At 43.2% G+C, this 128135-nt stretch overlaps 3 protein-coding genes and 1 long non-coding RNA gene across 6 annotated transcripts in view; 1 reads left to right on the forward strand and 3 right to left on the reverse strand.

The window, feature by feature from the left end:
- LOC111268914 (fatty acid synthase) overlaps nt 1-3023 on the reverse strand; it is an 11132-nt gene extending 8109 nt beyond the window's left edge. Inside the window, exons 1-7 of the mRNA XM_022848153.2 lie at nt 2785-3023; nt 2167-2318; nt 1754-1822; nt 1288-1427; nt 780-984; nt 229-612; nt 1-28 (exon numbers count right to left, since the gene is read on the reverse strand). The exon at nt 1-28 is cut by the window's left edge and continues 78 nt beyond it. Coding sequence (XP_022703888.1) covers nt 1-28; nt 229-612; nt 780-984; nt 1288-1427; nt 1754-1822; nt 2167-2307 — 967 coding nt within the window. The 5' untranslated portion in view covers nt 2308-2318; nt 2785-3023. The remainder of the gene's footprint in view (nt 29-228; nt 613-779; nt 985-1287; nt 1428-1753; nt 1823-2166; nt 2319-2784) is intronic.
- A 1961-nt stretch (nt 3024-4984) lies between these two features.
- On the forward strand, nt 4985-7703 carry LOC111268919 (uncharacterized). Its single transcript, XR_002685460.1, has 2 exons — nt 4985-6095; nt 7309-7703. It is a non-coding gene; the product is annotated as an uncharacterized LOC111268919 (long non-coding RNA).
- Nucleotides 7704-19251: 11548 nt separating this feature from the next.
- LOC111268918 (fatty acid synthase) lies at nt 19252-32287 on the reverse strand. The gene is made up of 11 exons (XM_022848158.2): nt 31856-32287; nt 30061-30237; nt 29641-29849; nt 29028-29232; nt 28183-28566; nt 27848-27953; nt 26073-26821; nt 21201-25940; nt 20672-21073; nt 20292-20561; nt 19252-20016 (listed from the first exon to the last, which is right to left on the reverse strand). The coding sequence occupies exons 2-11, from the start codon at nt 30226-30228 to the stop codon at nt 19642-19644; spliced, it is 7608 nt and encodes a 2535-aa protein (XP_022703893.1). The 5' UTR covers nt 30229-30237; nt 31856-32287; the 3' UTR covers nt 19252-19641.
- An 11180-nt stretch (nt 32288-43467) lies between these two features.
- LOC111268920 (retained) lies at nt 43468-121151 on the reverse strand (the record flags this gene model as incomplete). 3 transcript variants are annotated; one of them, XM_086971874.1, is given in 7 exon segments in its annotated part: nt 43468-46311; nt 46633-46992; nt 55649-56113; nt 82077-82149; nt 101588-101620; nt 110346-110498; nt 120729-121151. In XM_086971874.1, coding segments are annotated over 7 exon segments (1599 nt in total), but the record flags the coding sequence as incomplete, so codon positions are not given.
- Between the last annotated feature and the right edge of the window lie 6984 nt (nt 121152-128135).

Raw genomic sequence — 128135 nt, forward strand, 5'->3', positions numbered from 1 at the left:
GAGCGCCCGATTCTTGAGGATCTCCAACCTGATCAAACAAATTTGTAACTGCGTTAACAAGATTGTGGCAACATAAAGGTAACAGAAAGACATATACATAGTAAGGCATATCTATGCCTTTCTGGTGGGTTAAGTGTATTTACTCGTATTTTGGTCAGTAATGTGGTTTTATGATGGTGAAGATATACTTTTATTGTGCATTTACGTACATTTATTAGCAAACTGTACCTTTGTTCCAGTTCCATGTGCTTCGACGTAAGCCACTTTCCTTGGGTCAACCTTGGCCTCGGAGTACACTTCCCTCAAAAGGATCTCTTGGGTGTGACCTCCGGGAAACGTAATTCCTTCGTTCTTGAAGCCGTCAGCATTAGCTTTGGCGTGCACCACCGTTGCATACACACGACGCGCGTCTGCTCGCTTCTGCAGAAAGACGCAGCCAACCGTTTCTGAACGTACGTATCCTTTACCATTTTCATCAAAGGCACGGCACATACCATCAGGATTCAACATTGACAGGCGATGGAAGTTTAAGGCGTTGCTGGGCTTCAAGCACAGGTTGGAACCACCCACAATGGCAGCCTCACACTGATTTGAACGGATGGCAATAACAGCCTAGAAAAGGATAGAAAATGTTAGAGATACTGTGTACTTCGCGGTCGGATCATGATAAAAACACTTATATGAACGGCATAACGTTACGCTAATGGATCTAACGACTTTAAGTAGTGTCTTTAACTCTTAGCGGTATAACTGAAATTTGCTAAGTTTATATTTTATACCTGCGTGAAAGCTGTCATGGCTGCAGAGCACGCAGTATCTACGGTGAACGAAGGCCCAGTGAAATCTAGAGAATAGGAAATGCGGTTTGCGAACATAGCGCGGCAACATCCGACCAGTGAGTAACCATTGATTTCGTCAGCGTTTTGATCGAGTGCCTCGCCTGACTCCGATTCCGAAGCGCCGATATATACACCGATCTTCTTCCTGTTCAAAAACGTGCGTTTATTAGTAGGTCATAACTGAATGCTTTGATGATTTCGGATAAAGTTAGCATGTATAAAATAAAACAAGCAACAGTTGAAGCCTCCTTTTTGGACCTTCATTATAAGAACAACGCTTGATTATGACGTAGTAACGGTGTAACAGTTTGCTTCATTTTACTATGTGCATATAACCGTAGTTGATTCGTATATGTAAATGCACCAGTGATATTAAAATTTAGCCAAGTATTTAGGCGCATCAAATACTTGGCTAAATTTTCGAAAGAAACAACACAAGTGAACTAACCTTCGAAGAGTAGAAGGTTCGTATCCGGCATCTACAATCGATTCGTATGCAGTCTCAAGGAACAGCCTCAGCTGAGGGTCCATGAGATGCGCCTGTTTGGGGTGTACTCCAAAGAATTGTGCATCGAACTTTGACAGATCCTGTAGTAAGTGTGATGCTGGTTAGTGTTTTTCTGCTGTTTATAATAAGAATTGATTCCAATTCTTACTCATACATTATTCATACGAATGGACAAGCATATTTCATCGATTACTTACGGAGTCTTGGAGTAATGGTGATGCTCATCTTCTTATGTTAACAATAAAACCCTTTAAGTAAATCTGCCTGCCATTTAATATGATCTCGGTCCTCGAGTCAAATTAACTTATTTTATTCAGTTATTTTATTCAGTATTGATTACTTTAGTTAATAAGCGCTGTCGGCTAACACAAAAAATCGTCAGAGGCATTTCAAACAGGCATACAACCTTGATCTTGCCAGCCCTTTCGGGTAGGCCGTACATCCCGCGTGGCCAACGCACCTCGTCGTCGGTAACCTAAAACAATCAGTATCATCCTACATTTAATCTGTTGTTGCCTCGGTCGTTTTCGGAAGTTTTTTTTTCTTTTTATTTAGGGCGTTTATTAACTCTTTTCGCCGAAGGGCGTCATACAGGCCCGTGCAGGTTAGGTGAACATTACAGCATAATGAAGGAGAATGGTAATAGGCAGTAGATAGCTCATCGGAACATCTTGTATTCTAGCTACATTTTGTTTTATCCACGCATACGGATTTGAAAATCTTTAATTTTTAGTGACCAACGTCTATGTAAGAAGAACATTACAATGAAACATCTGCATGTGCTGTTATTTGTAAAAGGCGTTTCATGAGAAAAATTACCATGTCCACCCCGTTGTAAAGTTTCTGCTGAAACTCTTCAATTCCATCGGCCTGGGGAAAATAACCGGATATTCCACTAAGGACGATGTCGTCCTTAACCTCCCATTGAAACATTTCGGGTCTGCTGTCTTTGTAGGACATTTTGTCTGTTTCTGAAAATAATAAAAATAGTAATAATCCATAACCATCATCAAAAATAAAACTATTATATCCACAGCTATTGAACTTTTACGAACAATGATGATAAATCATAGTAAGATAATAGCCATAGTTTGACTTATAAAAGTTTTTATATATAAAAATGTTTTGCTTGGCATCACTTCACTCGTCTTTCAGATCCGACCAAACATAATAGTACCATTGCCTTTTTGCAGGGCATTGTTATATAGAGAATAGCTGCAATCAGTTGTTTTACATCTTCATTTAATCACAATTTTTGTGCGGAATATGTCATTGGCGGAGCTTGAACCACCGACCCTATCTTTCTAAGTCAGGTGATCAATTATTATAGAAAATATAAGGCTATTGGAGCCTCCTTTTGTTCTTCGATAGCATTTAGTTTCATTGATCATCAACCATCACAGTCTCATCATCACTCCAGTACTACACGATACTTACTCAGAAGGTCGTATTTTACGAAGCCGATTTGCGCGAAAATTTGCGCTTCGAAAAACAGCAACGTTTGTTCACGCGCTACTTCACACAATCAAGTCCGAAGTAACGATGAGTTTCAAAATTTGTAGCGGGAATTTGATTTTTCTATATACGAGTCACCAATATGACTCTTGATTTACTCTGGAGAATAGAAACACTGTCCCCAGTCTTCTTTACTCCGCACTATCGAACCGACCACCGTACTCTTGCGCGGATTCGCGCACCCTTCTTATAGCTGTCGGCCGCGAGAGGTCGCCTGCGTCATTCGCCCCATCGGCGGTGGCTCCGTCATACGGTGAGCGAGCGAAGCTCCCGCTTCGTCGGGTGACGCGAGACGTCATCCGAGATCGCGCGGAACCACGAAGGGAAAGTCAGTCCCATTATTGCCTTCCCTTACCTAAAGAAACGCAGGGCCGGACCAGCCGAAGCAAACATACATGGCCAGCACTCGCATCGACTGGCGGCGCACAGTCGTCTAGCAGGCGAGAAGGAGAATACCGTGAAAGCAGAAACACTCTAGGCGGGCAATACAACTTAGAACGTCGCTCGATCAGCAACCCTCGACTCTCACTAGTAACGACTACTATTCTGCAGTGGTGGTAATATCATAGTGGTCATCACAATCATCACAATTATCATTAACGTTCGCAGCCCCAACAGCTGCTGCCGTCTCCAGAGCCATCGGTGGCGGTCGAGAAAGAGTGCGTGCTTAATGTTTATGAGCATTGATACACGTCTGCTGCCTCACTGATAACTGTACCTTAGTAGGCAAGGTTAACCGTAAGCTAAGGTAGGTAGATAACAGACGCAAGATGGCTATGCCTAGACCATCATGACGATACGGCCGATACTGAGAGATATCGATAACAGTCGATGCTAATAATGGTGACATGTCGTCGAGCATGAGAGGAGAAAGAGGCTGAACAAAAACAAACATTGGTTAAACCGAGTGAGCTTGAATAAATCTACTAAGAAGATAGCATATGTATATTCATCCACAGTCGTGTTTTTTTTTCGGATGATTAGATCAATGATGGCGTGTTTACCATAATTGTAACAATGTTAGGTTCAAAAGGTTTTAGACATATATTATGTTTGTATGGATAAAGTTTAGTAAAGAAGTTAATGCAGCATTGACGCATTGAGAATTTGCGTATGACGCCTCTTACGTAGTAGCTAAATCGAATTCTCTTTTAAGTAAATTGGGAAAGCTAATATCTGTATTTAAGTTATTACCATGTTGAATGCAATAGCAGAATTAACCGCATTGTGGTATGTCTAATGGTAATATATCTAAAAAGTCACACCGAAATCCTATTTACATCCTTTCACTCACGAATTTCGCAAGAGAAGGAATTATAGATTGCCAGGAACAGGTATGTGACCCAATAAGTAAGAACAGATCTACAAAATTTGCTAGCATCCAAGAGCATTTCAAAAGGAAAAGTGGGACCATTAGAGGGGTTAACTGAGGGACATGAGCGGAAGAAAGGTCTCTGACGATACTACAAGTTCGAATCTTGAAAGCAAGCAACGCAAAGTGCAGGCATTATATCTTATCAAAGAAGAGTAACTCGTTTAAGGTCTGGAAATCATCTTCAGAAGAGGAGCTTTAGCTGAAACATTAATGTTTGTTGAGTTTTCTCGGTATCACATGTCTGAAGCAACAAAGGCTGAGCTTCGCCAAGTGGTACGTCCTGTACCTGAGTGACTCTTTAAAGGAAACAGTACGAGATCCCTTATTAGTATTAACAACGAGATTAAATGATCGCTAAGTTTTTATAGCCTTCACACAGGAATGGTTCCGTATATCACTGCCACGGCCTGAGAGGCTTGATATGGCAAAGCACTCGCGCAAGCTATAGATAGATCGCATCTTTCGAGATTTTGGAGGAAAAATAAAATTTATAACAACGGTAAATTTTTGAAGCTCATAGACTAATTTTTGAGGTGTTCCAATGTTGACTTTATTTTGTGCCAACATAATACGATTAACCTGTCGCACCCTAATGGACTACCATTTAAACCAATAAACCGTGCTTGGCATGCACCCAACGTATCCTTACATTTGCAGGACGACTGGACGGTGAAAGTAAATGGGAGCGAGCACTATATGTGGAGATACTTCAAAACAAATCTAGGCATTACCCGTTGACCACGACTTTCAACATCTATTAAGACTACTATGCACGAACTTTTCCAGAACAGTGGACAAGAAATATTGCCCGTTAGCACATCTTTGCTTTTGACTAATTACATACGTGTCCTTACGTGTCCTTTACACTTCTAGTCAGCTGTGAATTAATACGTTGACTATAGTAAGAGCTATCGAAGCAGTTGCGTCCAACCGCTTGTTCGGCACATTTGCAGCCCTAGGGCTCTACCCAGTTTTTGTAATTATCAGAACTACCTCAAGCCCGAACGCGCTGACGTAACTGAGTCCTGCACGGTTCTTGTTTTCGCGTCTCTTTTCGGTGTTTGCTATGCCCGAAAATCAGCTCGAGTGCCGAAAAAACCCGCAATGGTGGAACTAACGGTTACGATGTACCTGCTCGAGCAAGAAATCTAGAAACCTTAGAGCTGTCGTTCGAAGCCGAAATAAAGCACAGATGACACCGCCACTCTGAATTCTCCTCGACCACAGGGTTCTTCAATAAATGCCCTCAGTTCGAAGTGTTGTCTTTGAGCACCGTGAATCTGTTCTTGTTTTAAAAGAACAGAGTTCCTAACGAGTCACCAGTTGATACTGTGTCTCTGTAGATTTGTAGAATAAACTGGCTTGGATTGTTACGTACACATTCTTAACATCTGCGTAACTTGCTGACAGTGCGCCTAGATTAGACGAAAGTTCGAAAGTGTGTGAACATCAGGCCAAACCTACTTCGTGAATACATCGAGATATCTATTATACTCAGCGTAACGAAACTAATTTGCAGGACATACCTGAAGTTAGGTGAATATCAACTGGATCACAGCCTTGAAGCCTGCTGATGGGCTGCTTTCGATGGCGTTTCAAAGTACCTGTTTTTGAGTGACAAAGGCTGAACAATAACGAAGTGGTGATCACATAGAAATCACGCACTGGTACCTGTCACGATTTGTCACAGTTATATTAGTACGCTGCAAAGCCCTTTTAAAAACTTCTCAGCGTCGAACTGGTGGAACGGCACCGTAACGACAGTTTATTGTCACTAATACAATACAACTTGGCCACACAGAGAATCCCACGCCGCCGTCGCCGCCGCCGCCGCCGCCGCCGCCGCCGCCGCCGCCACGTGTGTATTATTCTTACGACCACACACAAAGAAGCTAAGTCCAAAAATACTATACTATATCTGCTGCAGCTAATGCTTTCGAAGCAAACTTATTTGCAAATTAATACTCATTTTACGAAAGGCCACTGTTAAGCTATTGTGTTGCCCTGATTTTCCGAGACCTTCCTTCTGATTATTAATATGAATCACTGTAAATAGTTACTATTCGAAGGAAACTTTTTCAATCTTCCCTACATTTAGGATAAATAAAACATACAAGATTGAATCTATCACGTTCTATAAGAAGTGACTGTCGCTAATGCACTGAGATCGAGTATATAAGAACAATACAACTTAGGAATATCTATGGATTTTATAGGCAGTGGTATTTTCGACACAACCATTTGTTTTATGTCCTGTTATCGATCTTTTTACATACATTTTCGAAGAGGCGATTTAATTATTTGGGTGACTGATTGGACTATCGGTGGTGATATGCCATAGAAAGATGGGTGCCAACAAGTAATAGTAAACAAGGTTAATCAGAGAAAAATGTTGTTAATAGCTATGACCAATTTTGCAAGGCCAGTTCCTAGTTCGTGTACGTCCTTTAGCTCGTAGTGATATTGAGGGAAAAGCTTGTTTTTTGAAACTAATTTTCTTCTTTTTATTACTTTCATCTCATTTGATATAAATTTTGCAATAGAAACTTATACTTGGGAGTCGCATATAAATGTACTAAGCTATAAAAAAGTCGACAAATAATTTTATTGGAAACAGGAAATATGGGCATAATTTAGACACAGTGACATAAGCAGAAGTCCTATTTTCTTGCTACGAACAATGACAAACATTATATCGGTTTGGAATTCTTTAAGAAATTCGATTTTTTTAATTTTTGCAAACACAGCCACTGGGTCTACCCGAAATCACCTCCCGAAAAATATTTTGGAAGTTTGCGCATTACGATATATATATATATATATATATGTTGTGTGTATTACTGAAGCCACATGTACAATTTCTGCCAAGCTATTTCGGATCACGGGTGCCAGTCAACTTTTGCCGCATCTATCTCATTATATGACCCTAATTCAACTGTTCAGTTATACAGTATATAATAGTACCAGTAAGTTCAAAGTTACACTTAATGAGCGCAGATAATCCGGATATATATATTGTACTATAGCATACATATGACCGTATTGATAAATGTGACTAATTATTATTGCAGCGCCAATGTGAATATATCTGCCTGGAGCAACTATATAGTTCAGCCAGTCGATGAGTCATTGCCCTCCACCGTTGGGCATATTATGGATATGACAATTTCATCATAGTCTGAGTAACTGTTCGACAGAAAGTACCCCCTGGATTGTTTCTCCCACGAAAGGATTTTATACAGGTCAGATATATAGAGAATTGTATTTAAACAAGGCTAAAAAATTCCTATATTAGTGAAAAAAATAAAATGTTTTTTTCTTCGCAAGTAGAAAACAACACAATGAACGATCACTACGCTACTGTAGCATAACGTTTACAAGTTTGGGATGCCAGCTATTGATAATTTGATTTCCCAAGTTTCGATTTAACTAGAATTAGAATTACAGTCAAAAATTATGAGAGTTATGAGGCTGTGTATTTCTTCTACTGCACTAGGGCATCTGAACCGTCGATATTCTATAAGACTCCGGCAACCTTATTTACCAAACGTACGCCTACCAGAAGCATACGATAAGCAACGATAAACGCATAGACGTATCTATTCGTAGTTAGTGGGCATCAACAGCTTCGAAGTAGTAACAGCCCATTTAGAGATTCATAAACAAATGCTGTTGTCCTTATCAGAATGAGGAAAAGAAGAGAAAAAGTCAGCTTGAATTTTCTATAAATCATATTTTTATAAAAAAATTATAAAAAAGATATTTTTATTAACAATAAAAATAGAGGTATTAGTTCAAATAAAATAGATATATAAAGAGATTAAAAAAAATTAATAAATTAATAATTTTAATATGAAATTTTATAAAAATAAATTGGGGGTTAGGGATTAAAGTTCATCTAAGAAAGCAACCTAAGACAATAACAATAAATCCTATAATAATTAAGGGAATAGTTATAAAAAGATTTTCACTAAAGTTATTAGTAGAATTTATAATTTCTATTTTTAAAATATAATATATGAGTCGTAGTCTATAGAGAATTATGCGAAACAATCAAGGCAGGCGCTAACTATATTGTAGTGTCGTGGTACGTAGTAAACGCCGCCTAGGCTAACAAAAGCCTTAATAATTATACAGTGTTTAATCCATCCAGCTTAATAATACATTGAGGTGCGTGTTAAAGTGTGAACTTGCGCACCATCTCACAGTAATTAGACAATGTATTATCAAGATAATTAAAAGTAATATTGAATCGGCGGATTTAGTTCCGTCATATATAATTGTGAAAATCTTAGGCAGAAGATATTTACACACGCGATTTCTAACAGTACGTAACCATACATCATGTGAGTTGGGATAGTTTAGAAAGTCGAAGGACCAAATTGGCCTTAATTACATTTCAAACCTTTTCATTATGATCGTGTAGTTATCAACTGTTCTTATAGTTTTCACGTATAATGAATCAATCGTGCTGCAAGTCGTATCGCAAAAATACGATTTTATCGGTATCAATCTATTTGATAAAAATTGATTATTAAGCCCGATCGCTTTCCCAGATCTAGCGATTAGGCCAATCTAGGTTAGGTTTAAACGAGTGTGTATCTACGTATCGAACGAGTAGCTCTACGTAGTTTGCCGAATCCACATTGAACGGCTTATTTGGAACGAACTTCAGCTCATTGAAAACTGATCTTCGGAGCTTTGCAGTACAAAATCCAGACTCGTAATCAATTGAGTTGCCAAGAAATAGTTTGCCTGTTCTAAAAAAATACTGTTGCAGCATTTAAGATAAGCACGATCCTTAGTTACACAGACGGATCGGAAGGCAAGTACTGTGTCATCAAGGGATCTCAGAAAAGCCTCACCGCGCTCTTACTGATCAGTGGTATTATATTCTATAATTCATAGGTAAGCCACTAGAAGCATATGTGTGAAGCAATATCAAATCTAGAACGTAAGCATACATAATATAACTACTCACAACAGATAACTACCAATTTACTTTTTTAGGTCACGTGGTTCTTAAGAACATTGAACATAAGAGGCCCTCGAACATAGTTAGTAGGTCCAGGCTCCTTATCATGTATGCTTGATATCGGTGGATCGTAGATCCATCCTGATAATTATTATTATAATTGTTGGTATTTACAACGAAATATCAGCAGGTTAAAACGTGTCCAAGATTATAGCAGTGAGGGCCTTTTTAATACATTTCTCCTTCAGACTCCGGCAAAACTCAACCGTTCGAAAATCAGTCGATTAGCGGTTTTCATATGAAGCGTTTAAAACGACATTGTAGAGGAAAATGGCCAATGTAATATTGATAATAACAATAATAACCCGGTTATCTTGGGAAATAAGCCTACTGATAGCATGAACTAACATATCATGGATGTTTACTTGTATTCGCCAATACTTCCTTCCCCAGATGGTCGGCGGATATTAACAATGTCGGCCTTACTAAGACTTAGTGAAGCAATGTCCCTTTCGCTAGCATCAACTTACTAAATACTTGTTACCTAAATATATTAAAAATATATTTGCCATATATGTGCTTATATATAGAAAAGCGCCATCGGGTTGGCTTTTATCAAGCCAGTCAGCGTTGTCGTATAGGCTAGATACGTTTCTTATTCTGCCTAAGCCGTAAACTCAATTGTAAAGTGACGCAAGAGGCTCTGACTAGTTGAGTTATGAATCGGGTGGTCGCTTTTTTCTTTCTATTAGTTAGCTGGAGTCAAGTAAGTAACGGGTGGTCTTTGGGTAGATCCTCGAAAAAGCAGGAAAACAGAGCACGTGCCAGGCTTATATTGCGAATGACGTCTACAGAACCGGTAAAGACACACATCATAGATCAAGGTCTCCTATAGTAACGGATACAAAAATTGTCTCACTGGAGGATATTGTGATGGCAGTTGCATGCGAACAATAGCGTTTCTATGCATCTCGATCTTCTCTCGCGCATCAAATCGTTTAGTCAATACAATCACCGCCGGCCATTTTACGTGTACAGCTCTGCAGAGTCATACTGCCCGTCAAGTCGTACGGTTTCACAGTATTATTCAATTGTTATTATCATATCTGAAGTCATATCTATGGGCTGGTCTGTTAGGTAGCCATCTAGAACGAGATTTCAACTGAAAGGATTAGATAGAGCTGACCATATAAGACAGAAACGCTGGAAATCATTGGATGACAAGTGCTGCTGGGAAAGGATCAACGTTGAGAAGGACATCTGTAGCGTGAGCAAAACGGCGACCGAGAGTTATGTTGAGATAAGGTAAAAATAGGCGTTGCCAAGGAAAACTATTCATGTTGTCCTATCAGGTTAGCTGTTATCGCAAAGGAAGCAATTTAACAACGGGACTCTTTATTTTTTTTTTTTTTTTAATTCAATAACACCGTGCATCGTTCGCTTATCTGGCTGTTTCATGCCAGTAGCATGAAAAACAAATTTGTTTTTCATGCTGTGTATATGTTATTTATTGCGTTGCTACGGCGGTTTGCCGTAACCGCACCTAAGACGCAGGTAAGGGCCGAAAAGATGCTATCCAAAAAGGTTGTTTCCATTTCATCGTCGAACCATCTATCGTAGATAATTGGTTATCAACATGCAAACTTACGTAAGCGCTTTGGCCCTTCGTCGCAAACATGTAACCATAGGGGCTATTGAGAGGAAGCCACATCATAATACGAATGATAGTTCCTTCGATTGAGACTATTTTTGGAAGCGTTACTCAATCCATATTTAGCTTTGTTCGTATGGCTTTGCAATGCTATGGCGACCACATCAGACCCGTAACTTTTCCCGTGTAGATCACGCGTGGATCAGTGATGATTTGGAAGCGTCTTGCACCATGTTAGCTAGCATGAAACAGTGTTTTAGCATGGACAACAATTAGATTCAACTCTACCTTAAGATCAGTGGTAATCACATCAAACCGAGCGATAACATCTAGAATATTCTATAAGGTATTTTAGCATGCTCAGTAATATTGTTAATACATATTAGTAAATAAAATACTTTCGCTACATGGTTTTTACATAACCGGTCGAACATATTTGATAACACTGGTTGCAGATATATCCAGGTAAATGTTATGGTATCTTGTGCTACTTAACTAATATTCCAAGGACGCAAGAATATCTCCTAATCACGTCCGATTGATTAGGGTCGGCGTTTCGTAGTAATTCATAGTACAGTTAGTTGTATATAAAAAAAATTAGTAACACTCGGGGCTGACTCTATTATTAACACATTTGCTGCTCGGCGCTTTATTTCGAAATGTATATAATTAGTAAAATAGTTGGTTAGGCAGCGCCTAATTCGCCTCGCAGTTTAGACGGCTTTTTACCAAACTGAGTGGAATTACGGCTCTATATACCTTCATTTTAACTAGCGTCGTTCTATATATATATATATATATATAAATATAGATAGGGCTGCAATTTCAATAGCACTACTAATGTGGGATGGATGAAGGATACGAAACCTTCATTCAATTTGGTATTGCTACACAAATATCTATTAAGTAAAATTGCTGCCCTAGTGAGCTTTGAGACGAATCCCTATTTTAATATCCGATCCAAATAATCAGTTGTATGACAACAGTTATCAATCGTTTCGGCTTTTTATGGCAAGCGAGTACACTACACGGAGTGTGGCGTGTTTTACCGCATATCTTGAGAAGCTCATGAGAAAACCGACTATGAAGATATAGGAAACAGTACGTTATATTACAGTTAACTATAAAATATTTCTTAATTTGTATTAGCGCCTTTATTCGTTCCATGATATAAAGATGCCGCACCTTTGTACAAATGCCTTAAAAATACGAACTTAGCAGATAACTTGAGTGCGACGAAAGTTGACTTACTGAAGTTTCTTTCTTCAAAAACGTTCGTTCACTAGAACGAAATTTGGTTTCGTAACGGTGCAACTATCGCATAGCCCGTTGACCGCTGTGATCTTTGTTCAACTATAATGAAAAGTCTGGTTTTCAGCTCAAGCTTCTGACGAAGGTAGCACCGATATTGTAAACGATGTTTTTGCTGAACGAATAAAACAATGTGTATTATTTGAATCAGTTATCTTTGGGACCTGTATTCCTGGCCCACTATACAACGGATGAGGGAGGGCGTCAAATGTTATATAGAAGTAGGACAACAGTACATTAGAAGAAAAAAAGGTACTACTTACTGTTAGCCAGTAGAAACATGACAGATAAAGGGCACAAAATTTTATATATAACAGCTGTTTACCTATTGTTTTACTCTAACTACATTGATATTACTGCTGTGATAAAAACTTTCATTTTCTTACGGGCGACAAATGTTTTGCCGTTATATCGCCTAAACGATCGGCCTGATTCATCCGTGTACGAGATGCAGTTCCGGCTAAACAAATTCGTTTGTATAACTTGATATCATTTACTAGTATGTTTACTAGACCATATATATTTTCGACGTACGTGTAGCATGTATAGCAAATAAGAAAGGAGTAATGAAACGGGTCTTCGATATGAGATTTTCGGGCTTGTTATCGGTTTACAGAGATATTTTTTGTATCATACAAATATATATGATGTCTGTATATACGGTATTTAAGGGAATTTGTCTCTTTTTCTATTCGCAACACTAATCACCGCCATAGACGTATTTTTAAGCGAATCTCAGACGAACCCTGGAGGCTTGACGTTCTCGTGGCACCATTCTTCTTGGAACGAAATAACGAAACAAGATCTTGTTTCACGGCATCTTTAACGTATTAATAGTAACTTTGTTGTTGCGGAGCCTCAGCTAGATTCACAGTAACCAAATTCCGTGCTCGACTTCTAACTAGATAGTTTTTTGCCAACAACTTAAGTTCCTCATGTCAATTTCTGTAATCTTATTTACATTTCAAAGGCCAACAGCTAATTACAGTAAAGCAGCAAATTACGTTTTCTCAAACGGGTACGCAGAAAATCGTATACACCCAGGAGTAGGTAGTAAAAACTACGAAACGCCGGCAGTGACGAAATTTCCCCCATAAGGTAAATACGAAATCATCACTAAACATTACCTAAAACGAATTACTCCTTGTCCATTAATAGATGATTGCCTATTCATTCGCGTAAGTCTCGACCATCCACATTGGCTTCATTAGGTCCTGTCTCTGCTTGTGTTTAGAATATCAGTGAAGACAGATAAAATGGAGTACTTTACGGATGAACCTATCATGTTAATCTTCTCTAATTGGATTGTGTTTAGTTCTTCACACAATCTGTGCAGATTGTGTGAAGCTGATTGATCAACTGCACGCAGGATGCATGCCGCAGCTATACAATATATATATATATATATAAAAAATCTTGTGCTTCTTCAAGCATAAATTATTCGTTGAAATTTTCCGTCGAGACATACAATTAACTGCAAAAAATAAGGTCTACTTGCGAAATATCCTGCGTATCTTGACTTTCAGGTTTAAATAAAACACTCAGGTAAAATACGACTGCCAAGTTATTGAAAAAGGATGACTTAAACGCAATACTACATATACTAAATAGATATATGTACGCTTTCCAAACCGAAGCTATTAAAATATCTAATGGACCATCCAGAAAATGGCTGGCCAAAGATGTCAAATTGTTGAAAAAATAGCGAAATAATCAATGTGTGAGTTATCACAGCCGTGTTGAGTCATAGCACTAACGTTGGAGTCAAGTAACGACCGTTTCAAGTTCGGCATTATTTTTAAATTTAGCATATTGCGCATTATTCAGATGTTGAGTTACGTAAACTGAAAATTCAAAGCCACATTCCTTGTGTATTTAAGCAAGATTTAAAAAAAAAAAAGTAAAAGGTCCTTTTTTAATTAGTGGCACAGACTCTGATTCCTCGAATGTAGAGGTCTAGTAGTAAAGGCGATAGGTTATGTCAGAGAGACGATTCGAAATCAAATTCGATATAACGATTGATCTAGGCATAGCTCGTTTGTCTGTAGGGGCATCTTTATTCGATATTTAAAGATGTCTTGTTAACGAGCTTCCGTTAAAAGCCCTAAACCCCACCGCTAGGACCTTTGGGTTGGTAGGACCAGGAGGGCCTCCTTATACCTTAACGGATTAGCAGTCAATTTATCAAAGATTAGCATTTTCCAAGTAGTGGCTAGCCTCGCGTTTTTAGTGAGAAATATGTACCGTGTATTCCAATATTCTACCTAACCCTAATAAGAAACTCGCAAATTTATTTCCTTGCAATAACTACAATAAACATAAAGGGATAAGATATTACATTCACAGGACGTTATTGATAAGTGGAGTCGTATCTCTGCAGACCTCTGACTTGTGTTCCAACTATTACGGTTTTTTCGTAAGCATACAGAAACGTCTTAAAGGTAACCTACAAAATCATAGGTAATTAAATCTAAATACAGTATAGAGACATAACGTGCGGCATCGGGTATTCTCTACTCAGCCATTCGAACGGCGATGGTATGCCCATTATTCTATTGTACGACTAGAACAATGAAATAATCTGTTGATCATCAGATGGGCATCGGAACTACTCTACTGGCGCCCTTGACATCAGAGAAATCACTAACGGACAACAATGAAGTTGTCGATAAAATCTCTTGCAGGGTCCAATTTTCCGTTTACTTCATCGTTTATATCTTGAACATAAAACAGTAATCACATTCGGGCAAAACTAGCACTTCATACATTAGTCGAAGTGTTATTAAGACTTCGTTTCGATAATAAACTAGTTTATAGCAAGAGTCTGAAATAATATATAGAAACATTTAACATGTACAAGGCAACAAATCTTCGTTGCTATTTAAGCTGTTCTATTGAAAGCTTGAATAGCCCCGTTATCGTTGTAGAAGTTGCCGTTGGCTTTTGTGAGGGAGTACTCATGAACGTTTGTCTCTATGAAGATGCTCTCCTCAGTTGAACTGGATATTGTTACTTCAAAAATCGAGTCTACGCAGTCGATTGACATACAGCAGATTCTGGTTCCAATAACGTGACCGGCCTCGACGACCATTTTTTTTATATCACACTTATTCTGATCCAGCGATTGAACAGGTTGCACATTCGTTAGTTTGTGTTCAAACTGAAGAAACTGCGAACCAGTAGCTTTTTGGCAAGCTACGATCGTCGGGTTCCTAGTGAGCTGATTTTAGAAGATCGGTGTCGACAGACTATGCTGCTGTAACTTTTGCGATAACAGCGTATCTACGAAGGCCGTCTCACAGGGCGGATGCGCACTCAAGGCCTTTCGTTAGAAAAAAAAACGTTCGTAAAAATTATCCATGCGAACTTGAAATTTTGTATTATGCAGACCGCGATATGGTTTGGTTTAATTGGACATACGTGCATTTTGCTTAAGTAGGTCGTCGTTCGCGTAAGCTCAACTAAGGGCTAAATTATTCGTACACTCGAATGACAAGCCGTGCGTGTTTTCACACTTAAAAAAAGTTTCTACAAAAAATGGCGATTAATAGAAGATACAAGAGCAGCTAGTGATTATCTTCAATCTGAGAGAGTTGTTAATTACATCTGTGACAACAGAGGAAAAATGTACACCAAAAGTGAATAGTACATCTAAGACCTCATTCGCCAGCGTCTCAGCGAGGTATTTACCGTTAGACGTACTATTCTGATACTTTAACGAAAAATATAGAACAGATGTATTTGTACAATATTAACGTCCATCCTATTGTTTTAGCTGTCACAAACGTTGGTGAGCCCCATTGTATAGACAACTTTTTCGCCGGCCCTTTAGGCCATAACGAAAAAGCACCCAAAAAGAAGGTAACATCTTATAATATGAAATTAAACAAGGGCAATTTTATTTCATTTATTAAGAACTTTTTTTTTTTTGAGGTTATCAAAGACAGCTCTGCTCTTATGAATGATAAACGAGGATCAAATGCGACTTCTGTGTTCGTCCATTGACTTTTTTACTATCAACTTAACGTTACGATATATTGAACGCGGTAAAGATAGGGATTTTTTTTAATCAGATATCAATAAAGGGTACAATTCATTATCCTACAATTGACGTTCTAGTGGATGTTCATGCTCGAGGCTTCGCCTCATTACAAAATAGGTCTCGTCCTTAGCATAGGATGGAATTATTGGCATGACACACTCCTGATGAGCCGGCCTATTTTTAGAGAGAAGCGAGCTCGTTATCAAAATTGGTCAGAAACTAGTAATATATAATAACGATGACAATACAGCCGAATAATGCTTTGCGGAAAACATCGATTTTCTCTGAACAGACTTTTGTAAATCAAACAATGGCTTCAAGACATTGAGCTTATTTCTATACGTTTTAACAAATCAGCAATGTAGGACTGTTTCCTATAGGAAGACGATCAGTAATTTTCGTTCTATCCTTGTCCTATTTATATAGGCCGGTAAGTTGGCAAAAATGATTCAATGGTAGCTCTGTTGTGCACCAGTTTAGCGTTAAAGTTCCTGAAGTTATGATCGATACCGATTCGTCTATTTTCTTAAGGGCATCTCGTCTAACTAAAATCCCATCTGATCATTCTGGAGCATTGAAAAAATCCTATACTTTACGTAATCTATCGATGACGATGAAATAGGCACAGCTATACATTTTTGGAGGTCTATTAACAACAGATGTTCTAGTTACTCAAATAGGATGTGAGGTTTTATGTTTTAGATTAAAGGCGCAGGGTAATGATTGCAGGCAGTATTTTAATACGGACCCCCTCTTAATAGGCTCAACGCTGATTATCGCGGGGCAGCGAGAGCTGTGTAGGTATTAGAAACTAGAAAAGCAATTAGGAAGGTTCTCCCTAGGGTCGCTTTAGAAGACGCTAAAATTTCTTGTAAAAACATTTTACTTCCTAATGGAATAATGCATTTCGTTCAGCTCATAGGAAGTTTACGCTTTTCAAAGTGTGCTCATACAGGTGAGTTGCATAAAAAAGTTTATTTATATATATTATAATGTCATTAGACCTATTATGGGAAATACGGTAGTTGAAGCATATAATTAGATCGTTTACGTATAGGCATTTAAACATATTAACATAGATGTTTATATAAGCGCCATTGTTTAGCCTGTCCTATAGACATTTATCATGTCGATAAATAAAAAAAGAGGTAAATCTCAGTTTGGAAAGTATACTGAAGACCTTCAGGTGGTCAACGTGGCCAAGCAAAGCACCATGGCGAGTCGTTACTGGGTTATTTTAAGGATATATCTCTTCATAGCCAAGTGTCTAACAGAATCAATTTGTCGGCCAGGTTATATAGTATTGAAACATGTCTACTTCAGTTTGACCGCGCCCATATTTTGTTTATATGATATCCAGTAGTCGCAAGGGATTACAGTGTAGGAATCACGCATCTTAATTTGTCTTGCCTGTTAAATAGGATGCGACAATAAAAAAGAATGGAACGGTATTGTTTTTGATGTGTAGACTTCAAAGTGGCAACTATAACAACTTACGTGAGCTATAAAAATCAAGTATCTTAAGACAAAGGATAACCTGCTTATGTGCTCTTATTGTAGAATCAGCCTAAATTTGACTACTAATTTAGACCAGTCAATAAAACAGCCATAATAAATATTCGAGACATTGTTTCCAACTTCATTTCTGCTCGGAGACACTTCCTAATCGTCTTAGAGACATCGCCCAGTATGCTAAAATCAGCCCATTTGGAATACTTTCAGCGAACCTTTTGTCGAGTATATACAAACCAAAAACAATTAGATATCAAATTTACCACAAATTTAATTAAAGCACAACCCAGTTGAGTATTTGTACATCAGCTTCTATAGTGTATCATACTTAAAACTCTATATACTGTATATAAAATATTAAAAAAAAAAAGTCTGTACTGTAGACTGTTTTGTGAGCTAGGCGCACGTTTTCAGTGAGTTTTTTTGCATATTTTTGACGTTTATCTAATCCTTCTACTATTTCGAATATTTATCACTCCCTAATGACTCTTTCTGTTCGTGTTCTCCTTAGTTTACTCTATCGATGATTCTACAGATGAGCACCAGCAACTTAGAAACTATGTGTGTACCCTTTCTGCAAAATGTGAAGCCATACAATCAATAAGCAATACTAGCTTGATAAAAGGCAGATGACAAATAAATCTAGATAATCAAGAGCAATGGTGGTAAGTGTACAATGATCAGGATCACGTATGTTCTGTTTTCATGCATAACAAGTGGGCAATCAGAAAATCTCGCCCGCGTGTTTATTCCCCTTATCATTCCTTATACGACCAAGGATGGCTCTTGTACCCGTTTGAACGGGTCCGTATAATTACGACATCGAACATTTGCTTGTCGCGGAATTTACGAGCATTATATAAAGTTGCGACACTCTTGTCACTAGCAACACTTAGGTGCTTCACCTTTGATTCTACCGGTAAGCACTACTACTTCAGGCGGCTGACCTCCATTACGTAACGAAGCCTACGCCGAATTTGAACATGGACCATGGCATGTTTTTAATTTTAGTGGGCAAAGACGTCGCCACTGCACCATCTTTGAGATCATCTGCAATTCTTGCCATTCTTAGCCCAGATAGACCTTTGGGTCGGCAGTTGTGCAAGACCGGTCAGGTGGGATTACAGTTACAGATGAACTTTAGCTTGAAAACTTTTAAAAATAGCAATTTATCGAGGAGCACCCAACCCCTGTTTGTGTTAACCTTCGGGCTATCTTCGCTATGCTCGGTAACCTCATAAGTGAAACATGTTTACTTCAGTTTGCCCGCGCCCATATTTTGTTTATATGATATCCAGTAGTATCTACTCTCGCAAGGGATTACAGTGTAGGAATCACGCATCTTAACGGGCTAATTAAATCGTTTATTTATTGAATTAATCCGACATTGATATGAACGACATCTTTTTAGAAAAGACAAGTCGATCACACAAAATAAACTGATTGAATGTGACAAGTACAGCTAATAAATTTTCCTGTGCGGCTGTGGGTAGCCTTTGAAAATAAAAAAAGGACAAACAGTATTGTTAGTATGATACGTTTATTTGCGCTAGAAAGTTTAATGCCAACGGCAAATAAATTCAGTTCGAATTAAACAGAGACCTGACTTCACTCTGCTTGACTGGATATAAGATTGGTCTCTATTGCGGATTGGCAGGTACTGTTGAAACTTTAAGGCGCCAAGTCCGATCTGTCCAATCGTGTATGTTTCCTGATAAGTATATTTTTTGCATTGTTTAATATGTCGGTACAATATTTAAAGCGCATAATATTTTTAATCACTCTTTTTTTCTGTATTAAACACTGTCTTCATTGAAGTATTACTTCATATTCATACTACACTGGACCAGACATGGCCAACTCTTTTCTTAGATGATACCATTTCAGTTCTATCTTTCCTTCTCCCTACCAGTCTAGATAATGGCGTTTATGATATCTGCGCAGGCGGCGGCACCTTTGCCAAGAATGAAGTTCTCGTGTAATCCCTCAACAACATACATTGCTACCTTGCCCGACACACAGCTTGACAAGCCATAGTCCTCAGGCAATGTCATGGCCATCTTACGTAGTTTCGAAGCCTTAATAAGAGTCACGTCACCGTTGAACTTCTGCGAAGGTTGGTAACGATTGCCGCACAGCAGAAAGTCGTAGAAGGCTCGTGAAGCCATGGCAACCTGCTCGACCGAGGGTTTATCTCGGTTGTTAAGCTCTTTGCTCTGCAGAAGAACATCTGTTGCAACGGTGAGCTTTGCCTCCCAGCCAGAGATCTTTGTCATCTCTAATTTCAGCTGCGAGAAATAGAAGAAACAAAGTGGAAAAATTGAGCGCTTCGGTAAACTGAGGATTACTTCGAAATCCGGCCATTGTAAAAAGTCGAACAGTGAGCACCATTTCACGTTGGGCTGTAGGAGAAACATATCTAGCCAACCCTTTTTACTTGTTAGTTGGTGCAAACGTATTTACTTGGTTATCAAGAGTATGAGTGCAGTATGTGTGTTTTCACTGTGACTGAAATTAAGGTTGTGTCTAAAGTGTAAGTTCGCACTGTAAAGAAGGTACGCACCTTAAGGAAATCGATGTCGATATACTGCATGAGGAAGGCGCAAAGAGCACTGGCCTCTTCTTCGTTGATATCGCCGCTCTTGTCAAATTTATTTTTATGAATGGTTGTGTGCACGGCAACGTACTTGGGTGCGCCGTCCAGGAGAGTGAGCGTTTTGACCTGGTGACCTTGTTTTTGTAGCAGACACGCGATCTCGTACGCCACCATAGCGCCAAAAGAGTAGCCGACGATGTGGAATGGTCGACCCTCAGGCTGCTGAGCAATCATTTTCTGTACGCAAGAGATCAGAGAAACAAGCATATTGCTTTATAATTCCTTCAATTCCTTTACAATTCCTTATATAACCTTAAAAATAACTAATATATTCAATGGGCTCATACCGGCATATAAGAGACGGCAAGGTGCTCAATTGAGCTGATTGTTATGTCTTTCGTGCGCTGGATACCGAAGACGGGTCGGCGTAGTTTATCGGCTATTTGCACCAGATTGTTAACGTCACCTTCAATTGAGTGCAATAAGAAAATTGGATCCTCGTTTGTTTTAATCGAATTCATGTTTACTAACGGTTCTTCGGCAATTAGCTGTTTCTTGAGAGGTACCTTGGGTACCTCGGCAATTGCCGCCGTCTGTTGAATCGCTTGTTTATCTTCTGTGCTCGCTGCCGGCACAACGGCAACTTCTGACGTAGTTCCCCCTGACTGTAGTTTTTCCACTTTATTCAGGTTGAGGCTGCGGATCTCTTGCATTGACAAGCTAAGATCAAGCTCCCTTTCGAGCAATTGCTGCAAATCGAAAAATATTGTGAACTACGGAACTAGTAGACGCGATGTCGGGTGTTGTATTGAATCCTATGTATAGAAACTACAATAATGATGATAATCCAATGACTTCGAGACATCGTTGACTCACCTTGACCTCAACTCCCATGAGTGAGTCCATGCCTAACTCCCCAAGAGTGGTGTTGGGATTAAGCTTTGTGACGTCCTTCACTCCGAGGATATGGGCTACCGCGCTGGTAAGGTCAGCAGATTTTGTAGCAAGGCCTTTTTTCAAATCAGCCTTTACAATTGACGATACTACGGGGTGTTTCTGACTCATAAATTGGTCGAGGACGCTGAAACATGACTGAATGCGTTGAGGAAGTGTGCCGCCTATAACTGCGTCGTTACCACCCATTGTCTGGTGGACGACTCCAACATCGGCGATCGCACCCCACTGTATAGCTAGTCCCGGAAGGCCATCTGCTACGCGCCTTTCACAGATACGTTCCATAACCGAGTTAGCATAACCGTAGTTCGTTTGACCAGCGTTGCCTCGTCCGCATGATACAGATGAGAAGACCACAAAATGATCTAGCTCTGGGCAATCTTTTCGTGAAAGTCCATCAAGATTTTTGGTTCCTTCAACCTTCGGGGCGCAGACAGCTTCATAGTTTTCGACAGTCTGATTCTCAATGAGAGCATCTCGGAGCACCATTGCTAAGTTGAAGATGCCTCCAATGGGCAGACCAGAAATTCGCTTTGCTTCAGTCAGTAGTTTCTTGGCACCTTCAGCGGTTGAAGCGTCGTGAGTAAGAACATGTACATTTGCTCCGGCCTTTTTTCCGCGATGAATTGCGTATTTTTGGTAGCCGGTCTTAATACCTGATCGGGATGTGAGAATTAGTGATTTTACTCCACGGCTGATCAACCAGTCAGCCAGTTCTAGGCCGAAGCCGCCGAGACCACCAGTAATGATGAAAACCTTTTTACTAGAGAAACCTGTACGCGTTACAGCCTTAACCTTGATGGGTGACGGTATGACCTTTTTCTGGGATTCCTCGTCGCGAATCTTTACAACGACCTTTCCCATATGCTTTCCAGAAGCCATAAACCGGAAGGCCTCTTCTGTTTCATCATTATTGAAGACATGGGCATCAAGAGGGCGCACGACACCTGATTTTATCCCCTCTGCTACAAGCCGAACCACCTCGAGCTTGTCGTGAGCCACGTAGGGGTCGTTGCCGAAGAGAGAATCCAGCAGGATGCCATGAAACGTTATGTTTTTGAGGAACACCGCCATTCCTAGCCCTGAGTTATTACTAAGATCAAACTTGCCAATTTCAAGGAACCGACCGTGATTAGCTAGACAGCGAACCGAAGCTTGAAGTTTTTCGTCTGCCAGTGAATTGAGTACAACATCTACTCCACGTCCGTCAGTCTCGTTTAAGACATGTTGTTCAAACGAGAGGTCGCGAGAGTTGGCGAAATGATTATCCTTCAACGCAGCGAATCGCTTCTTTAGAAAGATTCGTTTTTCTTGAGAACCCACAGTAGTATATACCGTACAGCCTAAATTGAGAGCAATGCTAATGGCAGCTTGTCCGACTCCACCTGATCCTGAATGGATCAAGACAACTTCACCTTTACGAAGACGGCCACGAATAATAAGAGCGTAGTAGGCAGTTGAATAGGCTACAGGGACGGTTGAAGCCTGTTCGAGTGTCCATGAATCAGGCACTTCCCACAAGAACACGGGATCTACGATAACCGAAGTTGCCAAGCCTTCTGCTGGAATTTGCCCCATTACTCGGCGTCCTTGCGGATCGCGGCCAGAGAATTCAAGACCGAGCACGCAATCGGAGACAGCCAGCTCTCCAGGCAGTGCGTCAGGAGGGAGCTTCCCAGTAGCCAGCATTATATCGCGGAAGTTAACGGGAGCGTAATACACGCTGCAGAGAATCTGGCCGGCTCTAGGAGGGTTATGCGTGATGGGAGATTGGTACCATTGAAGTGAGCTGAGGTCACCACGTATTTTAACGTTAAGAAATGCGTGTTCCGTCGAAACATAGTTTAACGACTTCTTCAAAGCAGCTAAAGTGAAGTGACGCATCGTTCCCCACTCACCTTCCTTAAAGACGTTCATTACAAGATCTTTAGCGATGATGTCCTTGTAAACTGGGTGCTCAAAGGAAAAATCGGGAACCTTGTATTTAGTTGCAGGTGACACGTTGAAGATAGCTCTAACATGTGATCCCCCTGCCTCTCGACGAAGACAATTAACCAGACCGACGATTCCGCTATCACCGGGATCTTCAGCGACTAGCCAAATGTTCTCACCCTCGGGTTTTCTGTCATACTCAGTAAGCTTGTCTTTCAATAGTCCTACCCAGTTGTAATCCCCGTTTTTGACCTTAATTATTTTCTGTTTTGTACTTTCGGTCTTGTTAGTTTTGCGGGCCAAAAAACTCAACGAAAATCCGTTGCTACGGGATGCAATCAGATCGAAACCGACAGATTCTAAAGCGTTCTTTATGGCAGCCGGTGTTTGGAAATGAACGTCAAAACTGCCAAGAGTCGAAAGGAATTTTTCCACCGGAGTTAATGTATGGCGCTGGTTCACTAAAATGAAGCCATTGGATTTTAGAAGTCCAGCCACTCTCTGAAGTAGCTTTGTAAGCTGGACTCCAGCGACATCTATGTTTTTCAGTATAGTGAGATCAGTTCCTAAAGGCAATTGGCTAGGCTCTGACTTTAGGTCCCACGTCACGGTTTTGACGTCGGCAGGTAGCAAGCTTTCAGTAAGAATATCCGGTAGAGGATGAACTACTGTGTAATCAAGTGTTAAATCAAGATGAGACAAGTGGATGTTTTCGATCACTTTTTTGCCCATAACATTCACGTCCGAGCCAACTTCGACAATCCTTACCTTCTTGCTTGGAGTATTTTCAACGACAATGTCCAATAAAGGCCTGAGATACTTTTCATTCCAAAGCGCGGTGTTGAGGATATCCAGCTCAAGTTCGCTTTTATGAGCATCAAGAGTTTCTTTTAAAGCTTCAATAACTGACCGTCCATTCTTTACTTGTTCGAGTACATTGGTGAGCACTCTCATGATTACCATGTCGCTTTCACCAGAAGTCACGTATTTGTGAAGTACAGTGTCGGTCATTTCGGAGCAACCATTCATGATAGCGGCTTTTTTCTGGTTACTTTTTTCGAGCAATTGTTCCATCAGGGTAGCAGTAGCTTTCACGTACTCCTCAAGCTTATGATCTTTAATTTCCTGGACGTTCGCTGAGAAGTGATATTCCTCTAAAAATGGAGAGGCTTGGGCATTTTTACGGGGAGCAACATTAGCTTTGAGGCCTTTCATTACAGCACCCGCGCACATACAGGTGTTCGTGCGCTTGTCGTAGTATACTGTCAATCCGCCCTTAACATTGCCCACAAAGCTTGCGTGAATTCTAGGATCGACTCGGCACTGGGTAATCCTTACCGGTAGATTCAGAGTTCTGTATTTGCTGCCCAAGACAGTAAACTGAAGCATGGTATCCAGGAAAGTTACCCAGTTACCCTCCCATTTGAGTTTTCCGTAAGGCTCTTGGATATCAGCTTTCAAAATACCACGGAACATACCGTGGTACTCATAGCCACGTAGACTGAGCTCTTTGTAGATGTCGGAAGCGCAAAGTTCAAACGTAGCATTCTTAGGGACCTCAGGAATGTTCGAGTTAAGGAAATGTTTATCTTCAGGCATGTAGACCCGTCCGGATGCTGCCACGGTTCCCCCTTCAGTGATTTCCCATTGCCCGCTGGTGCCCATCATATTTAGATAAAGTTTGACGACACCGGAGGTCGAAATAATTGTCGCCCGATGGAAGTTAACGTTTTCGAATACTATAGGCATATCAAGCCACTGCTTGCCCATTCGTTTAGCAAGAGCCTTCCATGCGAGGACCATATATCCCGTTGCAGGATAGAGTACGCGACCATCTATCTTGTGGCCCTCAATGTACTTTTCCGAGTCTTCTTCGCTAGAGATATTAACACTGGTGACATCTTCTACCGATTTTCCGAACGACTCAAATTCGTTCCATTTGCATACGCGCCATTCCAGCGAGTGGTCCCAAGCGACGAACCCGGCAAGGTGCGGGGTTCCTCTGGGAACCGGATACTTCACTTCGGGATACAGAGCAGATACATCAACATCCACATTGAGCGTGTATAGCTTGCCCAACGCACTGAGGAAGGTAGTAAAGTTATCACCATTACGTTTCATCAGTCCGATAACGTCAGACGTAGGTTTTAGAGCGCGCTTGAGTATGGACTGCAGTAAGGCATGGGGGGCGATTTCAATACAAATTGCGTTCTCTGGCACGTTCTCAAGGGCCTCTTTGAATAGTACCGGTGAAACCAAATTATGGACATGATAGGCTGCTGAACAGGTCTTAGCTAGAGGCTCATTCCATTGATCTTTAGGCATCGACGATGAAATCCAGCGTGCTGACCTCGGTTTTGCAACTGGAACAACATTGTCAAGGGCTGCCTGTAGCGAGAGGGCAATCTGTTCCATGTGAATTGAGTGGAAGGCAACATTGTAACAGTTTACTTGTCTAACGAAGATGTTCTCATTCTGGAGTTCGTTACACATTGAGATCACTGCGTCAGCTGGCCCGCTAATGGTAACTGAATCTTCACTGTTGTGGCACGCAGGAACTACACCATCGCGGCATCTTTTAAGAGTCTGTTCCCATGTCAGACCAACAGCAGCCATCGCACCTTTGGGTAATTCTGCTGCCTCAACGCATTTTCCACGCCAATAGGCAGCCAGCACTGTTTGCTCTGCTGTGAAGCAACCATCTGCATATGAACAGCCCAACTCGCCCACCTGTTGAGCATGATCAACAATAATTATTAGAAAAATGCATCGCAACTTAGACGTTACTCTTTACTACAGTCGCAAAACATGAACTTGATATACTATTAAGTATTTACTGTGTGTCAATCCAACAGAACTTACCGAGTGGCCAACGATGCCATCTGGACGGATACCACAGGCAAATAAGCAATCGGTTAATGCGACCTGCACAGCTGCGATCGACACAAATGGTACAACCATTGACGGATTTTCGATTTTATCGCCGATTAACACTTGCAACAGGTCGATACCAAATGGCTTCAGTAGCTCGTGCGACTTATAAATAGACTTGGCAAAGACGTCGAACTCCATCATTTGGCGGCCCATCGCCGTCCACTGGGAGCCCATACCAGCATAGACAAAAAACACTGGCCTTTTCGTAACTTCGGCCAGGGTCTGGAACGTGACCGCTTCACCAGAAGTTGGCACGATTGTAAAGCCTCTTCGAGTCATCATATGTGTAGGAGTAGTTGCTACCTTATTGAGCAGATGGTAGGCCGCATCAGGTAGCGTTCGGCTCGATAAACGCCCTAGGACACGGTTGACGCTTTCCTCACTGCGTCCACAAATGAGAACAAGGCGCGGCACATGGGCCTTATCGCGTATTGCAACGCCAACGTGCTCACTCTTGTTCGAGTCAAGAATCACATGGACGTTTGCACCTCCGAATCCAAATGAGTTCAGCCCTACATAGCCGCCCAGGAACGGTGTGGCACTAGTAACGACTTTGATACTGCCATCCAATAGGGCAGGGATATTTGGATTGGGTGTGTCATAGTGCAGGTTGCCGGGAATAACTCCTTTCTCCATCAACGTTATAACTTTTGCCAAGGAACAAATTCCCGAACCGCCTGGAATCGTATTGAGCAGTGAGTACAGCCATTAAAGAGTGGATATAGAAAAGTGTTAGGTCACGTCGCTTTGTAGGATTTTTTGAAAAACTGTAGCATTAACAAAAAGATTACGGAGTCGCTTTTATCATTCAAATGATGAAATAACATGTCATCAGGCTGAGAACGGAGTTTTCGTCACAGTTTCTTAAGTTTCTATGTCGGCTATTCTCGAGATATCCTCACTAACTTTTGTTCCTTATGAAAAACACCTCTAACATAAAGGATTTTTTTTGGAGTTGATACTTTTGACTAACTTGGAAGTCTTCATATATCTAACTGATATTTGAACACCCTAAATGGTACTTGCTTAGGCTCAGTATTTGATGCTTTTCCTATGCTTAAACAAGCGTTATACTACGCACACCGACTATAGCTTTTCATGCTATGGAAATTCCCGAAAGATTTTTTAAAAATCTGAAATACATGATTTAGATTCTTTTTGATTTTGCAAAGCTTTCGGAAGTATAAATTTAAGAAATCACTACAGTAAAATTTGTTTAATACACTACAGTAATATTTGTATAATGATGATGATGATGAAAAAAATCGTAGAAAAACAACAAAAATACACTAAATAATTAAAAAAACGTAATCCTTTCTATAATCACTATTATTGCGTTTCACCCCCTTGACATTATAGATTAGGGTTTGACTGCGTTTCAAGTATAAATTTCATTGGAATTAATTTGCAGTCGTTTTTTCTATAGAGGAAGGACAAGTTGATGTCGAGATTTTGAATTAAGGAAGACTTGGAGAGAAAAATATGTGTATCAGGGGCATAGACAGAGGCATGGAACGCCTTGACCTTGCCGAAAGATGTTTTTTTTTCGTAAATCGCACCTATCACACACAATCGTAAATAAACAGGGTATTAGGTTATCATCAAAGTATGTTGAATTGTAATGTACTGCTAACTTTTACCTTTATTAGAAATAGGTGAAAAAATGCTATCTCGTCGATAGCGGATTTATCTGTTTGACGTACCCTCTGAATGGCCACAATTGGTCTTCACCGAGCCGATATGCAAGGGACCCCGACGGCCCTTACAAAATACGTTGTATAATGCTCCCACTTCCTGTGGATCTCCTACCTAAAATCGACAATAGTATATTTGCATACACAAGCGAATCAATGTTTTTCTGCAGAAATTCAATCTTCTGTCGTAAATCTATCCATTTGCGACGACAGGCACGGATTTAATATTTTATCGGGCACATTTTAATAATAAAATAGTAGTAAATACAGTCGCGATGAATATACCTGGGATCGCTGGCAGTTCAGACGGAAGTAACTTCTGCAAAAAGCCTGTTCATACAAACCTTGGTTCCTGTGCCATGCGCTTCAACGAACTGGACCGTTGTGGGGTCGACTTTGGCTTCGGCATAGACTTCCCGAAGAAGAATCTCTTGCGCGTGGCCTCCCGGGAAGGTGATACCCTCATTCTTGAAGCCGTCCACGTTGGCTTTAGCATGTACTACAGTGGCATAGATTCGACGCGCGTCTGCTTTGCGTTGCAAGAAGACGCATCCCACTGTCTCCGAACGGACGTAGCCCTTGCCATCAGCGTCGAAGGCCTTGCACATCCCATCAGGGTTAAGCATGGAAAGTCTGTGGAAGTTCAACGCCGTGGACGGCTTGAGACAGATTGTGGAGCCGCCGACGATTGCCGCTTCACATTGATTCGACCGAATTGCAATGACAGCCTAACACGAGCGGTACACACAGCCGCACCGTTATTGCTATGTATAGCTATGTGATTCGGGTTGAATCGTGTAAGGCTAGGCAATAGCGGTCAAGTTGAAAACTTGGTTATGTACGTGGGACGCTTATATATTCATTAGTTTACAGGCTGTAGCTAGCCGTTCCTAAACTAGCCGCTGATTTGATAAAACAGATCCAGCCATGATCGACATCTAAAATCGCTCTAACTTCAATAAAGTTTAGAGGATAAATAGTCTAGCGAACGAGTTTAGTAGACGATTAACTACTCATTTCACAGGGGGCGATAGTTAAATTCATAGCCACGTCCAAAATAAGAGCTCCAAATGCAGATCTTTCCAATACAAGATGATTTCATCAGTAGAAAAATCCACATCTAAAGGCATGCTTTATTATGTTAAGCCTAAACTAAATCAAACAATAGCAATCTATCATCCAATCATACCTGGGTGAGCGCTGTCATGCAAGACGAACAAGCAGTATCGACTGTGATCGAGGGACCCGTAAAGTCGAGGGAATAGGAGAGACGATTGGCAAACATGGCACGGCAGCATCCGACCAACGAGTAACCGTTGACTTCGTCGGCATTCACGTTCAAAGCCTCATCGGACTCCGATTCAGATGCGCCGATATAGACGCCGATCTTTTTCCTGCGCAGGGTACTTTTAACTTTACGATCACATAGTTCAGTAGCGTCACATAGTGCAGAAGCGAAAGTACGTTGCACTATCAATGGTAAGCTACTGGCTATTGTTTCATTGCTTTGAATCAAACATTATCATGCAATAGGATTATCCGCGACAAACCGTGCAAAATCTTCCTTAGGTTCATATCTGGTCATTGGACCGTATATGATCAAAACACCTCTCCAAATATGCAAATAGTGAATTTCAATTTGTTGCGCTGGACAGACCTAAATTGTTGGACAAATACTAACGCAGCTTGTTATTTTATAGCTTCACTTTGGTGTGAAATCCGCATAGTCTGCGCATCTTTTTACATCACCTTTATCTGCAATTTCAAGAATCCATAGAAAAATCTATGTCTTGTCTACGTACCCTCTAAGTGTAGCGGGGTCATATCCAGAGTCTACAATCGACTCGTAGGCGGTCTCAAGGAACAGCCTCAATTGCGGGTCCATCGAGTGAGCCTGTTTAGGGTGTACACCGAAAAATTGCGCATCGAACCTGGAAAGGTCTTTAATCTTTCCGCCTCTTTCGGGCAGGCCAAGAATACCCCGAGGCCATCTCATTTCATCGTTAGTTACCTAGAAGGCAATTGAAGAAATTATCTTGTTAACTGTGACTTGCTAAATCTGCAGCTGACGCAGTCTACCCGTTAGGCATGGTGTCTTTCAGTTCTATGTTATTCTACTTCATCAGTTGTGTCGCAGAATACTCATTTCGTATTTAATTGTGACTTACAACGATGGAACACAACGATTTCCAGTATGCATATTTTTCATCAAGAGAACAAACCATGTCAACGCCGGCATAAAGTTTCTCTTGAAACTCCTCGAGCCCATTGGATTGCGGGAAATAGCCCGCGATTCCACTGAGAATAACATCGTCTTGATATTCCCACTGGGGCATTTGGGGTCGGTCACTTGTGCCGTTCATCATCATCGTACTTTCTTTTGAAGGCATTGTATTCTTCTGTGGACAGCAACACCCAACAATGAATATCAAAATGTTAGGAATCTATTCTAAAATAGATCCGGATAATTTTTGCAGTAGTTTCATACGAGCAAATTTAGTACTCCTAAGATATCCAAGAAGACGTATATTCATACATGAGTAGCACGCTAACGTATGTTTATAGATATCCTTCACTTACTAACATTTGGAAAAACAAATTTTTTTTGCTGTAGACCTTATATATCCCTTGCATACTAGAAACAATAAATTAAGTTTTTTGAGTTAAAAATGTTGATTGAACTGCCTTTTTTTGTGAGAGCAGTATATTATTGTAGTTTATGCAAGAGCAACACACAATGAAATTAACCTATATTTTTCCTCTATATTTCGAACCCTTTGCTCGAAAGATTTGCTGTTATGCCGTTCTGTTTCCCGTATGAGTAGAAAGAGAAAACTATATTTAGCCGAAAGCAAACATTTGAAGAATCAAATTTTTGAGTCGTCCATGTTCTTCAATTTTGTTTAGTATCTCTAATCATCTCTCAGTTATCTCGATGAAATTCGTGAACGCCGGTCTGAATACTTGGCTTAGCAATATAGTTCTTGCGTGGAAAAACTCAACCCTTTCTTTGCATAAACTGATCTTAAACGTAGGCACCGTTGCACGAAAAGCATATATTTTAGTCGACTTCTGAAAATGCGTTTTTGACGTTGCCAGGCTACGTAGCATAACAGATTGTTGAGTATACCAAGTAAATTTAATAAATATAGCTTAAAATGATGGTTAACCTTGTTCCTTACTACACAAGTGGACGGACATTTCTATCAGATCGATAGGAATAATATGGACGTATGCCTTAACACCTTCACTTGAAAGCAACGTTTTTTCAATTTAATTCCTGTTCATCGTGCACAGTGTACTCACTGGCGTGCACCATGTAGCCGACGCAGACTTTATAGTTCTTCAAGTGGTCTCATAGATATCATAACTTACTTCATTTACAAAAGATAGTTAAATACATGCCGAATATCTGTCTATAACTATAGGGGATACAACGGCTGTCCTATTATAACATTTTCGCTGCTTGCATCGACGGCTTTATCAAACGTTTTATCCCTGAAAATTTTTGAGCACTTGATCAGTCTTAAAATTTGAAAAGAATAGGTTCGGCCGTAAGTATTTCCCTAGAAAACTGGTTCTGTATCTTCGAACGTAGTACGCGCACGATCGGTACCACGTTTTGACTCACGATATGCATTAATTGATTTTCAAGGCTAAATACGTCCAAAAATCAGCAATGACAAACTAGGTCTCCCAAAGTGATGATTAAATCTACTGTAAACTTGATGTAGATGGGTTTTTCCAAAGAGCCAACTCTAACCCAGTAAATCAGCAGACAATGGCACGTAACATCTGCAGCCCATAAACCACTTCAGGATCTTTCTTTCAAGCCCTGAAACGTTCACATTTGAATAATATTATAAGCCCTTAATCTATCACATAGCTTATATCATCGGCGGTTATTAAGCGCGCATATTCTTCAATTCTCGGTCGACTATAACCTTTCTCATTCATAACTAAATAATTTATCGCTTATTAGGTTTACATTTGAACATAATTTAAACAAATGCTTACAGCCTTAATACAGGGATTCCTTACAAACAACGAGTTCCAAGAAGCACTGTTACACAACAAGCCACCAGATCATCTGAAATTTCACAAGTCACGTTCTCCAAATGGTGGCTGAACTGTAGGAGTTGGAAGCTTGACAATACTTCGTTGTTAACTTATTTTTTTTTTAATCTTCTTGTCTCTTCCTTTTTCCTTTTTGCTATATCAAACTGTTAGCACCCGACGTAGTTCTCGTTCACGCTCTCAAGGCTTTTATAGATGACCCACAGTCTGGAACTCTGGTGGACGTGTGCATCAAGAGCGCTCCCAACCCACCGTTCTCAGCACCCTCTGGCGGCATGCGCGTGCTCCAACGAAACAGGGGCAGTATAGCAAAACGTGGGCCGGCTACTCAAAGGGATGAAATGCCAAGATAGACGAATTAGTGAGAGAGGGCCAACGAGAAGTGATTCTGCCTCCAGAAGCTTGTAAATGGTCATGATGATGTTCATGCGGATAGAAGCGAAGACATCGTTGGCGGACCGTTCCTCTTACTCATTAATTTTACCAAAGATATTTCTAATTTTAACTGTTCTACAATTGAACTCATTTATACTTCATTTGCTTTTATTACAATTGAACTGAGTTCAATTGTAGACCAGAAAGAACTGTAGAAAAGAAAATAATTTTATGTTTATTGTAGAGCTGAATTCGTTTAGTAAGTGTACAAATTCTACGTTAACAATGCCTGCTCTTGGTATATGAGCAATGTGGCCGACGATGGCTGATATGAGCTTTCCAATTTTCTACATTTCCGAGTTTCCAATTTTCGCGTAAATTATTTCGAACATGTAATGTTTTTCGTACACTTACGTATTCAGTAGCCTGCTCACATTATCCCGGAATTTATGTATCCCTGGAAGACTGTCGTATAAGCATCAATACGCTAGTAAGCTAGATTCCTCATCCTTACTGTTTCGCCGATAATGTTGTTTTAAAGTTTGTAATGTTCATAGGAAGCAAACGCATTGTTTATGTCTGGGACTCACGACTGGAGTGCCTTTCTCGGTTGTATTAGAGTTTCACACACTAAAACCCAGACTTCCCTGGGCAGCCCTTCTGAAAGAGACAAGAAAAAGAAGACCCGGTAACCATGTCTTACACTACAGTCTTGTGATTTCCTCAATAAACTCGATGAATACCTGGCGCAGTTTAGTCAACAACTAAAAAAAGCTCTCGAAGAACGGAGTCATTCGACATCTGGCAAAAAAAATTTGTCTTGCTACAAAAACTTTAGCGTTATTTATAAAGCTGTCAGTGTCCGGCAAATGGGCTAGTTATTTACAAGTCGATGTAACCCATGCAGGTGGCTTAGCCACAAAACCTCTGTGTTTCGAGTTTCACATCCAAGTTTGGCTATGCCCGAATTCGAACCTACAATACAACGTATCCCTAAGATTGATAGGTGAATACGTTACTTACTAATCTATTACGGGAACGAGAAACAAGGCTTGGGGACTTAAAAGCTGTCTGACAACCAAGCCGCGAACATAAATGTCACCATCAAAACGCCATAAAGGGAAGGCCGGTTGGGGGTGCGACCATCGCAAGAGGCAGGTTCCCTAGGCCAAGTGTTAATAACGACGTCGACTGGTTGTCCAGGGAGTTACCTGCGCCGAAGAAAGCCCAGTCGCGAAAATCTCATGTCAAAAGAAGGCGATCTTACCGATCGGGGAGACCAGACGTGCACTGTAGAAAGTCATTAGACCCGGCTCACAGAACCTTTACGAAGTTAACGCACTTAAAACGTAATACGTACGCAGTGCAAGAGTATTAGGACCTTGTAGGACTATGATGATGGCGACGTGCAGGCCACTAGCATGATGCCTGGTTGGGAGGCGTTGAGGGGCATGGGATGATATACGGATTGGCCAATGCAAACGACGCAGTCGCATAGCGGACATAAGAATGCTGTGTAGACGCGGCATGGCTAATAGCAGTGTCCGAATATTACAGTCAAAAACGTGGATATAACTAAATTGCTAGCCGGTGTTTTGCCAGTCTTCAATGAGTGGCCTTAAGCTTATAAAAAAAAATTCGTTTACTTTTGGTCTAGTTCCCATATTTTCAAATAATTGCAAACAACAGTCTACAAGTCCATGAACCGCAACCCATTAAGTGGAAGTTTATGAACAATCTACTGCTAAAAACCATAATGTTCCCTTAAGTTAACACATAGCATAAAGCATGCGTCGCCAATGCCCCATTAGGTTGTTCTCTAGCGTAATACGCCACCTGCGCGAAGTTGATACGCAGTGATTGACCACCATTGACGGCCAATGTGGCAACAGAACGACACGAATTGACCGCACACTTTTACGTTCGAAATTTCGTTCTGATGCAGTAATGCAAACACCATTTCACGCAGGTTAAAATGCGGAAGCTGGTTTTATGTGTAGGACGTTGGGTTTTCTAGCTTTGCCTGACACCTTAACTAAACTTTAATGTTGACATAGCGACCAATTAATTGTCATCTCCCTCGTTGGTGTACATGGCTTCGTAGCAATTTATCTCTTGTCAGTGCATGAAAGAGGCTACTCAGTGTATAAATCGTAACGAGACCATCACAAATCAGCGTCTTTCTAGCCTATCGTACTGCTAAATGTAACATAATTAAAACCACGTGCTTCATCAGCAAAGCTCGCGTACAAACAGATAAGTAACCCAATTGCGGAACGAGAAGTGCATGTTCGAACATTCATTCAGGGCCTCTGGTTAGGTTTGCGTATTCACCCTGCGTTCACCACTACTAAATTGAATAGTGTTTACTTTTGAATAAATTCGGGCTTGTTAAGTCGTAAGGAGAATATGAAGAATAACAAAAGGATTTTCCGTAATAACAATCTCCTTGTATTCCATGTTCAGTGTTCTCAACACTACCTAAACAATTGTCCTTCAAGCTGCCTGAACAATTACAGATGTCATCCAGTTTTAGAATAGAATTATCTAGCTAAGTTTAACTGATTACTCATTACTAAGCTATATTGTAAACTTCCTGCTACGCCGAAGAGCGCATGGTATAACGTGATTAAGCTGTGGACACCTGTGCGAAAAAACTATTTTAGGAAAAATGGAACCGTGATCCAGTTAGTACTAGGTAAAATTTCCTTTCGCATTTAACCATAGTACGTTATGGGGATACCTTATTGTAACTGCGTCACGATCTTGCAAGTTAGTTCCGGCACGAATGACAATTGATTTCGTGGTTAGCGTACAGCGAGCGACACAGTACGGTGCAGGAATGGCGTGCCCCTGTTCCGCTTCGACATCCACGAGGCATCGATGGTAAGCTGTTTACTCGGGCCTGGCTTCAAGCTCTAGCGCACACACATGGCCTTTCAAGAATCGGGCGATTCACGTGATAGGAGCAGCCGACGGAATCAACTTCGATTACCAAAAAACTCAACCTTGCCCTCTCTATAGCAGCATGAAAGCTCAAGCCCTTCTGACAAAAGGAGGTAGCAAGCGCAAAAGTAGAAGTTCCTTCTGGCTTCGTACCTTCATTTGAGTGGTTTCGATTTTTGCTGTTGCCGTCACCTAAAAGCAGTAACGACAAACGTATGGCCTACAGCAGCGCCAGCAACAGCGATAATGCATAAAGCGCAAGTGGTCATTATTCTGCTGCGCAAATGTGCCTGCGCTCTACAAGTATGTTTAATGTATACACGTACGCAGGCTATCATCGTACGTGAACCGTAATCTATCCTACATCCTAACTTGTTCCCCGGGGAAAAACGGCGGCTGGAGTCGCTTTCTGCTATGAGAAGGAAAACATTGCGCGTTAGATCAGCTTGACACGATAGGAAAACATCTCAGACGCTCGGAATGACAAGCATATAATAACCATGGGGCCGCTACACCGTGACCGGTGCAAAGAATATGACGAATCTAACTTCGATGGAAACGGGTATTTTGTTTCTTCACTTGAGCCCGTGCAACGGTGACATGTGGGGATCTGGCAGAAGTGGCGCTAGTAAAAATATTGCTTGAGAGAGGGTATTGCTCCCTCAGTCGCTGATTACGGTGACTAGTTGCCTTGCTTATGCATAAGATGATGGCTCTTCCAACTACCGACAATTACGCTGCTGTTACTTCGAGTTGACTTCTACGTTTTTTCAGTAGCATACCGAGTTAATGCAAATCTTCCAGTATCTATTCATAACTGTATCTATAGTGGATGTTTTAAAGTTGTAATTGTTCGTAATGGTAGGCAGATACTTTACTTGTTACGGTAATACTTATACTAAAAAAAAGTACTAACAGTTAGTTCGGAATCCAGTCGGAAGTATTCGCATCGCCCTGTAATGCATGTATCAATTATTTCCACACAAACCAATAAGCAGAAAGTATAAATGGTTTCTTCACTGTTGTACTCTGGAAACACGACCAGAGCATATTTGTTTTTTTTTTTTTCCAATAAACAGTGACTTAAGGTGCGGCCGTTCACACGAATTGTTCTATTTTTATTTCTATTACCATGCGTATGATCTGTGAACCCGAATCTAACTGTTAGCTATACAAGGGCTACTAAAACGGCTCGATCCATCTTCATTATCTAGACTTCAGTTGTATTACCAGCAAGCAAATGCATATAGGATCTTGTAAATCTCTTGGTATATATGTTGACCTGATTATTGTTTAACTTTATTATTAACTTCGATCTTTATTCGAAGCAGTCTCGGTTATCCACGGACCTTCTAAAATTATTCCATGTTATCTGAATTAAAGCTTGCTTTCATTCTAGATATCGTTTTCATTAGCTAATTTTTAATAATAATTATAATAAAGATAGTGGAAATGTAATTATCAAGTAATAAGATCAGACTACCAATGTATATAGTTCCGCTGAGGTATAAACTTGCCTGCAGCGATGCCCCTGAGTACCCTGCACATGATGCAACGGCGACCAATATGTTGCTTGTCTTTGGACAAGTATCTTTATAGAATTTTCGGGTCAAACGAACTACTGCATGCTTACACAAGCGTACAGGAGACCTACCTTTTCGTAGTTGCATCCCCTGTGTTACCTATTAAGGCAGCTATATCTACCTGGATAGCGCATACGCAAATTAACCGCCCTTGACCTAATCGCGACACGACTAACCGACTAGGCGTCAAATAAGCGCTGAGGGGCAGTTTTAGGCAAGAAACATCTTTCCCTCCATTTGCAGATTTTCTTCGACTGGCCAAATCGTTGACTGATCGTCGTATCAACTCATCTGTTTCAAGCAGCTCGTCTGGTTTCCTGCGAGACATTTACCCGGCACGCCACAAATGTCACCGGAAATAGCAAAAAATGATGCTATCGGCGACACTTCTAATAGGTTTCGCATTGCAAAAAGTTTTCGTATGAATATCTATGAACCAATCTTAAAATCAGTAGTCGTACGGTATTGTAACTCGTATATCAATTCTCAATCATGCTAAATAATCATGTGATAAAGAAACGGCAAGATTTGCTAGTATGTGCCACAATGTGTCTACGGGGTTGGCTTTTCTTTCCCTAGCTGGCTGAACTCGGTAGCTCCTATGTTGTCGGTGGCGCGGACACAGCTTACTTCGAGTCACTTGACTATGCTAAGCGGGGTGATAACTTGGTGGCAGGGTCAAGGACAAAAGTAGGCCCGTGTGGATGCCGTCTGGCATATGGCGTGATGAGCAATGATATCTCTTTCCACGATACGAGTCAGCGGGTATTCAAGCAAAAACAGCTAATATAATATTCACTTTTAATTCATACCTTAAAAAATAGATGCAAACATTTCGTAGAGAAATAGCAAAAGCAGTCTGTCTTCCAAGGTTTTTGTAGGCCGTACGCAATCAAAGCTGTTACTTGACATAAATTATTAACAAACATCGAAACGAATCATCGATAAAACAACAAAAACAGAAATAAAGCGAGCAAATCATATAGTGAAACTATTTTCGCTTCGGATCAGTTGTTTTTTTCCTGTGTATTTATGTATGGAGGAAAGAAACGTCACGTTTAGAGATTCTATGCAAAAAAAATTAAGCACAATACACGGCCATTATTGGTACGATGACTTTTGGGTGACTGTCAACTCTTGAGTACGAATTATGTAAACGACCTTAGACGCAAACAGAACTTTATCGCCTTAGACTGTCACTATTGTGTCCTATCAGAAGCGAAGCCGATCTGTGTAGTGGTGCAGGTTTCTTTAATCTCGACAACTGTTTACGCGGGTTGGCACAATAAAGCAATTTCCATTGTGTAGATTGGCGAAGAAGAGAAAAAGATTAAGATGAATTTAAAATATTAGAATGATAAAGCGTGACAAGTGCTACGGTGTCGTGATGAGTTCAGTCGAAGTATGTATACGCGGGGTGCAACATTCAAATTCGGATGGATTTTGGCGGGCTGTTTAGCGGAGCAGACATGCGCTCATTAGCCATAAATCATATTGTAATTTTGCAACATTGACGAATCTGGTCCTCCGTTAGAGCCTACTGTAACGTGGATCTATCCATAACTAAATCAATTGCTTTCGGGTCTGATGCATCGAAATAAAGCGCCCTATTAAGATTCAGTTTCACTACGAGTACACGTATCGGCGTAGTCTTGCTAGTTGCATTAACTTGCCGACCTGTTATTCAAACGGTATGCTACCACAATAGAACTGCCGCGAGGAAGCCGATCGCTCCGACCGCTTGTAAGCATTTGACTTCTGTTTCGTTGCCCCTATCGGAGTCGTTATCTTCTTTCATTTACAGCACTTGTTCGCTATCGGTCGACATGTAGTATCTAAGCTTTGAGAGTAGTTGAAAGTGTTCATTTTTGGCTAGTCTATCGGATTTCGAACACGGAACAGGAGATTTTTCAGTAGTAGCAGGACCCACGTTATCACCCTACGCTACGCGAGTTGACTGGGCGAATATTCTAGCCAGACTACCTTACCATTTATGCTCACCCAGTTCTCTGATTTCGTATAGCATATTTCGTAGAACGCAAGCATTACTACCATATTCTCTGAAAGCCGCATCAAACGTCGACTTAAGATTCGCGAACACAACGAAAAACGCCTGTGACACTACCCGATAGACACCACATATGTCCTGAAGCTGTATGCCACATGAAGTCAGACGGAATCCGATTTGCACGAAATTCATGCTGTTTAACTGAAAAACGTGAAAAAGCGTTGGAGAACCTTATCAGCCAGTCTATGACAAGGTGAACCAGGATCTTGACGCGTACTCTCCATCAACAGTTCCGTTAGGTGCGACATTCCTTTTGGAATAGCTCCAGCTTGTTAGTGGGCGCCTTTGTGGTAGGAAAGCATTGAATAGTCTTGCGCGGCTAACATACTTTACATAGCGGTGCACAGTTGCCTATACCAGCTATTCATTCAGCGTCTTCACATTCGGAGACCGTTCGTCTGGAATGTAGAACCTGACCAAGTTCGGCCCGAAATCCCCATGGACGATACGTGTTGCCAATGTGAATGACACTGAATTGCTAAGTTCAACTTTCATCTGTGGGCGTCGTTTGTGGTAGTTCTCTGTTAACCTTGGAAAAGGTGCCGTAAAAAATACGAATTAGTATTTCGAAGTGCTGTTTCAGTATAGTGGACCGCAGCAATATACATGCTTCATCGAGACTGTCGAACTGAGACAAGCATGGAAGTAGCTTTTTAAGCTCCACAGTTCTTTAAACAATTGAATCCAACATATTACATCGATCAAACGATAATTTAATAGTCGTTACAAGAGCAGTAGTTCTTAAAAACATAACACCACAGATACGTGATCTTTGGGATACACGCAAATTCGAATGGAAACCAAAATACGCAGCAACGAATGTTTTTTTTTTGTCATAATGCAGTAATAATTCGAGTACCTGGAACAGGGTCTGTTAAGCGTCGCAGGTTATCTCATTTTTTTCCTATCTGCCATCTGGCAATACAATATTTTCGAACAATTATAGCATTTACAAAATTATTTGATTATGTAATAAAGGCCCTGCTTGTTTATTTTGTTTGCTCCGGTGATGTGATTTTAAGCACATAGACGGTATATCTGTGAGTGCGCCAACTAGTTTCAGAGGTCCAAAAGTGTGTTTTATGAATACCTGTACATTTCAGCGGTCATTACCGGTGTAGTTTGTTTCCGTTTGAAATAATAATCAAGATGCGTTTCTCAGCTGAATATTACTGTTTGCAAAACAGTCATATTCAGCGACAATAGGCAGGGCCATTCTTCAATTCTCCAATTCAGAACAGAGAAATGACTTTAAATTGAAATGCGAATATTCTATATATATTATACATCATATAATTGAAATCGCAGTCGATGAATAGAGCAACGTTTATTCTAATTATCAATCTATTATTTTTGGTTACAGTCGTATGTCTTGTCCAACTGTAAAGCTATTACAGGCCGAATATAAAAATCTAGACAGTCTTTTTATAAAGGTTTGTATGCCTTCGAGGCTTATTTTGTACGCATTATATTTGACCGTGTTTTTCTTATACGTTCACCTTCTATTGCTATTCTAGTTGCATTCATTATAAACTTCCTTTCAACTTAGATTGACCTGCTGTCACGTGACAATACTGCCCAACGTATATTATGGGCAAAGCATGATGTTAGATGTACACGGAATTGACTATTTCTACTAGCGGTATTTTAGTAGGCCCCAGTTTTCAGACAGCCTTATTTGACTACAAACTGTTATTTCCTATATATTGTACGGAGGTGGAATAGAAACCCTCAAACTGTCACGGAACTTTTTTCTAGCGTGCGAACATCTGGTACTGCTCTTGTTTACTGTCTATTAATATTTATAAAGTTCGCGTTTCGTGAGACGACGGCCTAATAGTAACGAACTGCTCCGTGTGTCTCACAAAATTAAAATTTATTACAACAGCCGACAGATGTGAAAAGAGCATCTTGGTACAAAAATAGATATTAAATGTAAAATTGCACAGCAATGTAGGATTTATCAAATAGCTCAAAGAGGTAATAAGCAGGGGATCATCTTAAGAAATCCTGTAAGTACGAAAGCACATGGACTATAAACAGGGTACGACATCTAGATTTCCTGATGCTTTATTTGTAGAATTGTATTTAAATAAAAACAAAAAAATACGCTAACGAACGAGTTGTTTTTACGTCTGCGTAAAGTGTCATTTCTCATGGTTATGCTTACCGTGATCGTCGTTCGCGATAACGGATCAGGTCGGGATCCAAACTGCTCCTTAGTCTTTTCAAAATGTTCCTTTTTTAACCCACAAATAACTAATGTCTATAATTTTAGTCATCATTGTGCGTCAAGCGACATCGGTAGGGTTGGATTCTCTAAAGGGTCCTTTAATAGCGCTACTTATATAATATACCTGCGAAATCAAACTTTGTGTCGATAATAGGTTAGAAGTCCGAAAAATGCAAAGGCTTAAAACAACCAAAAAGCCCAAATCGGCAAAAAATGGCTGGCTAACCGTTAGGGCTTATCTAAACGGCCAAATTGCCCGTTAATTCCCGTAATTCCACCCGAAAATTCAGTAGTGGTTTCTTGAGCGCCCTAAAATTTAGATGCAGATAACAATAAACGAGTAAACAAAAGCGCATCGATTTGTGTCATGGACGCAACGTTTATTTCTCGTTTTTCATCCGTGCTACACACCTTATTATTATTATTGCTAGTTATTTGCAATGGAAAAGGACAGATTGTTACCGTTTATTTCTAATTTGGTAGTGTTAGAAGATTACAGGGTTTCCTAGGAAGCTTTTCAAGTTATTGAAAGTTAGTTTCACCAGTGTCATCATCCAGCAATCTGGATATACTATTGATCGCACGTACGGCGGGTACCCATTGTCTCTATACAAATGCGCGATTGATGCGTTGTGGTTGAGGTGAGCCAACTCACGCACGATAAAAAGTTTAAAACCGAATTTGCCGAAAATAACGTCTCCATAATACGACTGGCACCAAAAGTTGTTTTTTTCTCTATACTAAAAAAAAAAGCTATGTAGGATAAATGCAAAATACTGGCGTAATGGTACATATGATTTGAAAAATCCATCGAGACGACCGCGCCTATTGCCTCGAATTCGAGCTTAAAAATCGTATCCAATCCACCTTGTTGTAGGTCTATGTAAGGTTTCTGATGTGCTTGTAACGAACGCGTCAATCAGCTGTTCAGCAGATTAAGGAGTGACCATGTTATTTAATTCGTTTGAGCTGCGTACTAGTCCTTGTCTAATAGAAAAATAAAGCACGTTCAGAACGGGTATTAGTCCTGTACATACCGTCTTCATCTGATAATTTCTCTTTTGGATTACTTGTATGTGTATTTGATCTAAATAATAAAACTTTTCCTATCTTGATTTTAGGTGAACAGCTTTTTCAGTGGTAAGATATTAGGCCGGAAGCACGCTTTCTAGCCTGGATAGGCAAACCCGGTAGCACTAGTGTCTAGCTAACCCCGTATACTGAGTTCAACATTTATTCCTCACACTGTTAGAAACATTGCAGTCCATCGACCCACTGCAGGCCAACGTTGAAATAACTTATTCGACGACGTATAATCACTTAAGCCTTAAAGGTGTTCTGCATAGCCATGGCTCAGGAACACTGCAGTAAGTTTAAGTAAACATTTAGATGTTTGAGGACAGCATGTAGATTTTCCAAAATTTATAAAATGGCGCGTTGCAAATTATTAGTTATGTTGTTTTCCAATTGGTTTGTTAAACGCTTCCTGAAAAATCCCATACGAAATATCCAATCATTGGATGAACCCAAACGTCTTCCGAATTTTACACGTATCTTTAGAACAGGACTGAGCCTTCTCCAACTGAATCAGCATATTTTCTAGGCAACTTCTGCCAAATATGTGAGAACTCTCTACTCCCGAAAGCAGCGCCGCTAGTCTAAATTGTTGAATCAGTCCGTTGCAAAAAAGAAAAGAGTCTCTAATCTGATTTATTAATGCTGAGATGTAAAAGAGAATATCTTGGGCAAGATTCGCTGGGCACTAAATATATGTGAATCACTTCACCTTAATGAAGAACTATTTCCCACCTGACTATTGATTCTGTGCGCTTTTGAGCAGAAGCTTTTTGATAAATGATTTAGGTTTTCCCGACACCTGGCTTTAGTGGCCTGGGCTTCTGCAACAGAAACCTGTAATCATTTCACTCAAATGCCACGAGGTTTACTATTTAATCCCTGCGAGATAAGAGTTAATACTTCACAGTTCCTTGAAGAACAGCACTTACGACTTTTTGCGGCCCTTAGAACATTATATAACCAAGAATTCCGGCCCTGATGGTCTGTCTTTTATCAAACGTACCTCAGTTATTACTGCTCGCAATCCTAGCAAATAGCTGCAATTTTACCATAAATATATATGGCCAATCAAAGCTCCTCTATTCTAAAAAGGACTCTTCTCGCGAATTAAGATGTATCAATCTACGTTTTGGTCTAGAGAAACTTTTTAGTTTGGCCAACTATAGCTTTTCGTTAATAACTAACATTTTTTTCATAAAAAAAATGAAATTGTTTTTTTATTAAGGCTCCTCAAGGTTATTTCCATTTCCCGCGAAAAGAAAGCACACGATTTTGAGGGTGAACCAGTAGTGTTTATTGATTGATTTATTACTGTTGCTTCTTTTCTGTCTGCTTTATTTCCATTTATTTTTGTTCCAGTTTGTATGTCATCATGTCCTTCTGCTGCATTCATATGCATTCATTCGTATTTTTCCTCAACGCTATTCAGTGTAACGTCGAAGTTAGCATCGGTTTGTTATCACTGCTGAGCCACTTTGTTGCTATTATCGCTTGTCTGCCCTCCTCTTCAATATGTTTTTATCATTATTATAATAATTCATCATTGTTATTTATCTTTTCACTCGCCCTCTATGCTTAGTTCCTTCAGATATCGTTGATGCTGCGTCACATTCATATTTACACTGACGTCATTTTATCCATCCGCGTCCGCTTTCTTCTTGCGGGCGCTGATCAGGATACGTAGAGAGGGAAGGGTGGTTGATTATTCGTCCCCTTCTCCTGTGTTACCTAGGATTTCCATACTCCTTCCTACTAGATCCTGAACTGATCAGTATTAATTATATATATATACCCCAGTCGTACAGCTAGAACTACTCGATGCTGAATAGTGCCACATCTATCGCTCATCAAAAACTATTTACAACATCAAGAGGCGACGAGACTGCGTCATACGACGAGAAAATCCAGCTTCAGCAGGTGAGACCATGAGACCATTCCGCTACTCTATAATGACCGACTTCTTAGATATACTATAATATCCATTCGTATGATAGATTTTTTTTGGTCTTTTTATGCTGTTTTATATTCTACTGTTGACGATATTTAAGACTCGATGACCTCTTTCTCGAACACTAACACGATTCTGCGGATTTCAGTTTGGTACGGTATTACAGAGCACGCTCTCTCTATCTGCGTCGGATATGCGTGTTAGACGTGTTCGCATCCACGTGTTTGTTGACGTTGAGTCAATGTGTATCTCCTGTGATAATAAGAACGGAAGATGAATGATTCTATTATTAATGAAATGCTAGTACTTGTACTTAGCCGCTATCGTATCGATTAACGCTTGATCTTCGTTCTCTACGTTCGTCCATTGTGCTATCCTTGAGTCCAGGAGTTTCGAGGGTCTCCTTTGTTCTCGTCTGCCGTGGCAGCTGTTTATCTCTCGGTGTGATTCGCTGTACTTCGTCGCCACAAAATAAATATGCATTCGTTTCCTGCATCAATTTCATCGTCTCTTGTTGCAACCTCTTTTCGCGAGTACATTGCAGTAGACCTATTTGTCTTGCCCATTAGTATTTTTTTCAGGCGTAATTGCTTCGCGGGTAGGATCACTACCGCCGATAATGTCACAGATTAAATAACGAGGATTGTTGTCTCCCACGTCAACTCTCCTTCAGCCTTTACGCCTACACATTCCCTTTAATTTATATCCGCTTGCTAGTCGGCTTATTACACAGTTAGTGATTATAGACATAGCAATATAACTACAACAAAAATATTTGTTACGTATATATATATATATATATACGTAGATATATATATAGAGAGAGAGAGAGAGAAAAGTAATAATTATGTCAATGAAACGAAATTATGATCAACGTCAAAAAAATTTCCGTTGTTTGTTCCCGATTTTCCCAACATAGTTATTGCCCCGACCTATTTAACCCATAATACACAATTCTAGAAGTAACTAATGTATTTGAGGGCTGAATCATGTTCACGCTGACAATCTTTAGTCCTTAATTTGTCCCTATAGTAATTGCATTTGATTTTGAGATGCTCGAGGGTAAATGCGCTACATTCGTTCTTGCCTTCTCCATCCATCGCAGTCACTTCCTGCTTACTGTCTTGGCTCTGTCGCCCGCCAACGCAAACGCGTACAATTGCGTAGGACAGCCAAACTGAAAAAGCAACTGTTCTTCACACTGTTACTGTCGCGCCTATCCTCCCTTCTTCTGTAGTGTTATATTCTTCCTTGTAGGTCTTTGTTTATCTTTGAAGCAGTAGCCTGTTATGCAAGACTGTCATGTCCTCCAGATTTCGTGCACATGTGTTCGTACGTCGTCTGCTATTACCACGTGACTGCATATGCGTTTCATAATATGCGTAAGGCGGGGAGGGGGGGGGGGGGGATGAAAAGTTGTTTTCTAGCGTGTTCACCACCTCGTACTACTTCACAGCGCTTCGCACTATTACAGGATGGCTTTCTTTCATTTAGCGGCTTTTTGTCACGGTTAGAGATAGTTCGCCTTCCACTAGAATCAATTAATCTGCTAAGAAGCGTTGTTATCTAGGACATGAGTCGCCTGTGACAGCCTAGATGTAACACATATGCTCGACATACATACGCTGTGTGTATGTTCGTTCCACATTAGGTATCGTTTTCTGTATGTTCCTACAACACTTATTTGTTTATGAAATAAGTCTAATAATCCAGCAGTAGGCGGGTGCGCGGGAACCAAAGGAATCACCCCTGTCGATCTTGTTCTAACAACGTAGCTGTTACCGATATCGACATATCGAATTGGGTGGAATGAACCGAACTTGTTCTCAGTGTTACGTTTTCCCAAACAGTACTCGCACGCATTCTTTATCATACAGAGCCTCAAGATTAGTCCTGACGATAAGGCCAGTCCTAGGCCGGACGCCTTTCGACACGTCTTCTGTTGTATTTTATGCTCATACGCTTTACTGCCTTTGTGTCGATGGCGTCGTTACTGTTGCGTCTTGTCCCTTGAAAATCTTGTGTGGATGATTTTCCTCTCAGAGTGTTGTATCCGATGGTTTCTAATCGCAGCTCAAATCTTAGTTTGCGCGAACAAAATCCCTTGATACAGGATACCATTGATTTCCATACTAACTGGTATTCCAGCTTCAACCGGTCGACCATCTACAAACAAAATAAAAAAGAACATTATGCAGTGTTAGACTGCTTATAATATCGAAACAGGATCAAGGGTTTCTGGTACAAGACAAACATATCGAAAACGTAAGTAAGCTATTAGGAAAATCATGTAAAGCGCTGCTAGCGTCTGCGTTACGGTCGTACTTAGAATCATTGCTAATATTATGAGACGCAAATACCTTCAACGGACCTTTTCGCATGAAGACTACTAACTGAACGTTTTTTACACGACCACGAAATCCGAATGTACTTAATTCTCACTCCTTTAGTCTACTGACACTAATTAGAAATAGTAGCTTCGCCTACCTTTGCCAAGGAGAGGTCCCAGAGCTTTACTCTGCTGTAGCTGCTGCTGCTGCTGTATATGTGTTTTTATAAGTTCCTCCGCGCAGAGTTTCTTAATTTGTTGCGCCGTTGACAGGTGATCCGATGGACTCAACTGATCGAGTGGGGAGCCACTGTTATTTGCGCCCCCAGACGATGACAGATTCCTTTTTAATGACGAGGGCAGAGGCTGCGATGAAGGCGGAAGGCTGCCGAGGCCAGGCGGCAATGGAGGCGATCTACGTTCCATTTTCACGTCGAGATTGAGCGCCTGCTCCTGGCCGCTTAGAAGACCTCCGCCAGCTCCAGCGATCATTGAACCGATACTGTTGTCCTCTTCACCTGTTGGATAAGCGCGAACACGAAAATGAAGGTCTAGGTAAACCATATGTATAGCTTGCTCTCTTTAGATCCTATTCGATTTCGTTAATAAGTTAGGGTTTTAAAAATACAAGCGGCATCCTAGTTGTTTCCATAGCCAACCACGATATAATTGTTATACTATACTAATCATAATTTTATTGGTTCGTTTAGCGGGCGTGTTCATTGTTAAACTTTTGTTCCGGCATAGTATAAGGGTGTAAGCGATCGAATTTTTTTACGGTCCTCGTTATCGTAATTTAGGTACAATTTTGATGAAAGAAACAAACTATCTAAATAGTCATTTATTCAAAGTATAAGATCCAAGCACAGTAATTCGTTTCACGTGAAACTCTTCGTAATTAAGCAAGGGAAACAGCTAATATAGTCGCAGCATTCTTCGTTCTTCTTTATTTCTATTTGGTTCTTTATTCTAAAAAAAGGTGTCCTCATTACACTCTCCTGCCAAGTGGCAACTCCACCGATGTTACAGTAATACAACCGGACTAATATTTTAATTACTCTGTGTATCTTCATCCTTGTCTTCATCCGAACGTTTTTGTTCGTTGTCTCTCCGTCGACGCTGTTCCACATATGTGAATGCAATATTAATAGAATTATTTCGAATCGAAAAGTACGCGCAGCAGAGGAGTCACTAGCAACTGTCGCCAGCCTCAGTAGAACCATTATTGAATCAGCTTTTCGTTTCGTTTGTCGTTTAATCGACTGCGAGGCATCATTAATTCGACGAGCTCCCGCTGGGTGCGGTGTTTTGAAGCGCTTGAAAATCCTTCTTGCAGACAGAAAAAAGATCGAAGGAGTCGCTTTCTCTGTGATTCTCTCTTGGTAACATTTTCTATGGCCAGCGGTGGCAGACGAACATGGGAATCCAAACCGAAACAACAACAAACGATGAAGTAAAAACGACGTGAGACAAGCAGCGCAGAATTCTTACGTGTGCTTCAATAGTAAAGCTCGTAGTCTCATCCTATGTACGTAGACACATAGTAATAGCTTACGTCGTGGACACCGACTCACACGGGACTCGACAATGCTCAGGCTACAACAACTGCCGCAGTGCTGATGATCGTGAGCGTCGTCATAACAACGACGCTCTTGGATCTATCGGCGAACGGTGGCATTCGAGATGCTGTAGGCGACTCACGCTCGACAGCTTTCTCCGGTGGAAGACAACATTTGAAAAATCCAGCCATTTAAAACGACTGGATTGGCCATGCAACGAAACATAGCACTTAAGTTAGCACCATCACCATAAACAGTCGTACTTCTATTTTTTCGTATATGCTGGTCGATAGATGTATATATACCCAGTCACGAACCGATGATAGCTGGCTGTAGTTGGAGGCTTGCAAGGCGCTTCGATATGAATGAAAGGGTAAGCTGGTAAGTGTATATAAAATTATGAGCTGGATCTTTTTATACGCGTGTGGCTGACGATGGCAACTAAAAGAAGTAAACTTCTTTTTTAAGTTAGCGTATAGGGAGCAAATAGCCGACTATATTGGTGAATTTCTCGTTATAAATAAAATCTCGAATAGGAATTTGTTTGTTAGCAAGCTATGTCGAACATACAGGGACTACTTAGAGTAGGCAAATGTCAATCCTACATATTCAGACAACAAGTGAAGTGGACCCTTTTTACTGAAGCCCGCGCTTAGCCCAAGACGCTACCTTAATGTGCGAATTTAACTCATGTTCTGTTTTTATTATAATAGCAAGTGAAGACCCGTCAATGGTTCCTTCGCGAAAGCAGACTGATAAAAGAGGGAACTTTAAAACGACAGCACAGATTTAGCTCCTTGAGCCATTTCTACCGTTGTTAATATTTTATATTTTTTCTACTGTAATTTGTGTTAGATAGATTTTTCAGAATCATCGTTGAGTATCATCTAGTAGGTAACAGTGATCAGACAAACGGGTGTTTATTACCACCAATAGCATACGACCATTGAATATTTTTTGTTATTTTCTCAGCGTAATTAAGCGCTCAAGCGAAACTCCAAATACCAACAGAAATTCACCGGCTATACAATGGCGATTGTTACGTTGATGATAAAAATATTAACTTTTTCATATAATTTATCATTACTTCATTATAATTCATTACTAATTATTCATTACTTCAACCCCGCTTCGCGTGTGTACATCTATGATCACATGAGCCCCCGACGCAGACATCTTACTTACGCTATGCGTTTTAGCGCCACTTCTGCCACATGCCACTATCATAAACTGTTATCTTGATTGTATATATGTATATGTACTAAAGCATGCATACATACATATATGTATGTAAGTTAAGGTGATGCGATTGCGTCCATACGTACTCGCGAATTTGTATAGGATCACTCTTTTTGGAATGACTTTTGTAGCCAATCCCTCATATTTTAAGCAATTTGCTCAACTCGCGGCAATGGACCGACTGGTCGCGCCGATGCTGGCTAACTTGGACTGTCTCATTGTTCAGTAACTTAAATGTGCCTGTCCAATGGCAGGAACAACAGGCGTCCGCAAAGGATGAACAAATCGTCCTCTGATGTTTGTTGCTGTTATGTGCAGTGTTGTTCTAATCAGCCACTTTGTTGCTGCCATCTTTATCGCAGTTAGCAAGAACAGCATCAGCAGCTGCGACCGCGGCGACGATGGCAGAGGCCCCCCAAACGCCGCGGGAGAGAAATGACAATTCGAATATACATACATACACACAGCATACGTATTACATACACGCGAGTCTACATAGATATTATATCTACATATATGTACACAAAGATGTCTTGAGCATGAGGTACATATTTGTAAATTTATTTATCTGCGTGGTTGTGTACATTGCTGAATAGTCTACACCAATTTAAAGGCGCGCTACCAAGCACCCCCCTATCTTGCTTCTGCTCCCTTCCTCTAGGCCTATATAGCGTGCAGTGCGCGAATCCGCGCACAAGTGCATCTCCATAAAGGAGGCCGGCAGTTTCCATACGGCGACCCGGAGTACCAGCGTACGCACGAGATACAGCAGCCGAACCAGAAGACCAACGAACGATCTGACCGATGCCCTGACGAGTCGGCACACTAGCAGCGATGTCTACCTCTTCTTCATTTTCTTTAGCGACGCTGCTCGCTAAGCCAGTCTCTGGGCATTCGATGAACCAGCAGCGGTCCAACAGACCGCTGGATGAAGGGAATCGTAAGACTAATAAATCCATGCTGATTAGTGGTCGGCGATCGAGTGAAATAACGGCATGATATGGTTGTTTCGCTTGTCCTCCCTTTTCTAACTTCTCGACGATTTCAATTAATTCCAATACGTAGAACAACGTTAGTACTGCGGGAGGTAAAAGTTTGTTTTTTGCGGCATAAAACATTGTAACATCGGTGTTCGGTTGAGTGAAATGGCGTATTATTAATTGTCAATCATATTTATCTTCATTAATTCGAGAAAAGCGAAAACAAAAAAGGACAGTAATCGCCCTGAATCATCATCGGATCAAGTGTCCCTGTCCGTTACGTGTTAGTCTCAGCTGAGGCAATGTTGAAAAATCATAAGAACCGTACGAGCGGTCGCGCTCGAGCGAACCTCACGCTGAGATAGCGATCGTTTGATGTATTCATATATGATAATATCGAAGATCGCAGTTGGCACAAGTTCACTGATGTATCACTTGAGACTGGATTGATTGATAGTTTAGTGCAGCACCCTTGTGTAATGCTATTTCACTTTATATCGCGTCTGGATTGAGGATTACTCCATGCTGACTTCGGATTGTGCTACTTCGTTCTGAAATACCATTTGACAAGGCGCCGTAAATGGTTTATGGCGACGATACTTTGACGTAACACATGACGGTGACGCTGACGCTGAGGTCGGCCATTGGACCTCATCATTGAGCATCATCAGCTTATTGAAATTAAACTAACGATATCGATCTATTTGTGCGCAGCTCGATCCAACGCATCATCCAACATTACAATTACTATAATAATGATAATAAGTATCGCATAGAAAAACAAGAAAGAGGAAGACCCACGGAAATGGAAGCTATCTAATCATAAGACGACCTAGATATTAGCATTGGATTTAGTTGTTCATTTGTGATACAAGCTCAATCAGAAAGAAAGTTTAACTAATTAACTCTTTTGATTGATCGGGATCACGACTCCGTCCGTACACATACATAATGTACATACTAGACTCCTTCGTTGTATTTTTTTTCCGTTTTAAATTTATGTTAGGACCGATTATCATTATAGTTATCCATAAGTTGGCCTGTATAATTAATTCCCATCTGTGTCATGGCACGATTTCCGCAGCGCCTAGAGCCCACTTGCGTGAAACCTATCGTCCCCTTTTCACGGCAAGTAACCATTCGCTGTTAAACAGACAAAAATTTCGTTGAACGGTTCTCATCCATCCTTAAATGTTCGTTCCTGTTCAGCGACAAAGAAGTAGATCGACGCGATCGAAGCTTGACCGTTTTCTGAACAAGTGAGCATCAATCACCAGCAGCGAATAAATATATATCGACCGCCTCTTGATTGTCTAAAACCGCATGACTATAGTCTGAATTTTCGGTGTGTACATGCTCATTCAAACAAAAGTACACAGGTAACCATTGAAAGTGGTGATATGGGTATTTCTGTACATACCACTACGAAATTATAACCCATATATAACACATTTCGCCCAATATTTTTACCACCTATCGTATCAAAATGTTGATTTTATTTTGATTAAATTTCTATTTATCGAATTGTGTCGAAGGTACACACTATCCTACTTGCGACTGTCTCTTCATTCGGTTTTTACAATAAATCTTTAAAAATCGACTCCTAGCCGGAAGCCAACTCCTTGAATTGGCAGGTTAGACGAAAAAACGTTCATTTGCGTAAACTATATATATATATTGAAGGAGTTCCACCCAAAACATAAGACTACCTGTGGCCCTTTAGCATTTCGACCGGACTTCAATTCAACAGAATTCGCCAAGCAATCGATTTTGAGTCTGTCCCTATGCTCTGCTAAAGGAGATATGTGTGTCCATCTGTTAGATGTATATAGCCGCACTATAGCCAAACCGAGTAACTCAGAACGACTGGACCTTCCCTAATTTTTTCTCATTTTTTCTTACATTTTTTTTTCGTCATTTTTTCATCAGCAGCCGTCTTCTGCCACTAAAGAAGAGTTCTTCCCTCCAGCTCCTAAAAAGCGCAACCATTCCCGCGTCCGGTTATCACCACTGTGGGTCGCCTATTTGCCGCTTCACAAATAACATGCCAATGTCTACTGCTTTCGGCCTACTGGGAATATTTTTAACGCTAGGCCGTTTTGAAGCACACCACTGGTAGGCGCAGATACCTGACGCCGGAATCGCTTTTAGGCCATCATATCTTTTGTCGAAAGGGATCATCACGCCATTCGCTCTACGCTTTCAAATCCTTAAGGAAATTGCCACCTGAGCTCGTTAGTGCCACTAGCAGCCGAAGTAGCAACAATAGAACATCAGTATCCGTAACAACAATGGCAAACGTAGCGACATAACGCTGCATTGATAATGCGCGCTCGAACGCCATCTGCCGGGAGTTTGATGGTGTGTTTACTTTTTGCCTAATCACCATTGTAGTGGCTCTAGTTATTGCGAACTATTTAATACCGATTTACAGGAAGGCCACATACTTGGGTTTATCCTAAACGGCAGCCTGGCCCCTAGGCGAGGGTGATGCATATAGCCTTATATTAAGTGATACGGTTACGTTGTGGCGATATGTCGGAAGATGTTAGAAGGCATGTTTTTAACTTTATCAGATGAGAAACGCCCTACCGAAGCTATCGTTTATAGTAGGGTTTGATTCATATACGACCATAATCGAATCATTTTATTGCTAATGTAACGGAAAGTTTCTAGCGGTAATTAAAGATATATCAGACATACGTACTATAATTTTTGTTCTGCCAGTCGCTACAAAGTGATGCTGCGAGAGAGATATAAGTAAGCGTAGACTAATCTTTGCCATAATAACTTAGCATCACATTGAACTTTTTGCTTCAAATTATCCTCAGCACTTCTATATACATCGACCACGCTAGAACAATCATGATTAAGCTGTGGACGGCATGTTTCTTTAGCCGGGAAACGAGCATTCTACACTGCATCCAGCCCCTATATTGGTATTCATATTAGTTTATATCATTAAGTACGACTATAGGCTACAAGTTTTACTACCGTCTACGATAACATAAGTGGCTAGCTTTTTTCTATTTGCTCCTAAAACGTCTAGCAGGGAGTACAGTCACTACCTTTACGAGTTTCTTTTCAATACGACGACGACTTTTAGGGTAAAAACAGCAGCGGCGATAATGAGTCTTCGCCTTCAGCGAAACCATCTCGTAGCGTCGTCGCAAAGAGGACTATCCTACCCCAACAGAGTCATACGCACAATGATAGCAGGACGTACTCTATAAGGCATCCAACAGAATCTGTCGAATCTGAGAATCCGAACTGTGAATCTGAATCTGTAAGGATCTGTTGAACAAAATACACTGAATAGCTAACGTGCCTGTGGCCATACAGCGTCACCGCTGCTGTCGCCTATAACAAAACGAACCAAGTAACGCTACTTGGCCAGTCGCCCGCATTGCGTCAATAAAGTCAAATAAAAAACAGTACAAATCAATTTTTCCAACAGTTCTTCATCAGCGACGAAATGACCATCACGACAAATCTATCGGCAGCTAATGCTTGTTATTTAAGCCTGCTTTATTGATTCAGCGTTAGCTAGGTAGCCGAGTGGAGGATACTTGGGCATGCCTTGTTAGTGCTGTAGATGTCAGAACCACAGATCTCTCGTCGACAAAATTGCCTTCAGACCATTTCTAGTCGTCGTCTGATGAAGATATCTCAGGACGTCCGACTCGCAGGGTTTGTTACGTCGGCACACGTCGATGCATCTATGCACGTATCTATCCGGGCGCATGTTCTTGCTTCAGTATATGTTTTTCCACACCTGCGTGCGTACTAGCTAGCCCTCAGCAGCAATATTACTAATAAGAACTGCCACTTATCTATTAGCTACGTATGTATATTAACGAAGACGTTCAAAGCCAGCGAAGGCCAATAGTAAACAGCTACGATAGATGCATGTAAGCACCTAAGTGCTTATAGGTCGGCGAAGTGGAAGGCCTATAAGCCGAAGAAGTCTACTCATTTCGGAGAAAAAAGTTCAACTAATTCATTAAATGCTAAATGCGGCACGGATACATAATGTATTGAAAGCGCACGTTTAAATAACGTTTTACCCATGAGATTTTGTGAGTAACAACTCTATCGTTTGGTCATTTCGTTTCTGATGAGTTTCGTTGCCGAAACCATCTCTTCTGTGTAACCATTGACCTTAGACGCGTTGTCCGTGTCTTCCTATAGTTCCCCTGTAACGGTCTTCAACTTCGCTTTGATTTCATATATTTTGTTCGATGCCTTCGGGACAGTGGCTTTCCCATCCAAATGATTCATGTTTGATCTTTCCTCAATTGCGGATGAAGCCAAGTTCAATAGCGGCTCCTCATGTTAACTAATGTTAATTATTTTTGTTGTGTAACTTTCAACAGTTTTACCGTTCGGTCGATTTCAGCAGTACTGCGACGTACGGCACGTGCTCACCTTTGAGCAAATGCTCTGCTCTGCTCTGGCCATCGAGAGATTTCGATTATATGGAGACTTGTGTCAGCGGAAAAAAAGAAGAAAGAGCTTTGATGATCCGGATATTTCATTGCTGGCTGAAGTTGTTTTAGCATATTGAGTATTGTGCTGAGCACGTAAAGGAATCAAACCGTTTTTCCTTTGAACGATTATGCTGCAGCGCATAGATAGTACAGATGCACAATGCAGCCATAGCCAACCGCCAATAGGAAATCGCTGGCGGACTTTTTTCCCTCGTCCGGGGAAAGTCGCTACACAATTTTTTTTTCAATGGTAATCGGAAAAAAATAGTTCCTTGCTCTTACAGGCAGGATGCCTTTCGTGATATTATGCCTTTGCGAGCCTCAGGGCACCACATCGATGACATAATTAAGGTCTTTTTCTCCTATAATGCTTGCATATTGCCAATCTTAGTGGACGGTGAACTATATAAGCTCCCGCCAGCTGGAGACTGTCATACAGCACACGCCCAGTGTCGTCAGTTCGACCGACGACGCATGAGCGGAATACGTTCAACACAACCCAAACTAAATCATAGGTAAGTAAACGCCCACATATGGGAGTAGCCTGGGCAGTGATACTGGACATTACAAAATAAGATCATTATGTGTCAACGTAATCATAACACGTTTCCGTCTATCTACTGTATTATAGAACAAGTCTGACGAGAGCCCACTATCAGCTCTGAATGTAACAACTGCCTTTAGCTGGAGTAGCCATTCCAGCCGCGAGAGGGTGAACTGTAGTGAAGGAAGCAAGGCTTCGACGCTTTACCGGAGCAGTCATTTTCAGGACGTGTTCACACCAGCAAGCAGGCCAAAGGCGTAGAAAATATAATAAAATAGGGTAAGCTAAAATGTGTATATGTGTACACCTGTGATCGACAATTGATACAACTAGATACCAGCTGATCAGCTTACCCAACTTACCCGAGGAAGCTCCATGTAGATTATTGTTATTTCCGTTGAGTCCACCGTTGAGCTGAAGCAAGCCGCGATGTGGAACAAGTGATAGGGGTGGGGCATTGTTGCTGCTAGGCGAACGTACAGGTCCACCCGAACCGGCGGTTCCTGATGAAAGCATTTCGTTAAAGTGATTGTACGACGAACGACGTCCCTCGCGACGATTTCCATCAATGGCCGCCTGCAGCTCATCAGGATGACTAAGTTTTTCCTTGTCACACTCATACGGGTAGAGGTACTTCATGTATTGCGTACGCAGAGTGAATGCCGCTGATGTGATGGAAGATGGCAGATTGAGTCCTTTCGTAATTTCGCGCCATATCTTCTTATTGATTACTTCGACAAGACCGCCTCGCGCCACAACCAATCGGTAAAGCTCGTACAAGTCGAGGACCTGTTTTGCCATAATCGGAATACGGTTCACTGGTGTACCTGATAAGATTAAATATAAAGACAGAACAAGTTAAGCTCTGCATTGTGTTTGTTGTGGCGTTCATTTTCAGTAAAATTATTATTTTATTCATACAATGTTGTGCAGTATTTATGTGTCGTCAGCTAGACTTGAAGCAGCGACCGCTAGTTTCCCGCGACTAAAGGCTTGGCTGCCAGCCATTGTGTCAACTTACCTCGATTAGATTTATCATACTTAGACATTGAGATTAACTCGAGAGTCGTTTTAGGCCATACTTTCGAAGGAGAAAGCCAAATAATTTATACTTTCTTATTAATTTTATCAACTTCTTTCGACCCAAATGATGTCACCAGCCTTTTTTGACACGTCACACAACCAACATCAGTCGTAAAAGCATTAATTAAATCATCTTATCGTCCACAACAACTTGATACCTTACGATCACCTTCCGCATCTAGCTACTTTTTGTCTGGAATTACTTTTCTCAGACATTTCCTCCATAGAACACTTGCTGGGTCAGCAAGACTAAGTGGGTTAGGCCGGAAATGGTAGCCTCGGCGTCTACAGTTCGTGCCGCCTACCACAGTCCGGTCGCGCCGTAGGCCGAAAAAGTATGGAAGCAAGTACCTAGCCCCTTATGGCTAACCTCGATGGGGAAGTCTATACAAATCTACTGACCCGGACGACTTTTCGAACGATGTGCATTTGCCCGGCAGCCAATGAGTGTGCCTCCATAGAGTGCGTCTCCGCACGTAAAGCACCTAATAATACATAAAGCATCGAGCGCGAGAAAACAAGCCAATACGATCTGCGTACCCGCACAGGCCTATTTGGGTGGAAGACAACGTTTGCAGAAGCCAGCCGCGGTTGCACATATGTCACGAAGGGCAGAGCTCAAAATTAATAGGAAGTGTTTATCATAAATGCTAGTTAGCTTATTCCAAACGCTGTAGAGTTCGAAAGCGTATTCTATTATTTACTGGCTTTTTTGTTTCCTGACACTCTGCTTCCCTGGGTCTATATCGTCGTGTTGGTGATACGCCATAAGCGCGGAGACATGGGACTTGTGTTCTAAATATATCACACCCACAAGGCGAGTTTAGGTAAACCATGTGAAGAAGATGAGCGACCGCACAAAATCTTCGAACATATATGTATTGGTGCAGGGGAGTATACGTCGTTAGGAGCGGAAGCAATAACAGTCCCGGATAATAGTAATATATATTTTTAAATGCTTACAACTGACAATAGAAGTGAGCTCGGGAAGAGTCTACGATGTTATCGTTATTTCGATGCGTCGTAATGTCGGCGCGAGTTCAAGCAATTACATGAGAGGTTTGTGCTGAAGAACTCCTTTGTGGAATCATCTCCCCATGAATTTTACCGCCACTTGGGTGTCTATGTCATACGCACTAATCTCGCCTGCTATTTCTTCTGAACGAACGTTGAAGTAAAGCAGTAGCTGACGTGAATCTCTTAATATTTATTTGCTATATCGGTGACAAAGAGAATCGTAATCAGCAGACCACGAGGATATTAATCGCTGACCTCATGCGCATAGACTAACTACTTACGCCTAGGCATCGCACATCGCTAGATTCAAGCGAAAAGAAAATCTCTTTGATTCAGTGCACATGTGCATGTACAGGTGTGTACTGGTCGTTAACCCGTTGCCTTTATATAAACCACATTACCGTTCCAGGGTGCGGCTACAAGGGTCCTCACATATTGCCTCACATTGGAGCCGTAGTCGTCGCCTCGGTACACACTTATGCGCTTAACGTGTCAGCGTATCGTACATCGTGCGAACGGCTCAGTCAAGCACGTACATTCTTTTTCACACCCAAACTCTTCTTGCTGCCCGTCTGGTTTCAACAGTTCTTTTTCCTTTGGCTCCCAGCTGGGTTTGCCTTAAGGCTAACACCAAGCTAGCAATGGCGACGACGACAACGAGGGCGGCATCGGCAACAGGGACATCTCGGTGCCGATCATTGAAGTATCGTTGTGTTCGACAGGCACAACCACTGCGGCTGTAGGGACGATTTGTAGTTTTCCTGCCTACTTCTTCAGCTAAAGTGGGGGAAGACGATACGACAAGGCGCGAACTCGTTGTCAGGCAACGGTGAGTCTTGCTGCCGTCGCTACAGCGCAGGTTTTCCGCTGCACTGAAACCGTTGTTGTTGTTGTTGTAGTGACCGTTATCCAACAATTCTGTGCCGGCCAAACAAATACAGTCTCGAAGCTTCATCTTTTTCGTTTGTCGCATCTAACATGTCCTATTGCTGGTTCCTATTGGCCCAGTCAGTCCCTCCGTGCTCTGGCCTGTTGTCACACAATAACTCCACGGTGGTGCTGTTTACTATTCAATTAGCGTTCAGGTCGTATGGCCGACGAACAGTGCGCGGACTAGCTATCCCCCTCCACTCGCGATGCAATTGGCTCCGTTCACCGTCCAAACTACCCCAGGTAGGTAGCATTCCCGTCTCCCCATGCCCCAATGCAGTTCTGCCGTAGTTTCTAACTGCCCGTGAGTTAAGTGAGTGTAGCTCTACGCATCCCCGTTGCTACCGCCGCTAGCGATGTACCAACGGTGGTGGAAGGCGATATCCTCCTCTGTCAGTACCTCTGAGCATCGAAAGCTGCGGGGAAGCAGCGGTGCGCTCGAAATTTTGAGACAAAAAAATAACTCGACAATTAGTTTTCTTCCCCAGTCCCCTTGAACAAACTCACCGGCCCACATATCCACTACCCCCGGCTCGGCCCAGGCCCAGGCCCAGTGCTCGCAACCGACAATCACCCTCTATCTTAACTCTCGTTCTCGTCTACTATACTCCAGTGGCCCCTCACCGCTCTCTGTAGATAGAGGGCTGTTTCTCTAGTTGTTGCAACTTGTCAAACGAAGAGAGACAACTTGAACGTGTTTGGGTACCGAACGACCCCTCTGATGTTTGTGCCTATGAGCTTCCGTGAGGCGGCATGCCCTCGACCCTACTAGGGATGACACGACGTGGCGCGGCCTGCGCACGTGGTGCTTTCCGTTCCAGTGCAACTGCAAGCTCACGGCATCGGCGAAGGATCTTGCGTAACCCCTTTTTTCGCTCTGCTTCGCTATGTGCCCGAGCAGCTACTGCGCCTAACCAGGCTACCCGCTACTTGGTCGTACTTCTGCTAACGCGCAAAACTTGGACTCTCTGTCGCTTTGACGACGACACCGCTACAGTAGCAACAGCAGTACTTAATAAACACTGTCCAATTCAGCCCTTTTGCTGCCCCTTCGGCCCCTCGCTCCATATCCCACTAACCAAGCAGGCACCTTGCTCCTCCGACTTGAGTCGACCTAGTAGCAGAGAAATAGCGATAACGCAGTCAGAGTGTTACAGCGACGGATTTGTAGCAGTCGTAATAGTCTCGACAGCAGAGTGGTAGCTCTAGAGCTAACGCAACATAAACCTTCTAATTTCACTACCATTGCAAGGTTAAAACCTTTTGCCGACAGCCGGGCTGGTAAGGCTGAGCGACCGGAAGGTTTTGGGCCTTGCAAGTTGTCGTGACTTTCGGTGGTGACTTTCTGCGATTCTTGCTACGACGCTAGCTCGCATGAGCATTCACGCAACGCGGAGACAAACAGGCTATTTTTCGAAATAGCTAAATTGAGCTAAAGTTGGGTTCAGGTGGGGGTAATGTAGCCCGGGAAACGGGGAACGGTCGCCCGCGACGACGAGTTGCGAACGTTTAGCGACTGAGGGTCGTTTACTAACAGAATGGGAAAGTAAAAGAATGAGAATATGAGTCAAAAAATAAAAAATTGAGAGAAGCGGTAGGAATTAGCCGATACGAATCTTCTAAAAGTGACTGAATCTTGGGGAAAAATTGTGCAATGACTCGCCATTTTGGCAGATACCAGGTTAGTGCTACTTCTGCTACTGTCGTTGTTGTCCTTGTCGCTACTAAAAGGGAATATATGTTGCCCCTGTGCACTTCTTTCTCCCTTTGTTCCTCTTGTGTTGTATGCCTCTTTGCCCCGTTTGTCTGTAACAACCTAGCCTGTAACAACAATCACCCCTTAACCGGTGCCCCTGACTCTGACTACCCAGGAGCTTCACTTGAACTGTTACGTTACGAAAAAATTCACTTGGTCGGAGCCTTTCATGATGCCCACAAAAACGACCTAGCAATAGAGCAACGGTATCGCATTGTAGAAAGTGGCGGCAATTGCAAAATCAACTAAAGTATTATGAGAAGAGCTCATGAGAATGAAACGACAAAGAACATGTCCTGTACTGAAAGTGACATTTCAATTACAACTGTGGCCTAAATCACACATGGAACTCATGACCGTACGCAGACAGTATTAATATTTTCCTGCTTCTTAAAAGCGTCAGCGGAGTTGAAACATATAATTAGCAGATTTCATGATTCCTACCTGGAGAGTATTCGTCGAAAACAGTGTTGGGAATAGATATATCAGAGCAGCAAGAATACGCTTACTTTAAAAAACAGAACCATCAAAAGGCGTAGCCTTGTCCTGTTTGTACGCAGTGAATATAATAACAATAGTAAGGAAATTCGGGTCCTTACGGCTTTTTTGCCAAAGCTATAGTGTTGGTAAATTAACAGTTATTCAACCATATGAAGAAGTACGACGTACCAATTTTTACAACCAAATTCATTCCTATAACTGCGCTCGTCAACACTTTTATCTCTTTTCTGATAAAATGTATTCTTAAAGTAATTCGATTCGGTCGAACGTTATCCGTTGTCGGATATTCGTGGTCCGTGCTTGCCGTCCTAAATGGACTATTGCGCTCAGAGACATATCGCATCAGTGAACCGTAGCGCGCCTCAGCCGCTTCGCGTTCAACCCAAACAACAACAACAGCAACAGCAACAGCAGGCCGTCAAACGGACGCTGATACAAAACCGGACGATGTCTGCGTTGGTGAATGCCAGGGCCGTTTTGCCGTACCGTTTCAATTCATTCCTATGTAGTAATAATTTGGAAATCGAAGGGTTTCAAGTTGTAATAACGTTGACATCGTCATCTGCTTTCGAATCGTTCGTGCAGCCAGATTCAAAATAACAGCAGATGCAGGTGTACATACACGCTTATAGGAATAGGCTAGCAGATTTGGGTGATGACGCAGCGTTACCATGTCATTAGTAAGCGTCGTTGAACTTAAGTCCAATAAGCTATCAGTACTGTTCTGTATACGAAAAGGTAACGTGGCTACCAATTGCCAGCCAACGAATAAAACCGTAAGATAAGTTCTTTTTTCTTTAGCAACTAGTAAATATCAGTTCTTCAAAGTATAAAAACGGTAAAAAAAATTACCACCCGCAGCCCTGTTTCGGCGGCCTTTTTAACGGCGGCCTGACAGCCGACCGACTGCTACAGAAACGATCCCCCAGACGAAAACAGAGCTTTGTCTTATTCCAAACGATCGAATTCGCCGGTGACATGAGATGTGCCGACGCAACGATCTGTTCATTCTGGGTGGATAGTCATTACGTACGACTGCCCTACCACTTGACGTCGCCAACCTTTTTGATCGGTGACTACTGGCCCTCAGTATCTCATACGAGAGTTCCGTAAGAGGCAATGACATGTCGTCTTGATAGTCCGTACCATGCGCGAAGCTCGGTGATGATGGAGCTCTATTTAGTCACCATCGGAAAACCTTTTCTGTCTTTCGTTTCTTTATCCACTCTTTTTTTCCGTTTCCCCCCATAACCGACCCTTCCCCCCCAGAGTCATCATCGCCCACTCGTCAGGTAACTATCATCTGTTCTGTCTTGTAGCAGTAAAATGGCCTGAAGTAACGTACGCATCAGTCGCAAAGGGCCACTTTCGTGCAGCCCATAGCTAGCTAGACTACGTATTACATGCGGATTTCGACCCCGTATCGATTGCTAAGCTAAGCCTTCATATTATATAAATATGTATATACATACACACGTACAGCGCGGAAGCACCCAGCATCAGCAGATTATGTCGGCATGCTCGGCAAGTAGAGACATCGACTCTGCTGTAGCTGCTATTGGTATTCATGGCGGCAATGCTGACAGTGGTTACGCTGATGATTACGACGATGGCGGTGGTTCTGTGAACGACTCCAACCCATTCCATCCAGCCTTTTACGACAGTGAATGAAGAGCCTTCAGACGCTAGTGGAGTTGGTGGCACGATGGCGGAAGCCATCGTTATAACTGACGCGCTACGACGGAGAATCAGATCTTCACGAAGACGACGAGCTCGAGTTCTTCACTCGTAGCAGAAGTAGTAATCGTTGTTGTAGTAGTTTGTGGCATCCGCTTGGCCGTCTCCCATTGACTGGTTCCCCAAATCGTTGCAAACGCCACTGCTTCACTACTCCACCACTGCTGCTGCTGCTGCTACTAAAAGCTAACTATAGCAAACACCCGTTCACGTATGTGTGTCTGTATGTTTTTAACAACAAGTAAGACAACTTTTTGAAGAGCTGTGTAGTGAGTAGAGCGTAGTGAGCCTTGAATGAGTTTCATCCATTGAGATTTTTCTTCCCCAAACATTACCCAGCTCGCCCCTCCTCTTTGAAGTAGTGTCGCCCCCTGATGAGGTGAACACCTCGACGACATCCAAGTCTTCGATACAAATGAGGACGACAACGACAACAATAACAACATGAGGCGGACATCGAGCGCCAGGACGACAGGCGGTAAGCAAAAACCTGACGGAGGAAGTGCATTTTTTATATCCTAGAACCAGTGTTACCGATCGCCGGCAATGCACCGCCTGCAATATCAACTGAATCGACATCTACCGAGCAGGAGTAACTGAAGTAGTAAAAGCGAAGCTGAAGCAGCTGCTGCTGGGGAAGTGGCGGGGAGGGTGGTTCGAAGTCAATATGGAACGAAGGTAGCTGAGAATAGATCGATAGCTGATAGCCTGATGATTGGCTTTTGGTTGTTGCTTAAAGAAGGACTGTGAGAGTTTTGTTGTTGTAGCAATGGTTCGCTTAAGCAGAGTAGAGAAGGGCCCAGCGGCGAGAAGCGAGCGAGCTTTTGATAACGATGTACCGACATGCGAACCGTGCGGCTTGACATGGTCAACATTTTCGCCTACGTCCATTGACAATGTTCTACTATTACTACGGTTTCCATTACTACGAATGCAGGTACTACCATTGAGAAAAACTAACGCAATGTGCCTTGCGCGGTCGATTAACACCGTCAAATTGCATCAGCGCACGAGTGGCGTTCTACCAGCGGCTATTATTTCGGTCCTTGAATAGGTGCCGGGTCCCGCTCATCATGTCGAACAATTTATCACAAACATCTCTTACAAGAACAAGCTAATAGAAGAATCTACGAAGGTATTGTTATATAGCGACTCTAACTACTGGCCGTTGCATTTCTTTTCCTCCGTTGGCTCTGTTTACGCGTATTCGTACCGCGTCGATGTGACTTCGTCAACTATCATGTCCTCTACTACGACCACTATATATTTTTCCCAATATCTATACGAAATCGATGGATATACGGCAGCGTATTTACCGACACGCACTACGAGGTAGTTAGCGATCGTGAGGTAGGAGTCCTTTGTGAGTTGCCAGTTTCACTCAGCGCTTAGTGTGCCTCTGTCGAGGTTCGTCTCGACTTGCGCGTAGCCAGTCTGTTGTCTGCTTCAAATACGATGGTTAGTAGTTCGGCATCTTTGCGGCGATGAACGACGCTAGCGATGGCGATGGCGGTAGTATTGGCGGAAAAAGTGGAAGCAGGCACCACACAAAACATCCCTATATCAACCATTGCTGCTGCTGCTGCTATCAATAAGCCGTGCGCGAGTTATCAAATCATAACGCCGGACGAGTGGTCCACCTCCGGTGGAGCAGACTGCGACAATCGGTCGAACGATTGGCAGACAGACAGAATGTCAATGATGCCAATGTCGCCGCTGGCTTGTTGACCTTTCGTGACGCGTGTCGGAAAAACGAACGTCACTTGGCAGCAGTAACAACAACAACAACAGCGAAAAAAAAAAACTGAAAAAAAAACAAGGGACCATCGATTGAAGACCATTTGCTAAATATGATGAACATGACCGACTGCGATATATTTTTGTCAAACGATGAAACCTGACCCAAATCATGGAGGGATAACGCCGGTGTGCTGAGTAGTTCTAATCACAAACAAATGGCAAAAACGAAAACTAGTCGACTGATATCAAATTGATATAAGGCGCTAAAGGCTGAAGAGTTAAGGCTAACGATCGGCAAAGCGTTTCAGGTAAACAAAAGGTGTTGGGCGTCAAAGTTTAATGAAAAAAGAAAATCAGCTATTCGCTTAGCTTGAAACGAGTATACCGATTTAAGGCCGGGTCTCAAAATTTAGGGAGGTAAACATAACCGTAGCAAGTACTTTTTAATAGTCGTAACTATTATATAAATGCGTCCTCGCGGAAGCATCAAGGCGGATGCATCAATGAAACAAACAAGACACGAGTAATTCGCCGACAACATAGAAAAATAGAACGACAGATAACCAGAGCAAGGAAATCTATCAATGACAGTTGAAACACATTGAGCACGTACAGCTGAACAAAGGGGCCTCTAAAACGAACAGTTTTTAGAACACGGCCCAACGTATAGAATAGATTTTACCCAGACCGTTTTTGTGTCCCACTGGTGAAATGCTTCTGTATGCTCGTGCAGAACCTATGCAGGTTTATAACCTTTCCGACCCTACATATATGGATACGGCTGATACAGTTTTCTGAAGGGTACGGGCACTGCAAATCGTTCGCTGCAAACACAGCCCACGTCAGTGCTTAGCAGCGTGCACGGAAGCATCAAGACGTACCCGCTGTGACAGCCAACGGTCACCGTTGCTCTTCTGTATCATCCATGGAAAGAATAAGTCTTGAAAAAAATTAACTCTTTAGCCGATAGCTACGAGTGACAACACATACAGTTGTGTTCGTTGAGAATCAGCTGGGCAGCTATGAAAAGTACTTTGTGCTAGCGCACTTTGTCTCGGGTTTAAAAAGCTTGCCAAAATATCGAAACGGGTCCTACTTGAAAAAAAGGTCCCGAATCTCTAGTGTCGTAAGCGCATACGATTCGATATTCAGGTAACAAACACCGACGCTACAAGACAGTATTCCAGAAACCATGCTTATATTTTGAGAAAAGAGGAAGACTCTCAATTAACGGACGTTTCCACTGCGCCGAGTATGCTACGTTTGTCGATTGCGTGAGGTTTCTAGTATAGACCTTAGAAGAGCAAACCTCAGTCTTCAAGCAGACCAATCGACTGATGAACCACACAGCTGGCTGGTAACGTCCCGGTATTACTTACGCCCAGTTCCCGTTCAGCCCTTTACTCAGATGTTTATAATAGCTCAAAAGTACAAAAACACCTAGTTAGTGCAAAAATATCAGCCTAGAAGCAACTAAGGAGAATCTGAATGAATCAGCATGTTTTTCCAATGCGAATTAGTAAGTCTGTATCTAACCCCGTCTTGAGCTTTCTTTTTGCTATCTTCTGTAGCCACCGTGACCGCAGCTATTGCAGCAGCTGTTAATGCCACCGGAGGAGTTACTTTGATCCGCGCGGAGCAAGCATGGCCCATCAGAGTGTAATCCACATCGAATGCTGCAGCTAACCCCTTGAACTCAACGTGTCTGCAGTTTCGCAGTCGATCTGCAAAGGCCTGAGACAGAGAATGAGAGTTCCTTCAGCCTTCTAAACGAGGTCGACCGACCGTGCCGCTCCGACCTGCGAGACTTGGCAGAAGTAATGCATTCAACCCTGCAACGATATAGCATTACTATTTGTTGCATGACAAGATGCTCAGACGCAATGTTATATTAATAAGATACTAAAGAAAAAGACGGTAACCGCTACATCGTCGACGACGAGAATATGCACATTCATCGGTTTCTTGCTTGCTTACGACGACAATAGGAAGTGCCCGGTGGAAAGTAAGCGTGGGGCACATTTGAAAGCAGACCAGCATCGAGATGAGGTTTTTTCCTTCTTAGCCACTGCCCCAGGGCAACGGCCGCTTATTGGAACGTGACAAAAGGTAGTGTCTGCGTGACTGGTGTCTTGTATCTGATATAAACTGCAACATATACGACTTCATCGTATCACTAAGGTACAATGCCGGATGGGCCAGTGATCTGCGACTGCACGAAAAAAAAAATAACGAAAATGATTAATGAGAAATTTTGCAACCGAAGCAGCCAGAATGTAAGACATGTATCTTGCTTTTGTTTGGGATAGAGTTCAGCATATAAATCTTATACAGTGTACAGTTCCAGCATGAAGAGTTTGTAGAATACTGGTGAAGTACCTGCATCCGTAACGTAAATTTATAATGACGATGTATGTTGTCCTATCTACATGATGTACTTATATACCCACCTATATAAGTGCGTCAGTTCCGTTGTAATACGTTTGGCTGGTTTATCTAACTCGCCAACCGTGGGGCTCGCGCTTCTCCCGCTGTGTTGGCGTCATCATTAATCGCCGACTGCAACCAGCTGCGGACTGAACGTTCGGCTTAATCGCCAACGAATAAAAGCAAAAAAAACTACTTCTAAGTAATAAATAATTCACGAATTACCCGATATGTAGTCGATACCATATCAAATATGGCGGGAGTAATGAAAACAAAGCCGCACAGAAGGGCAATAACGGGGTTCCTAAGACGAAATGTACTTAGAGGTTCCGAACCTGGACTCGTTGCGGGTTTTGTCAAGCTATTTCAAGTAGGCCTAACCACGTGGTCATGGGCAGATGATTTTTATTGTACTACCGTAGCTAAACAATTCTAGTCCGTAACCTAGCATACCTGAGGCGCGGCGCGCTTATAAGTCTATTTTCATTTCTATTTAATTTAGCGCCAAAGAACGTCCAGTGAATATACACAGCCTGGATAGAGGCTTAACCAGAATGGATTTGTCAAAATTGTCAGAAAAGTTCATTAACGGGAAGACGAAGCGACCCGATCAAGATTCATGGTTCGTTAGCAGCGTCCGTCTCATCTCGGCGATCGTACATGCATGATCATCGATGATCATGTCACCCATGCGGCCGGAAGCTATGGTGACAAAGATTTATCCTATGCTATTACTTGAATCTGTGCATGATATCATCCGCATATCACGGCAGAGAAGAAGCGGGAATCTTGCTGATGATGGTAGTAACGCCTGCAGCATATGCTCCGATGTCAATTCGAGTGACAGCGCCCTCTTTCCCGTCTGCTCTGAGCCACATCGTTGTGAAGATAGCCATTACACATAGAAACTTGGGCACACATCGAGGAAGTTGAGCGTGAAAAGTGGCTGGCTAAGCTTGGCCTATCTTAGGCGTAGACGAACACAGGCGAACCAACAAACGGGAACCGTCCTTGTGCACATAGACTAAGCAAATGGACGGACATACCCCCCCCCGTCCCCCCCCAGCGGCAGTACTTGTGGTTGTAATCATAGTAACGGCAGTAGTAGCGTGTATCTATCTTCCTTTTTGGCTGCGCCGTTGAAGCGAGTACATACTACATCGAACGTGCCGAGGGCTCGTCCACGACGTCGGTCTTCCGAGCATATCGTAGCCATTCAGACCCGCTAGCTAGAGAATGCTACTGTGGCCGCTGCCGCCGCTATAACATTTCCTTTCCAGCAGCTCGCGATCACACATCTTAAATCACTTTATAAATAGATCCATCTCGCCGGTTGCCTGCCCTCTGTTCCACTCTCTGTCCCCCTGATTTCTCCAGTCTCTCGGTCATTTTCTCTATAATTTCCTCTCCTGTTTCTCTACTTCTCCGCATCTTTGCTCTTGTCCTCTGTTACTTTGCCTATCTTCTGTTTTTCATTCTGATCGTTTCAGCCATCCTACCTAGAGCTGTATCATGTACTACCAACAAACTAAGGCACATTCATGTCACAAGCCACTGTCAACAATGCCAACAATACTATCGTCAATGCTGGTGGTGGCAGGCTTTGGCTTGCAGGCCAAAGCCCTGAATACGATGGTTTAATAGGTGCCGCATACTCTATCGGTAAGGGTCGACGGGTGCCGGCAGATACATTCTGCAGATGTCTAGCTCTTCTAGCTCTCCACGTGCGTCCGCTGGTTCGAACAGTGTTGACGCTAGCGACACTTTTCGCCTCCACTGGCCGCTGCCAAGAAACAGTAGATATAGGTGCATAGCTAGAAAGGCATCGTGTTGAAGTCTCTAGATGGCACTACATAGAGAGGCATGTTACATAGGCAGCTAATAGAATAGGATAAAAAGAAGGGGAAAGCCATAGAAAACAAGCGAACTTCGTCGTCACTTATTCAACACACGCTGTTGCGATTAGAAAGGTAGGAGGTTAGTGGGCAGGCTAGCCAATAAAGGGGAAATATAAAAAAAAAAAAGTCGGGAAAGCCGCTCGAAGCTGACGCAAAGATGCTTTCGAGGCGCACGCCGTTTATAAGATGCAGCGGTAGTAATACATGGAGCCGTCACAATAGCTCAATTGGTGATACGCCACTAACGCAAAGAGTGTCAACGTTTGTTGAAACGAAGAGGACAACAGAAGAGAACCGGACACAATGGGAATACGGACAGAGGCGACTGCGGTAGTTCCGAAACCCTGCGAAACTATACGGACAAAGCCCTATGGACGGCGTAGACAACGCACTCGACCTAGTAGTTATGTATTTGAGGACCATCAATAACACGTCGTTCGAAAACCGCTGAATCGTTGTCATGACTGTGTTCGTGACGACTAAAATCACTGTTGGAAGGGTTGTGGCCACCACCAGATACCGAGTCCAAACTTAACATTAAGCATCAATGTAAAAACGCGCAGCCACGAGCATAAATAGAGACAGGCAGATATGCGCAAAATTTTGATATGCGAGAGTCTGTGTGATATCTCATCTCAGGTTATCCAAGCTAAAGGCAGTAAAAGCGGTGAAGTCGGTAAGGTGGCAGAGGAAAGCCCCAAAAGGCCTAAGCTGAGAACCGAGGCCTGAGGTGTGAGACAACGATGGAGATAAGTGATCGAGTGGTACTCGGTAAGGGCTGGACATAAAAAGTGAACGCGGGCGTGAAAACAACAACCATATGACATAGGTCTAAATGTCTGAACAAGCACTGGCAGGGAAGAAATTCGAGAAATTCTATAGCGAGATCTGCTAGCTACGAACGAAGCTACTAGACCAGCCTCTTGGGCAAGTTGGCCTATACTAGAATGGACGTTTGTTCAAGCGTGTATGATCACTTGTCCTGTATCACCATCGTTACTAACATTATCAACAACCTCGCCTGTAAAAGCAGCCCCGTGACTGGCGTGGCAACCAGCTTTACCACCTGGACACGACAATGCCGAGATGTATTGATACCACGTTATTGAAAAGTACGAGTCTGAGCGATATTTGAGGACGTAATGACCATAACCACAAGGGATCAAACACGTTTTTGACTGAAAAAAGAGCCTCTAAAAGTCGCCCAACTAGATACTGATGGCTTAATTCGATTAGATTTATTATTTACAGAGAATATAAGTAGATCGTCCGCACTACGATTGGTGTGGGGTGTAACCCGAGTTTCGCCTCTAAACGCTCACCGACTCTCGTGACATATACATACACTGAAAGGGGACTTTTGTCTTATGAAACCGCATATCTCTGTAATCTCTCCCATAGCACATGGTAGAATAAAGATTCTGGCATTACCACGAAGTCCCGTGGTGGTTCGCAGGTGAGGGACCTTACCACGGAGGACAGGTTTTCCAGATGAAGGCCGTCGATCCGACCACCGCCGTTTCGAAATTACCCCGAGCGGCCGCAGCTTCTACTTTTCGACGCTGCCAGCGCGCCGTCATCATCGTCGATCGCCGACGGACGAAAATCGACAGGCTCTACCGTTGCTGATGTACTCATTAATATGTTTATTAATGTGTACGCGGACGCATTGCCATTCAGAGCATCGTGTCGTTCGCATAAAAATACGTTTGAGAAATAACAAGGGAAGAGTGAACGACAACGAAGAGAATACGGCTAAGGAGCCTATGTTCGTCCTCTGCAGGTGCGTGGCTGTCGGTATTCCGACGACGGCAGCTACCGAAACTAGCACGAGCAGTGTTTCAACAGAATGGATAACTGAAGGAGAATGAGCAACAAAATGATTCGAATTAGCTGGATTGGGTTTGACGCTTAATGGGAAAGATACGAGCGTGAAAGATGGTCTACAGCGATAGAAGGAGCCTATAACGAGCGGCATGCACCAGTGAGCCTTAAAGACCACTGGCGTTCGTTTGGAAACTGGCTATCTGACAGAAATCGCGGCTGGGGTGACCCGGCGCAATGAGTGTTCTTATGGCTAAAAAAGAAGGCAGCCACCAGCAATAGGCCGAGAACTCATTGTAGAATGGTATTATGAACTAATGGAAAAGGCGTCGAAGTAATGGTCTTCAGATGATGGCGGCTTATTGAAGTGCGCGGAATTATCTCGAGTAGAAATAAGTCGTTTTACTAAAAAAACGACACAGTCATAATAACAATAAAAATAATAATGATAATAAAAGGCAATCGCAACAATGACGTTCGATATAACATTGCAACCATACAATTTAAACAATTTTACAAGGTACCATTGTCTGGAAGCAGTTATTAAAACATTTTTTCCCACTGTTCAAATGAATCACGCTACAAAAGCCGAACAAGACGTATAGATGATATTTGAAAGAAAATATATTGTGTAAGCGTACAAGCTTAAAATAATCCAGAGTAAGCTTGATGTGAAGTAAAAGTCTCGTATACAACTTGCGGCATTCATAGAGCAGGTCGACTGTAACAGGAAAAAGGGAGCAGCAATGAAGGAAAACGTTACGGTAATTTTTCGCACCACAAAACCAATTTATGGCCAGGATCTGACGAGGAAGTCGAGCACCTTTCGTTGCCGTTTTTTAACGAAGCTGTTTTCTATCCCTAAACTATTTCCAGTAACAATCAGCTCGAACTGGCAATCGTTCTCGTGAAGAAAGTCACTAGCCAACTGTCACATGGGCTATAGGTAAGTTCGACCTGTACGCTAATGCGTGGTCAACATCGTAACAGTGACTGACCAGACGACTACGTATCTACTCTGACCCGTTTCCAAGTGCAAAAGCCACCTACTAAACAATGATTGGCTTGAGCAATGCACCTCGTCTGACTGAAAAATCCTACTGGAGAGCGGGCAATGTTACTGATGCAGCATACGTCAACATAAGATTGACTCTCTCTCTCTCTCTCTCTCTCTCTCTCTCTCTCTCTCTCTCTCTCTGATATGCTGAACGAATCAACCAGCGAAGGCTTGTCTATACAAAGCAAAATCACCGTTTTGTTCTTGGGTGACGTACCGCGCGCGATTTCAGAACACTGTATCAGGGCCGACGCCGCATTCTCAGCCATAGACCGTATGAATTCGACCTCATAGCTAGCCTATAGCTCGACCCCCTTGGTGGCCTAGCAGAGGAGGGCGTTTTAGCCGGCACCGAGGGCCTGCGCTGTAGCGGTTGTCTAAGAAGCTACCATCAGCCCACAACAGCATATTTATATCGGCAGTACTACTAATTTTATGAGAATGACTATGACTTTTGCCCGTAAACGTTGAATCACATTTAGTCTATTCTTGTTCGCTGTGCCTACTGCTGTCGGTTGAATTTGCAAAATATTGTTAGGAATCGTGGTATAGGGTCTGCTAAGCTGCCGTAGCAATTACCAGAAGGCCAATAGCCACGCGAAGAATGTTGGCCACAGTCCATATCAGTTATTATAAATGTGTGCTTAAATGTAAAAGGACAAACAATTTAGGCGCGGATTCATCGTTGTGAAGAAGGGTTCATTTGAGCTATTTTTCCGGATCTAGAAGATGACGTAAGGCCAAAAAGTGTACATATGGCTACCATAGAAATATATGCAGTCCATTAATAGCAGAATGAGTTAATAACCAATTGGCAAAATACTTTGTCTGCTATATTTAAGCCTTCTCTCTATCCCCCCCCCCTCTCTCTCTCAAAGACGCTGCTAACTTTATTGAATTGAAAACAACTTTCTATATACATTCCTGTCACTGTTGTTGCGGTTCAAACGCTTTTATCATCTTGTAACTAAGTTACATAAACTAAGTTACAACTTTTTTTTGTACAGAATATTCTGTTGGTAGTGGCTCATGACGTAAGTAGTGCGAATCGTTCTCAATAAAAAGATTAATTTTCATCATACGCGCTGTCACGTTAAATGACGAACAGTTCAGAGGTCACGCTCGATATAATGATCAACCTGATCGTAGAGGTAAAAACTTTGCATCTCGCACTTCAATTTCTTCCTATGAAGGTTCTTAAGATGTAGTATGTCTAAAAAGCTCAACCCTCGCTGCACAAAAAATAAATTTTTGTCACGAGACAAGCACTCGTGACATCATCGTCTACTGTCACCGGGATTATTCTAATAGTGAAGTTTCTGCCATTCAAGCGCTCGTACTTTTTTTTTTTTAATTCAAATGTAAGAAACACATTTTTGTAAAGCCCACGTATAAATGGCAACTACAAAAATTCTGTAGAATTACATATCGCTATCGTATACGCCGCTAATAATTATTATAATTATAATACTAAACAGTGTCTTATTATTAACATGTCTTTGTATTCTGGTCAATATGTCGTTACAGGATGCTTTTGTTATGTTCCTTATGCCTCAATGTTATGCGCCTCGCATGCTTCAGACCGAGCCTGCTATCTACCTCGAGTCTAATACCAATATCTCTGTTTTGCACTAATACTTCATTTATTGTATATCTTTTACATTCACAAAAGACAAAGGCCTTGTCGGTGTCATCAACGCTGTCATCCTAAAACCGTTCGTCCTGGTCCGGCTAAGCTCCTCCAATTTTCGTATTTTCTATTCATCAATAGTTCAGCATCAGTCCGTCCCAGATTCAACAATATTCTTTTATTATGCGTCGTTATAATTGGCCTCGGTGGCGGCGCTAGAACTGGTAAACCGCTGTCGGGGGGCTCTTGTGGAACCCAGAATGACTCGACTTTTTAATAACAATCACTTAAAAGTGTATCGGTCATCAATGATCGGCCAGTGACTGTGCGTCCATGGGTCTACGCGGGAATAGAACAGAACCAGCAGGCCCAGCGAGCGACGGCTTCCGAACAACGGACGCGTCGAGGATCGCTGATGACAAACGCAAAACCGCGTGCGAGGGAAGCTCGACATGTATTTTCTTCCTACCAGTAGCTGCTAGCCAATATGTCGTTTTTGACGATGCCAATATTTAACGTCTGCTCGACCGTCAGAACAACTGATCAATTCGGATCAGTTCTGGCGACGACAGTGGTCGTCACCGGCTGACGCTTGATTTGACTCTTCGCTTTCGGTGCATTGCCCGGCCAGCGCTTGTCTCTTGTTGACGACTGATCCTATAACTGACTAGTCGGTCGATTGACTGTCTACCTGCCTGCCTGCGTGTCTATTCATTCTAATGCAAATCTCCCCAAAATCTATGTTGAGCTAAGAGAGAGAGAGAGAGAGAGACACTGAACGTGGCAAGAGTAAACGATTTTAAAAAATACGACTAGCGGCTTAGCGAGCGCCGAACTGCCCCGATATTGCGAGGTAGTGATACGTGCCACGTACAAACATAAGGCAGTAGAAGTCAGTCACACCAGACCGATATAATTGCCATTTGTTCTCATTATATCAAGCGTCACCGTCTCATTATATTCGAACTCTCGCATACTGTGCCGTATTTGTTGCGGGTCGTCCGATGGAAATCAACAAACCATTGCCAATAAGACAATGAAAACGGGAGTCAAGCGCATCAGCTTATGTATAAATAACGTACTTTTTTTCCTTTCTCTCTTTTTTACACTTGCAGTCAAGTCCGAACGTTTTCCTTCAGCGCTTCGATATCGACTAAAAAGAGTTACCGGTTTGGAATCGTTAGATACACTTAGAGCAGCAATGGACGGCTCGGTTTGCTGTTTGTATCATCGTCACTGCGCCGTAGACTTCTGTCTTCCCGACGGACAGCAGACGCCCAGAACGAAAGCTACCCATTACTACTAAATAGGAAGCGCAGTTGGGTCCGATGTTCCCCAGGGCTCGGGTGAGGACTCGTCACCACAAAGCAAGCATGCAGTCAAGCAATAGCACAATTTGTCACCGGGTCACACAGTTACGCGGCTGGCAAATAGTAAACTGATGAATTAGGTAAATCCAACCAAACATGCCGACCAGATCGAAATAATCGTTGAGCGATTGTCGACGTTAATTTTCAACCGCTACTCGTTACGAAATAGTTTAACGAAGCTGAGGAATATCGACAGCAACCCATTGCCTATTGCTATCGTTCACACTGTCATTGCCGTTACGTGGCTAATCTTGTTACGATTATTGTTACGGCGAACGTTTGCCCCCAGTATCCATTCGTACCGGTGCCACCGGATAGCCGGTAGTAGCATCTCAGGGCTGAGGCAGCCAGTCGTACTCACATCAACAAACAGACACGCTCTGGACCCAGAGATCAGTTTGGACAAAGCTGTTATCAGACGAAGGACGAAAATCAAAAGCATAATGGCTGTTACCTGTTACTAGCGGCTATCACTGCCGGTTATATGTTCAATAGCTTATTGTCACAGTAGTCAGTACACTCTCTGTACTCCTTTAATATCTGATTATAATAACAACAATTGTTGTTTTTGAAGCAGCTGATTATCATTTCAATGTTTTACATCGGCGGCGGCTGCTGCTGTGCTAAACGCGCTTTGGCTTCGGATCATGCGCGAACGCTACTCACTTTGTGACGACTTGAGAGCGTTAGGCTCGCGGATTGTCAAAAATGACAAGGCCTATGAAAGCCCGCTCTGTAATTAAGGACCATATCGCTCTCAGCCATACAGGTCAGCAGACTCAATAACATTACACAATGAATACTAACTACACTGATCCTATACCGATAAACTTTTTGATTGTCTGTGTGCTAACGCCAAATCCGTTGTCATCAGCAAAGCCCTGTTCAAATAGGGCAAAACTTAGTTGTATAGGAAAGCATGCAAACACTATATAATATTATATTACATGGCAAAGATACCCACATTCAATTTAGATGGCGCGAGCTTCGTAGGCTAATAAAAAGCAAGCACTCATTGAAGTCAACATCTATTTGCGAGGCGAGTATGGTCAGCGAACTGGCGACTCAACATTGTTATTGATGCGTGTACATCAACAGATCCTTGCGTGCGTCTAGGAATAGACCACCGCAACAGCGTTTCTTTTCACTCGTCCCTTCGCTTGACCAGTAAATAATTTGCAAACGAACGGGTTTTCTATATTCAAGCCAAAGACGACAAACAACCATTACAAAGTCTACGAGTTCCAGATAGATAATTCGGATTTTTGTATTGAACCCCACGCCGGTATGGCCAGTGATGGGGTTTCGCTTTGAGCAGGCAGGTGGGCCGTTGAAAGAACCTAGAAAATTATCTAGGCAGTAGAACACGTCGACTATTAACATCATAATCACCAAGCTAACACGAATCAATGTGTTACCAACTGTAGCTGTCTCATTCGAACTTTTCATTTAAGCCTTACAATCCTAACCATATATATACCTCATGGCGCATATTCTTTTTTCTTTGCCCTTGTTCATATATGGACGACATCAACGGATCGCTCAAATTACAGCTAGTCTTGAACACCTGTTGTATGGAGCTTAGGGGTAAAAGCCTGCTGGCGATACTTCAATCAGGCCTCCGGACGCAGTGATCTTCGATATAATGATACGGCTGATATGAAGCGCAACAGTCATATCGGTTTCTTCGTGACTGTGGGAATTAAGAGTACGCTGCTCGCCAATTAACTTAGCCCGATATCGAACATTTTTGGGTGGCAGAGATAACGTGCAGATGGTTCGGCAACTTCTACATGAAAGTTGTGTAATGTCAACAGGCACAAGTTTAGCTCGAGTCGACATTTTCGTAAGTGGTAATTCGTACTCTTCGAGCATCAAGCCCTTGCTAAACGCTTCGAGAAACACCAGAGCTAAGCATGGGCTAAACTCATTTAGATGCGCTTTTCTCGCCACGGGCAGGATACATTTAATACACACATATCTAGTAAGTTGTGAAAAAACCAAAAAAAAGTGCGCAAAATTACTCCGTAACTAGCTTCGTCATGGACCATACAAATAAGCGCCATCGGGCCACTAATAGCCCAGCAGACACAGAGTAAATATGAGAAAATATTGATTTTTTTTACTTGAACCTTTAAATTTTTAGAGCGTAAGCGAATTTGGCTATCCAGCAGTACACTAAAAAAGGCTCAGAATGACCGGTGCTCTCCGTTTGCTACCTAATTTGCGAATATATACGGATAAATTTGTGTACAGACGTTAGAACACTAGAATTTTACGGATTTTTAGTTTTTGGCTAACAGTTGAACTCCGTTACAACAGCGACAAGCCAACATGATCGGTTGTAGCTTCACAAAACACGTGTACTTTCCGCTTAGCGACCGCTGCTTGGGAAATACAGACAATGTTGTTTTTGTTTTTATTTCTACCTCCAGTACTACTACTATTACTTTGAAGCAAAGCCTTTTTCACCCCTCCCGTTACTCGTCCGTTCGTAGCGATACGGTGGCTGGCAAACGAAAGAAGACGTCAACTGCGTCATATTTTCGTGAGCGTACAGAGACACACACACACCCAGCCTTTGGAGGGCCGTTCTAGCCTACAGCCAGAGTCTCTCCGTATACCGTCAAGCAGATACGACATGCGCACACCTATATATATATATATATATATCGGAAAGCGCGCAGGCGACGCAAATCTGTTGTTGTTGTTGTTGGTCTTATGAATATAATTTTATACCAACAGGAGAGCAGCGGGAGACTTCTGTCGTCCGATGAAAAATCGCCCGTACGTTGGCAGCCCGAATGGCGGCCACCTCCAGCCGGCAATAACCGCACCAACCAGCAAACGGCCTTAGCCGTTATAACAACAGCAGCAAAAAAGAGGACGAAACGACACTCCGAAACCGACAACCAGCTCTCACCGGTCGAATTCAATCTTAGCCTTCCCCCTATGTTTGTTGTTCTTGACCGACGGATCCGATCGAAGGCGGGGCATATCTCAGCTCTTGATTTGAGCTATTGGACTCCAATTCACCTCTTTCCAGCATCCTTTTTGCTCAAAACAAAGGAAACAAAGTCTTCCCGAATATCTGAATCGAACCTTTTTCGTTGGAGATGGCGCCGAAACAAGAGGAGAGCGCTATATAATGACGCAAAGACAGTGCTTTATCAAAGGGGGGATGATTGGGACTAAGTAACCGGCCGTAATAAAACGGCGCCAATTTTCGAATTCCAAAACGTTGTACAACTCAACATATTAACGCTGAAATTCAAATTGTTTGCCCATAAAGTTCACCCTAACAATCATCTGTTAGAAAAAAAAAATGCTTTCTGATAATATGCATCTGATATTGCGTATGAGCGATACGGGAAACAGGCCTGCTGTGCCTTTAATTATCGGCGTTGAAATATTGCAAATGGTGCCAGGCCGTTTTTTCGTCACGCATCAAAAGCAGACAAACATATGAGAACGGCTATGATTTCCACGATGGTTATCGTACTCAGCTTACCGTTGACAATAATAGCCATAATAACAATTCGAATGTTAGAGTCGTTTTTTTGTCCTCAAATAGTCTAAGTGGCTAGTGAAAAATCGGGATGTGATCAGAATGGTCGTATCGTCAGGTAGGTAAATTCGTCATTACATCTGCTCTCACCTCTTTCTTTCTCTCCCTGAAGATTGCAAAATGAAGAGTTTGAAATTAACGAGCAAGGGATAAACACACAACGAAACAACTGTGAGAGGCGGGCGAATGGCTTCCAAAGAGCAACATTTTACTGGCATCGAGGTATGAAAATGAGGCCAGAAGAGAGAAAAAAGAAGCCGGAAGAACAGGCAACTAGTAGAGGTACGGAAACGTACGGCTAGGATACTACTATGTGCTCCGCCGTCGTCATCCGTCATGGATTTTCCTTCCAAAAATAGGTGATTTTAACAGAAATTGTAACACATGATGCCGCAACAGTGCGGTAGCTGACACCAGCATTAACGTAGAGTTTCGGGCGGAGGAGGCCGATGCTTATCGAATCTAGTAACTTCACGACGCTTGCTTTAGGACAATTTCTGTTTTTTTTTTGTTGTTTCCGTCATCTCCTGATTTGTCCCGCTTGTTAATATTCCACCTGTTTCTACAACGACGATCAAATGATCACTTCTCGCTAGTTTACTTCTTTCGATCGTCAACATTCATCTCTTCCTCGTCTATTTGTTTTTTTTTTATTTTTGACTATGCGCTTGAACGGACGGACAACGTTGTTTTTGTTCGTTGATGCTGCTATCATTATTTTTATTATTACTGCTTCTGTAGGTCTGGTTTTGGTTATGTAATGGTGTCGCGGTTGGTAATCGAAATCTTTGTCTTGTCCATCCATCTTAATATCTTCGTCGTTGTTATCGTAATCAGAAAGCGAAAGACGTTTTCTAAAGTAGTAAGCGTGAAGTAGTCATCATGAGTAAAACCCTATCTATTTTTAATAGTGTATTAGTATAAGCGGGTCAAAAGAGCAGTGAGGAAAAAGGCTGTCCTCAAATAGATAAATTTTTCGGAACAAGCCCATTAAAGGGCTCTCTAAGGACTATAATAGTAGTAATAATATTCTGGTCATTGGATAACACCAGCATAGCGGCAACAGTGTCACAAACAAACGACGAAGACACAAAGCGAAATAGCGTGTTCGACCTTAAATCTTCAGTCTTACCGTTGCTGCTCCGTGTGTAGCCTGTCGATACCGGTAAACAGCCTGTTTCGTTGCACATCTACGTATAAAATCTCCGTTATTACACACGCGCGACGCGAGCACTCCAGCCTTCGAAATACGAGATGAACAAGGCAGCCTCGAAGGAAAGTGACTGCAGGAATAGACGGAAACGCCAATATTTCGCATTTCTAATCTGCTTATCCTTTCATAGTTGCCATCGCCATCGGCCCGGCTACCGTTATCGTTACGTTTTTTGTTTGTTGTAGTATTTTTTTTTTACAGCAGCGTTGTTGCCTTCCTGGCTACTTCGATCTATTCTAATACGACAAATTACCTACGACCCTGGAAGGTACGTGACGTGTATCCAACAGGTCGAGCTATAATAAGTTAATTATAACATGTAAATGCGTGAAAGGGGCGGCCACAGCTAATGGTTCCATACCATGTTGTTACTGCATTATTTACTCAGTTTTGCTCCGCGGACGAATGGTGCCTCTGCTGACCTTGATTATGACGATGTTGAATGTAGACATCGTATTTCAACGAGAGCTGAAGTGAAGGCCGAATGCGACTTGTTTTCTTGCCACAAAAACGTGATTGTTGTTACTCTTGTTGATGTTGTTATTGCTGACCTCGTCACTGTTGTCTTTATTGACTCAAGCTCTATTTTCGACTATTTTCGTTTTCTTTGAGCAGTGGTGTCAGCCGAGAAGCCAAATGCTGGTCTTTGCCTTCACTTATGCATTACATCATGTGGTACTGCAATAGTATCGAATTATAGTACCGGAGCGGTTGAAAAAGGACACGTTTCATTGAAGGCGCATCGAGCGTCCGCGATACGGCGTTATTCGGCCCGACGTCGTTGCTTGCTGCCATCGGTCTTTGACGGCGACGTGAAGCCAAACAATGCCGATATCATCCGTTCTAGTTACATTTTTCTCCGCCCCCGACACAGTTGGTGCCCCGTTCTCAGCCATCGGTGTCCGTCTTCACAAAGACAACTCATTTGACTGTTCGATATAATCGAATATATCTAACCTATCTATAACGAAGTTGATCTATAGTATCTCATAAATAGCTAATCGTCCACTTTGTCTCGAGCGTAATTCACTACTGCCAGACAGGCGCGCCCGTCTGTGTCTACCTTTCCGTGCCTACACTCAGCATTTGGATAATTTTCTCCATCTAAACTAACGTCATCCTATCGGCCGTTACAATTATCACTACGCACTCTATATCCAGACTTCAACTATTACCATATCAACCGAATTTCTCTTATACTTGGTTAGTAAGCGCTATTGCTGGTGTGGACGATGATCGCGGCGTCTCGACGTTCTCACGCTGCGTGAAGTCTTCAGTGTCATCATCGAAAAACTACTACAACAACGGTAACGATAAGAAAATACATCATTCGATTCCATCGCTGGTGTCTAATTTAAAAAAAATCCAATTTCCACACCGAAGGAAACGCGTACAGAAAGGGGTTCCTACAAAAGGGTGAAGTGGCAGCGGCAGAAATAAGAGTTATAGCAAGTGCTCAGCTAACATTGTCGTCTCCAGCGAGCACCAACCCGTTTAGTGACAACGCACAGGTACGCCGGAACACAAAACGATTTTACCTATGACCTTTTTGTATTCAAAACATCATTGTTCCGCGACTCCCTGCCAATAACAAGCGGTTCATTGGACCCGGAAAAAATGGATTTTCAATCTGGATCAGTTTCGGCGATAGCACCAATGATGACGCTGGCGCAAAATCGCGCTAACGTTTTCCAATTAAACAAGGAATTCAGCGTTGCTTAGAATCGAACCTATTAGAGCTGCTGCCGCCATTGGGCACGATCAACGGTCGTGAACGCAGGGCATAAGGCACGGTACGCTCGCCGCGTTTATCCCGTTTCTCTCGCTTGATACAGTTCTGTCTCGTGTCAACGGTCATCCGGTGGAGTAATTTCAGATCAAATTCAATGGCCGTAGACCAGCTACATATACGGTCAAGTGACTAGCGGCCGCTGTAGAGCCATGTATTGAACATCATGTCACGTTACAACTAGAAAAAGCGGCGCCGTCGATATAGAACACCTTTAGTGTGCCTTATAGACTCTAGTGTATTTGTGCGACTGCTCCGCTCTACGAATGGGACAGAAGTGCTCTTAATTGAAAATGAAAGACTGCCGGATAGGATCGATTTATCGGCCAACCGGACGACAACAAGGACATCAATATCGAAAAAATAGCGCCACAACGAAACAACAATGCCTCATGTCCGTCTATGTGAGACCGTTGTATCCGTCGTGATAGCAACAGTATCGACAGTGATATGAAAAGCTGAGAAAAGATTCGGGCTGTTGTTTTCCTCGGCCGACGCTGTCGACTTGTCACAACAACAACAACAATAAGCGCAATAGTAAACACCGTCTAATAGAAGCGTCTGATACCGAAGCTCGACGTGATAGCTACTTATAGAGAAGGGCCCAATTTAAGCGGAAGCACTCTAATCTAGTCTATATGTATATATGCATATTTGTTGTACATATATTTCTCGTTTAACGCTTGTGATAGCGAGATGTAAACGGCTGTTTTTAACGACACGAACATTGTTGAGACAAAAGCGTCTCAAAAATCCGTAACTGTTTCATCATTGCCGCCCGTAGGAGGGAAGGCCCGAATGTGAGAAACTCAAAGCACTATAGAAAAAGTAAGGCTTCCGTGGCGCGGAGCTCATGTCTCCCGTGAGCGAGCTCAAACAACAGCAGATTTTCTGGCTCCAGTCACAAGCAATGACAAAATCAGATGCTTTGTTAAGCGTATCCACTGCGACTTGACAAATGATTGTTTAATGCTATAGCGCGACGTCAGCACCGCCGTCGCCTACCAAAGCTCGTCTTTCGGTTAGACCGGGTGCGTCCGATATTGTTGCATGTTAAATATGTTGACATCTTTTCGTTATTGATTGCGGGCGCCAAACGTAATGGCTATGCTTTTGCCGTTGCGTTGTATTGACGTTTGTCCGCAATATTCGACCAAACAATGAACGCCATGGAGGAGCAAAATGTAGATATGGTCGTTTTCGATTAGGAGCTCGCAGTGCAGAAAGTAAAAGATGAACTTTCGACTCACCTCGCTTCTGCATGAAGGCAAACAAATCATCGAGGAACTCCTTACGTTTCGGGTCGTCACTGAGTTCATACAACTGAAAGAAGACGAAAAATACATTAAAAAAGCATTAATTGTGTATTACGTGAGGGATATTATTGGACCCTTATCAGTGGTAATAATGTCATGCAGGTAACTGGAGGGTCCTTGAGTTCTTACGCATGAGCAATCAAAAACGAACTTAATGATCATTAAGTGCAGCAATCTAATTATATTCTTACTTTATTACAAATAAATTCTCAGAACATTAGTGAGAAGATGTTCCATCACCAGTCGAACTTCTAATTGCAGTTTTTATTGTTTAGTAGAATAGGTATTACGAACGTTCTAGCCAGTCAATGTTTATCCTCCATCTCACCATGTCTCCTCATCTAAAAATGATAACATCTCAGCACTGTTCGATAAGACAGGACAAATCATTTTATACATAAGCGTTTTATCCAATCAGAGAGCGAATTTAATCATTCATTTTGTATTATTCACTGCGGCACGAAGATGGGACGTTCTATGGTAAGACGCGTGATTCGTCCGATGCAGAGTAACCCGCCCCGCTGCCAGCGTGGTCCCTAGGCTCATGGCGGCAACGACAGCAGCAGCAGCAGTAGCAGGAGTGCCATGATCACAGCTCCCATGTTTCGTTGTCTTCTTCAACATCTTCATAATCTCTGAACTGCCTACCGGCGTCTAGTGGATGGCCGCGCCGGTCGTGTCAATGACTTAATCGCTGCCGCGATGCACGGGAGTCGTGTCGCGATTTCGGAGCTCGCACCTAGTCGGATCCTAGTAGAAAAAACATGGTTTGGTTGAACGTACGAAACACTGAAGCATGACGACGACGACGACGACGACGACGACAACAATAACAGCGGCGGTCATTCGTTTTAAACGAAGAAATTGACAAAGGCGACCTTAGTCATCACGCGCCGACGACGCTGATGACGAAAACAGAAAAAACAAATACGGCAAAATCGGGAGGTTGGAAGATGTATCGGTCAACAGCATTTGATATGACCACATCCGTAACAATTGTATAGAAACTTGATTTTGAGAAACTTTAGCTATACGTAGGTATTGATGCTTGGTTGTAGCCGCTTCCGATTCGTCTGTAGGGTACGCAGGCCTCTGCGCAGCGCTGGATACCAAATTGTCCAGGACAGCTGGGATCAGCCAGAAGACTCGAAGAAGTAGATCTGCATAAGCTGCAAATTTGTCTGATTTTCTAAACAGTAGCGTTAGGGTCGCACCACAGCCTGTGATGGCCAGTAGTTTGGTCGCTACGGGTTTTGCGTGTATTCCTCGATATGAACAGGCGTGGTCACTTCTGGCTCAACTTCGTGAATACCGAAGGCGGAACGGAACGTCAAAATCGATTCAGACGCCACCTCACCGTCGTTCAAATATCTCTAAATTCGATTGTAAAAGGAGCCATTCGCTGTATACAACCACAAAACTTTTAAGGCTATTGGCCACAAAAACAACGACAACAACACAGAAGGCACCGACGGCCAAAAAAGAAACGATCAAATTTTTCTACCTTCATTTCTGAGCATTACATTAAACATCGCTAATAAAGAAAGCTATGCGAGGTATCGTCGAGAATAGGTACCTGCTATTGAAGGTTTGTTGTAAAACAACTTTATCCCAACTAAGAAAGAATATATGCTCATATAACGTCTATAAATATATGGATCTACACACAACGTTAAGAAATGGTGCCTGACCAAGTTAACTTAAAGAAAGAAGTTACTTGGATGGTCGAACTAGGACTATTAGCTTAGCAAAAGTGCCTTTCAATAACTTACGGTCAGTCATTGTATCTACCTTCAAAATCATTGTTACTTAAACTTTAGGTCTGTCTCCGTGTGTTTTCGTATGATGCTGATGTAGATGTTTTCGACTGCAGTAGCCAAAGGCGTTCATAAGCGCTTCGTTTAGAAGTGCTTGGGTTTATGACTCGGATGACGATGTGTACTTCTCCTGAAGTAAAGAGGCTTTACCGCATTGAAATCCGAGGTGTGGCTCCTAATGACTGATAGCCCAGATTATACTCAGAGGAGTGAGTGCATGGGTAGTGAAAGAGAAATGGTCGTCGGGCACAGGTGCTCACTAACTGCATACGTTGATGTAGATATACAAGCTATATACAGGTGTAGAGAAATACATATATATATATAGGGTACTAAATACTCCTCTGCTCTGATCTGCGATGAGAAATAAACCCTGTGCCTTAGCGGCGTTTCGTCTCAAAAATGTTTGCGACAGTATGCGATGCTTTGGGTCAGCTCTTTGACTAGTCCTGGGCGCGCCACTGCCCGGCCGCAATAATACGGAATGACTAGTAGCGGAGGGACATCAGACACGCTCATCATGATGCCGATTTAGAGCAAATAAACGCCGTAAACTCAAACGCTTCTGCCGTGGCTGACAGACAACAGTCTGTCGTCCGGATTGTTATGGGGGATCGGCGTTTAACCTTATCATCATCGTTGATCCTCTGACTGGTTGAAAACAAAGATCAAAAGTATCCCGTTTGATCGCAGAATATCATTAAATTTATTTCTTCTTCTTGTTTTGCTGAATCTATGCGGTTTCACGCGCTGTTGAAGGAGTTTTCGTTGCTCCTTCGACGGATTTAGCTCATCACTGCGCGTCAAAATCGATGTACCTCTCTTTCATTGCTGATCAGATGGAGGCGGCCAATGATTCGTCGATGGTGGACGAGATCTTTTCCGAATCGACGTAAAGTTCCCTCTCAATACAGTCCAATACGATTGCGGATTCAAGGGGCGGCTTAATCAGAAAGAAAACTGAGCATTCTAGCTAATGGGTAGAACCACCTGAGATACTGTAGGTTTACAAAACACCGCCTTGTGCAAATTTCAATCTAGCATGTTTTTTTGAGCGAAAATAATAAACATGCTGGAAAACGTCAAGACTAAGTTTCTTATCTTGCACGCTGGAACGTATTCATGGATAACGCTACATGTACAATAACGCGCTCAAAGTGGATATTCAGATACAATTCGATTGTTTAGCAGTGCCGATACTGTCAATGGTACTGAACTGAAGGTGTCTTCGATATCTGCTCAGATCTATATAGCAATCGAAGATACTGTCTACAGTATCTTCGACTGTTTATTATTTTCTTCACTCGTATTCTATTCCGTAAAATTCGTAGCATTGTCAAAACAGGTAACGAAAGACGAATGTACAAACACACACATACACATAGGTGAAAAACCAAAACATGCAGCAATCGTTCGCGCGCATAACGAACCGTAGCGAATAAAAACAATTTGTTAAACTGTAGTTGTGACTCGACAAAAAACAAAAGAAGAACAGACTGATCCCAGCGGCGCCTATCACCACTCAAGCTCCGGATCGCTGCTACGACTATCATGTGGCGCTCAAGATCAAGTCTAACACTCCATTCCATTCCATGCCATGCCGTTCCCATAACAAGGACAGCGGTAGCCTTGGATGGCGTTGCCTGTGTCACCCCGACAAAGCCAAACGGGTCGCGCCCAACTATACGTCGAGTTGGTTGACGTCGTCGCCTACCACGGTGATGCCTCATTTTTCATAGGTCTTTTCTCCTGTTCGCTACTTTCGTGTCAGGGGCAATGACTATGGCCACAGAGTCCACGGTACACATCCTGCGGATCAAGAGCCGTCTTCAACAGGCATCCAGACGAGGTTGAATTAGAGAGAATATCACGTCTTTTTCTTCACAAGGAAAAAAAAAGTCTCGAGCTAATTTTTCAACTCGCTGTCTCTGTATCCCTTTCCAGTTCGTAGCGGTCTTCTAGCTTTTCTTCAGATTAACTACACCCATGTCTTTACGCAAATCAAGGGTCGTGTGGCGTAACCGTCGATAGATGGATTTGCAGACGCGGAGAAGCCATGTCATGATTTCAATACAATCGCAATGGAAAAACAGGCCAATCATAAAGATGACAAGAGTGGCAAACGAGGGAAAGCTAAACAACTGGTCGATCAGCATCGTTCGTTCGTTCTTGCTTTTGCTTGTTACTTTTTCTAAGATGCTGATCACGGCGACTCTCGTTGCGTCGCAACGTGTCGCGTTGATTGACGAAGACTATGAGAGAAAACGGTTCGGCCGCAATTGTGGCAGCTGTTGATGAAGACATTGATGAATAATTTTTATGGTTGCTATTATTAACGTTAGTTTTGGCGAGTGTTCGAATACGGGAATTTCTCGCCAGCCTTCATACATACGGCAAATGCGAGGCTGTTTTACGTTAGACAAACTCGGTGCGCATTGATGGGTATCCATGCAGACGCTGTGTGCTTGATTCACTTACGCTTGCCTATAAAGCAATTTAGTTACTTTTGACTAAACTTTTTCAGTCACTGTCTGTTAGTTCCAGGACTTTTAGCGGGCTATCTTTTTAAATTAGCAATTTTAGTGCTTTTGTGGTCTGACCATAGCTAATTGAAGCTACTATAATTTATCTTAGGTTATTATGAGCTTCTTTAAACGTTTAAGCGAAATGTGAGCTTACGATTTTTCAATAAATTCGCTTCTATCTACAAATAGCTTGCAAAGGCTTCAACTTTATTTTGAATAGCGTCCTGTGAACAGATAGAAGACTATATTTTTTGTTGCAGCTTATTGCATCTTCTTCCTTTTTTCCAATTATTATTATTATTGTAGTTAACTGTCTGTTTTCCCGGCCATCAACTTAACAACAATGCATGATTAGTCATGTCCATCAAAACATTTTTCGCAGTAGTCCCAACCATCGCTCTTTACTCCGTGTTTTGTTTTAGATCGACACACGTTTGCAAACAACAAACAATCAATGCCAAATACATTTGTAACACTTGACATGACTATGACATAATATAAATTGCTCGAATTTCTATTATACATTGCACAGCAGACATTTTCAAAAAAAAAAACAACAACAAAAGACCATCATTTCTTGCTATGGCATAATTTCGAAAAGTCAATAAAAATCATGTTCCCTTTGGCGAATAGATCTCCAAGAAATAACTCCACATAGACTTGACATGTATCGAGTTAGCGCTACGCAGTCGGCCGTGGCCTCTGTGACTCGCATGGTTTGTTCAAACGTTTGATAGCTTCATCCACTTCTGGTAGCCGTTTACGTATCATATGTCTACATACTATAACACATAGGGTGACCACAACTTCATATTTCTCTCGGAGAAATTATTCTTCCAGTAATACGTGAGAAACGGCATGTTCTCAAGGTAAATGCAAGAATACCTAAGCGAATATAATGATACTAAAAAGAAACTTTCAGCAACCTATGTCACACATTCACCCGTAGATTTGACAGACAAAGATCGAAACGTCCGACGTTGTCGCTTATAATTTCGGCAGAAACTACAGCAGAAAGGAATATTGTTCGGGTACTATTGGTCTAGTTCTTCGATTAAATATTTATATTTAATTTTAATAATAATAATAAACTAGATTTTAAGTAAACGCCCGCTAGTCTCTAATCCCATATAGCGATTCGACAAGCCGTAAAAGGCTTGACGATTTCAGCAGTTCGTTCATTTCGCACAGTTCAGCAGTAAATATTATCACTGTCAACATAACAACCCGCATCATGGTAAAGAAAACCGTACAAGAAACCCGAGAAAATCATCACCACCCTCAACCTTATCATGTGCATAACGTGCTAACCCATCACTCAGACACTGCAGCGTCTCCCGACCGGTCATCTTGCCACTGAAAGGAAGACAGTTCTTATGTTGGCATAAACATGCCGCAGCTACAGGCGTCCATTAGCTCGCCGCCCGCCTAAAGTGTCCTGTGAGCGGGTCGGCGGAGGTCCAACGCCACATAATTAATGACTCCACGCCGTCATTCGCTAGTCGCTGCCGGCCGCTGATGAGACTGAGGTGTCTCTATTGCTGCCGCGCGTCGTTCGCGCAGAATAACTGAGCCGTCGTTGGCCACTGCCGTCGCTGCCATAGCAAGGCGTTCGCCATCGCGAAAGCAATGACGAAGCCCACGAGAGCGGCCTGAGTCGTCGGGAGAGCATGTCCGCCGCAAACGTTGACGAGAGTCGACTCATCTTTTCCCCACAAAATGAAGGGGGAGGGGAAGAGCCACGCTAGAGGTGAAACGTCGGCTAAGGAAACAGAGAGCTACGGAAAAGAAGAGCGAACCGCAAACTCAGAAAAACTAAGATGCTGCCATCGCAGCGGCTAAGGCGGCTTACTACCATAGGTATTGACGCTTGGTTTTCACGATGCACCAAGAGATCATCAAGTGGCAAAACAGACAAGCAACAAACGGACGCACTTCTTCCCTCGACTAATGTCGTTTTCCCGTTCACCTCTGCTTGTTGCTTACCAAATGGTTTTACTGGATGAACTTTTCATTGCTGCCGTCGCTGCCGCCATCACAAAGTAGCAGGTAACCCATGTCACGCTTTATTGTAGAACAGCCAATAGGGAGAGCACGCAGATTCGTGTCATACAAACAGATGACTGGTTGGAAGACTCAGCAACAAAAGAGGTTCGGTAAGGGTCTACTGAGCTGTACGAATAAGGACACCCACGAAAGGATTCCGAGAAAGATTTTCAAAATGAAGTTTATTTAGATACAGGCGTTTTAGTATGTTGGTGTATATTTAATTATTAGCAGTGTAGCATTATAGCGGTGATTTATATGGCTTTTGCAGATCTTACGCCAAACAGACTACTTTGAGATCTCGTCGATTGTTGCTCTCTTTGGCCGAATTATTTTGCTCTCATATCAAGGTTCATCAAAAGAGTATGATATTAGTATGAGGCGATAAGGCGTACATGAACCACACCGAAAAAGATGACTTCAACACTTCTAAGGCCCACAATCGGGCTTGCCACTTCCGCACGGGACGGTCAGCCAGTACATGCAAAATAAATAGCTTCAAATGAGGAAAGCATGTTTATTTGAACGAAAAAGGACTCGGATTGACACCGAATTCATAGAATAATTTAGCCTTGTGAATTATTTCTCAGAATCACATGTCCGAGCTAGGCGCTTGCGCCAACACGTGGGCGTTGTGTGAGGTAAGTCGATGCAGAAGCGAAACTGGTCTGAGAGATATGTTTTTGCAACAGAATGGTCATTGCTATCCACGTTGTCACCGATTGTCAATGTATTTCTAGGCGAAAGTCTTTTTGGTTCTTGGTCATTGTTTTCTGTAGAAGTAAAGCCAGCTTCTACCCTGACTGTGTATTGGTTTGGTTTATATTGACCGTTTTCATTGTAGGGCGGGACCTTTGTTCTGTGTCTTGTAGACTTCGTGAGACCTTGTATATTTGTCTGGTTCGAAGCATCAGTTTGTTACTGATTCGCTTTACCTCTTCCCTCACCATGACCCGTCGCCAATGCTGCACTATTCGTACTAGCCTGAGTCATTCATTTTACGGTGCCGTTGTAAACCGCAAACCGTTCTTGGCCTTCTTATTAAGTTCGTATTGCTCCGATGACCCGGATCATTTTCTGTATTTAACAGCGAGTAATGTCGTGGTGCGCAGCATAATGTATGTGTATCACTCGGTTTTTAGGGCTTTTCACATGGATTGATATGATAAAAGGTCCTAAACATATATGTGAATCTGTACATTTTTTTTAGCCGTTGTGCTACCTGGCCACACATAATCGTAACCACGCACATAGAACGAACGGAATGCAGCATGAACAGAGTAAGGTAGCATTTAGTGTAGGATCTACTTTAGCCCGCTTGATTCCTCCTGTCTTCCTTATATACCTACTTTGCATTCTGTTTCGCCTTCATGAAGCATACTGTATACGGCACCTAACGTAGCAGTATATATACGCACTCATGTTGAGCACAGTACATATCCCAGGTTGACTCCTATATATGTCCTCTTTTCCCCAGCTAAAATTGTTCGGGAGAGAAATGGCGTCGAGAGCATGAACAAAGGGGTAATGGGTCCCGCTGCTCGCTTGTCGCGGATCGAAGCAGTGGAGAACTTGACGGGCGGAAGTGTACCGGTTCAATGAGATGTGGCAACAAAATCAAGACAAATTCGCCGCTATCAATTACTTCGTTCTGCACTCGCAGGCAGAACGGGAACAAGACGAAGAAAACGACAAGAGTGCCTAAGGCGCTGCGGCCATACGATGGGCTGAACAGAAATGCTAAGAAAGCTGTAATGAAGACCTAGAACGCACCTCAACAAAACCGAGAAGGCATAAGGAAAAAGGCAGAAAGAGATTCTTCCTCTTAATTACGTGCTGCTACGAAATGCTGCTCTGTAGATAATTAGAACTGTGAGAGGTTCTGGTCTCGTCCGTAAAGGCAGTACATCACGAATTTTACACGCTGCCACCTGATTTTCTGTGCTACTTTTCCTTGGTACAAGGACTCTTGCCTAGATCCGATGCAAGGCTTTGGGAAAGCTACCAATATGTAATTAGCTACCGCCACGCTAGCAAGCAGCGCTTAGATGAGTTTTCTGTACCAACGATATGCATATGCGTATCGGTGGAACTAAAGGCCTGCCTGCCTGCCTGCCTTACAACGAGCTTTGGTTATGAATAGCAGCCCAGCGCTGATAAGTACAGACCAAACGGACTGATTAGTAGGCACGCGCGGATCTGCCCCAGATGGGCCTATATATGTAAAGGAAAAGAAAATACTGGTCGACTCGTTCAACGTGTCTAAGAATGACATTCTCCAGTTATATTAAATAGCCGGATTTCTATAAATAAAGAGAGACATAGAAGCATGGCCAATGTGTCCCTACCGTTAAGTCTCTGTTGGCTATATCGATACCACACGAACGGGAACGCTTCTGTTGTTAGATCCACAAAACAATGGAAATCTTATTTTTTACTTCACGGATATTTTTAAGTCATTGAAGCTACAAAAAAAATGATCAAATTCCTCCTTTTACTGTGTGGGAAGAATAAGTCGTTTTTTTTGGCGCATTCAATTCAAACAAATCATGATTCAGTGACGGGCTAAGCCAGCCTTAGTCTACCACAGACAGTACCGTCCGACAAGCCGGGTCGGCAATGGTAATAATGTATCTATTTCGTTCAATGGTAGCAGGTACAATTGTAGCGTCGCTCTGATAAAGTCTCTCGTCTTTTTTTTGGGCGATCATACGCGTGCGTAGTGCGTTTTTCCTTAATTTTTTTGCCTTTGCACTATTTCGTTACCTCGACTTTGGCTTGGCAGACCGTCCGCCCCCCCAACTCACTGTCTTTGCGGACTACTTCGGGCTAAGCGATGTTCGCATCGGCGAACCGGTGTTCCGAAGTGCAGAAGCAAGGATTCAGTTTACGGGACCAATCTAAAGAATGAGTCAGGCTGGTCAGTGACAGACGGTTCCGTGCCGCAGTTGTCATGAGTGTACCCGATAAATGTGACGGTGTCGATGGGTCAGTAATTGTAGAAGAATCCGATAACGACCCTCCAATAAAGACTTAGGTAGATAGTTGTCGTTGTGATCAACTTTTTAGTCCCTCACCCTTTTTACCTCACTAATGTCTCTCTTTCTCTCGAACGTTCGATCTTTTTTTCGAACAAAAAGGAACCGTTCAATAGAAAAGCATGCGAACTACAACGATGAAAAAAAGAACAGAAGTGAGGTAAAATATCAGCGTAGTCTTTCTTCCATTATCTCTTTGTCCTTCAGATTTTCCGACTTTTTATTCTGATTCATGGACCCCGCCATGATCAGCGTTGTGTCTGTGGGCGCCACCAATGGTTGTTTCCAGGGTACTTAGCTGTGGTACGCGGTATGATATGCAGACCCGTTTGCAATTGTGCAATAGCTCAAGTGAGACAGATATCTCGATTATTCACTTATGTCTGCTCACCCGTTCGTCCTGCTTTTTTTTTTTTGTTTTTCGGTCGGAAAATTCAGAAAATGTATTCAATGCAGTTTTCGAATTAGTGCCCCGGCCATCGACGCCGCGTTCGGAACAGAAGGCAACGAGAACATAACGGTAAATACCGTACTGGACTGTTGTTGGGTGACAGCACCCTGGATCTATGGGAATTTCGAAATGAACATACGTTCCTATAGGACTGGCACGGAATCGATATGATAGTATGCTCATTGCTTTTGCCGCCAGCATCCATTGCTGCGATCCGTTTAAGCAGTGGTTTCAACCGCAGCTGGACGAGCATAAGAGAAAAGTTGGATCATATCTGAATGGAGCTACTCACAGTGGTACGTGCGAGCCAAGCAGGAAAGGGCTGTGAAGGAAAAATATCCGGGCGAAACAAAAAATATTCGTCCAATCTTATAGAAAGGAACGATTCTACGGAGCCTCTCCTGCCGTCTATTTCGCCTTTGCCGTTCTCCTTTGAGCCTTTTGAGTCAACAGCTGCTGATTAGTATCTCACCATCAGATCGTCACATAAAGACTGCTGCATTATATTATATCGCGCCGGTGGCCCGCCTAGCCTTCATGCTGTGTGATGCTACCGTAGTACCCGTGATTTTCCTTAGAAAAAGAACAATTGGAGAGCGAACATGATCACTGCTGAGCGCTCACGAGGCGTACTTTTAACACATATCCAGCAATGACCACGTGTGGTAATGCCATTTGATCGGGGCGGTCAACATCAGTTGACGTTGGGTGATCATGGCTTGCCATTGGCGGCAACAGCAGTTAATGTGTGACAGTCCGCTCTTTGTGTTTCCCTCGACGATTTCATCTCGTATTCCCCGCCATCGTTATCATCATGAAAAACATCGCCAGAACCGTAATACGTTCAACGTCACCGCGTACGATGCCCGGCAACGCACTGGGTCACCGCTGTGCTATGCAGGACGGTGTTGTCCGCTAGCGGTAGCAATCAACCATAGGCAGCCAGTTGATGTGGGTGATGAAATGGCAAACGATACCATGTCTATCAAGAAAATACTGAAGAGTACGTAGTGGAAAAACCGAGCCCATAACAACGAACGTCGCTCCCGTTTGCTCGTCTGCACGACAGCTCGTGCAGTCCCTCAGCAATCTAACAGCCATAGAACTCTCTTGTGAGCAAGCGTAACCGCAATGACCATTTTCGCATCATCCCACGCAACGGTGTAAACAGCAGAAGCGGCGAGTCTACCGGTAGCAGTCGTACGGCGTAACAGAGACACACGATAAGACCGATGTGTCGTCCATCAAGAGCCAAATTGCTGACAAATCTATTATATTCACTACAATATTTACTTCTACTAGATCACGAAGAAAGGAAACATTGTGTGGCCGCATTGTCAGGAAAAGCACTGGGCAGGTGGAAATGAAAGAGCGCGAAAAAAATTAGGGCTTGAATTGGTTGAAAATTGAAGGATACCAACGAAAAAAAAAAATCAGTGGCCAAGAAAAGCGAATGAGTAATGCTGATGACTTTGGTAATGCTGATGATCGCGATGAAATTCTGTAAACGCTTACGGGAGGCTAATGTATAGTGAACGTCTATATGGCTCTTTAGATATGGTTGTTTGACGTTTGGCACTACAATTTTTAATTGTTATTTTTATTCTTATTTTTATCGTACTGTTACCTGATTTGCCCCCGTGTCTGTGTATCATCTTGAGATGCACCAACCTCATTTGATTCATTCACTACCCTGTCTCAGGCGAAATTTCGTGCTATAAGCAAATTGTAACTTCTTCGCTGTGTCTGCATGTCGTTTAGATTGTGTCTGTTACATGCATCTAAAAAGAGAAAAAGGACTGCTGCTTTACGAACTCAGCTTGTTCCCCATGGTCCTTTAGTTCATTATCGAGATGAGCATTGGCGTCTGTTGGGCTCCGAGCCCAGACGAAGAACAACAACCCAACTAATTCATCACGACCAATCGGTCAACCTATGATAAATCAACCCAACGATAAGGTATACTTACTCTTCCTCTATCTCTTCTACAGTTTCATTACTCAGTGAGCTCTTCGTTACATCTTTGATAGCGAATATTGGATTCTACACCTATAACCTATTCGAATAGAACAATCTACAGCCAGTCAGTTATTTCTCGGTCGTTACTGGTCACGTCAAGCTCTTCCCACAATCGGTTACTTTTGTTGTCTGGCATATCCCAACGATAATAGAAGCAACCCAATACACGAATTACCGTTGTAGATGGGTAATATCGCTTTCCCCTTCAGTGTTGAGGGATTAACTGGTTGATCCATTGGTTGAGCGGAAGAACAAGCATCATCAAATATAGCTGTACACAGATCTACATACATATGTGTATCGATGAAAAGACATTTCTCAAATGAAGTCATTTCTTTCTACCTTCAATGCTTCGCTGCGCTCCCTCGCAAATGACTATTAGCTTTCGTTGTCTCGTTAAATATTTCAATTTATTTTGCCACTGCTGGTGCTCCCGCTGCCACAACTGCTTCTTCGCGAACAGCAGTAACAGCCTTCATTCCCTAGTCCTCGTCGATATCGAAGTCGGCTCCTTCGAGGATCCATCTCTGATCGGGCTCTTTTACCGCCTCTCCGAAGCCCGTGTCTATTTCGATTTGTTTGTGTTTGAAAGCAACAACAACAACGACGACGACGACAAGACGCAAAGCGAAAAGTTTTTTAAATGAGAAAGACGCTCCTTCCCCTCTCTCCAACCGCCTCCAAATGGGAACGGTTTTTACATCGCAGTAACAACCGCTAGACCACGATGGCTATTAGCAACTGCGCTAGCTACAGTTAAAGGTATAGCAATGAACGGAGGTGGATTCGATTGTATCGAGTTGCTATACAGTGGTCCTGCCGCCCGCGTCTAGCCAATCGTTGCCACTATTAGTGCGACGCGTCCGCTAACAAAGCCGTTGGCTTTGCGTACGTATGGTACTCCGTAGAGCGCGACGTCTCATGCTGAGAATGAGCCTGGGTTGTAGAACGAGCACGGGGAAGAAGGGGAGTAAAAAGACGCTAAGAAGCCCGCCAGAAAAATCCTCGGGTGGAATAAGTAGACATCGTATCAACCATCGTGGATACTCGACGTGCATGTTTGATATTCAAAGCCGTATAGTAGCGCGTAGACAGGGCTAGACGCGCACGACGTGGTTGTACCATACGGTAAAGTAGGAAAATGGTTTGAAGAGTAAACGATCGAGTCGTACAGGGCAAAGGATCGGGCAATCTTCAGTTAGATGGATAGATCAGAATCGATCAGAATAGGTAAGCAGACGCCTGAGACCTCGGTGGAGCCCTGGTGACATCGTCATCAGCAGTCTTAACATGTATAGAATGTTGCGGAGACAAACAAGATCTGATGTCTTCACTTCTCTTCATCTTTTTAGTTCCAATGTTACTGTGTTAGCGGCAGTAGTGACTAACAGAAACCTGTGGCAGAAAACGAAGAGGAGCAAAAATCAGCTACAAAATAAAGGAAGACATCATCATTCTCTTCGGCCAAAAAATACCATAGCATAACACACTGTCAGACAAATCGACTGAACGGAGACCGAACACGAAAACATACGAGTGATCCATGATAAAATAACCTCGTTTATAAACCGTGGGATAGCTGTTACTGCTCACAAGTAGGTGGTGCAAAACAATTTTGAGGGAGTACAGCTAGCTCAATGTTCCTGTCATCCCACATTGTACTTGCTTGCTACAAGCTACGGTAACAGACCGCGTTCAATCTTCGAAAATAAGTGTATATTGTTGTTAATTGTGTTTCCTGCTGTTGCTAGAAAGAGACGTTCTAACCCGTCTATAGGTATGGATAAACTGAGAGGATATTCAGGCAAACTTTGATCGTAGATGATGTTTTGAATTTTGCTTGAATGAATAACAACTCAGTATAGCCTATACATATGAAGTTAACAATCTTGTAATCGTACCGAACTATACAATTCATTGTATAACCAGAAAAAAAAAAAAAATGAACGGTAGCCAGACCTACGCGAATACATACTTCATGGTATAGCTCTAAAATTGTTTCCTACGAAATTCTAAGGCGCTTTTTTATCAAATTTAACTCCAACCGAAGGTCGACACGATTCGCGTACATCTGCTAGCCTTGTTGTACTAGCTTATAGTCTGCAAATAACTATAAGCCGGTCCGTGACAGGCACGAGAAGAGTCCGATGCATCATCATTATGAATACTCATCATTATGAATTATCCATACTTAGGAAAATCATTGTGTTATTATACATACTGAACGAAGGACGACACACGAGCAACGAATACCTCACAAATGATATCAGTGCATACAGATACATATTGAGAATAAAGTGTGAGATCAGGTTGAATTTTTTCACGGTGAACTGCAAGCAAACGGGCTATAATAGCAGATCAGTGGAGCAAAGGAACTATGTGGAAAATGAACATGAGCGGGAATTCATATTTACGGGCAAGGGGAACAAGGGGAAACGTACACGTGTGTTCCGAGTGGCTGCGCTTCTATTCCCTCATGTTGAAACTTTCCGTTTTTCCTTGGATTGACAGCCCAGTAGACATCCAAGACCGAATGATGATGACAAACCATCAAAAAGCATAGAAAAATCTATATTTACACCATTCCACACATCATGCCACAGTCGTACTCACCGAATAGTGGGAATGATGCAAACGACACAAAGCGCTATATCATATTCCTCAACGAAATCTGATTTATAGCAACATAGGTAGCAGTTGAAAGCGTTTTCAAAATATTTTTCGCAACTAGCGCGAAAAACAGCTGCATTTCATAGCTTCGTATCACAATTCAGCTGATGCGATGTTGCAGAATTTCAAGTTTCAACAAAAGGAGCGAAGAACCCATAGCCTGAAGACCGAAGTTCTTCTGATAGCCTCGATGGTCGACTCAGCTGTTAACAGGCGCGGAGAACTGGTAGGTCTCTGAAAGTCAGAGCGACGACGAAACAACTGCAGCCGTTGCATCAACGGCACCAGCAGCGTGAAGCTGTGATTATTCTAAAGCTTCGACAAGAGCCGCCGCCGCAGCGGCGGCGGCGGCGGCGGCGGCGGCGGCGGCTGCTGCTGCTGCTGCTGCTACGGGCGGCCTTTATGAGCGGTATTATGATCGACGACTGAACCTGTGACGATGTGTGGCTTGCCAACAGTGGTCCTAGCAGCTGCTTTTCTCTCATTTATATCAATTTTGCCTCCTTTGCTGCCCCTTTCTGTCTGGCGTGGCCCTCATCATTCAACGCGTCGTCCCCCGCCATAACCCTCCGTCGTCGGAGCCGCACCAACACCTGCGGACGCTTGATCGTCTTCGATGATCACGGTAGTGATCTGATCTTTATTGTTGGCACAGAGTTGCGTTCGGCGAGCTCTCTCTCTCTCTCTCTCTCTCTCTCTCTCTCTCGCTCCCTCTCTCTATCTTTTAAACGTCGTGGCAGTCATCGAAAAAATGGAAAATCCAATGTGAAGAGTAAAACGAACTGCAACAGCCGTCAAAAAGACGCGGGGGACCAGTCAGGGGGGAGAGGGACACAAGTTTATGTCTGCACAAGCGACCAAACGAATAACAGAGAACCCCGAATAGCGAATGGTGCGATGACGGAAAAGATATTACCACTGGTGATTCAACAGCATCGGCAGCATCTCAATGGCCGAAACTAAAAGGGTAGTTTCTAGCAGTTGAGACATAACAAACAGCCCGACGTCAGACGGCGGAGGTCGGCGGCCGCTAACAAACTGTCATCCTCTTGCATATCGGCGAGACAGTGGGCAAGACAATAATCTTATGCGTGCGAATGCAAAATGGCAATTGTGGCATTGTTATTTTTCCCTTGCCCTATCTCTGCATTGACTTGCCTCTTGTGCCCGAACAGGCAATCGAAGTCTGTCCGGCGCTCGTTCGCAGCTGAGGTAAGCCCTCAGTGATCGCTCGTTCTACCGTTGCTTTGCCCTGTCCACTGGTACTACCACCGCTTTGGATATGGTTATTGCCGTAGAGTCCAAGACACGCAGCATTCGTTGCGATCAAGGAACAGCAGCAGCGGCGGCGGCGGCGGAAACTGCACCAGTAGCATTGTTCGTAACGTCGGGGTTTGCTATCGGCGGAATGGCGCCGGTTGTTGAGCCAGCTTCGTGTCTAACCTCGCGTCCAGCCACGCTGTGATTTCATCCAGATGGCCGTTGGATGGTGAGGAGAAGCTCCGCCTTCATCATCTTGGCCGGCGTCTCAACCGGTGACGGCTGCGACCGATGCTGATCTTTTCATATGATAATATGATCAATTGCCACATATGTGATTCTTGACTGGGGCCGAAGAACTAATACTAAAGTAGACCGCGTGCGTAAGTAAAGTAATATGGTATGAGTTTAGATATGCATGACGTATGTGTATCTACATAGAGCCGAAGTGTTTTCTTTTGTTTTAGGCAGTCTATACACGGCTTACTTAGAGAACATCTACGCTTGATAATTAGGTAATATCTAAGGTGTCACGGGTCTATTAGATGATTCGCTTTATCTACCTCGCACCCCACGTACTTCGCAAAGTGTGAATAATTAGGGTAATTACCATTTTAGTTTGTTTCCAAATAACCTGAGCTTAGCCTTAGTGATTCAGAGAGACGAGATTCGGTAACCTTTCACGCATCTATAACTCGTACGTGTCTGTCACAGAGTCCTTGAAGCACGCGTGGCAATCAGCTACACGTTAAACATATAGAAGCTCATTGATTTGCTGCTTTTCCCCGTTCTCAGGCCGGACCTTGCAGCAGGTTACCACTAAAGAGGCAAACGCGCACCACACCTGTTGTTTCTTTTTAGACTGAAAGCTGTGCTTTAATTCACAGACATTGGAGAAAATGCTCGTAGGAACAAAGATTAATGATCCGAACGGGCGACTTGAAAGGCAAAGAAAGAAGTAGCGATCAATGTAGACGACCTGCCGATCACGTCGGTCTCGAGGATATCGAGGCATCAACAACCAGAGCGTCTATCATATTAGCGTTCCCGATGACAACAACCCCCATTCACCCCTGGCCCAGCGACTTCAACCAATCGTCCACGTTTGTTTCGCTTCAGCAAACAAAAAAGTTGTCGTCGCAGCCTCAGGTCGTTGCCGAAACCATGGGAGGAAGGAACGCAGCAACGGTAGATAAATAGCGGTCTTTCCTTTGTCAACACGCTGGCTTGACACTAGCCGTCAACCAAAGACAATTCTCCTTCTAACTGCTATCTGACACTACTCCCAAATAGCCACCATCTATGCTTCCCCACTAACTCTCACAAGCCTTTTGCTGGTTTGCACGCTTAACGTTCTTTCTTTTATTCGCCCTTTGGTTCGGCATCGCCGTTGCTGTCGCCATCGATCCAAATTCAGGAAGCCGCGTTGTTCACACACTAGCAACCTAGCGTCACATACACACGATATTTCTTGTTGTCTGGCGGCTCATTGATGTCGATTTTTATCCGCTACGTCTCCGCACGATCGGCGCTCCTGTTGTTGTCGTTGCAGCCTATGCTTCATCCACTACGTGCTTGCTTCGGGTCTACTTGTCCGTTTGCTTGATTTGCCCAGATGCAGACGCTTCGATCACCTTGTGCCCTGACTTCGTTACACACTTCGGCCAGCAGCAGCGGCCGCTATCTTTTTTGGCTTGCAGGATCGTTGCGTATTCCGCCGTAGCTTTTGTTGTAATTGCGCGTGAAGATGATGTGTCATTGCAGGCAATTCCTGCTCTATAGCAGCTTATGGGCATTCACTTATTCTCAAATTTTTGTTTGACTGTTCTTCGCTATCTACTTATTGTGCATGTGTGTGTTTTACGCTATTGGCTAAGTGAGGTGGACTTGCGCTGCTCTACTTTGGCCTATAGCTCTTTATAAGGAGCATGGCACCCGGCCAGAGGTGTCGGACAAAGCGCTGTCGAGGCTTCTGTCCTTTCTCGCTGATTCTCTGTGCGATGTGTAGATCTTTGCCGGACAACCAAACCTGGAGGGGCTAGACGATCTCGTCGTCACCATCGATGACTGGTCTAGGCGTCTTGGAACATACTGTACATGGAGCGCAAACAGAGTGCAATTGCTAATAAACTGCAGTCGAATGGAGTATGTGAGCGGAGATGAACGTAAATGGCGTCGTCGAGATAGATAGCGGCCCGTTTCACAAAGTCAAACGTCCATTCTGGCCTATGCTCTTTGTTTACTGGCCGCAGCCGAGGACGTTGTCAGCGTGGCTATTTACCTCAGCTTCTGTTTACTGTCTAGGTAGAGACTATTCACTATAAGTGGATTTTTACTTACGACTTACACTGTTCATCTTAGGAAGGTACAACCCAATAAACGTTTGTTTTTCTTATAGAATTCTACTATGTCTCGGTGGTTTTTTTCACGTATTCGATGAATCCTGTAATACAACCATAACGAAACCAAATTGATCATCAGCGACTTAGGGCAGACAATTAATGCCATCAATCAGTCATTTGAATTCGGGAGTAAAAAAGCAAAGATAGTTGAGGAGCAAGAAATCATGATGGGGCCGCTGCCTTTGTTCCAATGAGTGACGATCTTTATTTGGTCCCTTTTGTTCGATGGCACGTGTCGCTTCAGCTTGTAGATCTCCTTGCTGTCTGTCCCGCGATGGTATGGCAGCTAACGTGTTCCCCTGCTAAACCTAGGGAACACGTGGTGGTGCTTCGTACCAGATGGCAGCTGGACGTTAAATTCGGAACGTTCCAAATCTTAGTCCTGTCTAATTCAAACCCACAGCCGTAACCACAATTGTTTGGTCCAGCCGCCGGCGACACGCTGCGCTAACTTCGCAGTATTTGTGCTACAGTAATAGTACGTTCTTTCAATCCATCCCTGATCATCGAATTTACCGCTACCCTGTTCTATTCGACGTTTTAGCGTTAGTTTTAGCCGTCAGTAACGATTGTGCATTGTTGTTGTGCACGAATTTGTAGGGGCACATCGTCATATGGTCTGATTTCTACTGAACAAACTTCATTGTTTCGCTTGACTTCGACTGATCAGAGCATTTCTGTCATTGAACCTGTTTGATTTTTATCAATAGCTAACTAACGAACAATTTACTCTGCTCACTTAACCAAGATCTAGGTTATCAGAATGAGAACACCAAGTATCGATCGCGGCGTCTCGCGTATTATGTATCCAAATAAACTAACTAGAGTGACCGTAACGCGCCACTCGTTTTTGCTGGGCATATTTGTTGCGCAGAATAATATATGTTAGCTATATGGTTAAAGGGTATTGTGTTATGCAAACTTAAGGGTCAAGCATCGGTACATGGCGAGCAACATTTGAAGTTGGACTGCTTGTGCTGGGGCTGGAAACGATAGTTACTAAGTTAACCTGATTTCATTTTCTGAACTGGCAGAGACGAAATGGTGACACGTGAGGAAGTATTTGGCACTGTCGTATACGGCTGTTTACAAAGAGAAAAAAATCATACAGCAAGGCAACTTACACATCTGTAAGTGTTCCGAAGTGCAACTTAAGTTTGCCTGTCATAATTCCCATCGCATCCACAGTTTATGTGGCTTATGTTCTATTCACTTACCAATTTAAAGTCACGGCAGAACTCTGTGCTCGACTTCTGAAAGCAAACGCACAAAAAATATCCATCATCAACTATGTTCTACCTGGAGCAATCATGGACGAGAAACGCGTTATAGATATTGAGTCTGCCATTGTTAACTAAACCGGCATAAATACATTGTTTACTATATGTATGAGCAAAGGAACACAATCATAACTAAAAGACTTGCGGATCGGGCATCGTTGCAACGGTCATATATCTAAGATATAACAGCATTCGCCCTACAACCCTCGTTCAACGCTTCGCCTCCAAGAGGTAATAATGGCGGCTCTTATAAGTTTTATAATGGCACTTTTTATAATAATGGCCATAACTTTGTAGTTCTATATTAGAAAACAGTATATGCGTACAGATGCTAGCAATACTGAAGCCAACCTAAAAAATCATTCGATTATTTAACATAATGCTTAGAGACTGAACTCTCGTACTCTGCCCGTAATTGGCATTTTATTTTGAATAACAAAAAAACACTTGTTGAAAATATTCAACACACACACACACACACACACATATTATATGCAAATCCTGCTCGACAATATGGTCGATGCTGAAATGATTTCGAAGTAGCCACGTGTCTAACAGACCAAAACACATCTGCTCTTTGACATAACAGGCAATCTTGAAAGGCGTATTGTTTTTCCTAAGAGATACTTCGTGACGACAGAACGCACGTTCGGGTAAACGAATATTCTCACTACAGCTTCCAAATGACACGAGTTTCGCAGGCCGTGAGAGAAAATCCGTACGCGTCTGCAGGAGAAAATACACCACTGAAATCTATTTTTGCCTCACGTTACACACATGCAATGCTAATGACTGTGACCGGCAGTGTCTGTACTTGACTACAACACGATCTGTTCGTTGTCTGTTTCCACTCAGAGGGGATCTGAGAAGCATCATTGATCGTTCAACTATTATCGCACCTGTTGCATTTCAAAGGTACGTTTCGGTGTCATCGGTACTTGAAGCAGACGGCCAGTGAGGGCCACTACGTCAAAAATTCCTTTCAAAAAACCTGCGCACGTAAATCATTTAGCCAAAGCCGGTCAGTCTAATATCTGATATGGTCAAGGTGAAAGCAAAGACCAGGTCTTGAACATCTCTGATCTTAGCTACGATATCGATTATAGAACACCATCCAGTTACTGAATGTGTGTCTACATGAGATCAGCTTGTACATACACATCTTGTAGAAAATGTCATGTATCGTGGAATAATGTTCGTGATGAGGGTACGTGTGTGTAGTCTAGTGGACGGGTTCGGGCTTAGCGTTTTGATACCATTGGGTCACATCCCAATGTGAAAACCCGATGGGAAAACGAACGAGGTCACGCTGTTCAAAAATGCTGATATGAAACCAACAGCCACACATACCCACATAACCTGCCCCGTAGCTGAGTCATAGACGAAAAAGTCCGCTCGAAATTTTAACAGCAGAGATCAAAGTACTGTTATTTTGGACCATCTAGAGCCGAATTTTTGCCTACTTATATTTAAATAATTAAGGAACGCCCTCTTCACTTCACACGACGTGGTATAGGAACGTTCGGCAATATGTATGGATCGTGTCGCATGTGCTATACACGAATACATCAGAGTATTTAATTGATTTTGCCATATAGAACACCGTGTACGAGTTGGACAGTTGAACCATTTTCGTCGTCGGGAAGCAAACTTATGCTGCCTAGGCTTGCAAGGGCACCGCTACCGTACATGTCAGCTCATGCTCTCAAGTACTTCTACATTTAGTGTTGCATCTTGGCTCCGTCGATCGCTGACTGGCAGACATCCAGGCGATTTCCCTCACGATAGGTGAGTCTACCGATGATGACATAGATAAAATATGCAAGTCCGACTGAATCACTTTTGATGCGATGCCAGGACATCTGCTGCCGCCGGTCGACGCAAAGGTGGCCGTTCTCGATATCGCCTCTCATCATAAGTAGGTTTCTTGGTTTATGACGACTTACTTTGCCTAATACAGGGACTCGAAGGTTTTCTAGCTGGTTGTCTAGGCTTTTGTATGTGTGTGTGTGGGGGGTCGTTCGTTATGTATGACTTCAGCAATAGCGTCTCTATATGCATACAGTAGTGGTGTTTATTTTGGCTGACCGAGTGGCTGGAAACGGGGTTGTTATTACGGCTGCTATAACTGCCCATCAGTTGTAGATGGCTGTTTGTGTTATGTCTGAGGCTAAGTGAGTGTGTGTGTGCAATATTGGTAGTGCTTACGCGTCTATTTGTGAAATTTCAATGCGCAAAGGCGTTCTTCCTGTCAATGATTCGAAAGCACAGTAAAGTAGCATTAGGTCACTGAAACATCTTTCGTTTGGCAACGCGACTTCCAACGCTGATTCGATAACAGCACGAGGCTCCGCCTCTGTCCAACGGTGTTGATGGTGTCGCGGAAGCCTCGGGGAAGGGCAACCTGCTTTCAACCTGTGTTCAACCCAGCGAAGGGGCAACCCAAGAGGCAGAATTCGAGCGAAGCTAAATCGGCAATAGTTGGAACAAGAGTAAAGAGGAGTTAGCGCAGTGCGGCCTCGGTTGGAGAGATGCTCGCAGACGACGTATAGGCCGACACCATAGAACTGCTCGTGATAGCCAGTTTCCAAGCCAATCAATTGACCCGATTTCTATTGCTAGAGATTCAGCAGTAACATCGGTTGTAGGACCACAATCGTAGCTCTAATATCCCTTTCAGACGACGTGTTAAATCGAAGAAATACAGTCATAAGCTAAAGTGCGTTTTCAACGAGAACCTCAAAACAGATCAGCCTGCAGGAGACCATGTATCAATTTGAAACGTTCGTTATTCTCAAAGGACCTTGGTATACGCTATATTAATATGCGACCTCATTCCGTCGCGATTCTGTAGGCCGAAATTCGAACAGAAGCGAACAGTTAACTATACGCCAAATCTCTGAGACGATAGTTCAAAGCATATACTAATTAAACCACTGAAATTTCGTAAAGAGTCTGAAATCTGTTCCGATCTCAGATTGCTAAAGTGGGAGAGTCGAATGTAATAGTCGAAGCGTTATTGCTGGCAACAGCAGCAGATCATTTGAATATCCTCTTTTTTTTTGTTTCCTTTTTTTTTGTGGTCCTATGCGTTTTGGTTAGCAGTTTCGACCGAGGGCTGGAAATTAAGTAACAGTTGAATATGGAGGCGTAGCAAATAAAAGTACACCCGACCGATCACTAACTGACACAACGCACAACGGAACAGGCCATGCAAAGACAGATTCCCCTTGTCGAATGACAAATGTCACAGACGAGGGGAGAAACAGGTAGAAAGAAGCGATCGTGCAAGCTAAGGATTCTGCAAATGACACTGACCGTTCGTTGAGCCAATAAAACAGAATAAGGCTCAGCCCAGAGATACCTACACACGGTCGACGGCCAGAAGCGGCAACTCGTCACGTCTGTCAATGAGCACTACCACCATTTGTAGTAATCACTTAACATTTAAATGCTCAGCCATTCAACAGTCAGGGCTATGATAATTTTGCCACGGTGCGAATGAAAAGAGTGTAGTTAAGAAAAATTTAGTCGAGAACGAAGAGCGTTTGAAATGAATGCGTTGTGTGATTTCTATTTGGGGTAATTTTACTGGGCCCGAGCATCATGCTTAGTGTGCATGATGGTGGGTTACCCATTTGTTAACCCATGTGGTTAAGCATTGCTTTAGTGGGAACCACGTAAGCACAGCGAGATAAATTTTTTTGTCTATCAGAAACATTGTACAAGCGTCGCGGTGGGCGTTTGGTGTTGTGCAGCAGGAAGTGGACATCGTAGGCGAAGCTAATTCATAGTAATACTATAATACTTCCGCCCATAAAACGATGTGCTCTAAACTTTTGCAAACAGGAAGTCGGTATTGGCCGGCCCTCAACAATGGGCACGAAGAGGGCTCGACAGAATGCTATTATTTGAAGCAAAACCTTAAGTTGCGACTGAGCGAATTTTGTTAATTGTTACTACAAGCTAAACACTGCGTAGATGGCTTCATATATTGATCTTCAAGATTTCCGTAAAGGACTTGACAATTCTATACATTTACACTGAACCGTCGAGGGGCTTCCCTACCTGCCCTCATTCGAACCTCTCACAGGTTTACGTATACTAATAGGTCAGTGGGGCCGTAGACTACTCTCTGAGTCGACCTACCGCTACAAGATCTTCGTACACACTCTTCAAACCTGCGCGCTTTTCCATATACCGTTGGCCAAATGAAGCACCAAGCTATTATCACACCTTCTGTCAGCGCCTATCCCGATTGTATGCTATGCCTATATTACAAAGTGGCGGCCGCCGTAACTGAGGCGGCGACAACGGGCCATAAAAGAACATAACGATGAGTACGTTCCTGTTCCTGCATTCAGGCTGCTTCCCTTTATGCTGCTGCTGCGGCCTCGCGATTGTGGCGCGATGCTCAGCAATATAATAATACCTAATCATTCGTAGTCCTGCCCGTATATTTTGTTGCAGTGCGATGTTTGCCTCTCGTTGAGGCCTTACCCGTCGCTGATACTGTCGCTTGCCGTCGTCATTGTTACATCGTAACACCGCAACACAATGAAAATCACCGAAAAATCATCCGGCAGATAACTGTTTCTTTAACACCGGTGACACTCCTAGAGGAATACTCATCACACCGTATAGCAACCACCCAGAGGTGTGACACGTGTAACGCAAGATGTACATAATTTTGTCTGCAGTCATGCGTATCGTCACGCATGTAGACATACACATTACACTCTGATAGAAATGTGATAATAATAACTTTAACTTGTATATGCACCTGAAGAAGGTTGAAATATATGCGATTCGGCCGAACAGTGCCGAAGTTTGTACAACATAAACACCATCAGCATTTTCATTCCGCCCAGCAACAACAATAACAACGGCGGACAGCGCCTTTAGCGCTTAACCGCGTGGCGGGGCATTGCGGAGGACAGATGGGGCATCTGCGTATTACGTGCGTGCTGCCACTTTATAATAACTGGCTTTTGTCGTGCGTGGCCGGTTGTTTGTTAGTAGGAACTGAGTCGGCTTTGCTAGTGTTACTGCTAAGGATGACCATCTTATAATGCCACCGACTACGTTGCATAAGACGTCGCGCTGCTTGCCTATCATATATCTGGGCTATTTTGTGACGGTCGATTGATATATATCTGTCCCGTCCAGGTTCCTCTCATCATCTTAGCCGCTTTGCGCTGGATGCATTCAACGTCGTCCCGCATGGAACGCTCTGTTTTACTGTGGTGTCTATGTATAATGAGATGATCCAGGATAAGGGTGGTGCGAGGCGTCAATGGACACACGGCAAGGGTGAAGGAAAGAGTCGCGTTCCGCGTAACGGAGCGTGAGTGCCCGATGAGCGGTAGAGGCGCCAGTCCGAGATGTCGCCCGTCCCAACAAGTATAATAATCATACTATAAAAATAAATAGTAGCACCTACGGAACGATATTCCCTATGATGCTCAAGTACGTTGCTTGCTTTATCTGATGCCCGGTCTACCTTCTGCCACTCACGACAATGGCGAAAACGCGTTCACAACACCATAGTAATAGAACTCAGGTCTCTAGTCGAAAACTAGCGGACAGATGAATTGCAGGCTGAAAGACAGTTCTCGACCGAGGTAGTACGTCCATGCCTGCACTTTCATGCAGCTTTAGTCAGCAGCATAGCCTGATAAGAGATACCATTAATCTCGATTACTTTCGAGCCGGGGGCGGCGGTGGCAGCATCCCCAAAGGCCAACAAGGTAGTCATCCCAAAATGGCCGCTGAATTGCCACGGAGCGAACGCAAGCAAACATGCGAGACATTAGCAGAATAATACAACGTACGAGGAGCTATAACATGGGTAATCTACGGGACGAAGGAATACCGCGTATAGATGGATCTATAGATATCAATGTATGAATAGGCTACCTCTAGAATAGGCTGATAATATAAGATTATCTTATTAGTTCGCGCTAAGACAGTACTACGGTAAACACATCATAAACCAATAGAATTATGGCCGACTGTGGCAACGGATGCGCCCATCGTAATTAACTAAACTCTCACGTATGTGACAGTGCAGACTTAGTAAAATAAAGGGAATGGATTGAAAAGTTGGCTTTATTACGGTAATAGTTATGAAGTCAAACGGGGATAGATCGGCGATGAATCGGCATAGCCAATTGACACCTTGTTAGAAGATGTCGTTTGTTTGTTGTCCGCAAGCGATCATTACTGCGTGCGACTACCTACGACGATTAGGCAATTTTGGGTCCGTGGCATCTTCACACTGCCTTCTCTACGAAAAAGGCACTTACCAGCCTTCCAACATGTAGCAGCTTGTCGTTGTCAATTGTTACGCGCGGTTAATAAACGAGTTGGTTCGGCTCCCGTCAAGACATCCATCATTTCATTCTATTGCCATAGCGTGACATTAGCGCCAGTGGATTCGTACTACAGGCGACGTTTACTATGGCTACGAAACACGGCCTCAGACCGACGTCGAACAGGGTCGTAAAAGAGTAACGCTAAATTTAGTTACGTCATTAGAAATCGCTCATAATGGAAAAATAGGCCGGAATCTTACGAACGGGTAGGACAGAATGATGTATACGCTCGATACGCGTATATTAAAATAGAACTTGTCGTTCTCACGGCTAGTCTCCAACAGTGAAGAAATTCATTCATCATTGAGGATGCCTACGCCAATGGACAGAAGTCACAACGACCTCGGCTGCTTTCGGATAATAGGTACTGACATAATGAATTGATACGATCAAATACAGCGAAAGGACTGATTATTGTTGACTAAACAGTCAATGAATCAGTAAACACTACCCGACATATGTCGTTTATTTTACCCTATTTCCTGTCCTTGCGTATTACTTATATAATATATAAGTTATACTACTTTAAGACGATACATAATCTGGCTTTGTTCTTCTTCGGCTTCTGCCAACTGCACGCCTACTATTTCCAACCAAATATCGACGACGCTCGGTCGGTCTCTTTTTCGCTTACTGAGGCCGTCACCTACTGGCTTCTCTATGCGTTCCTAGAGGTCGTGGCCGTTCCTTCGCAGCGTGTGCTACAAGACGAGAAGTATCACAGGGACAGCAGCAGCAGCAGCAGCAGCAGCAGCAGCGGCAATCAGTCGTACGGATGTGGGGAATGCAATGGATGGAAGCCACCAATCGTGCGCAGGCAGTGTTACCGCTCGACATAGGGAATACCCTGTGACATAGGGAATACTCTCGTATTAACTCTCTACTCTATGGCCGCGCTACGGCAGTAGGCCAACACCGCCGTCGTAGCCATCGTCATGAGCAGAAGCTCCGACCCACGACAAAAGATGGCTGTGTTGATCACAGCTCAAGCAAAACAGTCCCCCCAGTAACGACAACGACGACCTCGATGCAGACGATGCTGGCGCCTGCATCGGGGCAGCCGTCGTCGTGGCGGAGTTGCTTCATCCGCGATGTCTTGTCTTGTCATAAAAGTGGTTCAAAGTGCCACTTACTGGGAGAAGGCGGGAATGGAAGGCTGCGGGGATATTCAATGTCGTTGTAAAAATCCAAGTGGCGCTCGATATGGGGCGAAACCGGTAGGTAGGCGAGTTGTCAGTGGAACAGGAGAAAATATAAAATATACATAAAATTCCTACTACATTAAAGAGGCGCAGGGACGCAAGATGAGAGTGAACGGGGGGGGGGGGGGGGTTGAGAAAAACTAGCGCAAGAAAGCAGATAACGGTTCAAGACTATATAACGTGTCAATGTTAGCTTGGCGGACTTAGGAATCGGCAGCCTGAGAAACATAGTGATTATGGAAAAAGTGCACGAGAAGGAAGCACAGCGGGACGGAGTCTAAACATATTTTGGAATGTTTCAATAGAACGGTCGTACACATATAATTTTTCGTTAGGCAGGGGAGAAAAATGGAATGAAAAAGAGATTCTATGAACGGCTGATGTAAAGTATCGCGGGCTATGTCGTGGAACAGGTATTTTTCCAACTCTTAAATCCAGTTTGGTTCAAAACGACCTACGTTTGTTCACCTCGGTAGGTGGACGACTTAGAAACTATTGACGAAATGTCATCGTATCGAGCCAACCAAACACCATTTGTCAATATGGTCAGCAAATTGAGTTAAATAATAATAATAATAATACTTAATAATGGTCAGACGCCGCAAGAAACGCTGCCCGTTACGTTAATGGGGTATTAAAATCCAGCGCGATTTTTTATCGTGCACGCATACATTGTTCGTATTTCTATATAGTATCAATCTCTCTAGATTGCCGGTCTTGTCCAGCACGTCAGTGACCTGTGATGACCTTTAATATTGATGATTTCTAGAAAAGTTAACGCCGATCAAAAACTAAGCGCACTACGACAACATCGTCAGAATAAGGACGGTCGCACGGGCAGCATAAAGAATCTCATAATGTTTATTATGCGCCCAGCTCTATCCCCGGAGATATATTTTATCTCCTTATTATATATAACATTTACTCGAATCGAAATTTATATTGCTAGGGATTATCATAGTTAATTTAGTCAGTGAACATCTTGGCAGTGTTGAATCAAGCTGCCGTGTCCTTATTTCTCCCTATAGGTGGTGACTCCTGCTCGGTCTTATGGTCAGAATTCTAAAAAACATACAAATAAAATGGTCAATGAATTGTTACTTGTTCAACACGAACCTGCTTGGGAGTGTCTGTGTCAGGATTGGGCGATGTTTGGCCTCCTGGAGCCTTGAATGCTCGTTGCTGTTGTTGTTGTTGTTGTTGTTGTTGTTGCTGTTGTTGTTGTTGTTGTTGTTGCTGTTGTTGTTGTTGTTGTTGGCTTGCGAATATCTGAAATTTGAAGTAAGTATGCAATCGTACCAAAATTCGCATTTGCCAAATATTGTTTTAGCACACTTCTAGTATATAGTAAAGTGGATGAAGCGATCAATTGAAGATATCTAATGGTCTCATTGATAAAACTGTCCACGAGGCGACCTAAGAAACCAATCAAACTCATGACCATGTTACGATGTTTGCCAATTGAATTTCTTGTCGTTTCATATGAATTCGTTCGAAGGCATAGAACTAACCTCATTTTGTTTTGTAGCTTTTCGTACGCTAACAGCATCAGTAGCTCATCGAAATCGAAGTGTATCCTCATCCTATTGCATCATATCGTGATGACTGTAACGCCAGTTCCCTATCTTTCCCACGATATCATTTTCATTCCAACACATTGTTGGAATGGAACAACATCCTGACATGTTTACCCAGTAGCGTTTACGGCTGTTACCGTGACCAAAATATTACGAGCCATCCGGCTTGGGCAGGACGCTCTGATGAACAGGGGGTGGCTTTATAGTGGTGAGACACCCCTATTACCGATGAGGCGCCTGATCATCCCTCTTAAAGAGGCTGTTGTTCGAAGCCTTGTGCCATTCGGCTCTCAACTGCTAAACAGCTTATCGTTAGGTGTTCTTTTCGCGGGCGTCAAGGGCTATATTTCTTTCTACGTTGTTCAATAACATTGCTACAACAACTGCCACCACCACCACCGCCGCTGCTCGCTTCACACAGAAGTGAGATTGGTAAATGCGTCGGGTAGACTAGTCGATCGTTTACCCAGCTAGCTCGGACGGTATACGACGACATCGCCCTCTTTGTGCCGCCGATTTACATACTTCCGTGGCCCTACTCTCTCGATCTGTTCGCTAGCCTAGTGTATATAAATAGGTAATGATAGCCCTTTACGTTGACTACGTTAGCGACTCCGACCCGTGCGTGTTCTCCTGGCCGGGTGATAGTTTATTCAGTACTGGCAGACAGCAACGACCTCTGTCGAAGCGAGCAAGCGCTAGTGCTTTAAGTTGTCTAACAATCCTTCAAAAAATTGGTCAGTGTTACTGCTCTTTTGCTGTTATATAGATGATAGGGTGAAACATAACTCTTATACTGCGTCTGCTCCAAACAAAATGTGTCCTGGGAGAGAAGCGGTCCTTCTTCTTTTAAAAATTTCCGGTAGATAGGTCTAATTTCGTTCCTCCTTACAAGTAAGTATAGTAGGAGACAATTGTTCCTCTGAACTCTGCCGAAACCTGTTTGGTAGTCTATAGGTAAGGAGGGAGATTAGAGCGCCCAAGGGGTTACATATTAAAAATGATTAGAAGCAGCGAAATTCGAGGGCAGACACGTCACGGCGTTTACCGGAAGTTGGGTTCACAGATGAGTGGCTCATCAGAAAATTAGCGAAAAGACACAAAGCGAAGAAGATTGATAGAGAGAGATAGGTGGCTTGAAAATTTTCAAGTATGAAGGGGAATTCGAAAAACGGGTCTTACTATTGAGAGATGCTGTTAATCTTTCGGCGAAGATTTTTCCCGCTGTGTGACGCTTGATGCCATTGTTTCCTGTTTTCTATGATTATTGCAGTTCAAGAGGACTTAGCAATGCATATACGAGAGGAATCAAAGACGGCGATTATTTACTCAGTTTCTTCACATCTTTAGCAAAAATCTTTCTGTATAATGACACCGTTATATGAATCTAGATCCTATATGTGTTTCAATCTGTATATATGAGACAGACTGAAGTCGTGCAAAACTTTAGTTATATTACATTACTATTATAAGTATGTAGTACATCTTACAAAAATCTTTCGTCCCTTCTTGTCATGACTCAGTATGTGCAATGCGATAGCACTAACTGCTAAAAATAGAAGGACAAGTATACCCAACTATGGTTCAGTATGGAAGTTTTCAATCCAATGTATATATCATCGTTAGGAAGTATGTACGCAGGCCCTCTACCACCCAGATATGTTTGTATGTGATCAACAGTGAATATCTGTTGTAATGTCATTCGTAAGAGGCCGAGCCGTTCCTCGTTATAATCATAAGCGCTATTATCGCTAGCGTTGGCTCCGTCATCGTTTCATCATAATCGTGCCCTCGCCCCACTCTGTGGCTCCGTTTCATTTAGAAGGCCCAGAAATCGGCTTTAACATTACCCTTTTTTCGATAGCAGGGTTGACCTGACTATAGCTTCTCTTCCGCTGATCTTCTCCGTGTTTCAGCTGCTACTGATTCTATAAGGATCCGCTAAGAGTGCCAAGGCCCCAAGGTGTGGCAGGATTAAATGGCTTCGCTTAAGATAGATAGTCCAGCTTAACAGAATAAGATGTAGAAAGGTACGAAAGGAGGTGAAAAGAATGACGACGTTGGTGAAGCAAAAGCAGCGAAAAATTAGTTCAGATCAACGGACCCCTAACGCGTACATAGTAGGGTTAGTTACCTATCAGCACTACATTAGAGGAGCGAGGCAGAACGGGTCACACATGCTGGCGCTTATGGTGGAAAATGGCAGTATTATTATTATTATCAACAGTAGTAGCCGAAGGCGCATCTCTCTCCAAGCATTAAGAGGCGCAGAATATCACTGATGATGACTTCATGTCGATGTTGTCGTTAAAGAGGAAAGTCCCGTGATGCGTCAATGGTGACTTGTCGAACTCCGAACTTTAAGCAAGATATGTATGAAGCGTACATTTTTTGATGCCTTAAGTAAATACAATGCTCGTCGCCTTTTCGGGGGTGGGGGAGACAAAGGAGGTGGAAGCCATCTGATAACGTGATGCCAAATGACCGCTCTAAACTTGATTTTCACAGCGTTTAATTGAAATAGTTTGAAATTGGTTTACCAGCGGGCTTGATCATTGCCATCTTATCTAGTCACCCTGTTATCGTTTTCCCCCTCTGTGGCTCTTATACGCGTGCATATAGCTTGTACTAGCTACTAGCAAGAAACAATGTACGAGGTGATGAGGGCCGTATAATTCCATCTTTTTCGCGGTGGTGCCATATCCGGCCTTGGATTGAGGGCGGGCAAAGACGACTCGCAGGGCTTAAGAGTAGTAGATAACATTTATTTTAACATACATGTCTGGACAAAACAACGTAACAACATACTTTGTTACCGTCCAGTTGAATGTCTTCTGTTTCCGATGTTCTGCCACTATTGCTCGGCACATAAACAGTACACGAAAGTGTGTGCCGCCATCGTGATCTCTTGGACTATCGGATTAACGTACTCCGGCTAGAAAGTAGCTAGCAACGGCGTTTCCTCAATGCGTGGCTATTGCAAAGCATTTGAAGTGTTGTCAATACTGGCTTGGAAGTTGCCCCAGCAGCAGCAGCGGCGGCAGCAAACGGAGAAATGATCAACGGCAACCGGTTAACGGACGGAGTATTACTGCTAGTTGTGACGGTTCAGCGCGTTCGATCATTCTGCGGTGTGATACATTATGGCTTTTTGGTAGCGGCCAGCCTGTCTTCCCATCGCATCGAGCTAGCACTCAGACAACCATCGTTGTCCATAGCTTGGTAGATGTCATAGCAGGGTCGCCATGGTCCAATGACATGTTGGCTTCTACGCTGAATCTCTCATCTCCAAACTGCTACCTATTGCATTCGCATTGAGATAAATAGATACAGCGAACGAGGGAGCTACTAGTTACTTACAGCAGATCTATAGACGCTACTTAGAGGCTACGAGGTTAGTATCACAGTCTGACCCACTGAGTTTCGTCTCGGTGCATAGCCGCAGGCAGTCGAGTAGATCCGAGTCAATGTAGTCGAGAAGATCTATGTAGCGGCAGCAGTAGTAGCCGTCGAAAGGACAACGGTTATCGACTACATAGTCGCGTCTAACCGATAGCTTTCTTCTACCTATATCCTCTTTTCTGCCATCGTCTACCTCTTTTTCAAAGAGAACTATAGAATCTATGAAACTTCGAGGCGCGGCCGTGACTCTTTTCAGCCACGACACGTTAGTCCTATACGAAGCTACAAAATAGCCGCTACACATCAGCAGTAACGACGGCAACGAAATCTCATCGTCTTGTTGGTAGTTTTCTCGATGGGCCAAACTAGATGTGGCCAACAAGCCGACGAGTGTGTCCCATTACCTTTTCGCTCTTAATCTAGCTGTCTATTTACTGCTGTTGCTCGGTGGGTAACAAGACAGCAGACGTAGTCGAGAATCGGAGATGACAGCGCATAGAATCTGCCTACATTGCGAAGAGTCCCAACCACACATCCGACCGCTTTCGACCTATCTGGCCTTCTCTCTCCCTCAGTGTCTGTCCCTCCCTTGACCTCTCTCCTTCTTTTTTTCTTTTCGGTATATTTGAACGCTACAGAGGAGTTCGTTTCCAAACAGCGAGAAAGTGTCAGCAAAACAGTAGCATTGGCGGCGCCAGCGTCTTGGCCTATTCGCACACGTACAAATGAACGGGACGGCGGCAACGCTACCAAGGCCTGGACAATTCTGCTGGAAGTGTTTTCTAGGCGAGAGGTGAACACTACTTATCCTCGTTGCGGTAGATCGGTGAACGATACGTACCGTCCTAGGTAAAAGGTAACATGTCTGAGAGTGAGATGAGGAGAGGCAGAGAGACGTAGGGAGACAGACAGGCGAAGGCAAACGACAGAAGAATAGATAGAAACATGACCGAATTGTGGCCAATGCAAGACCGCCGTCGTTAAGCTGGCTTGTTAAGGCTTTTTGGTCGACCCTTCCAGTAGAATCACCGTTGCGGTTGCTGCTACGTTGGCGCCTTATCCAGTAAGAACGAAGAGCAGTGTTCTTCTTCTTTGGGGCGGACGGGCGACCGGCCGGCCGTTCTCTAACGCCTTTTTTTTTGTTTTCACTTTACCTGATCAGCGAGCGTAATTGCATATGCTTTTGGCTTCTTTGCCGTTGGCGGATGTCACACAGTTCAGATGTCGCTTGCTTTGCTCCTCTTACCTTTTCTACTGGATAGATATCAACTCCTACTAGTAGGTAGAATCCTGCTATACAGTCTATCAGTAAGTCTATAACTACCATATAGGATCTGGCGGTGGCAGCAGCGGCGGGTCCGTAACACTGTCAACAACGGGGTGATAGAAGTGATGGGGCGACGGTTCGAGTCACCACTAGTTGAATATGTGGAAATAGTTCATGCCCGCTGATGGAGGCAGAGCTGAACCAGGCCGCCCGACGTAGGTGTTCTTTGTCAACTGATGTTACGGCCAATGTTTCGATCTAAGTACTCGTTTGGTATTGCTGCTGTCCATATCTTCATGTACCTGCCCATTCCTAGTGAGAAATAAGGTATGTCTTCTCCCTGTAATCATACTTTTGATTCTAGCGATTATTATAATTACCATTATAAAAGAAGATGGAAAAGACTTCGTGTGGGGAACTTTCATGTTCATATGTACATTTGTATACAAGTATAGCAAGCATCTCCTGATATATGTATGCGTACATGGCGTCTATTTAGAGGAGAAAAACTGACTGTACAGCCGAACTATAAAAAAAGCTTGATCTCTAGACGCCAAAATAATTATGCTATTCAAAGTCGAAGTACCATTTGCGCCCTGCAGGATCGCGCTAATGAAATATTCAGCTCTGACGCTATACCCAAGGCGAAGCCTATATCTGTCAATGACATTCGTGTGGAAGAAGACCTATCTGAGCCTTTGAGCGCTACAGGGTCACGTGTATACACATGGTCTCATGCGGAAAGGGAAAGCTGATGGTCGTATGGAGTTTTTTGTCTCCCCTAGCTAGCGAAGAGAAGTTACCACACCCTCGGCTACCGGTGGCGTCACCGACGTCGTAACCAACCGCCAGCGAACGCGTATGACACGGGGCGCCGGGTGACATGTTTCGTTTCGACATATTCTTGAGTTGTATCAAATCGAAAATGATGAACGCTCTTCTATCGTTCGTTGTGGAGGTATTTTTGCTGATGGCGCTAGAAGTACTGCGTCGACACTGGGGTGATTCGTCTATTGCCATCAACAGTTGCCATCGGCCCTAGTGGTGGCGACCGCAACGACATCAGCGCAATATTGCGTCCGTTAAAATCCGTCCGTATTCGTTGTTTTGTTCCAGCAACGGCAGTGGTAGCAGCATCAGCATCGATTATTAACAATGGCAATAAATATATACTTTGTCTAAACAATGTTGAGTTGTAGCTACGTGAGCTTATTTTAGCCTACTCTTTTTCGCCTTCCTTATTATATTCAAGGCGGCCGTGGCACAGCGCTGGGCACGAAAGCGTTTCGGCTACAGATACAAGATTACGAATGACAGTAACAACAGCGGTAACAACTCGACAAACGCCGTCGAAGCAAACAGGTAAATGTTCGAAAGCCACACTACAAAAGCCCGACAGCAGTCTCAACCCCCCCCCCGTCCCCCGTCCTCCGTCCTCCGTGGGCTCAGAGTCATGCTGCGTCCTTCAAAACCTTTTTCACCACCATCACCACGTTACCGTTCTTCTAGCCCATCGCTGTGGTGTCCTTACTCCATTACCATGCTCTCAGCTCCGGGAAGAGGTGCATTTTTGCCGTCGTAGAACGTGCGCGGACTGCGGGCAATAACCGGGTGGTGCTCGTCCTGCAACTACCGCAACGATGTTCACTGCGCCGATTACTTTGCGGGCCTACAGTTGAGTAGCATGCTTTGTGACGTCTCAGCAACGCTTTTCGTTATCCGATCTTCTCTTCGTCATGACGTTGGTAGGACACGATCGCTAGTCAGGCACTGGCTGTAGAGTGGAGCTAAGTGAACTCAATGCGATTTACGATGTGTATGTGGGTGAGGATACGAAGATGCTTTTGAGCTTCATTACGAATGAGCCATCTCTACCGTTAACTCTATATGGCTACAAGCGAAGACGGGCAGTTGAAAAAAAGCATTGTTTTTAGCTTTTCTTTTCCCCTTTGCGACACCACCTGCAGTCGCTTCAAGGGCTTGAGCAATTGACAAGTAAGGTTTAGAAGGGGCGATATTGAAGGGGAGACGAACGAAATATCTGTGAGGTTATTAACTTCTTCGAAATGAATCTGGATGCCAGTATCTAATGCAGGAAGAATTCGTCTGCTCAGCGCGTTGGTCAAAAAGGATTCCCTCACTGACTTTTACGCATTACTGTGAATATAGTCGACTTGTTTCTTGTTTGTAGCTGTGGTCAAAAACAAGCATCGACATATGAGCGTTCTAAGCGTTAAGACACATCTCTTAGAAAACTGTCTATGTCATTTATGTATGTATATACGTATATAAATAATAGGAAATGGTTTTGTGTCGTCGACGGGTGTCATTCAGACGTTGAATGAGGCGTGAATTATAAAGTTACGTTAGTACTGTTTCTTCCCGATTTGTCCTTTTAACTGCAGTATCGTTACCCCTTCATGATATATGCCCACTATGTGTATTATTAAATTCCAGGTTAATAGTTATACAGTCTAAATTTCGATGGTAGCTCAGTTTATTTATAATAATAAAGCTAGAAAAAGAAGGAGGTTTTTCCTCGATTTTTCTTGCTAAAGAAAGACTTCGAATGTTTATTCAAACATGTTTTCCCTCCTTATCCGTATAAACCCAATGGGAAATCACAACAGGCCAGATGCCACATGGCCTTGTTGGTCAGTCGTAGAAGTTCGCAATAAAACTGTTCAAGTAAGTATTCGTTGCTTCCTTTTATCATGCAAGATGACGGCGTTCGAGCATTGGCTGCAGGCACACCCGAATACGTAAGCATATATAAGTCTCGGTTTATAACGGTGATTTTTTCAGAGCCCGCGTAATATGTTATATAGTTATAATTAATTACGTTACGCTGGAGAGAAATGGTTCGACAAACAATTAGGTATATACATATATATCTTCTAATGTTTTATTTCTCCATGTTCTTTAACTAGAAATGCTGCCCACGCACCAAATAGGATCGTCGTACATAATTGATGTGATATAACGAATATGTGTGCGAGAATGGAAACGCCTAAGGCAGAAAATGGTATGGTAACGTTGGCAAGAACATAGAAAAGGTGGCTCGCATGTAGTACCATAGCATACACTATGGGATAGATGTTTCGAACCGGCGATTCCAGATGGTCACTAGAAATCGCAATGAGATTTGACCAATGGCATCCTTTGCAAACATATGGTCTTTACTCAATGCCCTAAGGCTATAAAGAAGGAAAACAGTCATTGTCGAAAGACGTTACCAGTTGGAATATCGGATACGGTTTTCGTCAACAATCATAATAATACTGTAAATAGAGCAGACAGAAAAAAAATGATTTCACGAAAATTCAGTCACTACAACGAATTATCACAAGAAGCATAACTACATGTATCACGTGTCTGGGATCTTACAGCTTGACCAGTTGGCAGATAGGTTTACAATGATAGAACAAAATAATCAGCGAGCGGTAAGCAGATCACAACGATGGTACGAAGTTCGCCAAGTGCGTGCATAAGCACGAGCAAGATCTGCGAACGGAGAAACTATACATTTCTACAGGTATATAGAAGTACCGTTCATTACGCAGTTAATCATCGTTACATTCTAATGATTGACGTGCGATAAGTGGACCGAAACCAAGACCTCAGGCGGCAAGGATCCTTTTTTTGCATGGAGTTTGCTGTGTTGTTACATTTTACATGGAGCTCTACTGCTGCTGATACGAACTTAAAAAAGTTACAAATAAGCTTTATAGGGATGAACAGCTATTTAGATGTAAACCTTTATAGGTGCGTGAACAGCAAGAGACAGAAGCGAAAAAATCGGGAGATAAAGCCATGACACTACAAAGGGATAACACTCAGATGACCAGAAACGTTTAGCGACCCAACAACAGCTAGAGGAACGGAGAACGATGAGGAGGAAAAGAGGAAAGCCAGTTAAATCAACGAACCAACGTACAAAATACGAAATCGTAATTAATATTTTGCCGCCGCCTTTCGTTAGATCACGATCTCATTGATCGTACGCGCGCCCTCATCTGTTGCTCGCCGTCACCGACACTGGCATCATCATGGCCATCACAGAATCGGCAGAATCATCATCATCATCCAGTGATGATCCTACGCCTGCCCAAGTCACCGATCGAGAAGAGTTTTGGCCTTAGCTGACTACGCTCAGGCCTGTTCTGCGTCGGCTCGAACAGTCGACGGAGGCGACTCCGTCGGCAGCAGCGTGGGTTTTAGCTATAAAGGTAGCGGTGACGGGGTCGTAGAGAATACCAATCGATTGCTTTCTTTAGCTTTTTTTTCTTTTGAACTTGATGCTCTTGTATTATCGTTGGGTATGTTTGCTGTTCGAAACGTGCGTGTGCGGCTGTCGTTCGAACTGGTTAATCAAAAAATAGATAGATGCAACAGAATACGTATGTACATGCATTAAGATGTTTGTGTTTGCCTCTGTGTATGCGGATGTGAAGACACGCAATAGTTCATTTAAACATTTTGTTCTGGTTTAACATGGTCGCCCTCAGGGGGCTTTCATCGCTGTCACGTCAAAGCGTCGACGTCTATTCCATTGCAAAAAAAACAGGGTGATCTAATTGCGTTCACTAATAAGTAATTCAGTTGATGATTGACTATTTTTAATTCCATTTATACTATCCGTTGTTATTCTGACAGCGGAGTTTTTTTCTTTGGGTTAGATGGCTTGAGTCAGTATGCTTCGTATCTAACGCAAAGTGACGTGAAGAAGCCTGGGATACATGTTGGGCTAACGTTGCCCACAGTTACGTCACTCGAAACTAATTTTATATTGTGTGTAGATTAATACTTGCTTCAATTCATCAGGCCGCTGATTCCCCATTCGTAATTGAAGCAAGCGAAGAATAATATATATCTGTTTGTAGGATAAAAAGCAGGCAGACAGAGTGCAAATTTACCTAAAAAAAATATGTTTTTCACTAATGTTGATAATAAACTGTGAAGCCACATATAGCCAGTGTTTGATATTCGGGAACTATCGTCTTCTTTCGGTCCTACTTGCATGAAATCTGCAGTAATTATTTTTGATGGAAGCTTTGACCAATTGGCCTTACGATTCGCCAACAATATGGACCAAATCGACTTAGTACAGTTAATCAAGCTAGATGTTCCATCGCAGTTGTCGCACACGCAAGTCTCAATTGCAGCCCTGAAATAAAGTTGAGTTCGAGCTATTCTCCGTGCTACCATTGGCATAGCTGTAGCAGTATTAACACCGGTTATCCTTGTATTTACCTGTTTGAGTTGATCGTCGAAAGCATACTGCTTATCTGTTGGATCGGGTAATCCGAGATTCTGTGTAAGCTGTAGAAACGCAGGATTTCGAAGCGCCTGCAAGTGTGCTGGACTATTGAGAAAGCCATGGGCTCCCGGTAAAAGGCCAAGTGGTGGGACACGATCGGCAGCTTTTCCGGCAGCAGCAAACATCGCTTGAGCCGTAGCTAGTGCCGCGGCCGATACCTGAATGGGGTCCTGGCAGTCCTTTAGTCCGCCGAGTTCCTTCGACAAGGTGGACGATACGTGGCTGGGGGGATCGGAAAGATCGCCCCCACTGGAGCCGTTCTCGCACGGACTCCGTCTCAAGTCCAACTCCTGCTCGTCGTCTTCTTCGTCTCCGCCATAATCGTCATCGTCGATAGGTTCATCACGTGTTGTCTGCTAAGAACATGACGATAAAAAAAAAAGAGAAAACTGAGTTAAATTGTATCACAATAGAATTATTATAACAATCCTGTTTTTTTTTGTTTGTTGGTTCTGTCTGCTACTTTAGCCTAGTCAAGACATATATATTGTTTTAGATAAAAACATATAGTGGACTAGGAATACGGACATATGAGTGTAATATAGTTCGATGATAGTTTGTCATTTGATTTCACCGCTCGCCTATGCTTATTTGTGGTCCATTAGACAATTTCAAATATCGTCATCACACACTATTGGATCATCACTCGAGTGAAACGCCTTTAACAACCAACAAATCTCTATATTGGAAAGCCCATGGTTGCGCTCTCTCCATTCTAGTAACAGCAAGCAGAACGTCAGCAAAACTCGCAGTGGGAGCAGCAGTACCAGCAATCAGACTTAACAGTAAACCGTATCTGTCGGCTGATTCCTGGTAGATGTACAAACTTTCGAAAAGTCGTCCATTTTCTAATGGGTATCAGTTAAGGCACGTGTTGTCCTATGCCAAAAGCAGTGAACATCACCACTAGCCACCGAGCCCCTATCGCTTTGTCCTCCCGCTATCTCGTCAGCTCTTACAAGTCGTTCAGAGTTTCATATTGAAAAGTTGGTTTAGTCAGCACCCGCCTCGACTCTGATCTGGCCTTCTCGTTCGGACAGTTATCTCTGGCCGTCATTATCATCTGCATCAATGCCACTCCTTGCGGTTTAACCCTTACCCTCACCGTTTGTTCCCCTTTTTCGCTATTGCTTTTCATTTTTGCAGTTTGTGCAAGACCAACCGTCTAGGAGGTTGGACGGCTTCGAAAGCGTTTGGTCCCAGCAACGGTAAATGCGTGCCATCCTTCTCTCACTTGCATGTTTACCGCATCAACCCCGGTTGCTGGTCATTGCGGGCATCATTTTGGTACCCTGTTCCCCGATTTCTACCGAAGCCTGTTGATCCCATCTTGTCCACGGTCACAAGTGGCAAGCAGATGACGCAGGTCGCTTGTGGTGGCCATGGCGGCCGACCAGAGGCTTTAGTAGCTATTGCATGTCATACTAGCACTGAGTGAAGACCAAGAGTTGGTCTTCATTCTTTATCTCGCCTTCCGTCGTGCTCTTCGCCTGCTGTCTCATTGGCTAACGTATCGTCCTCATCCACCCGCATTTGTAACAAACCAAATTAGAAGCAGAACGAAAATTACTTGGTTGACGCGTGGAGGGTCCGCAGCAGCGTCGGCCTCGTATGCTCCAACGTGCTGTCGTCGACACAGTCGGCGAGATCAGCGTCACGTACGCTTGCAGCTGGTGGCGCATTTACGTTAGGACTCGACAAAAGCTACTCAAGTTATATTATAGAAGTGCCCTGTAAAAGCTACATAGACACGTACACAAGAACCAAACGGGCCGGGTGAACAGCAGCAATATATTGTATGTGTCGTTTCGAGTGTTGTGGCAAGCGTCGACGAAGCGACGTCCCAGGACGCACAAACAAAACGCATCCAGGACATGAAAGAAGACAGACAAGACCCTTACTATGGTAGGACTAAAGTCGTCCGTCTCCGTCATTCGTTGAGTGAAAACGAACAAATGAGCGAACGAACTATGCCAGGCTCAAATGCAATGAAACCCGCAACGAGGCTCTAGCGGGGGTGACAGCTACGGTGTTAACCGATGCCAACAACCAGTCAGCCAGTCTCTTTCTCGTGCGCTTCTTCTCTTGCCTCTTACCATCAAGTTATCTAGCTAGAGGAGACAAACTCATCGCATATTCCCTACGCCAGTCACCCCGTTCATTCGACATATCTCCTAGTATGTGATTTTCTACAGTTGTTTTCCCAGCTTCGTCCCATATTAGTCCCCCCATAACCAGTGCCCCATATGTTCGTTCACCAACCCCCCTGAAGTCTTTCCCTTCATACTCGTCTATGCCCATCGTCGTTGGCCAGTCGTCGTTTTCCTTGTTGTTGTTGACTGACTGCTTGCGAGGCCGTTCGTTCGCCGTAAGCTCGTCTATCCATTGGGCCTTTGCTATGAGTAAGACTCATGGGGTGGCGGCCGCCTATGACGATGTCTACTGCTAATACCGCGAGCGCGACAACTATTCGCACTGCTCGTACGGACCACGGGTAGAAAACCCCATTCTGAGTAGGCTAGTAGTGAGTAGTAGTGGTGCTGCTGCTAAAGGGAAATAGAAACAGACGAGGAGGCAATGCTTTGTTCAAAGTTTAAAATGACAATAATTCGCATGTTATGATTAGCAACAGCGGCACACGGACACAGTGAGCAGTCACGTCTCTCGCCCGCCGCTGCCGCCGCTCACTCTTTCTCTTCTTGCGTCGTCGCTTCTGTCGTCGGCTCCTTTTTGCTTCTTCGGCTTCTCGCCCAATCTCTCGTCTCAGCAACAGCAAGTGCAGCAGGGGCATTAGGAGAGCGCTTGGTTTTCAGCGTTGCAGCAGCAGCGGGCCAGCTCACAGCGCTCCCATCCCAGTGCATTCATCTCACCCCGTTTCGGCCCCCGATACCCCGGACACTGCCAGTCCTGTCCATATGAACATCGTTGGAAAGGCTGCACCCCTTAAATGACCGGGGATAGGACCTTCGTCTCGTCGCTCTTCACTAAAATCAGCATGAACAGCAAAATCATCAACGACAGCAGCAGCATGGGCACAATCAGCAACAGCAGAACCGCTCTGACAATTGCGCGAGTTGGCAACTGCCAACCAACTCTTAACGGGTGGTAATGATATTGTCGCATGCATTTCGTTTTGATGAAACTGAACGAAGAGTAACAGGAGCAGCCCGGAAAGGCCGGCGCTCAGCAGTATGTGAAGAGACAAAGATGGCAGCAGTAAGAGTCCCACCCCTCGGCGGAAGGGGCAATAGAGATGAGAAGTTGACGGGAGTTTGGTTAGGCAATGCGGGCGGGAAAGGGACGTAGAACTAGTTGTGAGGGGCAAAGGAACAGGCAATGTTGGATTACTCGAAGGCTGTATACTGCCAAGAATTCTCGTTGCATTTGCCATTTGTCACGGCTTAGATATATGGCTATCGTTTCGAATCTTTTGGTTCGATCTTTTTGCTCTTGTGCATCCTTTCCTGTCGGAGCTTGGTACGATGAAGCTCCGAATATATTCTGGCTTGGTGAGTACCGTCAGATACCGAGCTGGCGACAAGTCAGAATCGGAAAGCTCCTGGACTAGGTCGACGTGCCAGTACGACAGACACTACGTGCATCTGTATACAACAAGGGCGCACCAGATTCGATTAATGAACCGAGAATAAAAATATGATGGGCCGTGAGAAATAACCGTAGGACCAAATGATTGTTTTCATTGCTTTAGTAGATTTAATAGTTCAAAGGGAAGGTGGCCATATTCGGCATTTAACCGGACTGGCAAAGGCTGACAAGATGCGGTTTCTCGTGTTTCACTGTTGGCCAGCTTGCCGTACCTTTGGCCTAAACCGCTCATCGTGTGACGTCATGTCGTGCCTCTCGAGATAAAAGCATGCCAGTATCAGAGGAACCATACCAAAAGCGTAATTTGCTTTAGGAACGAGTTCTCTTGCGTTGTTCAAAATGAGAAGCTTTCAAGGTAAGGGGCAGTCAGGACTGGTGAGAGCATACTAGCTATTGTGCGCACCTGCTTTGCACTAATTGATACATCTATTTGGAAAGAAGACAACGAAATCTAACCTTTGCTTGCTCGACCGTTCCTGGCGGGAGCGACGCAGTCCGTTTTAAACGAACAATCCGCCAATCGCTAACGCGAAGAAACAGGACAACGCGCCATGACTCGACCCTTACTAGCCGCGTTGGGGGCTATGGATAGATATGACAATGACAAAAGGTACCGCGACACAAGTGGAGAAATAGTCAACATTTCGAGGTATGTTGACAATTGCTGATTGGTATGCCGTGTGCGTGGCTCAACCTATTTCTCCAAAGCGCGCCTTGCATCTAAAGGGAAAGTTTGCAATGGGCGCGAATGAAGTTAGTCACAGGGTAGCTCTAATTACAGGATGATCCGACGGCGCGAGGGCTACTACAGGAATGCCAACTGGAACGTGCTGGATTCATCGTTGGAGAGCAAATATAACGACTGTATAATCATAGCAAATACAGTCATAAATCAGTAAATACATAGGAAGAAGAAACTATTGGTCAGACACATCATGGGTGTTTTTGATGACCCAAATCGCAGCATAGTACAACGTCTTCATGTACGAAAATTCTTCTAGATAAGAATGACTGTTTTAATTTATAAGGTAAAGCCGCTTGTGATGCAATGTCGGCCTAAATTCGATTAGAGTAGATACTTTACATTTATTCTTTAGAAAGCCAGCAGATTTACTGTTGTGACGTATTTTTGTTCTTAATCGTTCCCGCCATTCTGAAGCTTTTCTATCTGCATGTACATACATACGTGCAAGTTGCACCCATCTAATAAATGTGTTCCATGTAGATCACGAAGGGTTCCATTGCCGACCAGTTGTTGTACGGTAGTTGTCGTCGTGTATGCGTATATGCCATCGCGCTATTTGTGTACAGTAGACTAGTTGCCAGATTTCAGTGGTCCTATAGGCCAGGCCGAGTGGATCCTTTGAGTCATTAACCCTTATGCACCATTTGGCCGCGGAACCGTTACGGACTCGAAACGACTAGGCTGAATAAACGCAACTGGCTGACTCGACGTCCTACATGTATCGTATGCCGTTGTGTTTGTATCGCAGACACTGGTACACCTCGTATTTCTCTAACTCATCCTACATCATAGACCGTTTCGTTGATTTGAGAATGAAAACAACGACGACAGCACTTCCTCTCTTAGGCATCTGAGCCTCTCGCGAAGGCCTTGGCCACCCCGTTGACTTACGACTTCTATGACGACGACGACGACAGTAGCAGCAACAATAGCAGCGGCAACAACAGCGTTCGTGCTCGACACATCTCTTAAGCCACTTGCATTCAAAAGGAGAGGCGGCGGGGAACTCGCTGTTGTTGTTTCCACTAGGATTTTGCATTGCGTCACAACTGCATTGCTCTTTCTCGCTTTGTCCGTCTGGCACTTTTGCCAGTTTCTCGCCAGCTAAGCAGTCAGATCAGCAGCAGCAGCGCCACCCGCTGCTGATCCCGTCAACGCGACGTGTGTATTTATTGTATGTATGTAGCAACGTTTATTGTAACCAGTACGTGTGGAAATAGACGAGCTGCGCCACGCATTCTACTGTTGGTTGAAATCATAGGCGCAGAAATAAAAGAGAAAGCTTGGTCTTTGCTGCTGTTGTTGCTGTTGTTGTCACCGCATGGGCCGCAAGCCGTTCCCCGCCGTAAAGGCGTGGGTGGTGCGTTGTGTCGGAAGGAATACCAAAGCCCTGGTGAATGGGGGTTATATGGGACGGTCGCGCTCACCGAGTGAAAAGAGACAGCGAATTGTGCAGGGGTTCGTGGGGTTCTAGGTAATGGTTGGGATTTGGAACTCCCCTTTGGATGATAGGGGACTTGTCATCAGTCCGTTCGTGCGTCGCTGCCGCTCCTCAACCTTCTCCTCGGCCGCAGGCGTTTGGCTGCCGCTGCCGAAGCCTCTGTTGCACTGGTGTCGCGTTCCTGCTGCCTCAGGGGCTCTAACTATCAAAAATTACACCTAACTAACACTGCGACAGACATAGTACGGGCGGTCGAATGCGAGCAGACGAGCGCAGCTAGTTCGTGAACAGTTATGGGCGAAGCTGCCCACGTCCATATGTACCTCTACGGTTGAACGGGCATTACTACCAAAGATACCATGAGACCATAGGTATATAGACCTGTATGTCCTACGCGGACAGTAGCTTTGTCAAAGGACGTCGAGAAACAGTAACAACGACAACAGTTGCACGAATCTATGAATCGAACAGCCAGTTGTCGAGCTTCCCGGTCATAGATCTGTGCGACGGGAAAGGCTACTACTACTACTACGCTTTAGCGTTAGGTTTGCGTCGCTTGTTGAAGAGTGAAGCTTTTAGCCAGTACCGCCGTGCTCCCTCAAACTGATGGGTGGCCGAAGTGATCTCGTTCTGTATATGGTACGGATGGGGTAAGGGGGAATTCTGGTTATTTGGGTTGGGGCGCACAGATACAGTTGCCCAAGGCTTTGTTCTATTTGGCACCAGCAACAATAACAACAGTAGACGGCAACACCGGCAGACGACAGCAGCAATCGCAGGACTAGCGCTGGCATCGTCAACTTCAGTTCCAACTCTATCTTTGCCTTTCGCTATGTCTATAGCAAATAATCATAGCTTACTTTTGCATTGCTGCTAATAGCGATGAATGCGGCGAACACGTTGTCGGTTACCCTTTGTTTGTCCCTTTCTGTCGGAAAAGGACAAACGCGGTTTTTACTCCCACCATAGCGACGATATTGCTGATGGCGATAGTAGGGCACAGAAATACAGTTGAGAAGTACCAGAGGATAGGGACGAAGGCAGAGAAGTGCAAAGCGCTCTAATGATGGTGGCGTTAGAGTTCGAACAGTGCTAATCAAAGGATAGTCGCGGTCTGCGCGCCACGTCAAGCAGATGGACTGAGATAAGAATTCTGTGATAGGTGCTGCTGAGGGCTGCTACAATAACTGTTGTTGTCGTTGTCGGTAGGAACTGTTATAGTTATTGTTGCGGTCGGTATATGTCGCTATCCCGCTGGCAGGACACAAGCTCGCCCCTCAGCCTTCAACTGCGCTTACTCATTCTAACTTGCATTCTCTCTTCTTGTCATCCTTTATCCTTCGTGTTTCTATTTGCATATCTGTCGGTAGCGTCGTGCTCGTGACCTCGTCGGCTTCGTAACGCGACAAAACATGAGCAACGCCACTCGACCCCTCAAGTCGTATAGAACACGCGGCTCTCTCATGATGCCTAGTCTCCCCAAAGTCGGAGCAGCGAAAGTCAGACGGGAGTTCGAAAAAGAATACGTAGTTAGGAGTATTATAAGCC

This window comes from Varroa jacobsoni, unplaced genomic scaffold, assembly GCF_002532875.2.
Source record: "Varroa jacobsoni isolate VJ856 unplaced genomic scaffold, vjacob_1.0 scaffold_1330, whole genome shotgun sequence".
Lineage (NCBI taxonomy): Eukaryota > Metazoa > Arthropoda > Arachnida > Mesostigmata > Varroidae > Varroa > Varroa jacobsoni.

What these genes read in the sequence shown, in the direction of transcription:
- LOC111268918 (XM_022848158.2), bottom strand. Translation starts at nt 30,228, where the DNA reads ATGCCTTCAAAAGAAAGTACGATGATGATGAACGGCACAAGTGACCGA. An exon ending in TTTATGCCGGCGTTGACATG is followed by an intron (nt 29,850 to 30,060) that starts GTTTGTTCTCTT and finishes ATTGCCTTCTAG; the next exon opens with GTAACTAACGATGAAATGAG. An exon ending in TTGCCGTCTCTTATATGCCG is followed by an intron (nt 20,562 to 20,671) that starts GTATGAGCCCAT and finishes TCTTGCGTACAG; the next exon opens with AAAATGATTGCTCAGCAGCC.